Raw genomic sequence first — 121896 nt, forward strand, 5'->3', positions numbered from 1 at the left:
AAAAAATATATTAACCCGCTCGCTGGATATTTCCTGGCGCTGGATTCGCAAAATTTCAAATATTCAATTATTTAAAGAAAACTTTGTATGGGAGTTTTTTTGTTTTGCAATATAGAAATTGTAATCGTAAAAAACATTTGTCAGAAAATTTGAAGCGAATAATTATAATAAAAGAGCAAAAATTTTAATTTATTTCATGAATTTTATTTTATGAATTTTATTTAATGATTTATTTTTATTTATGAATTATTTCATGAATATTATGAAGACTAAACGTTTATATGGTAACGTAAATATGCGAAATAGTTACCAAGCATTTACTAGATATGAAATTATAAACTTATTCAGAGTTGTTTTATGCTTATTCAGAGAAAGTACGTTTTTGAGTCCGATTTCGTAACTTAATAATTAGTGCATATTTGAGGTTATCCCCAAGAATTATTAAGGTTCATGAAAATCCTATCATTAAAATGAAAGTTAGATTTTTTTTTTTCGTATTGTTCGCAATAATGTTTACAATCTTCCGAATGAATATGTAAACAGATAGTAAAAATGGCAGTAATTATCAGAATCAGAAGAACTCGTAAAATCTTTTAAATTAGTATAATGAAATTAAAATGATTTATATTATAAAATAAGAAGTGCGTATGGGAAGAAAAACTATCTTTCTTATTCGCGTGTAATAGTTCTGGACATCTTTTGTTTTAACTCTTCAGATTTCTACTTTTTTTTTTATTTGATCAGCCCACACTTCTATTTCTATATTTATTAAATCTACAATAAAAATATTTATTGTAAAGTATTGTAAGGAATTCTGAAGTAATGTATATAAGCATATTTGTAACAATGTGTTATTATTTTTTTTTATCAAGTTAAGATGTACATAGTACAAAAGATTATTTTTTCATTGTGTATTTCAAATATTAATAGCAATTAAAAAATTCTTAAATATTTCTTAAAGGTTTAGTTATTTTAAAGTTGAGGTTTTAGATATTATTTAACCTTTATTTTTAAAAAAAGCGAAAAAAAAATTTTTTTCTTATAAAAAAAAAGTTTTTTTGCATCGAACTTTTGCTTTTACCACTATCCAACTGTTCAAAGCTGCACAATGCTTTTTATTGTCCGGAATAGCCTGCTTGGTAGGACACTGGGCCCATGTCCAAGAGGTCGTGGGTTCGATACCCGCCAGCCGAAGTCTCCCAGTGTAGCAAAATGGTGACTGATGCACGATAAATCTGTTGAGTCACAAAGTCCTCCATGTTCCCATAATAAATCAGACCTCTGGGGGTACTGATTCATGAGTTTCCTTGTCTTCTGGATTGGGTTCAAAATTACAAGGCTGCGGAGTTGAACATTAGTAGTCATAAGCCCCAAAAGATGGGTCGGATGTTCAACGACGGATATAAAATAAAATGGTTTTTATTGATGTTTCGCTTATTGTAGTTGAAATCTTACTATCCTTATATTTTTTTAAAAATTGTTTTGCTATATTTTATTTTGTTTTTTGCAGAAATTCCTGGAAGCCTGTTCCTGTTTCTTGCAGAAATTCCTGGAAGCAAGACTGGATGAAGGACGCAGTGGAACTAGACCGTAAAATAGATAAGTGCAATTTTTAAATTTTTGTTCTTGTTGAAAGCAAAGTTATTGAATTTATTTGTAGTGAAAATTAGCGAAATAGTTCTGAAAGTAAAAAACTCATGATTGAAAAAGTCGATGAGAAAAGGGGTTTGAATAAAATCAATCAGTAGTTTAAATCAATGATTTTTATCGAAACAAAAAATCAAGCATTTAAAAATCACGCCAGTCATAGGACAATGATAAAAAAGGAGTTAAAGTTATCGATGAAGTGGAAATAAGTGATTAATCTAGGTTGATTAATTCCTTTTGGTCCTTTTGCTCCTTTCGCTTTTTCTTGGTTTAGGACTGATAGATCTACTGATAGAAGTAAAATTGTCCGTCATTATGGGCAAGTATAATCTTAAGTGTCATTATGGGTAAGTACTGTTTGTATTAACATTTTCTTATTTGTAATTGCTATTCCAGTGGCCACAAACATATCACTTTTCGGTTTTTCGGGGATAACTGTTAATGTTCATATCAAAGTCTACCCAATATGCGGACTTACTGTTAAGTAACAGACAAGTTTTTAAGATTCGATTCGTAAAGATTCGATATATTTCCTTTTTCTCATTTTCATTCAAACGCAAAATAATGCTACTCGGCTCTTAATATTATTCATTTATTGTTTTGTATATTCATATTCTACTTGTTTTTTAAAATTAAGGGACAAACATAAGCAGAAAACTAACGCTTGTGGTTGTAACCAAGGGCTGTCTCGTCTTCTTGATCAACTATTCCAACTGTCCAACTATTCAACAGCCATTTTGAAACACTGTCCGCAAATGATATTTACTTTCAAAAGAATCACTTCTTGTTAGTCAGGTAGGCGACAGAACTCTCACGGTTCTGCTACTCCAACCACTTTGGGTATTAGAAGCTCCGAAATTCTAACCTGTTAATACGAATCAAGAAAGATGAAGGAACTTTATGTATAAAAAGTGAAGAAGTCAGGTTATTGTGCCAAAATTAAGAAAACTTGGCATAGAATTGGCGAAAGCAGCTTATTTGCAATGGATCAGACAGAAGTATCATAACATAGATGAAATGAAATGCGAACTATAAGAAAAGATTTTATACAAGAAGCACCATCAGCGAATGTGACTTATACACGGTTACTTTGATTTCATTTTATATTACAACCGGCGTTGAACTATTGACACATTTTTAGTTTTACGACTATGCATTTTCAACTTCGTAGTCTTGTAATTCGGAACCCAAAACAGAAGGCGATAGGATAGTGAAATCAAGCATTGGGACAAATTAGCCTTCTTGGAGAGCTCTTAGGTGGAACTAACCACATTTGTGTAATAGGGTGAGGAAAAAAACGAAAGCATCTCACGGTTAACTCGAAGATTCTGACCTACGATTCGTCTACAACTGAATATACTTTAGCAACAAGGTCCCAGTTGGGTTCAAAATAGGCAGAATATGGGTCCTATTAGAACATCATGCACTGAGGGACCCATATTTGGAGGTCTGGAATTTTTAATATGGGTCCTATTTAAGGGCAATATCGACCTATATACAACCAATATAGGGCTTATATTGACTGAATAATGATTTTAAAATATCGGATGAATCTGACAGTTCTTTATAGGGTCGATATTAGTTGTAAAGCGGCTATGAAATATCGGATGAATATGATAATTCTATATAAGGCTAATATCGGAAAACAACGATCATTTGAACCTTTATTCAGCTGAAATTCGTGAATATTGGTCCAATGAGGATATTGCTACAGCACTGTGGTCGGTGTTAACTGGAAGCAGAATTCCATCTCTGGTATTCGAAAGCTTAGGAAGGAGTGCGCTTTTTTTCCTGATCTCAGTCGCTTCAGATTGAAACAAATAGGACCTTTAGAACAAATGACCTGTGCAGAAATAACTATTTAAGAAGAGGATAATCAGCCAAAACACAGGCTCAAAAGATCCACATGTATATGCAGACTGCCTCGATTTGATTGGTTAAGTCAATCGACTTATCTCGTATCCTTACCACCAAGAACAACGGCAGGAGTAAGCATTCGAATGGTGGTAGTGTCTCTCCAGGATAATGGCAGGCCACATAACCTCAATCTCATTTTAAAATTACAAAGGTGGTGTAGTAACATCCTTTATACTACCGTTTGCATTCAAAACTCATATCTTCATTGTTATTAAAATATTATATGAAAAGTCGAAGGTCTACTCGTGAAAAGGTAGTGCAAGAAATCTGTAGAAAACTGAATCAGCCAGCAAATCCGGAGTTGGTACGCTGATGCCATATCTTATTGTCTGGGCGATCATTTATCGCCGTGCTGTTCATAACGTACGAGGGCTGTTTTTTAATTAAGGGCCGTTTTGTTGTGTACACTAATAGGTGACGCGTGCGTCTCAACGAGTACTTGCGCCGTGTCTCGGCATTCCTTGGGAACAACTGTGCTCAATTACAACTGTATATGTAACCTGCGCGGTCATTTCTGTGTCGTTAAAATGTTCAGATTTAAGAAATCGCCCCAGCAGCGAGGTGCTTTTAGTCGGCAAAAAACCTGTCTGCTATATATATACACCGGCTGATTTGTAAAATTTACGAAGCTTCCAACTGGCATGTTGAGAGGAAACTTTGCAACTCCATGACAATCACTCTCACCACAACTCAGTCCTGGACAACTGATTGGACTCTTTCGACTGGCAAGTTTTGGACCACCCCTCAACACAGGCCATATCTAGCTCTAAGTTATTTTAATATTTTTCGATGTTCCAAACATCATTTTGATGTCAATCAGCACAACGAGGACGAAGTCGTGAAAACGGTCGTAACCTCTTGATCATCGGAACAGACGGCAAGTTACTATGGAAAGTGTATTCTAAAACTAGTTGTAAGGTTTGATAAGTGTTTAAGCAAGTTATTTTGAAGGGAAAAAAAGAGAAACGTATGTAGAATCGGAAAATCAGTTGCTTCGTGAAAATTTTCTTTCATTTGATTCTTATTTTTAAACGGCCCTTACTTAAAAAAAACAGGTTTCGTATAACTGCAGTTCCTCTTCATTTGAATACACATCGCTTCATCTGTATCATCGTAAAATTTGAATTTGAGAGGAATGTAATAAAGGTTATCCCCGAAAAGGTGATATATTTTGGCCGCTATTGTGTGAACTCTACCACTCATGATATACACCTTCGATTACATTTTTTGCTTTTTTTTCACATCACAAACAATTGTTAGCCAAATACTAAGCCATGAAAAAGTCTTCCTGAATAACTTCTACTCTCATGATCAGAATTTTAGGTAATAAAAACCTATCTTAATGGTCAAAAAAGTTGATCGCTGATATGCTAATTAATTAGTGCTTAATACTAAGTAACAAATTTCTTTTTCTTTTATTAAACATATCTTTACATATATATCATAAACATATATATTTACATATATATTTACATATATATATAACATATATATCATAAAATTTTTGATCATTTAAATGTGGAGTTGAGTAGCCACAAACTAGAAAATAGGGTCCTAATTATTTAGTTAGGAAAGCTACAAAAAGTTCAATGTTAATTTTTTAAAGTTCAATGTCTTATTAATGGAACTTTTTATACGGAATTTTTAAAAAAGAATGCTCACAATTATAAACATTCTTTACCCAAAAAGATTTTCGTGTAAAAAAAAAAATAATTTTCAAAAATAGTTTTGTTTAAAAATAGTCAAAAGATTCTGAATTGTATATTGAACTTTTTTTTTTACATAATTTAAACTAATTCATTTAAAATAACAAAATGTAAAATTTGAACTAAATCGGACGAATAATCTATGAGTAATGTAATTTCTAATTTGTATTCTAAAATATTTCATTTCTCAAAAAATCTGCAGGTGAAATTCTGCCGAAAAAATTCAGCAGATTATGCCGATAAAAATGGTGAATTGAGGAACGGTGGGGGAAATGATGCAAAAAAAACACTTAAAATATTAACATATCTTAAAATGCAAAATTATTATCAGTTATTTTCCGGCAGTGGACTGATCGTAAAGACAAAGCTCCCAGTAGATCACCGAAACCAAGCACCAGTGAGCTTATCGATCCTCGTTAAATTATTCTGTCATAGAGTGCTGGAATTTACACGCAAGTTGTCTGGCTACCAAAACGATGGAGCCCTCTCCTTCTCGAAAAATCAAAATTGTGTTGGTGTGTCTTCGAATCGTCTGCGGGAATGTTTACCAGACCAACACCAATAGTCCATTCTGCAGCTCTAGTGCGTTGTAAAAAAAAAACTATTTCCTTCATCAATTATTAAACAAATGAACAAATAAATATTAAAAAAAAACTGTTTTTACACGGATATTTGGACAAACGAATTTCAAAATTGAGTGCAAAACTTGTCTCATTCCTTTAAAGAGTTCCCGAATTTTAAAAGTTCTAAACTGTTGAGTCTATATTTTCCTGGTTTCAGCTTCCCAATCTATTTTAATGATATGTTTATTCAGAGAGTATTATTTTTTGTTACTTGTTTAATAGGTAATATTAATTAGTATGTTTGTGAAGTTGACCCTTTAAACATTAAATTTGGTTTTGTAAAACGCGTAAGTTGTTTACATTTGAGCAAAAGTTATTCAGGGTGGATATCCTTTTTATTTAGCGTAACTGTTAGTAAAAGCGTTGTAATTTATTTTTGGACTGTACGTGGGACAAAAGAATGGTTAGAACTACCGTTTTTGAAAGTAGCAGCCTGCAAAACGAAATTTATCGAGAAGTGTATATTTACATTACGTATTGCAAACTTCTCGAATGAAGTTGCAATGTGCTTTTTTAGGTTTCAAGCAAAACGAGATGGAGATTCTGGAAGAGAAGTTTTTTTGGACCTGGATTAGCGTTCGTATTTTAAACAAGTTTGGTTTTTCATTCTTGCAAGGTTCCTCCAAAAGAATTGTGTACGATTCTGGAAATTTGTAAAGTAATCATCTGTAATAAAGAAAAAGGAAGGAAAAAAAACAGCTAAGGAACAAATAAATAAAAGAAGAAAAAAACGCTAATAGAATGACTCATTATTATATTTTCCCAACCCATTAATCGGATAATTTTCTAAGTTGATTAAAGCATGTATCTGTAGCTTGGCAGGAATCTGTAACACGGAGGGAGTTTTTGTGGGCTAAGAAGCATGCTGAATATCGAAAATGTTTCCGGCTGTTCTGGACGTTTTCGAAAAGTTTCGAAACAGGAAGATATATTTGTATGATTACCAAAAGAACGAGTTATTTTATTTTATAACCGTCGTTGAACAGCCGACCCAATTTTGGGTTTACGATCACGAATGTTCAACTCCGTAGCTCTGTAATTTCGAATCAATCCAGAAGACAAGGAAACTGCTGGATCAGTACCCCCAGAAGTAGGATTTGTTATGGAAACATGGAGGACTTTGTGACTCGACAGATTTCACATGCATCAGTCACCATTTACTACAGTTGGAGTCTTCGGCCGTTGGGATCGAAACCTCGACCTCTTGGACATGGGAAAATAACGAGTTAAAAATATTCCGTTGAATTCGTAATGTGATGGTACCAAGAGGAAATTGCGTATCGATATCTGCAAATCAAACGTAGTCTAAAAACCGCTGATTGTCAACAAGAAAAACACTTCGATGGCATGAAAAGTCAACAATAAATTCATAGAATTTACTCTTTATCAGTTGGAAAAAAGTGCAGGCATGAATTTTTAAAATACCATATGCTTCTAAAGTATAGAGTAATATTCTATGATTCGGAATTCTTTGGGAATTACGATCACAGCGTTCTCTCGCGACATGCTATAGATAGGAAACTAAGTGAAAACAATAACAAGATTCTGAAACCAGAACGAAATTTCCAAAACTTTGGATGTTACCCAGTTATAAATTGAATGGTAAATAACGCAAGTCATCATACTGTAAACGGTAAAAAATAATATCGGAAGGTGAATTTTTCAAGATAAGGAGTAAAAACAAACCAGTAGTCCTATTACTAATATGAACTGCTAGGACCACCTGCGCTTCGCTTTATAAGGTTCCATCTATTGCTCGGGAATTCATTCGACAACAGAAAAGCTCCAATATAAATATAAAATAGTGTCCAATAAGAAAAAAGTGCTATAAAATTAGGCTTGGTCAGATTACAGAGCCGTATTAGACCAGTCATGGAAAATTTGTAATTGTGCACCAGGAATATTACAATCCTCTGTAATGACTCAATTGAAATAGCGGACTAATTAATGGAAAACCCAGAGTGTGTTGCGTTGAAAACGATCTACTTTGTTGAAAAGGAAGATTCCGAAGGTGCTGTACTAAAGAGTGTAGTTGTTTCCCTTTTTGAATAAAAGATTGAATTGAAGCAATGTTTTTTACTTTGTGTATTCCCCTTTTTTTTTCCTCATTATCGTCGTTGAACAACCGACCCAACTTTTGGGTTTAAGACTGCCAATGTTCAACTCCGTAGCCTTGTCATTTTGAAACCAATCCAGAAGACAAGGGAACGCCTGAACCAAGTATTCGGAGAAATTTTGCCTTCTTGGAGGACATTTTTGATGGAACTAACCCGCATTTGCGTTACTTGGGGAGGAAGACCAAGAGAACATCATACGGTCAGCCTGACGGCAAAGGGAATCTAACTCATGATCCGTCTATCACTGACGATATTTCCGGTCAGCACTGTGGTCGATGTAAGCCGGATGCGGATTCGTATCGACCAGCCATCGCTGGATTCGAGCCCCGTTCGCCTCATTGGAAGGCGAACGCTATAATCCCCTGAGCTATCGCGGTTCTGTGTGTATTCCTTTACAAAAAAAAAAAAAAGGTGTGGAAATGTCTGAGTGGTAGAGTGTGTATTGTGAGAGTATTAATTGTATAACATTTCAAATGAGGTAAAAGTAGACACTATGGTGAATTAGTCTTACTAAATAAAGACTTTTTTAATCTTAAATAACTTTGTTTAACATTTTCAATTTCAAGCTATTGTTTTTTTCTTTTTTTCCAGCTCTTCCCTATTACTTCTCCTAATCTTTTCATCCTTTAACATATTTTTTTTTTAAAATTATTTCTTTAACTATGAATTTAAAATTTAAAATTGCATGAACGCGCGCGTTAAGGTCAAATTTATATTGCATTTATATTGTTTAAATATTTTTTTTTAAAGTAGTTGTTTAGATCGAGTAACTCCATCTCGTCATTTAAGGGGAAATGGAATTTTTGGGGGAAAGAAGACGCAACATGATTCTTAACCCCTTCAGATTAGATGATAATTAATGTAGTGGTGGAATAAAGCGATGCGTATTAAACTAAAACGAACAAAAAAAAATAATAATAAAGTAATTTTACAAAACACATTTAAATACTTCACCTGTATGACGCAAAAATTCTTCGCTCTGTTTTTCTTTCAACGCTTGAAAACTGTTTAACGTGTTTTATAGTGTAATGCCTACTTGCAAGTATTTTTTTTTTTAAATAAGAAAAGTTGTAGGATTGTACGACCAGAATTGTAGGGTTTTTTAGATAAAAATAACTACTTTCGTGCATTTAAAATTAGTGTGAATTCTTACATTTTTTTATTATGAAAATATAATTGGAGACTTATTACTTATGATTGTTTTAAGGAAAGGTTCTATAAATTAATTATAAGCTGTTGAAACCAAATATTTTTAAACTCTTCAAGTTAGGCGTGAAACCAGAATTTGTACTTCCAAAAATAAGTGTTAATTTGTTAAATGCTAATTATTTATGTTCATCTAAAACGATAGTTAATACTCCTAAAATATCTTTTTTTCCACTTGGTGTCTCACATAATTTTACATTTTAATTATTGGCGGCGAACATGTCTGCAGGTGTTTTGCTTTTTCAAAAAAATCGTGATTTTCAATCGAGATTTTTGAAGGTAATTTTCATTTTGATTTAACTTATTTCTATGTAAGAGGCATTGTTGAAAAAAGCTGTGAATGAGTAGAATACGCATCGCTTTATGCAATAATCATAAAAAATTCAAATATAATCATACCCTTTGCTAATGAATGGGATTAAATATTCTAATAATGAAATATTAATTTGTATAAATTTAAAGTAAATATAGCCTTCACTTAAGATTGCTTGATTACGTGTCCACATTTTCAGTTTTTTTTAAAAACCTAACTACAATTATTATGCAATTTCCAATGCAGAAATCTTTTCTTTTTACACTTTATTGTCTCGGGTTCTAGGAAATTTTGTACTTCCATAATAATTACTCTTTTATGAAAGGTGCTGTTTACTCGCTTATGATTTTTTTGGAAGAAGGAAGCAAAGGGTTTAAGAAGGAAGAAAGGGGTTAAGAATCATTTGTTAGAAACCCTAAGACTGGAAGGGCTTATTGTGAAAGAAAGACAAGCCATAAGGAAAAAGGTAGAGAAACTATAAAATAAGCTATGTACAGAAAAAAGAAAGATGAAAAACTTACTTAGAATTCCCAATCAATAACTTCTACTATGGATTCCGTAGTTTCAGAAAATATTTTTCCTTTTGCAAAGATTATGTATTATTCTGACATTAGAATTTAAAGAAATGTCCACTATATAATTTGTACGTAATACTATATAATTGTACGTACTTGTATGTAACTAATTTGAATAGACGTCACCTTGACAAATGTTCGTGCTCATAATTTAGAAGAAATTTATTTAAAAATAATTTGATTTATTTGAAATATTTTGGTATTAGTTCTCTACCTCAAGAAATATCTCTTAAACTTCGCATAAAAGGGGGCATGACACCCTTAATGAATTTTAATTCAATACTTTTACTTATTTGAGGTTATATTCTCCAGCCTACAAAAAATAATCTTTCGAAACTTTTTAAGTGTTTTTTTTATAACATTACTATTAAAATAAATTTCAATATTGAAGGGAGAAAAAAATTTGGACTTCCAGCAGAATTTCGCAATAAGCCTTTTTCATTGCACGATTCGTAGAACGATTCTAAAATTTATTTTTGATGTTCCAAACTAATACTGTACGAATTATAAGAGGTTTGAGATCTATTCATTGGCGAAGCATACTTGGACCATTTAAAACTCAAAATCGCCAGATTATTTTGGGGTGTCTAATTTGCACATTACTTAAGTTTGAGATGTGTACCTCAGAAGTGTGATTCCTTATTTTTTCTATTTTCGAAACAAGCTCTAATTTACGGTCTTCTAGTGGACTGAAACTGGGTAGTGTAATTTTTTTTGTAATTTTATATCTCAATAGCGAATATGTTCCTTCTAAAGGGTCACCATTCTAAAATGTAAAAATACAGTAAAAGTTCGTTATAATAGGAGATGACATTGTCATTAATAAGCAAATACACTTATCTAATGTTAAAATAGGAATAAAAATAGATATGTTAACCTCTTTTTTTTCCTATTGTGCACAACTATTTTCAATTCAATTTATACTTAAAATAGATTGGTTTTCATAGAGTTTATACATTAAATTAACTCTGGACTTTATATGACACGCTTAAATGTCTGGAACAAGAATGTTTGAACGAAATGTTTTCCTATCGTTTGCAATAAGAAAATGAAATGAAGACAATACCTTTTGACGCCCTTGATAACAGTGAATGTTGATTTTAGTAGTAATTAGTCTCGAAAGAAAATTAAAGGACAGGGTAGATATGTTGCACATTCTCTTGAAGTGCGTGTTCTAAAAATAGAACTTGCCTTTTAGGAATAAAACTTAGCTTGTAGCTGCTCATACATTTATAAAAACAAAAGGTTAAAGTTGTAAAAAATAAAATGGTAATTCGTTTTTTCGCTTTTCTACATTGATGCTAAAAATAACGTATCCAATTTAAGCCTTTTTGCAAAACATTGCTCACTGAAACAGAGGGAAAATGTATTTATTTAAAAACAAAATGGTCGTTATAGCGGAAGTATAGTAACTCGTTAATATCATTTAATTCTTGATATCTCCAACATTAGCATTTTGAAGATTATATGGAAATTCGATGTGATAGTGGTCTTCGTCGAATGCATCGAACATCGTTATATGGAACTTTTACTGTATCACAATTTTTTAGTTTTCTAAAATGGATTTAACTCGCAAGAGGCGGAGCTGCTGAGATAAATCATCGAGAAACTGAGGTGGAATAAAAATTTTAGATTTTTTCTTTTTTCTTAAAGGTCATTTAAAAATAAACTGAAGGAGAATTTTGAATGTTAGGTTGTTGATATAAATCTAATGATTGCAGCCTGACAGATGACGCAAATTGGAGCGAAATGTTTAACTTAAAGTCCCAATATAATTATGATAATCTGGATAATTAACATTTACAATCCTATGTAGATCTATTTAACGGCCTTTTTCCTTGAAAAGGGTCAAATATAAGGATATGTGTCAAATATAAGGATAATGTTAAGGATATATGTTACCTACAGGGTTATTCATAATTCCCTCCGAGGTTTCGAAGCGTTACAGTAAAAAAACGAAGAGGAATATGGCAGAAAAGAAATTATTCCGAAAGTATTCAAGTTTTAACTAAAGCAGTTGCCGGTAGATGGCAGTAACATGTACCACTGATGCCAGTTGTAGTAAAGAAAAATGCTGTTTACAGGTGGAGGGAATTATGAATAACCCTGTATAATATAAGGATAAATATAAGGATATAAAGATTAAATATAAGGATCTATGTTAAATGTAAGGAATTTAGTATTAAATATTATTTTAATTTAAAGAGTATTAACAAAGCACTTAACCCTTTCCTGTTACAAGAAGTTACAAGCCCTTAAAATTTGAAACTTGTGAACATTTCATTCTTTTTTTTGACAACCACCACTCTTAAAGCAACAGCGAAACGAAGTATAATTCTTTATTTAGTTTCTACGATTGCAATTACTTATGTAATGTTTGATTGGAATCCGAAATACCCCATTTCTGAAAGGGTTAAAGTTATAATTTTTTAACTTGTGAAAGACTATTAAATTCAACAAATATTTTAAAAAAACCTCCCAAATAAAACTGTGCCAATTAGAGTAGAATGTCGGAGTTTTCTTGGAATAATAATTAATAATATACAGCTTCGAGGCAACTTTGGATGTTTAAAGAAGCGTTTAATAAAGTATGCTTATTAGAAGGTTATGAACAGTTAATGTATGTACAGTTTTATTTTAAAGGCCGTCTTGAAAGCGGCAGGAGACGTTATCCAAGCCAGAGCAAAATATGTTCCTAACTATGGAAAGCACATTTTCCCTGTGGATAGGATAAGTCTTGTTGCTTATTTGACAGGGCAACGTCGAAAAGAAAAGTTGCAATTCACGATTAAAAGCTCTACTTTTTTTTCTCTTGCAAAATTTAAAGACTCTTTTTAAAGGTTCGATCTTCAGTGATGGTTTGAAGGCCCACTCGATTTCAGATCGATGGACACTTAACTTGTTTGGAATACGAGCTCATTGCTTGCCAATTCGCCACAATCATGCCACTTTACGAAATTATGGAGACATTGGCCCCCAGGGTCCACATTAGGGAGCTGTTTCGAGGAAGCCTTATTTTACTTTAAGTTGTTTTACTTATTGTTTACTTATTGTTAAGTTCATTTTACTTTGATTTTTTTTTTTAAGCTAGGAGTTTGAGTTTTGCATCGATCTCTTTTGCTTTTAAGCTTGCATTAAATTCAGTCTTAACTCTGTCTTTATCTGGATTATGATGATTAAATTCAAGTTAAATTTTTTCTAACGATTTTAAGTAGTATAAAGGGAAAATGGTACTTACGAATACTTGAAAGGACCCTTATGAAAAAAAATTTTTTGAAAGGGTTAACTATGAAGTTTTTAAATTGCCCCGTTTTTTTCCATCAGTATATACAATAATCAATAAAAAAAAAGACTAGTCTTTTTTTTAATGAAGTTTCTTCTGATGCTCTTTCACTGTTTTAAAACAGGCCCACTTCCTTGAAACGAAAGAGAAAAAAAAGAGATCTATAAAAATTATCAAACAGCAGCTTTCGCCATAGCAACGCACTGTTTACTATTACTCTTGATTATTGTAGTTGAAAAGTGAGGACGCCATGATATCCAAACCTAGACCCGTTTTGCCGATGGGTAAAAAAATTTTGTTGATCTACTGTAATTTAAACAATCTGATTACTTGCTAATTAATAAAAATAAATACTCTATAAATTGTGATTGATCAACAACATAGAATGATGAACAAAGCTGAAAAATATATACCGACAAAATTTATAAAGCTAGAATAATTTCATTTTATTTGCTGCCTATGGCTTTATTATTAAATGAAGCAAAACACAGTTTTAAAATTTTATCTTTCCGAAATAAAGATTTACAGTATTGAGTATCTAATGGCATGATATTGTTTGAGGAAAACACATGATGGCCAAATTTTAACACAATCGTGCAGTTTTTACATGCCCTTTAGCAATCGCCCCCCTAATCCCATGCCCCACCGCATCATACCTATTTTCGTGGTACCTATAATACGTACCTATTGGTACTAGCCTGTTTGGTACTTAATTAAGCAGTCTCAACGTCGATAATGCCAGTAGTATCTACTATCAAAATTAAGCATCATCAGAGTGAAGAATAGTATGGCGTTTTTTTGCGGAACCTAAGCGAATAAGTACCGATTAATTTTACTTTTTGGTACATAATTTATTTTTTCAATTGCTCTCAATTTTACTTAGTTTTTATAGAACACGTTTTAAAAGTGGAACAACAAAGGAATGAAATACGTGGTTTCAGATAACTTAAGAAATATAAATGTGGTAGCCCTCACTATCCACGCTGATTTTAGCTTATCCGATATATCCAATAGAATAATGAAATGTTGAAGAACGCGGAAAAACTCCTATTTATATTAAATAAGGCTGTAAGCTAGCAAACATTTCTGATATCATTTTATAAATACTTACGAGAAAAAATAACGAAGAAATCCATTGAGAAAGATTTTTCTAACTTCTTTGAATGGAAGAAATGAGATTTTGGTGCGAGTTTTAGGATCAAGAACTAAATTTGAACTTTCAGGAAGCTGGCACAAATCTTGCTGGAGTTATAAGAAAGAGGCAGACATATACACCAAATTTCATTCTTTTAAAATGGGTGTTACATAGTTACATACCAATTAAACTTCTTTCTCTTTTTGTGTGGATAATTAAGCCTTTTGTTTAAATACTTCAGATTTAATTTTGGTATTTTTATTTTATGCTGATTTTTTTAACAATTAGTATCTATCAATTTAAGTATCTTCTACTATTAACGAATCTACAATTAATATTACTATCTAAGTAAGTACTATTAAGTAATTTAGTATCTACTAAAACTCCTCTAACTAAACTTAACTGGAAATTAGTTGAATTAGAAAAAGTTGAAGAAATATCTTTTTTTTTCTTCGATAAGCTTAACACTTAAATATTTATTTGGGATTTCAAGAATAGCTTTAAGATGGTTTTCTGTTCCAAAAATATTTATTTCATTTGATTTTCTCTAAAAACAATTGAAGTTGAGATTCATTTGTAAAGCAGCACTCAAAAATCATTTATAAAAGGTGTTCTTTATTGTTATTTGAAATATATTTCGATATAAGAATTAAATTTTCATTTAGAAAAGAAACTTCCTTATTATTTTACTGTGAATAGATCACGTGATGTGCATTATCTAAGTTAGATCACTTGCTTTGAAACTTATTATTTATAAAGCACTTGTAAGCAATTAAGAATTTGTTTTGTTAAATAATAAAATACGGCACAATAGGGAAATGCTACTCCATTTTTAAGAAATGTTAAGCGTTCAAATATCGTGTGCTAAAAAAGAGATAAAAACTTTGTAGTTTGTGTCTAGAATAAATGTTGACAGAATTGCAAGAAATTTTACAAAAACAATGAATTAAATTGTTTTTCGAACCACTTTATATATTTTAATTTATTTTTAGTATTTACTGTGTAGCAATCGCTTAGTGTGTTGAACTATTTATTTCTCCTTTTTACACAGAAACATCTTCGAGATCAGGATTCAAGTTTTTACTATTTTAGAAGTCAAATATGACACAGACATGATATGTCTTCTAATTTCTTTGTGTAGTTTGCGGCAATGTTTCGACCGTCAACCTGACATCTGGTGGCCAAATAATAAATCTATGCGTTGATTTTTTTAAGTGTATGATTTTTACGAAATTTTCCTTAATAAAATAAATTGAAGCAATTTTTTTAGTACAAACTTTTAACTTAGGTCACAAAATAACTCGTCTGTTTTTTTATTCCTTCAAAGAAAGAGAAGTATATCAATGAGGAATAAAATGAGGTATAAAAAAAAACTTTTTTAAAAACTTTAGTTCGAATTTTCATAAATCATTATAATTTATATAAATTGAGCAATAAATCTATATTAATTTTACTTTTGACTGTACTTATTGTCTACATGTGTTTCATATTAATTTAATTTATATCTTGGCTCTCTATTTGACTTTTTGCAAATATCTGATCAGGCGTAACAGCTCCATTTCAGTTTAGGGTTCATATCTTGGAGACTTGGCATACATTAATATTAGACAACGAATCAAAATATCATAAAATAATATAAATAATAAACTGGACTGCTTTTGTTGCAAGTGTTTTGATGTAAGATATTAACTTTTCATTTCAAAAAAATTATTACTGTTCATTTACACCACCTTAAAAATAATCAATGGAAAGAAGTACAAATAAAAACTTGGAGGAAATTTAAACAATTTTGACTCATTAAAAAATTATCTGCACTGACATTGTCACATTTTATTACAGATTTGAGACAAATATTAATGAAGCATTATAAATTCCTTCTCGTGCGACAATTCAAATTCTTAAATTTTTTTTTTAATGTAACAACTATTTTGGTAAACCTTTTTTTTTTAAATAAAAATTAGCATGATTTAGTAAGTTTTTTTATTCCCTCAGTTAGTTTTAAGTTTCTTCTTTTAATAAGTAAATTCAGTGTATATAGTTGTTGAGAAGTACGAGTACAATGAAATTTTTATCCCTCATATTTATTTTAGTTTCCTACGCTCCTTTAAGTCATCGTTGCGTTTTTTACTAAAATTTGATTGGGTGCTTAATCGGTACATTAGATTTTAGAGATTTTGCTTAGCGGTACCGGTCCTTCCTTAACGCTGCATAGGAAGGTAAAAAGTGTGTGCGGATTTTTACCATGCCTGAGGCATGTGGATCAATATGATTTTTGAACCCGTATGCGTGCATTTATTCTAAATTATTTATAATTTTAATAATTATCAAATAAAAGGTTTAAATTTATAATACTTATTGGCAATTTCTCTCAGTTTGTCTTTTGTAATATTACTTTGCTATAACCAATTATCTTCTCAGGGAATGTGGCATAAGTGTTACTTCAATGCTTATTGTTAATTGCCAAAGCTTATTGCTTATTAGTAACGTTTAAAAACCTCAAGGGTTAATTGTTAGGCAATGGTTTGGTAACAAAAATATAAATTCTCGCCAAAAAAATTTGCGTTTCGTTAACTTAAATCTTTCTGAAAAATGATTCCTTGGATCAATTGTCTAAATATTTTCTGATATATATTTAGTTCAATTGTAAATATATTTTCTTGAATTATAATTCCAATCTTTTAAGTATAAATTTTAAGCCTCTGTTTTATGTGGTGTTACAACTCTTGCCCTTTAACACGAGAAGGGCTAACATTTTTCAAAAAATACTAAAAATAAATAAAAGAATAAAATCTAAATTTTCAAATTATCGTAAAATCCATCGATCTTCTTTTTCAAGCAAACGTTGAATATCAAACCAAAGGTGGTCTAGATGGTGTTCATTCCCCTAACTTGTTTTGAATTTTTAGGTAAACGCGTTTTTTTCCCTTAAAAGAAATCGAAATTGCCATAGGTTCATTTTATCCGTTTTGTTTGGTTTTCTATTTCTTTTCGCTTCAAACTACGCTATTTGACTTTGTTCCCTTGTTTTGTACATCCGCTGTCATGAAAGGTTTGTGCAGTATAACCGATTTCAGTAATTTTATACGTTTCATCTATCGCTAAATGTGACAGATTTCAAAAATTTATTTTTGCTTAATTTTTTGACGGTTAAAATAATAAGATAAATTTTAATAAGTACATTTGTATTCATTTAATGCATATCAAAAAGTCAGTTATTTGATATAGAATTTTCCTTAACTGAAAGAGAACAATTTATGTTTTCTTGCGTTACCATTAAAAGTTTAAATTAAAAGAAATATGTCGACGTGTTCTACTAATTTACTTAAAAGATTATGTTTACAATTTTGTTTCAAAACTTAAAAAAATTTAAAGTTTTTAAGTTTAAATTTCACTTTTTTGGTGCATTATTGGTTTCTTTTTACAGTGCTTTACGTATTTTCGATTGTTTTAAAATTCCATACAGGATATTGATCTACTCATCAATAATTTAAATAAGATTTTTCATTCGCATTTAACCTTCAATGTAAAAGTATATATTAGTTTGCTGAGCAGCAATTTTGCATTTCAAATACGTTAAAAAGTACATGCTTGTGGCTCTTTTGTTGCTTTTTAGTACAGTCAGTTTTTTTTGTTGCTTCAGGTTCCTATTATAAAGAGTGGAAGCATATATATTATCTAAAATGTCTGTCTTTTTTTTTATTTAAAAAATAAAGTGTTCAGGAATTAACTCCTTAATATACTTTATTTTAAGTCTTCGGATGTGGTGAATCGATTTTTTGTAAAAGTCATATTTTGTTTATGTGAAATTAAAATTAATACGTTGATGGCTTTAAAAATTAAAAAATAAGCAGGTTAGGTTTTAGAAATCTGTCAAACAAATTATTTTCTTCCTTACCTGTTTCGAGAAATAATTTAAAAAAATCTCTTATTGTGTGATTTATAATAGTTTTTAAATGAAGTTAACTGTAGGTCAAGTTATTTAGTTCTTTTTCTTATTTTACGTGCCTGCCTATGAAAGCAAATTTAAGACAAAATTTACTCAATTCTGAAAAGCTGTTTTTTTTCCTCGTGTGGACTTCAGTGCATCAAAGTCGGAACATTTTTGCAAACTAACTATTAATAGTTTCTTTTCTTCTAAACGAATTAATTAATAAACTATACTAAACTAATAAACTATTCGAAATAATTTTTAAGAAAAAAAAAATATTGTTTTAAGATGAAATTAAGTTTTTATTTAACATATAACATTATAATTAGTAGAAATAACTCAACAGAGGATCTAAAAAGAGTTATAATCAAAAATCTACAAATCATGCAATTTGAAGAGCGCTTTTTTAATTCTATGTTCAGTCATTCAATTAGTACATGATTAGACTCAGAACATTGAAAAGTCGAAAATAAATAATTAAAATAAAAAAAAAAACGAGACAAAAAGTTGATTTTAAATTTAAATCTTATGACAAAACTAGGAAATCAAAATAACCTTTCCGTTTATATAGTTTTTTGAAATATTTTGTAGAAATTTCGTAGTAAAGAAAAACTCCAAGGACAAATGGAAAAATTCGACTACTATGATCTTCTGAGAAAATATTAATTTTTATTATTTTTTTTAAAAGTTCAGAAAATAGATTTATGTTTCTGACAATCTATGCGACCTAATTTGGTGATGTTAATGATAAATTAAAATACACTGTTTAAAGTTAGCACTTAGGGATGTGTGGTCGTGGGTCAAAAATGATAAAAGCAATGTAATTTAATGCGAAATTCCGTTACTTTTTCCTGTGCATCACATTCAACCATATGTTTGTACTATTTGCTTATTTTATGTACGCTAGAAATTCATTTCGATTATTTGACGTAATTAATAATATTAATTATTTTAGATATTTTAATTATTTTAAGTAGTTTATTTTTTCTCGAAAAAAGCACTTCCTTTTCATTCTTATTTCGATGTAGTTTGATAATAATTATGAGATACGTATTTTAAACGTGGCAGTTGAATGTTTGTTTTTTTATAAATGCTTTTGTGGCTTAAAAGTTATGTATGTAAAGTACTATAAAAAAAATTACTTTTTTAAAGTTTATTTCTGAATCTTATTACATTGAAGTAAAAATCAGCAAATTTTAGGGTATCACAATAATATTCATTAATTATAAGGCATGAAGTTCGTTAATTCTTCGAAGTCGAGATGTATATTTGCATGAGATTTAAATATTTTGTCATGTTACAAAGAAATGTTCACCTTTTAAATGAATCTAGTGCTCTCTAGTATGCACCTAGTTTTTTAAAAGTACAATAACGAAAAATAAAAAACCTAAAATAAACAAAAATGCTTCTGAAAACCGGTTTTTTGGAAAATTGAGAATAGTTTCATATTTTAGTACCGAAATAGGTTTTTTTAATAATAAAGAAAATTATACCGGGGGGAAATATTAAAATATTCAGGCTTATATTTAAATGCATGCATTTTTTCATACATTTGATATTTTATACTGTCGAAAAATATTGAGTTAGCTACATGAAGTATTTTAAAACTAATCGAACAACGAAGTTGAATATTCCAAATTTCAGTAATAATCAAAAAAAGACAATTATATATTTAATATTCAAAACATTCTCACTCAGTCTTACCTACCTTGAGAACAAATAATATCCATAGTGCATAAAATATTCAAGAATAAAATCATGCCATTAATTCTTAATCTCAACTGTTATCAATGGCACAACTAATTTTTATCATCATAATACTCAATTTTAAATTTGACATGGAAAGCAACCCACTTGTGCATGTGTCGAATGTTGAACTTTATTTACCAACAAACAAATGAATCATAATCTTTAAGCGTTTACAGTAAGAAAGTATTCTTGAAATTGCATAAAGAAAACTTCATGTGAATTTTTAATGTTCGACTAGACAAGATATTTCAAAAGAATAAAAGCATTTTCCGCCACCAGAATATTTATTTTTTTGCTAATGGACTGCAAACAGTTAGAAAAATAGATAGATAAAAGCCCGAAATCGTTTTGTTATAAAAACTTTTAACTTTCACGTAAAGTTTTTATTGCACATTACATAAAACGTTTTAGCAAGATCTCTAAGTCTTTATCAGAATACATTTTCTGTTACATTTTATTCGATTAGAATAAGTTCTCGATTGTTTATTATTTAGTTTTAAATTTTAGAAGCATAGTAGTAATGATCAAATTATATTTAGACCATTCAGCTACTTACAACAGTTTTTCTCTTGTACATAGTGCTCATAGTATAAACTCTTTTAAATATCGCTCATAATATATGACTCGCATATTCCTTCATCAAAATTTAAATCACAGTTCCTACTACTATGATTAACTATAAAAGATGCATACTTGCCGAACGCTATTTTAATATATATGTGTTTACGTGAACTCGTTTTTAAAATATTAATATAATAATGCCATTTGTTTTAAATATAATTTGTTAAATATAATTTTGTAATATTTTTTTAAAATTTAAATCTAACTTTTTGTAGAATATTATGTAAAAAATTTTTATTTGAAAAAATGAATAGTTTCTTTTATGGATTATTTTAAAGAATTAAAAGAGAAACAGTCTTTATGTCACTTTTATATTTTTAACTTTCTTAAAGCTGAAAAAATAATACACATATGTTGTACCCTACACCATTTCTGTTCTAGTATTTTCTGAGAGGTTTATCTGAGATTGCTTTTTTCTTTATTGTGTATCATTTTATTGGTTTGTTTCTCCCAAAGAGTAGACGAAACAGTTTGCATATTTAGTACTTGCTCAATACTTGTTTTATTAGTATATTCGTGTGAACTCTTAAAAATTTTAAATTTGCAATTCAGCTATTTTTTAACCTTTTCTTCTAATTCCTCATGATAAAAACATGTCTAGCGATACTCATTGTAAGAATTTGAATTTGATAGATAGGAGATTTTTAAAAAAAATTTTGCAAGAAAATTTACATTCATAAATTATTTTTAAAATAAATTAAAATAATTAAAAGTTGACAAAGACAGGTTATCCAAAATCTTTCTTATTGGTTTCCTCTTAATGAGATGAATGAAATTTGTACTCTTCTAAGCTAAGTATTTAAAAGTTTAAAAGCAAAACTTTACGAATGTATTTTTTACATTATTTTATTTAAAAAATTAAATACTTTTATTCATATATATAATATTGAATCTCCACTGTATTTGCAGAACGTCCTCTAAATAAAGAAATAATGCTTATTTTTTCTCTCATTATTTTGATTCTGTAAACAATTCTTAATTTGGAAATGTTAAAGTGGTGAATGCACTTTGTGACAAAACTACTCCATCACTCATTCGAGGAATTTTAACATGTTTTTTAGCAGACAACGTTTGGTAGACTACGATTCTCATTTAATAATAGAACTAAATATTTCAAATATTTAGTTCTTCTTTGTTGAAAAAAACCTAAAAAAAAAATTTGAACAAAAAGTATTCAAACTGATGTCAAAGGCTAAAGATTTACTAAACAGACATTTATTTAAATATAACAATTTTTTTTTAATTTTAAAATTTTTTTAAATTTAATTATTATTTCCTCTTTTAAAAATACTTTTTTGTAGTAAATTATGTAAAAAAAGTTATTAATCTTTACAGTTTTTTTGTGAGGTACTTTTAAAGAATTCAAAAAAGTGTTTATTTCATTTTTATGTTTTATGCTTTTTAAAGACTAAAAAAAATATGTATGTATACAAATATGTATGTATACACTAAAAAATTTCAGTTCTTGTATTTTCTGAAAAGCTTATGGGATAAAATTAAAGCTTATGGGATTAATTATATTTATTACACTGCATAATTATATTTGTTTGATATTTCTAATTAATTGACCCCACAGTTTTCATTAAGAAAATTAAAAGTAAGATAAATAGAGTTAATTAAAAAATATTTACCAAAGAAAAATTGGAAAAAATAGAATGCAAACTGTTGTATGTGAAGTATTGATGTTGTATGTGAAAAATTTCCTTTAAATTTTATGTAATAGAATTTTTGTTGTGTCTATGAATGCAGAAGAACAATTTATGCAAAACAAAAGATATATTGATCACCCTCAAATATTCCAGTGTTTAAATCAAATGCCCTAAAGTGTCAGCCATTGAGTTAGGGTCACAAAGCTGCAGTTCTGAAAATAACTGCTAAATTTAGCACAGTACTGACTCCTTACGTGTGCATGCTCCTTACGTCTAGATGACTAAAAAAGCGTATCGACGACCTTTACTCATCTGTACTCCAGATTTTGGATTATAACTTTTAAAAGCCGATCTGCACTTTCCATTAAAAGTTATCATCGCCTTGAAAGTATCACTTGAAAATAAAAGAAAAAAAATTTAGAATTCTTCCTGGTTCCCCAATAATTGAAAATACTTGAAATTAGAGTCAGTAAAGAAGATAACTTTATTAATAAGAAAAAAAACTGAATCGAAGGACTTAAAAATAAATAAAAAAAATTCATTCTCTAATTGGATCTCGTGGAAGGCGTCGTACTCTGCTCAATGAATGTCTCCTCTTCGTAGAGGAAGGAAGCAGCATCACTGCCAAGTCTAGTGGCCGCAAGCTCATCTACTCGGACAGCGATTCTGGTGATCTTCAAAAGATGTTTCCTGAGCATCCCAAAGCTTTCAGATTATTCTGATATTTCTTATTCTTCTTATGACATAGACTATAATCAGTTCGCTGAAAAGGTGGTGCAATCAAAAGAATTTACCGACAAAATTTTTTAAAATATCTTCTCTTAGAAAACTCATGGATATAGCAATTTCGCTAGCGATGGAACAGACTCGCTCTTGCAATGTACTGCTCTAAAGAAGGCTGGAAAAAAGTTTATCACAATCACCAGTAAATGCAAAGTTGTCTCCAGAAAGATGGAGAAGCTAAAACTAGAAGAGCCAGTCCCTGTTTCAACGGTTGAGCCGACTGAAGAAACCTGGCAAAGTGAGTCTACTTCACTCGCTCTAGCTGTAAAAAAATGAAGAAAAAAAACAGCTGAACAGTTCCTCTAGCTATGCCAAAAGAGTCTACTTCAGTCGCTCTAGCTGTAAAAAAAAAACAGCTGAACAGTTCCTATAGCTATGCCAAAAGAGTCTACTTCAGTCGCTCTAGCTGTAAAAAAAAACAGCTGAACAGTTCCTCTAGCTATGCCAAAAGAGTCTACTTCAGTCGCTCTAGCTGTAAAAAAAAACAGCTGAACAGTTCCTATAGCTATGCCAAAAGAGTCTACTTCAGTCGCTCTAGCTGTAAAAAAAACAGCTGAACAGTTCCTATAGCTATGCCAAAAGAGTCTACTTCAGTCGCTCTAGCTGTAAAAAAAAACAACAGCTGAACAGTTCCTATAGCTATGCCAAAAGAGTCTACTTCAGTCGCTCTAGCTGTAAAAAAAAAACAGCTGAACAGTTCCTATAGCTATGCCAAAAGAGTCTACTTCAGTCGCTGTAGCTGTAAAGAAAAAAAACAGCTGAACAGTTCCTATAGCTATGCCAAAAGAGTCTACTTCAGTCGCTCTAGTTGTAAAAAAAAAAACAGCTGAACAGTTCCTATAGCTATGCCAAAAGAGTCTACTTCAGTCGCTCTAGCTGTAAAAAAAAAAAAAACAGCTGAACAGTTCCTATAGCTATGCCAAAAGAGTCTACTTCAGTCGCTCTAGCTGTAAAAAAAAAGAAAGAAAAAAAACAGCTGAGCAGTTCCTCTAGCTATGCCAAAAAGGCCACCTGATCACACAAGTCCTAAAAAGCCCAAACATCCCACTTAGGCAGAGCCAACCCATCCAGCCACCTCAAGGCCAGTGCGACACTGCTCCAGCCAAAGCCTCCATAATTTTTCTTGGTTTGTCCTGTGAACTTTGCCTTTGATGACCTGTAGAGTGCCCTGACTAAGGAGAACTGCCATCCCTTCTGAGTCACTCAGGTTAAGAAGAAAATCTCATCTAACCCTAAGTAAAGTTCAGCTTAATCATGATGGATCAGCTGAAGTGCAAGAAGTTCTATTTTTAAATGATATCTATCCAAATGGTGAGATTGGTAATGTGACAATTGATAAAGCAATGTTGGAATTCAAATTTTAGCTATACTTCAAGATCGAAATTGCTTCGAATAAAAAAAAATAACAAATAAATAGTGAGCTAACTCTTTTCATCGATGTCCTGCTCCTTTTACGCATGCAATGTCCAAAAAAGTGAACGATGACGCGTCGAGTTTTGCAATAACTTTTGAACCTTTACCATAGAATGTCCAGTTGAAGCAACCATTATGAATAACAGAAAATAGATAAGAAGAAAAAAATATTTTATTTGTGAGAAAAATTTAAATCGGAGTAACTTGAATGGGGTAATGTAGTGTTCAAGTATTACAGTCGGAAAGCGAACCAAGAATGAAATATTTCAGAAATGAAATTTTAGACCTCTAAATTATTAGTAGTTCCAGTTTCAATTTGAATGAAACCAGATGAAGCGATTGACGATAGAAATATCGTGTTGACTGTATAGTAAAGAGATGAGAAGAGCAGGAATTCAAATTTCAGTTCTGCATGCGAAACTAATTAACCTTAGTTTTGAAGGAAAAAGAAAAACACCGAAGTAAAATTATTTTTATCGTTTGGAAAGAAAGAGCTACCTGCACGTGAAAAATTTAGAACAATATTTCACACGTCAGTAAACAACAAGCAAACTCATGTCAGCAAGGAACTTTTCAAAACCCTATTGATTTGTGCCACACCTTTGAATTTTCACTCTGTAATGTCCAGTTTTGACAGTCTAAAAAACATGACAAAGGTCTTATTCTAGTCCAATTATGCTAAAAAATAAATGATAAGTTGTGACTGCTAAAATATTGACAAATACTTTGAACTCCATTGAAGCAAAATGAAGTGATTAATTATTTTTTGATTGAAAATAATGCGTTGAAAGGACAGTGTAAGCGATGGTATCCTTTCGAACTCAAATTTTAGTTCTACCTACAGAATGGACTTTAATATCAGGAACAAAGAAAGTAACAAAAAGCAAACATACTAGCAAAAATATTTTTTGCCATTTGGATTTGTAATTCAGTAACCTTTTACATCTGATGTGTCCAAGAAAGTCAAAACAAGAACGTCTGAACTTTTTCCTCGGCTTTAGTTTTTTCACTATAAAATGTTCAGTTTTAAAGTAACAGAAATGAATCTGTCAAAAGATTGTAAAACTTTAATTGAGGAATGTCTGCAGAGAGAATAAGACAATGTTTGTTTACCTTATGGGATGAAAATGAGATAATGATTAGTGAAACTTTTGCTGTGTCGCACCATTAAGATACAATCATTGATAGAAAGGTTCCAATGCTGACTTTCTAAACCCTTCTGCTGACTTTCTGAACCCTTGACTTCTTGAATGCTGACTTTCTAAACAGGCACCAAGTGACATTCGTACTCATGCACATTAGTACTGCATAGCAATTATTTAAATAAAACTGCCAAGGCTAAATCAAATGTGGGTTCAATCATTTGCACCGTAAAACAGACTTTTTGATGTAAAGGACATTTTACAATAGACTAATGTCTTCCTGGCAAGATTTGTTCGATTATCTGGTAAAAGCAGCTCTGACCAGACTCCCACACACACTCACACGTCAAGTGTCTTCTCCTTTTAGCTACATTCTCCATTAAAGTTTTCAAGAACAGTGTAAACCTATTTATGACTACGAATGAAATTGGGGGTGATTGAAAAAAAAATGACTGTTGACAAACTTACAGAAACCCTTATTCCTCGTACAATATTTGCTATGTAATTGTTATTAATTTAAAGTAAAATGCTCTATTTTTATGGAGGCTCGTAAGCGACTCTTTTAATTCTTAATTTAGATACATACTTCTTCTGTCATATTCTAATTTTGATATTTATTATTTGTAGTTAGTTCATTTGATTAAGAAAATCCATTCCACACCCCATCGCAATAAAAAAAAAAGATGGGGCATAGTTTTTTTATTCTAAATTTTTTTATTTTTTTTATTTCCTTAAATACGTATTTTTTTTAAATCTCTACGGTCTGAATGGATTTTCGTACAGATTTTAAGTGAAATGTTGTTATATTTGTTTAAGTTACTTATTTGTTAAGTTACTTATTTGTAGTTAGTTCATTCGATTAAGAAAATCCATTCCACACCCCATCGTAATAAAAAAAAAGATGGGGCATAGTTTTTTTATTCTAAATTTTTTTATTTTTTTTATTTCCTTAAAGACGTATTTTTTTTAAATCTCTACGGTCTGAATGGATTTTCGTACAGATTTTAAGTGAAATGTTGTTATATTTGTTTAAGTTACTTATTTGTTAAGTTACTTATTTGTAGTTAGTTCATTCGATTAAGAAAATCCATTCCACACCCCATCGTAATAAAAAAGATGGGGCATAGTTTTTTTATTCTAAATTTTTTTATTTTTTTTTTATTTCCTTAAATACGTATTTTTTTAAAATCTCTACGGTCTGAATGGATTTTCGTACAGATTTTAAGTGAAATGTTGTTATATTTGTTTAAGTTACTTATTTGTCAAGTTACTTATTTGTAGTTAGTTCATTCGATTAAGAAAATCCATTCCACACCCCATCGTAATAAAAAAAAAAGATGGGGCATATTTCTTTTATTCTAAATTTTTTTATTTTTTTCTTATTTCCTTAAATACGTATTTTTTTTAAACCTCTACGGTCTGAATGGATTTTCGTACATATTTTAAATGAAATGTTGTTATATTTGTTTAAGTTACTTATTTGTCAAGTTACTTATTTGTAGTTAATTCATTCGATTAAGAAAATCCATTCCACACCCCATATTAATAAAAAAAAGATGGGGCATAGTTTTTTTATTCTAAATTTTTTGATTTTTTTTATTTCCTTAAATACGTATTTTTTTTAAATCTCTACGGTCTGAATGGATTTAAATTGTATTTATTATCCTGTCTATATACAACTATATGATAATCTATAATTTAAAAATAGTTTGCTGAAAAAAAAAGAAAAAATTTAAAAAAAAAATAATAATTGAAAAAAATGAAAAAGAAAGAAAAAATAACAAAAAAAGAAAGTAAAAAAAAGAAAAAAAAAATAACAAAAAAAGAAAGTAAAAAAAAGAAAGAAAAAATAATAAAAAAATGAAAAAGAAAAAATAACAAAAAAAGAAATTAAAAAAAAAAGGAAAAATAATAAAAAAATGAAAGAAAAAAAATGAAATAGAAAAAAAGGCAAAGCAAACTATTTGTAAGAGTATTTTGTATGATATATTTGAATTTAGCCTTTGTTCCATGCTATTCAACTGATTGTATGAACTGAACTAAACTGTATTGATTTTCAACTGGAAAATACTATCTAGTTTTTTGTTTGCTTTTTTTTAAGTGTACAATACTCTATTGAAAACTTACATTCCTTATTTTATTCCTTATATTTAAACGATTACACTATTAATTTTTTTATGTATTTCAAGTATATAATAATTTCATCATTTTTTCAAGCATTTTGCATGCTTTAAACAATTTTTTTTTGTATAGATAAAATATATTTGAAAAACAGAATTTATATATATATATATTTTTTAAATGTACATCTTCGCATCAGTTGTATACTTTTTCTCAACATAGATAATTAAGTGCGATGCATTTTGTGGAGTTTGAAATAATAATTCAAATTGGGAAAATTTCGATTGAAAGTAACATCATTACGAGGCAAATTTTATATGAAAAATACAATTGTTTAAATGAAATTAATTCAATTCTGATTCCATGAATCAAATTTTACTTCAAAGAATATCATCATTGAAGATTGCCAATCTTTTTCAATCCTTTATACTGTTCTTATAGATTCGAATCAAACGACTCAATGAAAGGAAAAATATGATTTCGAATGGGTGATTGATTAGTGAAATATGCCTATTTAAATCTCAGTATTTAACTTCAATCAATCGAATATATGCATTTTAATGATATTAAGAGAACGTTTTTCAAAAGTGGAATTCATCCTTTTCGTTTCTATGCATATCTCATGAAAAAAATAGAGTGTATTTAAAAAGAGAGTGAAGCTTATGTTTCGGGGAAAAAATATGTAATTTCATTCATTGGAAATCAATCAAAAAGAATTTTGGGTTTACTTGTATCTAACAAATTTATTTCTTAAGATTAAATTTTTTAAACCCATTTTGTTTCTTCTGTTTGACAAAATATCGGAACTATTTTTGATGGCAACACTGAAATAATTTAAGCCTAAATGAGTGTACTCTAGACAACGAAAATCTTTAACACGATTTTAATTAAACTAATATGACTTACATAATGACAGATTTTTCAGAGTAAATGAATGATTGAAATATTATAATGCATCGTTTACCTTGTTTCTTAATTCCGTTTAATAGATTCAAAAGTTTGCATGAAAATAAAGAAAAAGAAACAATAGAATAAAAATAAATAAAAAATAAGAATAATAAGCTAAACAATATATAACAAATTTTAAAAAAAAGACATGAAAATAGGAAAAAAAAATCATTTAGTATGCAAACTGTATGGTCATTACTTTTTTTTCTGAATAAATGTCTTACAATTTTGTGCAATAGAATTCTCGTTTGTACTCCAATTATTTTCATTATTAAATTTTTACTTAAAAAGAATTTTTTTTTGAGAAATATATTATATTTGTAATTTGTCAAGTTATGATTAATAAAAAGATTTTTTCTACGATATTTTTTAAAGTAAGTCATACTGTAATTTTATCCTTAAATATGTTTTTAACTACTAAAAAAATCATGGTAAGGAATAAAATCCTGGGAATTAAAATCTGGAGGAATTATATTGTCCTTAGCAGGTGCTGAAATTTTACTTCTGCATGCAAAACTAATTAACATTAGCTTTGAAAAGAAAAAAAAATCAAAGATACTAGTCTAATTATTTTTAGGGTACAACTTTTACTTTTAGTATACAGCACTTTATTGAAATTTTATATTCCTTATTTCATTCTCAATAATAAAACGTTGGCAATATTAATTAGTCACTTTTTTATAGTAACTTCTTCTATTTACTCGAATTTAAACAAAAAGATTTTTATGTGGATTTATATATAAGAAGTCTCATTCTTAAGAATAAATTCTTTTAATCTCATTTGCTTCAGTTTGGCTAATTATTGGAATTTCTTTTGGGGGGCAATATCCAAAATTATGCCAAAATAAATGTTCTTTAGGTATTGGTAACCTTCAACATGATTCGATTGTATTTATCTGCTAAACATGAATGTTAGGTTTTTCATTGTAAATAAATGGTTTATTAGTTACTTTTGCCAATTCATCATTCCTATATAGTAACTTTCCCTACTGAAATACCCATTTACTAAATATTTTCTTATTAAAATGTTTGTACAAAATTCTCATATTGAGCACAACCCTAAAATTTATAGTAAAAGTACTTAAATTAGTAAACTATTATAATCATAAAACTTTCTGATCGCAAAGTGTAACAGAAAATGAACAAAATTGGGAGAATTAATATGATCATCAGAGTTACACTGCTTTTGTGTTTAGCCTTAAATCAATGGTTAGCTTTTTATTAACAGTTTTTTTTTTGTATTTGTAGCAAACTTTAATCAAATTAAATTTCCAATCTTTACTTTTTAAGACTATATTTATAAACTGTTCGATCATTTTGCTGTTTTAGTTTTAAAAAATTCTTTTTTTTTCCTAAATTTTTTTCTTTCTATCTTAAAGCATTATTTTACGAGTAAGTGGCAGAAAATGTTTTGTTCCTTCCAGTTAATAATTCAGCGTAATTTAAAAATTAAATAGGCAACTAAAATGCAATAAACTGTAATGGATAATGAATTCAATCGTGATAGCCAATGTCACTCTTAAAGCCTTAGAGTGTCCATACTTATATCTAGTTATTACGTATCATGGTTATTATATTTAAATCAATACTTTAATTTTTATTATTACTTTTTTTAGCTGTATTACTTTCGTTAAACAGCCAATAGACTCGTTAATTCCATACACGCCCAACCTAATTTTATTATTAAATCCAACTAAGAAGACGAGGGTATTTGTGTCAATTTACAGAATTTACTAGAGAGCCTAGAATTATGTCTAGAGATATATTTGACGGTTGTTGTGAAAATAATGAATCTTCGAAATATTTTATATTAGTCTTTTATTCGGTGTAGGAAGTATTTGATAATAAACTAGACTTAAAACCGATATTTAATTTAGACTGAATGATTTGATACCGGTTTATAAAAGTTACTACCAGTTCGTTACTGGAATCTAATAGATGGATTAAGAAATTTTTTAATGGTTACCAAATTATCAATTGAATGATGCTTAGTTATAATTTTGGTTCACGAACTTCTGGCATACATAAAATGTTTTTATTTGGTAAATTTAAAAGTTGTTTATCATTTCAACTTGTGATGAAAAGGAAATATAAAGATTTGAATATCTACGTGAAAAATGTAAGGAAATTGGTGAAATGTTTGTATAATAGAGCAGTTTTTTTGTTTTGTTTTATCTTCAATTAAAAGTCTTATCACCAATTTTGAAGCATATCTTTTTTTCATGATTTTAGAGCCATAGCAAATATTCATTATTAATAAAAAAGTTCTTCAAAAAGGCAATTTACATTTTAAAATGTTAAAACTTTTTTTTAAAAAAAATCTGAAATTCTTGAGTTAGTAAACAGGAATTTTTTTGAACAAAGTATTTTTCAAAATAAATAATTGTAGACTAATCATGTACTGAAGACTAATCATGTACTTATGTACGAACTCTTTCATTTTTTATCCATAATTATACGTAAATGCTAGAATTAACATCAAAAGTAATCCTAATTATTGGCTTAGGATTTTCGATTTTAATATTTTTCTTGGAAAATTGAATATTCTTGTACAAATAAGTTTTTCAACTCTTTAATGACATTTACATAACTCTAGAATAAAAAGAATTTTGCGCTTTTATCTAAATTTAAACTAAAAAATACTATTTTTTAAACTTTATAAAAAAAATCTTTTGGGATGAATTAATTTTTTAATTAAATTATAAGAATGGAATATTAATGCTTTCATTTTAATGATTGTTCATAGTGCATTTAGAAGTAGAGGTTTTATCCCTTTGTACGAAAAACGGAATATAAATTTAACCGGTTTGGTACTCTAAAAGAAAAACCAATTCTGAAATCTAAAACAGCGGTTAGGTACGATTTATAAAAAACTTAATATCAAATTTGAAACAGTCTGTTCATAATTGGTTGATGGCTATGGCTTAAGTTTTATATATTTTTTTTAAACTTTTCAATCAAATTTCCTTTTAAGCAATTTATTTGTCACATTTCTAAGAAGAAAACCAGTGTTTGTTTAAATGTGCTTCCACTTTTTATAATTCCATATTGTATAAATGATTATAACTGAAATATTAACTAACTCAAAAGCATTTTAAACCATTTCTAAATAAGCCATATTGCCAAAGCAATATTCTGAAATAAATGAATTCTTCATGTCAACGTGCTTCAGTGCTCGTGTTTAAATCTCAAACCAATAATCATAGTGTTGGTTGACTATCTTGCTAAACTTTCTCTTTTGTATTTGAAGAAAGTTAAATCGCATTGCTGAAGGGAATAAAAGTATCTAGAATTTAGTTGAATGTTTTTTTTTTATTTATGTACGTGTTATCCCTAATATGTTATTGAATCAATATAAACACTGCTACAGGGAGCTTTTATTATTTAAAAAATTGCTTTAAATTTGGTAGGAATTTTTCAATCGATGATCAGAAAAGAAGCCAATAATCACGTTAGATTTGTCAAGTACCATTTTATAATGTTAGTAACTATTTCATAAGTATTGAAAGTAAAATTAGAAACATTTATGCCCTTAGCGAAATTTTTGAAAGACAGGTAAACAGTGACTGTTGAGTATAACAACATAGATGAGATTAAAGGAAAACATAGGCGACCTTTTTTCTTTATTTATGATTATTTTAATTAAAACAATTGTATTCTGTCATTTCTATGGAGAGGCAAACTACATGAATGTAAATATACTTTAAGAAAGGGGTTATCCAATTTTCAACCAAATACTTCGCAATTTAGTGACAAAAATTGCAAAACTTAATTTGAACAAGATTATGCACCCCACTAAGTTCTTTATGCATACCCTGCTCAGGATTTCATTTTCTCTCTCTCAATTATCCCATTTCTTTTTAGTCTATGCAGAATTGATGCAAGTGATAGGAAAACAAATGAATTTCATTGTTTATAGGAAAAGTGTTTAAAATTCTGATACTATTTGTATAGTTGTAAATATCTTTAAAAAAAGTATATTATACTTTAAAAAGAGTAATATATCAAAATACGAAGTCCTTGAAATTGCCAATAAGTTTTTCGGAATTCGTAATCGTTAAATTTTAATAAAACTGAATTCGTACTATGTAAATACAAAATTCTCTAAATTTTGTCAACGAAGTTTATTTTTCCTGTTATCTGTAAATTTTGGAATAAATAATCACAGATTCTTAAATACCAATTCTACAAAAATACAGGCGAAGTTTTTTTTTTTTTAATTTTTTTTTCTGAATAGAATTCTATCGTCAGAATGAAGGATAAATGGAAACTAAATTCTTCGAATTGAGTACTCGGTTTAATTTGTTTACTCGGAATAAATTCAAAAAAACTATGAACACTTTTCTTTTGTATTGAATAGGGTATTGAATGGTGCATTCTTTGATTTTCCGGCTGGCCGCTAGAAATCGAGAGTTTGATAATTTTTTTTTAATATAACTGCAAGCGCGTGTCGGGATTAAGGTTGCTCATCTCTTTCTAAAGTGGATCGACTCAAAATGTTTTGGAATCGAAGAAAAGTGTTCTTATTTTAAAATGGTGCTAAAATATATTTTCAAATATATCAAATTTCGTCTTTCAATATAGATCGACCAATAGTTGTAAATCTATCATTGGCGCTAGCTTTACAAGCATTAATTATTCACAAGCATTATTTCGATTAATTTGAACGGCAAGGTTCAACTCTTAATTACCTCCTCATATATATGTTCCATGATCTGTGATAAAATGGCGCAATTAAAAAATCTTTTCAGTTAATTACTTTGCAAAACATTGTTTTCTATTAATACAATTATTTAATGGCATGCAAATGTATGATTTGTAATTATTAAAAATGGAATAGAAATATATCATTATTAACTACTGAAAGGCATGTTGAAATTAATAAATCAAACACTTCGAAGGTCATTTTTTTTAAACTTTTGAAATAACAAAATTGTGTAACTCAATAAATTAACTGCAGGTTATTTTAAACAATATTTTTGTGCCAAGTTAGGATAATTTCCTTTAAAAAAAATTTAAAATGTTTTTACTCAAAAATATCTGCGATATTTAAATATGGTGTTTTAAATATTGTGTCTTAAGACTAGAAAAGGGTAGACTTTCATTACCAACATTCTTTTTTTTGCAAACAAAAAAAATTTTAAGAAATCTTTGGATGCTTACATTTTTAGATGTATAGTATAAAAAGCTATTGAATTTTTATTGTATTCTTTACTTATATTCTGAAAAAATTCAAAAGATTTATAAGATTTCTCTAATGTTATTTCAAATTTGCTCTATGTTATACACTAAGTAACCCCATTAATGAAATTTTGCTTATTAGAATTTATTTAAATCGCAATATATTTGAAATATATTTTAAACTTTAAAAGAGTTTAAACAATCTTATATGAAAATGCTTTGTTAGATTATTTATAGAAAAAAAATAGTTTGATTTAAATCAAACTAACTTAAATAAACCAAATATGGTTTGTAATTAAATTCTTATAATTTAGTCAGCAAGTGAACTAACTTGGATAAGTCGCAGATACGTAAAAAAAATAATAATTTTGCAAAATATAGCTTAAGATTTGGGTTAATAGTTATATTATCAATTTTACGAAGTTAAACTTAGTAGAATTTTTTTAGAACCTTTCTCAATTAATCTGCCCCACACCTGCCCAACGAGATCAAATGAACTTGCAAGTATATTATTATAGTGTGTCTACCACTACAAAATTACAATTAAAATTCACTAGTTTATAGGACTTGTTAACTCGATTTTATGGTGGGGTACAGGAGCGACCACGACATTGAACTTAATGCACCTCTCACGATCAGACCAAAAAAGTACGGTGATCTTAATACAGTTCTACCGACTTCTCACGAAACAGCAATGAATCAATTAGTGGTATTCGTTCATCGAATTCTGTCACAGATATAATTCTTGTGGGGGAGTACTGTAGTGTGTCTACCACTACAAAATTAAAATTCCGATTTAATAGTATATAAGACACTCGATTCCATGGTGGGGTACCTTTTCACAGATGAAGGTTGACATTGTCAATAAGAACTCTCCCCACAATATGTTTTAAAAACAGTAATAACTATAAAGTTTTATTTAAAAAGAAATTATTTTATAAAAATTTAATTTTTAATAGAAATTTTAAAAGTTTAATGCTTTAAAAATATTACTACATTGCCCAGACTGTGTTAATATTTTATATAACTTCAAATTACGTAAGATTTAACGGAAAAATATTCAATTTTTCATTCGTAGAACTGCATTCTAATTGAGTTTAAGTTTTCATTTATACTATATTTTTCATTTATATTCTGTCCTTTTGATTGCATAGAAAGCATTATTTATTATTATAGTTATAAAGAGGTGATTTAAATATCAGTATTGGGGGATGTGATGGATATTTATTTTAAGGATTCATAAACTTTTTTCTAATTGAATTTAACTTATTTTTGGTATGTGTTCGGCTTTCTAAAGTGTTAATACTGTAATACTGTTTCCGACTTATATGTATTAATATATTTAATATTATGACGTATTTAAAATCCTAATTTATAATAATTCTGATATGGAATATCTTTGCAAAATTCATAGAATTAAAATGCTTGTTTCTGATATTAGCCTTATTTAAATTATTCTATTAAAACATTACTTTAGATGTATAATTTAGTTTTTTTTTATGGTATGTAACTATGTACATTTTACGAGGTTTTTGGCAAAATATTTGTACGTTATCATATAATAGTTAGACTTCTCATTCCTAATTTAAAATATAAATTCTATTTAATTGAAACGATTTAATTCATTTTTTACTAATAAGTACTTTCATGCCTTTTTTCGAAACAGTTCTAAAAATGAAGCGAAGACAAACAGAAATGATATACTTTTGAATATAAATTTGAGATAAATCATTTGTAAGTCTTCCATAAATAGCTGCACATTCAGTTGATATAATTTATGGTGTCATTTTATTTTTAAAAGACTACTTAATCAGCCGAAATTATGACTCGAAAATAGTTTTTAACTCTAGAGTGTCCTGAATTTTTTTTTCAGAAGGAGTCTAGAAATTCATCCATAAAATAGGCGGATAAAAATCTTTGTAATTAAGTAAAAATATTAAACTTTAAATTCTTTCTAACATTGGTTAATTATATTATTAAATATATTTACTTTTTACTGATACTCATATTTTATTTATAGTTTTCAGTATTTAGGTACCCATTATTAAAAACATAGAGTGGATTATGTAAGCGTTTTGCACATTGTGGACATTTAAAAAATGACCTATTATTTAATTAAATTATACTTAAATTCTTTAACTAATGAAAGAACTTGGTTAGATGGGAACAATCCTCACTGTTTGAAGAATTATAGTTATGCTCCTGAATTTTTTGCTCCTATGAACAAAAATACGAAACGACTTTGTTTAAATTTTTTTTTCCTAATTGCTTTATTTATTTTATTTAAACAAATCTAATAAACTCTAAATTTGATTTGAAAACACTTACTTAGTACTTTTTTCTTTTATTAATTTAAAATATTTAAGTTAGAAGATATTTAAAATATTTAAGTAATAACGTCAATGAAGTCATATTAAGTAGTAACGTCATGCTATTCTTGCTCAGAATGCACATTGTTTTTGTTGTTTCATTATTTTAAATTTATGAGGTTCTCATTGATCCTCCCCACCCTCCTGACTACACCCATTTGTTTTTCGACTATGTCCAGAAAAAACATTCATCATCATCAATGGCTCGACAGTCCAGGGTGGACTTTGGCCTTCTCAAAAATTCCAGGCTAAACTTTTTCCTGCTATTGTTTTCCAGTTTTTAGTTTTAAGACCGAAGGGTCTTTTTCTAGGCCATTTATTATCTATCTCAAGAAATATTTAATTTGTTAATATTAATGCATAAAATATTTTTTTTTGACTTTTCGGATTCTGGATCAAATAGTTTTCAGTCTATAATATTTTTGTCGATTTCTTACATGCTATTGATAAATTAAGCCACGCTCTAGGTTAAGTCGCTATGTCTCAATGTTTAAGGCACTGAGCTACCATCTTGAAGGAATGGAGTTCAATCCAAAGAGGCGGCACATTCAGCTTCAGATCGATGGGTGTCAGCTTGTCTCCTAAGTAAAGGGGTTCTGAGTATTGCCATGCCGTGATATTGTAGATCCTTTAATTCCACTGTTAGCCTGGCCCTCAGCCGACTGCAGCGAGAATGTTATATTTTACTATTAAGCAGAGAACATTTAAAAAAAAACGCACATAATTTATGAAAAAATCTATGAGCATCAATGAATTCCATTATAATATTCCAGCTACTGTAAACATTTAAAAGTTTTTATTAGTTCTTATGGTAGCAAGTTAATTTAAATGACAGTTTGTGATGAAAATAGATTTTAGTCTCACTTCATAGTTGTTCAGTAGAAATAAATAGTTAAAAACGAATCTCGCTTATTCCAAATATCGTAAGTACCATTTTCTTTTTTTTTCTTCGCTTAAAACCAGTAAATGATTAAAATCAACAACAAAATTTTTCAACCGTGCAATATTGCTTTGGACATTTACCTTCCCTTGCAAGACGTACCTATCGCTTACTCAATGAGTTAGTTTAAGTTTTGGCTTGAGATCTCTCAAGTTGTTATGAGATTTTTGGATTAAAGAAAACAACTTTGAAATAGGGCAGAGTTGTCTGGAATTGCTTTAACCTTTTCAAACATTTTTTAAGAGTCGTGGTTGTCTTTTTCTTTTTTTAAGAAACTGCATCCGATAGATGCAAAATCGTTACTTGAAAGACGAATTTCCATCAAAGGGAAAAAGAAACTTGTATTTCTTAAAATTGTCGCTGCAGGATAATAATACGCCCTAATTTAATTAGAATTAGTTTAATACGTATGATCTGGTGTTCTATTTTTCATCAAAAAAATGGAAAATTACCAATCTACAAAATTAAATACTACTTCTTTATACATCATTGATAAACCTCTAAAAGTCATTTCTTTTTCCCTCCGATTCGATTATCAATAAAAAGCTTGAGAATCGCTATGTTTTACATAATATGTGAAAAGTAGTTAACAGGAAAAGCGGTGGTCAGTGGCGGATCCAGTGGCGGTGGTGACATGTTAATCAAAAAGCAAAAGAATAAAAGTCTTTTTCAAAAATGAAATTATGGAGTATTCAAAGTTGCTGCTTATGTAAGAAAAGGTTAGATTCAGCTACTCTGAGTTAAATCCAATTTTAAGAATGTGGTGGAATGACATGGGAAATTAAAATGAGTATGCTTCACCGAGAATTATTGCTTGTTTCGAAAGCCCGGAAAAAAATAAGGAGGGTTTCTAACATGAATTGAGACTCTACCCTTGAAGAATTCCATTTCCGCAACATTGAATGAAGTGATGGAGTTCCGAGGTCTTCTCAATGAACTTAAAAAAAATATTTAGACTTTATAAATGCAATCTAAATTATCCTTTTTCTTTACTTTTCCTTGCAATCCATTAAATTTAAAATTCATGGTTATTGTTTGCAAAAGGAAGTAAATAGAAATCAAAAAGGGAAGATGTTTTTTTGTATTTTCGCAAGTGTAGCCTGAAGGTATCTGATGTGATCACGTGCATGCTTGGAGTAAGGGACCGTTCTCACTGCATGCGAATTCATAGCTGCGGAGGAGAACCTGATTGATAAACGAAACACTCACCAATCAGGCTCTCGTTCGCATCCACGTTTATTTTTTTCTTCCTCGCATTCATTGAAAATGGTAATATCTGTCATTTTTCTCACTCAGAGCGAATGTCGGAGATCAAACGTTTGGACGCACTACTCGATGACTGCTTCACTGAAGAACATTCTACACTGTAGAAGCTGTGCTACAGTGAGCTTTCATTAGGTTGTATTTCCATACGTATGACCTGCGACATTCCACTAATTAGGGGGGAGGGCAGCCAAAATTCCAATGCATACAATTACTCATTGTATGCAGGTGATAACATCACACCTACAGTCTCATAATTGTTCCTTGTGAAAACGCTAAATTTATTTTACCTCTAGAATACCTTTCGTTTTGACAAGTAATATTAAAAGGGGGTGTCAAATTTAAAATACATTTCCATAATTATCATGCTTACTTCCTTTTGTACGTTTCACTTTTACCTTTATCACCTGTTGCATGTTTCCTTTATCTAAGATCTTGATATATTTTCATGAATATTTTATTACTGTATATATATACTTTTCTAATCCAGGTATTTAATTTTATCATTTCTTTATCCTTTTCTCCTTTTTTAATCCATAATAGTTCTTTTACTTTTTTTTAAATAGATTTTGCTTATTTATATTGACTTGGTTTCTATACAAACATAACATTTTAAAATTTATTTTCTATTTATTTTTCTACTAAGTTTTATAACTAAACAATGCTTGAAATTGTCTTGAAAATGCACAATCGTTTTGCTGTCTTTTATGAAATTTGATGTTAGAAATTTTTTTCTTTGACAATTTAAGGTTCTCATTGTCTGTTAACTAATATTTTTAACTTATACATTAATAAATGTCTAATATTTAAATGTATTTTCGTATTTAAAGCTTCCAATTATAAAGTTTTATTCAGGTTAGTACAATGTTCAACTAACTAATAAATTTGCATTTGCATAATAATTTGCGTTTAACTAATAAAGAAAATGTGATGAATTTCTTTCGCGACGAATTGTGCTCTATAGGTTTTGGACAACTAGATAAATTGACGTGATAAATAGCATTTAAATTTGACGAGTTTTTATGAAAAAAATAACTCCAAAACCTAGAAATTTCGAATCGAACTCAGAAGACCAATTTCAGAGAGAGGAATACAAAAAAAAGTTTGTACGAGACACAAATGAGAGTATTACACTAATGAATGTAATTTATGATTTGTATTTTATTATGGATATTGTTTTTAGAGGGCAAATTATACATGATGCAAACGCTGTCCCCAAACCAGAATTCTGACATGTTTAAAACGATAGCTCATTATAGAGACAAAAATTTATTTATTTAAAATTGCAGTTGAGAAAGCTATAATGAATTTTTTCTATTTAAAAATAAAACCGTCTTCATTTTCCCCCAGGGGGTTTGTTTTAACTCTACAATGCGGTTTTTTTTTATTTTTTTTTTTTTTTTTTTATAAAATCTTTTATTTTTAAAATTTTGTTTCAAATTGTTACAAATATCTTATTTTCTTGAAAGAAAAAAAAGTACTTCTTTGCAAATTAATGCAATTTTTAAATTTGCAAAAATGCCTAAATTAAAATATTTCGGATTTTTATAAAATTTCTAATTTTTAAAAAAAAAATGTATCATGAAACAGAACTAATGTCTGAATAAGATTGCAGAGTTAAGGCAAATACGGGCCTCACGTACCCGGGTGCCCCAGTGACGTCCATCTTCCTTTATTTTGAGTTATTTCTAGAGTATATATATATTCTGAAAACTATTGAAATTTCGCTAATTTTGAAATTTTTCCTGATAGAATAGTTTTATAGTTTTTAAATATATAACTGCAAAAATTTTTAAACGCTCATTTGCCCAAATTGGCTGTTTAAATTATTGATGGATTCTTTCATATACTTTCGAATAGTTCTGAGATCTCCATAACCGAATTATTTGCTTTAAAAGGAAGATGAACGGTATTTTGCACGTGATCTAGTATATTATTTCAGATAGTTTTTGAAACTTTTTTTCTTCTGGTTTTCGGTGATTTAGTTGAGTTTCACTAAAAGTAAATTGGATTACAAAAGTATTCTTAAAAATAAAGGCATCACTCCTTCAAACAAAGTGTTAGACAGACTTTTAAATTTTTTTTTTTTATTTTTACATTTTACAGTTTTTGTATGAAATATAGGTATTTTCATTTTTGGTGTCTGAAAAAGTGGGAATTATGAGAGTTGCTTCATTATCCAATTTTACTTATTTCAAAAGAACAATTCAGTAGGTCAAGTTTGTATAAAAAAAAAAACTTTTTGAGCTTGGAAAGTTTAATGTATCTTAAAAAAAATAATCATTGATGCTCTTTTTATGATATTCCAATGCACTTTGAAAATTTAGAGCTTTCTATTGCTTTTACTAAACTGTTACTACATACTAGTTTTTACTATATGTTTCTATATATGGAAAATCAAATTCCCTTGTTTGGAATTTTCTAATACACATGTTTTTTTTCCAGATATGTTTAATTATTAACATTTAAAGTAGGTGTGTATTAATGAGAGTGGTAATTAACCAATTCATGTAAAAAATGTGCCGAGTTAATTTTGTTTTTTCGGATCATAAGGAGGTATTTTTACATCAGAAGGGAACATGAATTGTTCCACAAATTCAAAGTCTAATATATGTGTTTTTTTTCTACAATCGAAAGTTTCTGTGAATTTAAGAAGCATTGTGATGGAATTATGGTATTCTGTTCACGTGTTTGTAAAACACACTTCCAATTTCTAAACTGAGTAAACTGCTCAAGAAATAACATCTGGCTTTTAAATGATGAAAGAATATTGTGAACGTTTAGAGAAAATTGCGAATCATATACTATTTATTAACGTACATTTTGCAACAAAAAAATCTTTATTTGGGTAATGAAATTCCTTACTACTTCCATGAAAATAAATTTTCCCCTTGGAAACTGATTCTATAAGAAAAAGCTTCTTCAACTCCAGAAATTTTCCATATATCATTTTTTAAATTTATGTGCTTATATATTATGAACGTGGTAAAAATATTGATTTTTACAAATGCTGTAACTATACTTCTGTAATGTTTCAAAACAAATTAAATGATAGTTACTGCTGTCTTTAAATATTAATAAATAGAAAAATTTAAAAAAAATTAATGAATCAAAAATTTTTTAGAAACTTTAGCAATATAAATATGTTCTGAAAAATAAATAATGTGTATAAAAAAATAAATAAGTTCCCTTATTTATGAAAAATAAATAAGTTCCCTTATTTTTGAAAATTCAGAATTTCAGCTTTTTAATTTTTGGGAGTAAATAAAGATGCATGGATAATTTGTCTTGCTGTTTGTTTCTTGCTGTAACTCTTACATTTTAAACGCACACGCTTTGAAATTAAAAAACAAATTCGTTCACTTAATTTGCTTGAATAACTAAAATAATATATGAACTTTATTTAACTTAGAAAATTTCATAATGACTGTTGCTTTCTAATTTTAATAGTGATATCATGATATCATTACTAAGCAATATATTATTAAAAATTTTATATATTTATTCTTATCAAATTTTTGTTTTACATTGATATGATTAATATTTTGGAGAAAAAATAATTCTATTTTATCCGCATATTACGCATTTTACCAAATCGAAGTAAAAAATTTAATAGTTGATTTAATTAAATGTATAGTTATTTCCTTCCTGAATTTGCAAAAGCTGCTTAAATTCTGTCATAGCCAAGCAAAGTATGGTTTGCATCCTCTTATTCAGAAAACCAATATTTATAATATCTTGAAATGTAAATGTAGATGTGTCCTGTCTCTAAGTATACAGGATGCATCATAAATGTGCTAGTTATAAATGTATTTTATTGACAACAGAAGAACATTTTCTTCAAATTTGTCTTAAAAAATAATTTTAATAAAGAAAAAAAATACATTTTAAAACAAGTTTGAAAGATTAATAAAAAAATTAATGCAAGAAAGGCTGAAGAGGCTCAACCTCTCCTTTTGGTTTTATTTTATTTTAGTTTGTACTTAAATAATACAGGATGAAAACTTTCTCTAATTATGCTATTAGAATAATTAAGAGTTATCCTATGGAAGATTAATGAAGCAAAACAACTTTATATTTTGAAACTTAAAATTTATTAACAATTTTTTTTTCTTTCATGGAGAAATTCTCTTTAGCTTAGTCTGTGTTTCATTATTTATGTTATTTTTTTCCAAAATAGAAAGTTTTAATTGAGTAATTAAACGTAGTGGTTTCAATCAAAGTAAACTCTTGTTTTCTAAAAAATAATTTTTTGTTTTAAATATTTCGTATTCAACTGAGATCACATCTATGCAAATTAAGAATAATTTTTAAAACTTTCTATTCACTATTTATGAGCTTTTATTATGTGCTTCTACTATGGAGTATACTTCTGTATTGGTTCATCGTATGAGCCTATTTGTTTATTGTATACTTCCGCTGTGAGGCTTTTATGTATGTTTGTTAATGTTTCTAATATGAAATATTTAATATATATTTTTAATATTCTACTGTATTTTTTAAAATAGAAAGCATCTAAAAAGTGTTAGTTGGCTTAAAATTCAATTCAGGAGTTTTGAATTACCCATAGACTGATAAAATCGGATTAGACTGTTCGCGCACATCACCCCCGTACCTTCAGGCAAACTCCCTCTGAAAGACCACCTCCCCCCCCCTGATCACAAGAATATGAATTATTAACGTTAATTGGTTGCTGGTGGATTTGGCAAGAATAATCAAATTTATTTTATTCCCGTATTAGTTCAGAGGCTTTGTTACCTTCCCCCTTTATCACTACTTTGAATGAAAAGATGTCCAAGAAAGAAAGAAATACTTAATTTTTGTTTACTTTTTGAGATAATATAAAACAACAATAAAATTTTAAAATTTAATATGTTTTAAGCAAAATTTAAAACTTTTAAAAATACATCAAATTTTTTTTTCCTTTTTTATTCCTAAGATAAAATGTTTACAAAAAGTACAGTGATTCGTGTTTCTTTTACATCGGAAAAACCTTCAATATAAACTATTTTATTACCTCAAAACTAATACGCAATTTAAACAGACACGGAACGCGTTTCGCATTTTCAGACTTAAGTGTACGTCACTACGAAAAATAATACTAATTTTCTTGTTAATAGTTGAAATAGGTCTATCTTGAAATAGACTCTTATAGATTGGAAACAGTAAGGAGTTCTACTTACTTAGGATCAATTATTGCTATTGACAACAGAATGACTTCTGCAATGAAACACCGACTCTTATCTGGCAAATAGGGCTGTCAATGGGCTGAGAAGATTTATTAAATCTAGGTTTCTTTCTGGAAAAACAATGTTCTTAATCTACAAAACTCTTCTCAGGTCAGTCTTGACTTACGCTTCTGAAGCTTGGGCAATGAAAAACCTGGAGGAAAATTGCCTCGCAATATTTGAGAGAAAGATTTTACGGGGTATACTTGGTGGTGTAAATGAAAACAATAACTGGAGAAGGAGATTTTACTTTGAACTTTACAAGATTTAGAAACAACCCAAAATTATTAAATACATAAAAATAAATAGAATGAATTGGATAGCCCACGTGATTCAAATGAGTGATGACACTACAATGAAAAAGATACTGCTTTTTAGACCCACTGGAACAAGAAAGCGGGGATGACCGCGGTTGAGTGGACTGACTCGGTGGAGTCTGATTTTCTTGCAATCAGTTTTGGAGTCTGATTTTCTTGCAATCAGTTTTGGAGTCTGATTTTCTTGCAATCAGTTTTGGAGTCTGATTTTCTTTGCAATCAGATTTGGAGATCAAAGATAAATCGAAAGTCGTTATGGAGAAATCTTCATAGGAAGACATTGGCCCATAATGGGCTGTCTGGCCATCTATGATTATGAGTTCTGCTAAACTAAATTTCTCGTCGCAAAAAGAAAAAAAAATTCCTCAACATAAACATTTAACAATTTAAAAATTTATAATCGCAAATGTAATGCCAAAATGTTCTTTAACTCTCTAGAAATGTGCTAAATTTCATATTGTCTTGTGTCATAGTTTTCGAGTTATAATAGGAGACTTGTTCAGCGGAAATTATCCGAAACAGAGAGAGACTGCGGCTATGTATATTTTTTAAAACAATAGAGATTTCTATCAACTATATTTGTTTTGAATAATTTTAAGTTGAACGAATATTTCTAAGCAAAGTATTTCGCTTACAGATTTAAGAACAATAAGTTTGAGGTTTCGAAATTTTATTTTTACAACTAGTCATCAACTGATATCATAAGAATTTAACTGTTTAATTGAATTCAGTTATGTATCATTCTATTAACATAACGTTTAAGTTAATCAGGGAGAATATAGTTCATGTGATTTTATTTTAATTTTAAAGAAGACTTTCATGATGATTAAAATGCAAATTAAATTCCGAAATAAGAAATTTATCACCAAGCTTGCTCTGACTTTAGAGTGTCCAAGCATTTTGATAGGAAATTTTATGCTACGAAAAATAGTTTTTTTTCTTCTTCTTTTCCAAATAATAAAATAAAGGTTTTCGTTTTAACCTTGACAAAACTGTAAGCAACTTTTGTTCACATATAGAATGTCTCAAATCTCCCTTTAATATTAATCTATGATTTTGAAGCTCGGTTAGATATTAATTACAACTATCTAAATAACTATAAACAAAAAAATATGTATTTTATCCAGACGGCTCTCCCCAGCTGGAATTTAAGCAGTTATAGCTTAGCAGTTTATTCCCAACTGCTAATTGGACAATTCAGCAGTCTACCTATATTATTTGTCTATGGAAAAACTTCTCTGAATGATAAGCTAACTTGATTGATTCGAGAAATTCTGTTTTATGCCGTAAAACAGAAGATAATATTTTAAGTAAATGTGGATAATGAAGAGATTTGATGGTCTTCTGAGTTCAAGGTTCGAAATAATCTTAAAAAAATTACACTCCCACTCTATCAATTTGTGGATAAGCTGTTTATCAAGGTTGATATAAAATAAACATTTAAGCAAACGTTTAGAGATACCGAATAATTAAACAGTCTTAGACTTATTGTTTTTTCTCCCTGAGGAAAAATAATTAATCCCCCTAAATTTTAAACCCTTGATATTTTTGTTTTCTTTTCGTTTAGAATTACTAAAATAGATTGAGCTAATTTTAAAGTCAATCCTATTTTATTAAATTTCAATATCTAATTCATTCATATATTGTGCTTTTTCTTTTTTACAATGTATAACAAAGTGTAGTATGAGTTTTATCAAAACTTTTTTAAATTGTAAGATATTATTTTTATCTCGATTATAATTTTGTGGTTAAAATTTCATTTTTACTTGTGTTTAAAAGAACAACGTTAGATCATTCTTACTTTTTTTCCATCACAAAATTTAAGACAAAAAAATTGTTGACTATAACTTTAGTACGTCTACTTATTACCTCTTTAAAATGTTTACAATACTTACTTTTTTAAATTTTTCATTTATTTTATTTCAGGGCCTAATATAAATTATTTTTCAGGTGAAACTAATAAATATTTTAGATTAATTTCAGTTCTCAAAAGTGTTGGTGTCGTATCAATCGAATTTCTTTCACGTGGATGAGTGGCTTTGTGTTTGATACTAATAGATAAACATGAAGATGACAGGAAATCTTGAGAAAGCACTAATACTCCGTCTTTTTCTAAATTAGGTAAGGTTTGACAATATTCTTAAACTAATTATAATGTATTAAAGACAAATCATTTTGTAAAATTTATTTTTCGTAAGTGTTTATCAAAACAGTCAATGGCAACACACAGTGAAACGTGTAAAATACAATGTCTTTAGAAAACGGAAAAATCTTTTCTATTTCTTTCATATACGAACCGAGAACGTCTATTTATTTCCATGATGATAGCTGCTGACGTCTACAGCACGTCATTGAAGATTTAGTTTCAAAGGCACTTTGGCGTGTTATAACACGTCTTTCCAAATCAGGTGGTAAAATAGAAATTTTTATTTGTGAGTAGAAACAAAGAATTAAGCTGTCCCGGGATGAACGGAAATCAAACACATTGCAGAATATAAAACATGATACTACTTAATAACTTTTGATCCAGCAGGGGTGATTGTGCTCCGGAAAAAATTCGGATTTTTCGTAAATCGCGATCCGAAAATTTCAAAAAATCATCGAACACATTATATATAAAAATTCTTGTATGTTTTATTTATTTAAAAAATATTAGAACTAGAATTTATACTTGGCATCTCTTTCATTTGTAAATATTTTTTGTGGTAGAATTATAAATGTGATTAGAGATAAAAGTAAACTTACGCATTATATATTCATTTAAATTATGCTGCATATAATTCATTTAGAATATCATGTTTTGAAAATTTTAATGATTTAAATTTATAAAGATATAAATTTTTTGAATTTTACTCAAGAAATTTTCAGGATTTTTTTAGTTGGACCCACAATCACCCCTCATCCAGTAAACAAATTTCACGTACTCAATCAAAATGTTTCAATAGGCTGTGTTGGCTGTGGTTCCAATTAGTGTAGTGAATTAAAGTTAAGTTTCTGTCCTTTAATGGCAATCTTTGTATTTCTTTTTCAGTAGGTGCAAATGACGTCATTTTTTATGCATATAATTAGTGGGTATGTTGCCTAACAAGGCAGGCTTTTGGCGGTGTCAGCTGAATGGTTGCAAAAACAACTTCCAATCTATTTAAGTTTTTTTTGTTTTCTAACCTAACTGAGAAGCCTGACTCGCCAAAATAAATCGTCACAAATCACAATCACTTAAGCAAATATTATAATTGCAACGACTCTGCCTCTCTTATATAAGACTGGCGCGTTAAGGACCAAAATTCTGTTTACCCGTCTTTTGATGGAGGGTCATTTTTTTATCTAATAAAATACCAACAGCCTTTTCAAAACACGAAGGGCAGGGGGATAGCCTGGTTGGTAGAGCACTGGGTCCATGTCCAAGAGGTCGAGGATTCGATTCCTGCCGGCCAAGAACTCCTCGTGTAGTAAATGATGACTGGTGCATGTTAAATCTGTCGAGTCAAAAAGTCCTCCATGTTCCCATAACAAATCAATACCTCTGGGGGTACTGATCCAAGAGTTCCCTCGTCTTCTGGATTGGTTTGAAATTACAAGACCACGGAGATGAACATTGGTAATCGTAAACCCAAAATTGGGTCGGCTGTTCAACGGCGGTAGTTATTAAAAAAGGATTTTGAATTTAATTTAACGCATCAGTGAGTGCAGGACATTAAATTCAGTTTCTGAAGGGTAACAAGAGAATCTGCATTAGAAGTTCAAATGTAAACTGACCTCTTTCTTTAAACATTTATGAACCACTGCATTCAGGTGTCTTTGATAATTAAAATTTAAGACAGTGGATAATCTATTGTATATATTTTAAAATCATCACCTTAAGGGGTTTTTTTATAAAAAAAAATTCTAATAGTTTCTAGTTTAGAAATCGGTTATTCTACAGATTATCTAGCTACTGGGCAGATAAACAAGGATGAACCAATAATGTGCCAAAATATTGTTTTATTTCAAAAAATAATCAGCTAGTCTTCAAACAACCTACATAATCTACTTTTTACCTACTAGGCACTGGTTAAAGTCAAAGCAATATCTTTACTGGAAAAGCAATGTACGCTTAAATTAAAATCATAATAATTATTTATTTTCGTTATCTAAAAAATCCAGTTACATCGATGAACACATTAGTTGATAGAGTTTATGAAATACAGTCGGACTTTTATTGAACGAACTTCCATTTTCCGAATTTCTCTATTTTGCTAAAAAAAAATTTCGAGGAACCAAGAAGATTTTGGAAATTTCTTCGTAAAATAACTTCTGAATAGCGAAGTTAATTTTCTTTTTAACGAACTTTTCTTGGAGATTCACTTTCCCTGTTTCCCAAAATATTTCCGAATATTTCGAACTTGTTAACGTATTTTATGGGGGATATTAATAATTCAAAGCCACCTAACGTTTAGAGACAGTAGTAAAATCCTTTTCCCTTTTTGTTTGCATTTCAAACGAAAAACTCTGACAAAATTAACGGATTTTATCAATAGCAATTCAACTTATGAACGCATGCGGTAATGTATGTTTAAAATTACTTTATATAATAAAAGCAGCTATAATTTTGTACATACATATGGCTTTTTTTAGTTGAAAATGTATGTAGCGTGATAGTGCAACACTGGATAGTGTTTTGCTCTATTCTTACTTTTCTTTTAAGGTTAAGATTTATAAAATAAATAGTAGATACTAGTTTACAATATAACGGTGTATCAATTGCTATTTTAATTATGTCTAGGGTTTGTGTTTAAGTATTTCAAAAGTTCTATTTAGCGAATTTTCCATGCAACGAACTTATTACCGGGATTTAACGACTTCGTTAAATAGAGGTCCGACTGTATTATGAAAGGAATCAAATAGTTTAGAATATTATTATAATTTCAGAAATCATTTATTTATTATCATGGGGAGAATGTCCTTCAATAAAAGAATGTCATTTATTTATTTTAGAATCTGGTCAATGAATATAGCCATCAAGTTAGTTAATAGAATTCAAGAAACAAATTTTTGAACTTTAACGATGAGAAAGCCATTAATACACACATTACCTATGGTAATGCGGAAAACTCTTTATTCTGCACCTTAACTAACCAAAATAGTCAATCTGCAGATTTGTTCGCCAGGAGTTGGCACTTGGCTCCGCCTTCATCACATGGTATCCGACGATACAATTTCACCACTTTTGGGAGAATGATGTGAACAATCCTGAACAAGGTTGCTATTTGGCGATCATATAACAAAAATATTTATTTCGCAATCTTTATGTGCATTTTTTTATCGTTAAATATTTCATAAATTTGATGATATTTCTCTTTTGAGTGAATAGTTTGTCTTTTTTGAGACATTTTTCTGGGAAAACAGCAGTTTTTAAATTTAAAATATATTTAATTAGCTTGAGTTACGGAATGTACAATAGCAAAGAATAAAGCGAAATAAGTGACTGAAAAATAATTCACTGTTTGCGTTTGATGTGCATGAAGGGTCGTCTCATTTTCAAGCGCAGGGACGTTTCTCCTCTTACTCCAACCCTGAAATGAACTCTGCGTCCGAGGAGGTGGAGCCAAGTGCCAACTCCTGGTGAACGAACTATGAAGATTCACTACTCCGTCATCGTAGTTTTTCTAACGTTAAGATAATTAAGAAAGCGGAAACAAAAATAAGCCATTGAGATAGAATAATTATATATCTATTCTATATCTATTCTATTCTATATCTATTCTATTCTATATTTATTCTATTCCATATCTATTCTATTCTATATCTATTCTATTCTATATCTATTCTATTCTATATCTATTCTATTCTATATCTATTCTATTCTATATCTATTCTATTCTATATCTATTCTATTCTATATCTATTCTATTCTATATCTATTCTATTCTATATCTATTTTATTCTATATCTATTCTATTCTATATCTATTCCATATCTTTGGGTTGTAATGATTTTAATTTAATGATCATAAATTTTCCCCCCTCAGGTTACCAAGAAAAAGAAAAGTTGCAAGAAGCGATGTAAGTACCTGCCTAACAGTCTTAAATACAGTGTTATACTTTTGGTAAGTTTAACGTGGTTTAAAAAAATGTGATCTATCTATTCAAAAAATGGTATGAGACGTGCATTTCTTTGTTAAGGTAAGTTTAATAATAATACTTAATTATAAGGCAAGTTATTTATTTAGAGGTTCTTTTTAGTTTGATATTCTAAGTAATCGCAGAGTAGCTACTCTAATAATGCGTTTTTTCTTCGGGTTAAAAACAGACAAAATTTTGTCCGGGATTTTTTTCTGGTTCGTACATTTTTGGTAAAGCGTTCTTGATTCGAATAGTGAAGGTAGGTAGCGAAATTCATCGCTTCTACGTCCGCCTCAGACTGCATGCAACGAAATTCAGTCGTTCCGTCACCGCGTTGCGTTTCCTAATTTTTGTTACTTTTCCAGTCTTTTCAATTTGTTTTTAAATTTAAATTTTTTTTTCTCAATTTTTCATTGTGTTTCCAAATTTTTTTTTTCCACAGTATCTTTTTCTGCCAATTTTTCTCCGTTATGTCTTCGAAACTCTTCCCATTATTTCTTCAAGTTTTTTTTCTCATTGTATTTTTTAATTTTTTTTCTCCATTGTATTTTTTTAGATTGTTTCCATTGTTCAATTTCTTTCTTTTGAACGTTTTCCATTTCCCCCCCGTTTTATATGTTCCAAGTTTTATTTTCGTTGTACAATTTCCGAGTTTTATTTTTTATTCATTGTCCTTTTTTTAGAAGTTTTTTTTTTACTCTTGTGTTTTTTTCCAGGATTTTTTATAACATTTTGCCTTTATTATAACAATTTCTCTTCAGTTGCGTTTATTCGTAGTGGTTCGTTTCTCGCCTTTTCATTGTGTTCGTTTTCAGTTTTATCATTATTTTTGTTTATTGTTATATTTGCTTTCCACTGTTTCATTATGTTTTTCATTGGTTCAAGGTGCTTTTTTGTTCATATTTTCATTTTGTGGTGTGTTTCATTTATTGGTGGTGTTTTGTTTTCCATTTATTCACTGTGTTTGTTTGCCATTTATTCACTGTGTTTGTTTGCCATTTATTCTCTGTGTTTGTTTTCCATTTATTCACTGTGTTTGTTTTCCATATATTCACTGTTTGTTTTCCATTTATTCATTGGGTTTTTTTCAATTTATTCATTGCGTTTGTTTTCCATTTATTCGTTGGGTTTGTTTTCCATTTATTCAATGTGTTTGTTTTCAATTTATTTACTGTTTGTTTTCAATTTATTTACTGTTTGTTTTCAATTTATTCACTGTGTTTATTTTCAATTTATTCACTGTGTTTGTTTTCAATTTATTCACTGTGTTTGTTTTCAATTTATTCACTGTGTTTGTTTTCCATTTATTCATTGTGTTTGTTTTCCATTTATTCATTGTGTTTGCATTTCATTTATTCATTGTGTTTGCATTTCATTTATTCATTGTGTTTGTTTTCCATTTATTCACTGTGTTTGTTTTCCATTCATTCATTGGGTTTGTTTTCCATTTATTCACTGTGTTTGTTTTCCATTCATTCATTGGGTTTGTTTTCCGTTTATTCACTGTGTTTGTTTTCCATTTATTCATTGGGTTAGTTTTCCATTTACTCATTGGTTTTTTTTTTTCATTTATTCATTGTGTTTGTTTTCCATTTATTCATTGTTTTTTTTCCATTTATTCATTGAATTTGTTTTCCCTTTATTCATTGTGTTTGCATTTCATTTATTCATTGTGTTTGTTTTCTACTTATTCAATGTGTTCGTTTTCCATTTATTTACTGTGTTTATTTTCAGTTTATTCACTGTGTTTATTTTCAATTTATTCACTGTGTTTGTTTTTCGTTTATTCATTATGTTTGCTCTTCCTTTTTTTTAGTATGTTTGCTTTCCGTTTCTTTTTTTGTTTGTTCGTTTTGGGTCCTTTGTTTTTAGTCTTTTCACTATGTCTGTTTTCCGCATTTTCCTAACGTTTCTTTTCGTACCTTCATGGTGCATTGTTTTTTTTTTTAATCTTTTCATGTTGTTTGTTTTCCGTTTTTATTGTTTTTATCCTTTTTTCTCGGTGTCATTTTGTTTTTGGTTTTCTTTCCTCACTTTTTCATTTATTTATTTTTTCATTTGTTAATGGTGGTTTTTTTTTTTTTAATTTTCATTGAGCTTCTTAAGCAATATTTTGTTTATTATTCCCGTTTTTACTATAGTGTTTTTCTTTTCATTTTCTTTCTATCATTTGATTTCGCATGCTTCTTATACTTTATTTTAATTTTAAAACATTTATATATTCCAAGTTTGCTTTCAAGCTCTTGCGAAATTAATGATATGTAACAAGCTATGCTATTCTTTTTAATACAACATGTTTTAGATTTTTAGGATTATTTTGCATCGTACTACGATAGACATGGGCCCGTTTGAATAATTCGCACATGGTTTATTAAATTTAGAACTGCCGGACACATTTGGATGCCGATTTATCAAGTTAAAGCAATTCCGGAAGACTTCTGCTGTAAGTAAAGCATATTTATTCCTTCTGATTTTTTATAAAGCTACAGATTAGATATATTATCAGGGTTCCCACGGCATGGAAAAAATAAAATAGTGGTAGCTGAAATTTTTCTATTCTACTGAAAAAAACTTTAGCTTTCATTTTAGAATTTTAAAATGTAAATTTCTTTCAAATTAAATCTATATTTCTATCTATATATTTCTTTCAAATTAAATATATAGTTCCATCTATATATTTCTTTCAAATTAAAAATTTATTGGAAGATTAAATCATCTAGTTTTCCCTAAATTTTGTCACCACTTTAAAAGAAATTTTACTGACAGTGGGAACCCTGATGTGTGTCTGTGTGTGTATATATATATTTCTAAGTGCAATTATTATTAACAGTTCAACAAAAAGTGTTTAAAAGTTAGCTCTTCAATAAAAGCAAAATAATCTAATTTAGAAATAGATACCATAAAAGTTTACAAATATGGATGTGGTCGTTTTTTTATATTTTCTCTGGGTTTTTTTTATATTCAGAAATTTAGCAATAAATTTGAAATAAAGTAGTTAAAAGTTGAAACATCTAATTTTTTTTTTCAAGACAACGTGGTTCCGAAGAATATTGATCAGCTTAAAATATTAATTGTGTGATAGCAATATCATACTGTTCAATGTGATGCAAAGTCAGCAAATAAGGAAAATTAATTTAATTTAAGAGTCTTTAATTACTTTAAATAGATCATTCTCTGAAATGTTTAACTCCCGTTTTTTATATATGAAAGTAGTTATGACACAAATCGCATGCAGAAACCATTAAAACATTGGAAAAACAATTAATGCAAAATAAACTTATTAACTGCACATCTTTTCTAGCATTAAAATTTTTGAGTCTGTTTTTTACCATAAGATTTAACTTTCTACATTTATGAACGAATTGAAATTAATTATGAATTTCTAATTTTGATTATTCATTAAAATTAAACATTATAATTATGTGTTTCTAATTTTAATGATTAAAATACCTGATTTCTTTATAAATCTCTTCGCAATGAACAACTAATAACTTAAATATCCTAAATTGGAAATCTGCCTGCCCCTTGTCAACAAATATAAGCGAATTACCAATCCCCATCCCGTTGTATCCTTAAGTAGTGTTTGAACGACCCCTATTATTGTGTTGCATAAATATTTATATAATTTTAATCAATATGTGGTATTTTTATTTTCAGCTTTCGAAATCTTGAGGAAACCTAAATATAACCAAGAGCCGACATCATAGTTTTTTTGAAGGTAAGTCATATTAACACTCAAAGAAATTAATAGTCTTCGTGTTCAAAATAAAAAGCATTCATATAAATTTTCGGGAAAATAATAATACATAATGGCATGTCTTCGGATCATCCTCGGGGATGTTTCCCACACCGTCGCCAATACCCCATTGTGCAGCTCTAGTGTGACGTAAATGAACTACAACAACATCTTATGTAGCTTAAACATATTTAAGATATAAATGTTTCATTGAATCGTCCCAGTAATAGATGGCGTAATATCTAAATCAAAATTTTACTTAATCATAAAATAAAGCAAAACAAAATATATAATTTTGTAATGCATTAAATATAAATTTAAGCAAAACGTTAAATTTAAAAAAATTTATTGTAAAGCGCTGAATGTATAAAGTGAAATATTTAGCAAAGTAAATAAAACTATAAAAAGTAAAGTAAGTAAAAGCGTAAAACAAAAAGTAGAAATTATAGTAGAGAACTAACGTAGTATAAAGTAAATTATCAGTTAAAGTAAAAGCGTAAAGTAAACTGAGCGCAAAGTATGAAGTATAAAGTCGTGTTACGCAAGGAGTAAGATATAAAGTAAAGAAAAAAGTAAATTAAAAAATGAAGTCAAGCATGAAGTATAAAAGTAAAGCTTAGAGTAAAAGGGGAAAATTATTAAAACTAAAGAATAGCAAAAAATATAGTTTAAAGTGTTAAATAAAAAGTAAAATATAGAATATGAAATAATGTAAGGCGTTAAATGTTAGCGCCACATGTAAAAGTAAAGCGTAAATAAGTTTGTGTAACAAAAAGTAGAGTAAAGTATAAAGTAAAGCGTGTAAAATATAAAAAAAATACATTATATAATGCATGGAGTAGAAAGTATAATAAAATGTAAAATATAGTAAAAAGAAGTAAAATGCACATCAAACCGCGTTTCAAAAGTAATGTAAGGCAATAAATATAATGAAATTAATTGGTAAAAATGCATTAAATATAAAGTTAAATTATGTTTATAATTAGAAGTATGTATTATCAAACTTTACTAAATATTTTATTTTTATATCTTATAAGTTAAGTAAAAAATGTCTTAAGTAAAATGGAAAGCGTAAAATTAAAAAGTGGAAGGTATAGCAGAGAATAAAGTGTAGTAAAAAGTAAAGCATCAGGTACTATATAAATATTTAAAGTAAAACTTGCTCAAAGCAAAATAGAAAGTGAAGTCACTCGCAAAGTAAAAAGCCGAAAATATAAGAAGTGATGGGTAGTAGAAAGTATAGAATAAAGAATAGCACAAAGCATATAAGGCGTGAAATAAAGTAAAACGTGAAGTATGCAGTAAAGTAAAACATTGCATATAAAGTTAAATAAAGAATAATGTAAAGCATAAGATATAAAATAAAGTAAGGTGTAAAATATAAGCGTAACATAAAAAGTAAAACGTTAAGAAATTTGTGAAGTAAAAAGTAAAGAAAAGCCTAAAATAAGAGAAGCATAGAGTAAATATTGAGTAAAACGTAAATAAAATAGAAATAATATAAAAGAATAAGGCATGGAGTATCATAAAATAAGGCATGGAGTATATAATAATGCGTAAAATATATATGAATATTATAAAATGTAAAATATATTTAAAAGAATAAGTAAAGCAAAGGCAGTAAAATAAAATGTAATTGAAAGTAAAGCATAGTATAAAATAGAGCATAAAGTAAAAGCGTTGAGTGAACTAAAAATTAATTTAAGTGTGAAGTAAGGCGGAATGTGAATCATAAATTAAATCAACAAATGTGAAATAAATCGTTAAGGAAAAAAATTGGTAAACTAAAAATTAAAGCTTTAAGAATAATCAATCATACGGCAAATGAAATGTGAAAAATTGAAAGTACCGTAAAATAAACCGTATAAGGCAGAAAAGAAAAATTATTATAGGAGAAAATATATTACAGTATAGAATGTTTGTTATAGTGTGAATTAAAGCAAAGACGTGAACTATAAGCTTAAAGTAACGCATTAAATTTAAAGCACAAAGTGAAATATTAAGTAAAAAAATTTGAAGGAGAAAGTAAAATATTATACTAAAAAAAAGAAAGCAAAAAGTAAATTAGAAGATAAGGTAAAATACAATGAATAAACTACAAAGGGAAATATAAAATAAAACGTAAGACACAAAATGAAGCGTAAAAAATTGAATAAAACTAACGTATAAAATGTAAAGTAAAACATAAATTATATTACAAAAAAGTAAAGCATAAATTAAAGTAAAAAGTGTAACGCAAAGTCTTAAATATTAGGTGAAGCATGTAAAATGTAAAGCATAACGTGAAAGACAAGGTGTAACTCAAAGTTTGAAGCGTTTAAAAATTTACATTAGAGTATAAAATAAAGAGAAATATTAAGTAAAATAAAATATAGTATGTGGTAAACTATGAAGTAAACTAAAGGGAGAAATATAAAATAATGTGTAAGGTTAAGTTTAAATGAAAAAAGTGTTATGTGAATCAAAGCTTAAAACATAGTTTTAAAATAAAAAAGTATGTTAAGAATAAAGTACAGTTAATAAAAATACAGCAGAAAATTGTATGTAATGTAAAGAACAAATTATAACGTAAAACAGAATAGAAAACGCAAAATATAAATAAAATTTAAAGAGTAAAATAGAAAAATATGAAGTTAATCGTTAAACATATTATGTAAAGAGTAACATATAATATAAAATTTAGTTATAGTAAGATTAGGTGTAGTAAAGTGTAAAATATCAAGTCAAATGCAAAATATTGTCTAGAGTAATATAAAACGTAACATATGAAGTAAAATGCAAAATAAGAAGTAAAAGTTGAAAATAAAAAGTGAAGGCTAACGTAAAAAATGATGAAGCGCAAAAATAAACAAGTCACTATGTAAATCACACGAAGCACAGAATTAAGCTCATAGTCGGAAGTAGAAGGCAAAGTGTGATCAAATATAAAAAGTAGATAGGGAAATATAATATAACAGAATAGTGAAGTGTAAAGTAAAAGTGACAAGTAAACTAAGCATTACGTAAAGTTTTAAGTAAAGTATAAATTAAAGCTTAAGTGTACAGTAAAGAAAAAAGTGTAAAATAAAATAAAATGTTACTTAAAAAACGTATATAAGAAAACTAAAGCGTAGAATGTAAAGTCAAGTAAAATTATTAAGAAGGGCATAAAATATAAAGTACAGCGTAAAGTAATATGTGTGTATAAACAAAGTGAAACATAGTATAGAATAAATTATACTGTAAATTGAAGTAAATATTTAAAATAAGCTTTGAGTAACGCGCACAATTTAAAGTGTAAGGAAGAGTGAAAAGTAAAGAAAAATTAAGCAAAAAGTAAATTAGAAAATAATGAAACGTGAAAAATAATATGTTGCGTGAACTAAAAAGTAAAGCGTGAAAAATAATGAAAAGTATAAAGCATAACAAGTTAAGTAAACAGTAAAATATAAACGCATAAAGAGTAAAATGTAAAAAATGTGTAAAGTAAATTATTAAGTAAAGCGTAAAAAAGTTGTGAAGTATTATGTACCGTTTTGTATAGTTATTCCCCTAAATTTAAACATCGCGTTGTGTATTTTCTTCTTAACCTAAATTCATTATTAATGATCCCCCGATTCTCCAGCATGGGATACCTTACCTGTTTATCTGCAAAGTAAAAAATAACACCCTCATCATACAACAAGAAAATAAATACTATCTAAGGTATTAGATTAAATAACTGGGTTTATTAAATAATTTCAAAAAGGATTAAGTCCTTAAGGGACTTGATTAAGAAACATTTTTAAAAATTACGAAAAATAACACATTCATTACGAATACATATGAAAAAAGTTGTCCTATTGGACTAGCATCAAACAGGAAAAATGCACCTCAGTGATTACCATGGGCTAACATCTTGCCCCTTATATAAGTTATCATACCATACAGCTCCATACTAACATTACTTCTTGGAGATTATACACTTATCATATCACATCATTAACTTTTAGCCATTAGGTTTGGTAGATGAAATACTACCACTATAATGCCAGGCCACGTGTGGCTACTACACGTGCGTTTTTTCTCACCAGCACTAACTCATGGTGCACACATTCTGGTTATTTTATTCACTCACATAACAAGCAAATATGCCTTACAATAAGGCAACGGATCTCACCACTCTGAAAAAGAGTTGATCAACTCATTGGGATAATCAACATTCTACCAGGAGCTTTTCAACCGCCTCCTCAGCTTGTGAACATCAACAGGAATATCAAAACATCAAATTCATCATCTAACCCAGTGTGTTGTCACCATACAGTATTACAAAAAGTACAAATTAAATTTATGACCAAAATGTGAAATATATAAAATTAAAGGTTTATATTATATCTATACTTAGTTAAAATTATAATATTTAACTATAAAACTTAATTATTACATTTATATAAAAATATTAAAAGTTTAGAAAAAAGGTTTATTTTTACTGTCATTATTATAAATTTTAAGACTCATACTGCCACCTATTGGCACAAAGATAAACTTAAAAAAAAGAAACTGTAAATGAACTTTATCAGTACAAATACCCCCGTCCCAAAAAGAAATTTGTTTTTAACAAAAAGAAATTTACAAAAAAGAGCAACAAAAATTACATATATAAAACTTACAAATTACCTAATAATTAAATTCACCTAAAAAAAATAGCCAAGCTAAAACTTATTTCACTTCACAACAAGCACCACAACGAAATATTAATTTCAACCTCCTCTGAATGTAATCAAAATTCAGCTCAGCTGTGAATAAGGTAATCACCTTAACTTGGCGCCGAGATAAGTAGAAAACCAAATTCCCCCAAAAAAAATCAAATTTAATGTCTTCAATTCTTAAATAAATCAAACCCTCATTCATTAACTTAAATAACATTTAGAAGAAAAAAAACTATCTTTAAATTTTAACATGAGTTAAAAAAATTTAAATCCTCAAATATCAACCCCCCCAATTAAATTACATTATACCATAAGTGTCAAGGTAATGGTACCAGCCAGGACAAAATTTAGCACAAAAACATGCATAATAAATACTATTACATTACAATAAATTACATTACAATAAATTACATTATAACCATAAGTGTTGGTACCAGTCAGGACAAAAATTAGCACAAAACATATATAATAAATACCACAACAATACAAATAACACAAAAATATTCCTGAGTATAATACGCGCTAAACAACCACAGCTGACATTATAATCACATTTGTACCCCAAAATAGGGTTTTAACATCACGGTGATCTTCATCATTCATATCACATGAAATATATACACAAAAATAACAAATTCTTGAATCACAACATTATAAGTTGCCTAACATGAAATATCTCGGAGTAGTCTTGACACTATAAGTCCATGATATCTATTACTGCCTTAACAGGTAAGCAAATTATCTGTGGCCTAATACAAGCAATTTCAATCAGCAAAACACTTAAATTTGCAATATCAAATATCTCCTTAATTCATTTTGAAACAGCAACAATTCATAGAACATGATTAAATGAACAATTATTTACAAGAGCATATATACATTTTCATAAAACACTTAATTATGTCTAACTCTACCATTTTGTCTAGGTCTTAAATTGTATCTCCCCCTAGTAGGTGAAAGTTGCATTTCTCCAAAATATTGGTTGTTTGTTACATTGTCTCCCAAATTGTTAGGATTGTAAGGGTAAGAAGAAATATCTTCACTTTGTGTAGGAACGGGTTGCAAAATCTCATTATTCTCATCGTCGGTGTTAAGACAATCCAGCCTTTTTTCCATATGACTGATGTCTTCGATGTGCACTAACCTGTTATTATTAGGTTGATTAATATGTTGGATTCGCACAACCACAGGGGAGATGACCTCCACCACCTTATACGGACCCAAATTAGGTTTATTGAATTTCTTGCATAATCCCGGTTTAACCCGTGGATTAAACCAATAAACTACATCGTCAATTTTAAAAGACACTTGTTTACTAATCTTATTTCTACGATTTATGCTAACATCTGCAGCCTTATCTAAATTTTCTTTAACCTCTTTATAAACTTTATGAAAGTTTTTTAGCAAAATGTTAGCAAAATCAAGTTCATCAGAATAAGAAAAGGGTGGTGGGCTATCCAAAAATTTTCTAGGTAGGTTTAATTCTCTACCATACACAAGGTAAGCAGGAGAAAATTTAGTTGAGTCATGACATGTGCGTAATACCAACAATGCATACGGCAATTGGTGATCCCAATCATTATGCCTCTCATTAACCAATTGACTTAAATCATTACCCAGGGACCTATGCCATCTTTCTATAGTACCATTTGAGCTGGGTCTATAAGCCAAAATTTCTACCTTTTTAATCCCAAAGGATTCATACACACACTTCATGGCCTGACTCAATAAATTTAATCCTCTGTCACTGATTAGTGTTTGGGGCACCCCATGCCTACAGATAAATTCCATAAGAGCTTCTGCAATGTGCTCTCCATCAGCAACTGGCACCGGAAATGACTCAACATATCGCGTAAAATAATCAATAAACGTTACAATATATTTGTTACCTCTTAAGGAGGTTGGTAATGGCCCTACAATATCACATGACACCTTTTGAAACGGATAATTAGCTATTGGAGTTTTTTGAAAGGGAACTTTATTTTTGGGTTGATGTGCCTTTCTTTCGCAACATTTCTCACATGATTTAATCCAATTAATAATATGTTTTACCATTTGTGGCCAATAATATAAATTTTTAATTTTATGAATAGTTTTTCCTATACCCGGATGACATGCTACTTTCGAATCGTGCGTGATTTCCAAAATATGCTTAGTTAAACTCACAGGTATCACTATTTTCTCCTTACCCTTATTAGATTTCACATCAACACACTTAATTATTCCATCCGAATCAACAAAAAAATGAATATTCTTACTTTTAGTTACTTTTTCTGGATTATTTTTTATTTCTTTACAAAAGTTATCTATCTGCTGTTTTTCAATTAACTCCTCCATGGTACAATCTGCTAAATTACTCAAAATTTCAATTTTCCCCCCATAAACAAATTAGTTTTTACCGATTCAGAATTTTCTACTTTTCTAGACATGAAGTCTGCTATACTATTCTTTTTACCAGCCAAATACTTTATTTCATAATCAAAATTTGACAGAGATACTGTCCATCTAGCAATTCGATTAAAAGAATCTTTAAATTTTAGTGATAAAGTTAAAGGTGCAAGATCTGTGTAAATAAAAAATCGTTTGCCTAATAAATACTGCCTATAATAATTTGTAAAGAAAACAATTGCTAGAGCCTCTCTTTCCGTCACAGAATATTTTGTTTCAGCAGGTTTTAGTTTACGGCTACCAAAAGCAACAGGCTTAGGAAAACCCTCATTATCCAACTGAGATCATTTCATATTTCAGCTAAATTATGGGTAGATTCCACTGCATATACCTCCTCCTGTCTCTGCCTTTCTGCTTGTCCATTAAACGGTTGGGCAAAAGGATTCAAAGCACTGGCTGTCATCTTTATCGCATTTTCTTCCAACACAGCCACCCTTTTTAACTCCGCCATATCCTGTGGGTCTCTAGCTAATACCCTTCTCAAGATTTCCGGCTTAATGTTGCTTTTTAACATATTTAAAAGCATATGTTTGCGTTGAACCTCTGCCACTTCCTTACCTACCTCCCCAAAATTTAATGCTTTACTCTTTAAGGTAGCTTGAGCTATAAAACGCTCCACCGGCATATTCAGTGGTTGCTTGAAATTTAAAAAATCAAAAAGGCTAACATTAAGTGAGGTATGCCTTATATAATTTTTCCTCAACACTTTTACCATACTATCATACGTATTTGCTTCATCCCTACTTTCGTTTAACAGCTCTCTAGCCTCCCCATATAATCTGTCCCTTAACACAAATCTTTTGTCACTTTCTGACCACCCAAATTGGGATGCTGCATCTTCTATCCTCTCTAAAAATTAAACAAAGCAATGCCCCCTTCCCCTCTAAAAGTTGGTAACAAGGAAATATGCATTACATTAAGTGTTTGTGGGACAAACACCCCAGTTACTGCCGTCTTATCTTTATCCATCGTAATGTACAATTAAAAATGCATAAGATAAATATATAATAAATTACATTAGTAAAACACAAGTAGCTGCACTAAATATATCAAATAAATCATAATCAACACCAACTTTAAAATGCAAATTACTACCTGACTAATACCATTACTAAAAATTAAAATAATTGTCTTATTAACATACAAATAAATAAATAAACAAGTAATGCTAAGCCATGCTAGAGGTCACGGCACCATTTGTACCGTTATCGTGTAGTTATTCCCCTAAATTTTAAACATCGCGTTGTGTCTTTACTACCTAACCTAATTTAATTATTAATGATCCCCCGATTCTCCAGCATGGGATACCTTACCTGTTTATCTGCAAAGTAAAAAATAACACCCTCATCATACAACAAGAAAATAAATACTATCTAAGGTATTAGATTAAATAACTGGGTTTATTAAATAATTTCAAAAAGGATTAAGTCCTTAAGGGACTTGATTAAGAAACATTTTTAAAAATTACGAAAAATAACACATTCATTACGAATACATATGAAAAAAGTTGTCCTATTGGACTAGCATCAAACAGGAAAAATGCACCTCAGTGATTACCATGGGCTAACATCTTGCCCCTTATATAAGTTATCATACCATACAGCTCCATACTAACATTACTTCTTGGAGATTATACACTTATCATATCACATCATTAACTTTTAGCCATTAGGTTTGGTAGATGAAATACTACCACTATAATGCCAGGCCACGTGTGGCTACTACACGTGCGTTTTTTCTCACCAGCACTAACTCATGGTGCACACATTCTGGTTATTTTATTCACTCACATAACAAGCAAATATGCCTTACAATAAGGCAACGGATCTCACCACTCTGAAAAAGAGTTGATCAACTCATTGGGATAATCAACATTCTACCAGGAGCTTTTCAACCGCCTCCTCAGCTTGTGAACATCAACAGGAATATCAAAACATCAAATTCATCATCTAACCCAGTGTGTTGTCACCATACAGTATTACAAAAAGTACAAATTAAATTTATGACCAAAATGTGAAATATATAAAATTAAAGGTTTATATTATATCTATACTTAGTTAAAATTATAATATTTAACTATAAAACTTAATTATTACATTTATATAAAAATATTAAAAGTTTAGAAAAAAGGTTTATTTTTACTGTCATTATTATAAATTTTAAGACTCATACTGCCACCTATTGGCACAAAGATAAACTTAAAAAAAAGAAACTGTAAATGAACTTTATCAGTACAAATACCCCCGTCCCAAAAAGAAATTTGTTTTTAACAAAAAGAAATTTACAAAAAAGAGCAACAAAAATTACATATATAAAACTTACAAATTACCTAATAATTAAATTCACCTAAAAAAAATAGCCAAGCTAAAACTTATTTCACTTCACAACAAGCACCACAACGAAATATTAATTTCAACCTCCTCTGAATGTAATCAAAATTCAGCTCAGCTGTGAATAAGGTAATCACCTTAACTTGGCGCCGAGATAAGTAGAAAACCAAATTCCCCCAAAAAAAATCAAATTTAATGTCTTCAATTCTTAAATAAATTAAACCCTCATTCATTAACTTAAATAACATTTAGAAGAAAAAAAACTATCTTTAAATTTTAACATGAGTTAAAAAAATTTAAATCCTCAAATATCAACCCCCCCAATTAAATTACATTATACCATAAGTGTCAAGGTAATGGTACCAGCCAGGACAAAATTTAGCACAAAAACATGCATAATAAATACTATTACATTACAATAAATTACATTACAATAAATTACATTATAACCATAAGTGTTGGTACCAGTCAGGACAAAAATTAGCACAAAACATATATAATAAATACCACAACAATACAAATAACACAAAAATATTCCTGAGTATAATACGCGCTAAACAACCACAGCTGACATTATAATCACATTTGTACCCCAAAATAGGGTTTTAACATCACGGTGATCTTCATCATTCATATCACATGAAATATATACACAAAAATAACAAATTCTTGAATCACAACATTATAAGTTGCCTAACATGAAATATCTCGGAGTAGTCTTGACACTATAAGTCCATGATATCTATTACTGCCTTAACAGGTAAGCAAATTATCTGTGGCCTAATACAAGCAATTTCAATCAGCAAAACACTTAAATTTGCAATATCAAATATCTCCTTAATTCATTTTGAAACAGCAACAATTCATAGAACATGATTAAATGAACAATTATTTACAAGAGCATATATACATTTTCATAAAACACTTAATTATGTCTAACTCTACCATTTTGTCTAGGTCTTAAATTGTATCTCCCCCTAGTAGGTGAAAGTTGCATTTCTCCAAAATATTGGTTGTTTGTTACATTGTCTCCCAAATTGTTAGGATTGTAAGGGTAAGAAGAAATATCTTCACTTTGTGTAGGAACGGGTTGCAAAATCTCATTATTCTCATCGTCGGTGTTAAGACAATCCAGCCTTTTTTCCATATGACTGATGTCTTCGATGTGCACTAACCTGTTATTATTAGGTTGATTAATATGTTGGATTCGCACAACCACAGGGGAGATGACCTCCACCACCTTATACGGACCCAAATTAGGTTTATTGAATTTCTTGCATAATCCCGGTTTAACCCGTGGATTAAACCAATAAACTACATCGTCAATTTTAAAAGACACTTGTTTACTAATCTTATTTCTACGATTTATGCTAACATCTGCAGCCTTATCTAAATTTTCTTTAACCTCTTTATAAACTTTATGAAAGTTTTTTAGCAAAATGTTAGCAAAATCAAGTTCATCAGAATAAGAAAAGGGTGGTGGGCTATCCAAAAATTTTCTAGGTAGGTTTAATTCTCTACCATACACAAGGTAAGCAGGAGAAAATTTAGTTGAGTCATGACATGTGCGTAATACCAACAATGCATACGGCAATTGGTGATCCCAATCATTATGCCTCTCATTAACCAATTGACTTAAATCATTACCCAGGGACCTATGCCATCTTTCTATAGTACCATTTGAGCTGGGTCTATAAGCCAAAATTTCTACCTTTTTAATCCCAAAGGATTCATACACACACTTCATGGCCTGACTCAATAAATTTAATCCTCTGTCACTGATTAGTGTTTGGGGCACCCCATGCCTACAGATAAATTCCATAAGAGCTTCTGCAATGTGCTCTCCATCAGCAACTGGCACCGGAAATGACTCAACATATCGCGTAAAATAATCAATAAACGTTACAATATATTTGTTACCTCTTAAGGAGGTTGGTAATGGCCCTACAATATCACATGACACCTTTTGAAACGGATAATTAGCTATTGGAGTTTTTTGAAAGGGAACTTTATTTTTGGGTTGATGTGCCTTTCTTTCGCAACATTTCTCACATGATTTAATCCAATTAATAATATGTTTTACCATTTGTGGCCAATAATATAAATTTTTAATTTTATGAATAGTTTTTCCTATACCCGGATGACATGCTACTTTCGAATCGTGCGTGATTTCCAAAATATGCTTAGTTAAACTCACAGGTATCACTATTTTCTCCTTACCCTTATTAGATTTCACATCAACACACTTAATTATTCCATCCGAATCAACAAAAAAATGAATATTCTTACTTTTAGTTACTTTTTCTGGATTATTTTTTATTTCTTTACAAAAGTTATCTATCTGCTGTTTTTCAATTAACTCCTCCATGGTACAATCTGCTAAATTACTCAAAATTTCAATTTTCCCCCCATAAACAAATTAGTTTTTACCGATTCAGAATTTTCTACTTTTCTAGACATGAAGTCTGCTATACTATTCTTTTTACCAGCCAAATACTTTATTTCATAATCAAAATTTGACAGAGATACTGTCCATCTAGCAATTCGATTAAAAGAATCTTTAAATTTTAGTGATAAAGTTAAAGGTGCAAGATCTGTGTAAATAAAAAATCGTTTGCCTAATAAATACTGCCTATAATAATTTGTAAAGAAAACAATTGCTAGAGCCTCTCTTTCCGTCACAGAATATTTTGTTTCAGCAGGTTTTAGTTTACGGCTACCAAAAGCAACAGGCTTAGGAAAACCCTCATTATCCAACTGAGATCATTTCATATTTCAGCTAAATTATGGGTAGATTCCACTGCATATACCTCCTCCTGTCTCTGCCTTTCTGCTTGTCCATTAAACGGTTGGGCAAAAGGATTCAAAGCACTGGCTGTCATCTTTATCGCATTTTCTTCCAACACAGCCACCCTTTTTAACTCCGCCATATCCTGTGGGTCTCTAGCTAATACCCTTCTCAAGATTTCCGGCTTAATGTTGCTTTTTAACATATTTAAAAGCATATGTTTGCGTTGAACCTCTGCCACTTCCTTACCTACCTCCCCAAAATTTAATGCTTTACTCTTTAAGGTAGCTTGAGCTATAAAACGCTCCACCGGCATATTCAGTGGTTGCTTGAAATTTAAAAAATCAAAAAGGCTAACATTAAGTGAGGTATGCCTTATATAATTTTTCCTCAACACTTTTACCATACTATCATACGTATTTGCTTCATCCCTACTTTCGTTTAACAGCTCTCTAGCCTCCCCATATAATCTGTCCCTTAACACAAATCTTTTGTCACTTTCTGACCACCCAAATTGGGATGCTGCATCTTCTATCCTCTCTAAAAATTAAACAAAGCAATGCCCCCTTCCCCTCTAAAAGTTGGTAACAAGGAAATATGCATTACATTAAGTGTTTGTGGGACAAACACCCCAGTTACTGCCGTCTTATCTTTATCCATCGTAATGTACAATTAAAAATGCATAAGATAAATATATAATAAATTACATTAGTAAAACACAAGTAGCTGCACTAAATATATCAAATAAATCATAATCAACACCAACTTTAAAATGCAAATTACTACCTGACTAATACCATTACTAAAAATTAAAATAATTGTCTTATTAACATACAAATAAATAAATAAACAAGTAATGCTAAGCCATGCTAGAGGTCACGGCACCATTTGTACCGTTATCGTGTAGTTATTCCCCTAAATTTTAAACATCGCGTTGTGTCTTTACTACCTAACCTAATTTAATTATTAATGATCCCCCGATTCTCCAGCATGGGATACCTTACCTGTTTATCTGCAAAGTAAAAAATAACACCCTCATCATACAACAAGAAAATAAATACTATCTAAGGTATTAGATTAAATAACTGGGTTTATTAAATTAATTCAAAAAAGGATTAAGTCCTTAAGGGACTTGATTAAAAAAAAATTTCAAAAAATACGAAAAATAACACATTCATTACGAATACATATGAAAAAGGTTGTCCTATTGGACTTGCATCAAACAGGAAAAATGCACCTCAGTGATTACCACGGGCTAACATCTTGCCCCTTATATAAGTTACCATACCATACAGCTCCATACTAACATTACTTCTTGGAGATTATACATTTATCATATCAAATCATTAACTTTTAGCCATTAGGTTTGGTAGATGAAATACTACCACTATAATGCCAGGCCACGTGTGGCTACTACACGTGTGTTTTTTCTCACCACACCACTAACACATGGTGCACACATTCTGGATATTTTCTTCACGCACATAACCTGCAAATATGCCTTACAATAAGGCAACGGATTTCGCAACTCTAAAAAAGAGTTTACCAACTCCTTTTCACTTTACCATTGGGATAATCAACATTCTACCAGGAGCTTTACAACCACCTCCTCAGCTCGTGAGCATCAACAGAACATCTTAAAAACATCAATTTTTATCATCTAACCCAGTGTGTTGCCACCATACAGTATTACAAAAAGTACAAATTAAATTTACGACCAAAAGTGAAATATATGAAATTAAAGGTTTATATTATATCTATTCTTAGTTAAAATTATAATATTTAACAATAAAATTTAATTATTACATTTATATAAAAATATTAAAAGTTTAGAAAAAAGGTTTATTTTTACTGTCATTATTATAAATTTTAAGACTCATGCTGCCACCTATTGGCACAAAGATAAATTTAAAAAAAAAGAAACTGTAAATAAACTTTTATCAGTACAAATTCATTAAAATTAAAAATTATAATAATGTGTTTCTAATTTCAATGATTAAAACACTTGATTTCTTTATAAATTTCTTCATAATGAACAAGTAATAACTTAAATATCCTAAAACTGAAATATTTCTATTTATATGGGGTCGTTCAAATAAAGCATGTTTTTCAGCTTTAGCCTCCCTCTCTTTCCTTTTCAGCAAAAATAAGCAAATCACATCCTCTGTTTGAGAAAGTAACAACGCACTAACTAGCTCTAATTTTAACTTTTTCTGAAGTAATCTAATTTTAGAACTTAATTTAAATAAATCGTATAACTCGTCAAAAAAATACAATAGTAAATATTTCGTTTTATTTTGTAAAACTTTTGTCCAAATTTTTTCTTTCTCCAAAATTTTATTTCCAATTTGAAATTGTTTCAAGTGTAATTTTTCCCAGATTATAATTTTCTCTTTTCCTTTTAAGAAAACTTGAAATTATCATATGATTTAAATGACATACGTAAGCATTGCTGGTATCCTGCCAGCCCCCTTGTCATCAAATATAAGCAAATTACCAACCCCCATCCCCGCAATGTTTGAACGGCCACTATTATTGTGTTGCATAAATATTTACATAATTTTAATCAATATGTGATATTTTTTTCAGCTTCCGAAATCTTTAAGAAATATGAATGTGGCCAAAAGCGGACATCATAGTTTTTTTTTAAAGGTAAGTCATATTAACACTCAAAGAATTTAATAGTCTTCGTGTTCAAAATAAACAGCATTCATATAAATTTTCGGGAAAATAATAATACATAATGGCATGTCTTCGGATCATCCTCGGGGATGTTTCCCACACCGTCGCCAATACCCCATTGTGCAGCTCTAGTGTGACGTAAATGAACTACAACAACATCTTATGTAGCTTAAACATATTTAAGATATAAATGTTTCATTGAATCTTCCCAGTAATAGATGGCGTAATATCTAAATCAAAATTTTACTTAATCATAAAATAAAGCAAAACAAAATATATAATTTTGTAATGCATTAAATATAAATTTAAGCAAAACGTTAAATTTAAAAAAATTTTTTGTAAAGCGCTGAATGTATAAAGTGAAATATTTAGCAAAGTAAATAAAACTATAAAAAGTAAAGTAAGTAAAAGCGTAAAACAAAAAGTAGAAATTATATTAGAGAACTAACGTAGTATAAAGTAAATTATCAGTTAAAGTAAAAGCGTAAAGTAAACTGAGCGCAAAGTATGAAGTATAAAGTGTTACGCAAGGAGTAAGATATAAAGTAAAGAAAAAAGTAAATTAAAAAATGAAGTCAAGCATGAAGTATAAAAGTAAAGCTTAGAGTAAAAGGGAAAAATTATTAAAACTAAAGAATAGCAAAAAATATAGTTTAAAGTGTTAAATAAAAAGTAAAATATAGAATATGAAATAATGTAAGGCGTTAAATGTTAGCGCCACATGTAAAAGTAAAGCGTAAATAAGTTTGTGTAACAAAAAGTAGAGTAAAGTATAAAGTAAAGCGTGTAAAATATAAAAAAAATACATTATATAATGCATGGAGTAGAAAGTATAATAAAATGTAAAATATAGTAAAAAGAAGTAAAATGCACATCAAACCGCGTTTCAAAAGTAATGTGAGGCAATAAATATAATAAAATTAATTGGTAAAAATGCATTAAATATAAAGTTAAATTATGTTTATAATTAGAAGTATGTATTATCAAACTTTACTAAGTATTTTATTTTTATATCTTATAAGTTAAGTAAAAAATGTCTTAAGTAAAATGGAAAGCGTAAAATTAAAAAGTGGAAGTTATAGCAGAGAATAAAGTGTAGTAAAAAGTAAAGCATCAGGTACTATATAAATATTTAAAGTAAAACTTGCTCAAAGCAAAATAGAAAGTGAAGTCACTCGCAAAGTAAAAAGCCGAAAATATAAGAAATGATGGGTAGTAGAAAGTATAGAATAAAGAATAGCACAAAGCATATAAGGCGTGAAATAAAGTAAAACGTGAAGTATGCAGTAAAGTAAAACATTGCATATAAAGTTAAATAAAGAATAATGTAAAGCATGAGATATAAAATAAAGTAAGGTGTAAAATATAAGCGTAACATAAAAAGTAAAACGTTAAGAAATTTGTGAAGTAAAAAGTAAAGAAAAGCCTAAAATAAGAGAAGCATAGAGTAAATATTGTGTAAAACGTAAATAAAATAGAAATAATATAAAAGAATAAGGCATGGAGTATCATAAAATAAGGCATGGAGTATATAATAATGCGTAAAATATATATGAATATTATAAAATGTAAAATATATTTAAAAGAATAAGTAAAGCAAAGGCAGTAAAATAAAATATAATTGAAAGTAAAGCATAATATAAAATAGAGCATAAAGTAAAAGCGTTGAGTGAACTAAAAATTAATTTAAGTGTGAAGTAAAGCGGAATGTGAATCATAAATTAAATGAATAAATGTGAAATAAATCGTTAAGGAAAAAATTTGATAAACTAAAAACTAAGGCTTTAAGAATAATCAATCATACGGCAAATGAAATGTGAAAAATTTAAAGTACCGTAAAATAAACCGTATAAGGCAGAAAAAAAAGTTTATTATAGTAGAAAATATATTACAGTATAGAATGTTTGTTATAGTGTGAATTAAAGCAAAGACGTGAACTATAAGCTTAAAATAACGCATTAAATTTAAAGCACGAAGTGAAATATTAAGTAAAAAAATTTGAAGGAGAAAGTAAAATATTATACTAAAAAAAAGAAAGCAAAAAGTAGATTAGAAGATAAGGTAAAATACAATGAATAAACTACAAAGGGAAATATAAAATAAAACGTAAGACACAAAATGAAGCGTAAAAAACTGAATAAAACTAACGTATAAAATGTAAAGTAAAACATAAATTATATTACAAAAAAGTAAAGCATAAATTGAAGTGTAACGCAAAGTCTTAAATATTAGGTGAAGCATGTAAAATGTGAAGCATAACGTGAAAGACAAGGTGTAACTCAAAGTTTGAAGCGTTTAAGAATTTACATTAGAGTATAAAATAAAGAGAAATATTAAGTAAAATCAAATACAGTATGTGGTAAACTATGAAGTAAACTAAAGGGAGAAATATAAAATAATGTGTAAGGATAAGTTTAAATGAAAAAAGTGTTATGTGAATCAAAGCTTAAAACATAGTTTTAAAATAAAAAAGTATGTTAAGAATAAAGTACAGTTAATAAGAATACAGCAGAAAATTGTATGTAATGTAAAGAACAAATTATAACGTAAAACAGAATAGAAAACGCAAAATATGAATAAAATTTAAAGAGTAAAATAGAAAAATATGAAGTTAATCGTTAAACATATTATGTAAAGAGTAACATATAATATAAAATTTAGTTATAGTAAGATTAGGTGTAGTAAAGTGTAAAATATCAAGTCAAATGCAAAATATTGTCTAGAGTAATATAAAACGTAACACATGAAGTAAAATGCAAAATAAGAAGTAAAAGTTGAAAATAAAAAGTGAAGGCTAACGTAAAAAATGATGAAGCGCAAAGTAAACAAGTCACTATGTAAATCACACGAAGCATCTTTAAATAAAAAAATAGGTTGTAAAAAGATATATATTAATATATATATAGCTTAAAATAAAGCTAACCCTGCAGTATGAACTAAATTAAAGCCTAAAGAGTAACGAAAAGTACAAAACATAATTCATAAACTAAAACATAAAAATAGTAAAGTGTGAAATATAAATTACAGTAAAAACAATGTTAATTAAAGCAGAAAGAAAAATAACATTTAAAATATAACAATTGCAGGTAAAATTAACACATAAAAAAAGTAAAATATATAGTAAAGTTAAAAAGTAAGTTAAGTAAAGCGCAAAAGTAACGTACGAAGGAAAATTCACAGCAAGAAAAAATTTACAAAAAAGAAAATGAGTTGAAAAAAAATTTTGGAGTTAGTAATGAAGTAGAGAAACGTGAGAAATTAAAATAAAAGTAAAAGCATAAAATTAAGGGATAACCAAAAGTATCACATAATTTGCTCAATTGAACGCATAAAGAAAAGTATCGCATTAATTATAAGGCAGTTAATAAGTAAAAGCAACAGCACATTAGGAACGATAAAAACAAATGCGTAAAAGAAACTCTTATAGCAAAGTAAAATGTATACAGAAAGCGTGTAAATTAATGCGCAAAAAAGTAACGCATATGAAAATTCGCGTGTAAAATATAAATTAAAGGAAAGTATAAAGTATTCAGGGAAGTAGATCAAAAGTAAAAGTAACGCATAAAAACAAAACATAGAGAATAGTAACTCGTGAAACTATACGTATAGTTAACTATTAAACTCTAGTTTGCTTGTAAAACTACTTATAAAATAATACTTATAACACGTAAATTACTAAAATATATTACACGTAAATAAAACGCGAGAAAAAAAAATAGCGCTTAAAATATAAGATCTTTTTAATGATTTTTTTTTGTCCATTGAGCTTGTTTTACAGTGTTTAATTAAGTTTAACTGTTTATACTATAGTGTTTTCATTTTCTTCTTATCGTTTGTTTTTGCATGCTTCTTACATTTTTTTTTAATTTTAAAAAATTTAATTTTTCTAAGTTTGCTTTCAATTTCTTAAGAAATGAATATTTAACAATCTATGCTCTTTTCTGTTTTTAGCTTTATTTTACACAGTACTAGGATAGATAAGGGCCCGTTTGGATGATTCAATTGAATGTAGAACTGCCGGATTTATTTGGATACCGTTCTATGAAACAATTTCGGAGATTTGAAGATTTTGCTGTAAGTAAAGTCTATTTTGTTTCTGCCCGTTTTTTGATAACTTCAGATATATATACAATTAATTTTTAACAAAAAGTGTTCAAAAGTTAGCCCTTCAAAAGAAGAAAAAATTTTCTAAAGTAGAAAAAAATCTTGATCGTTTTCAAAGATAAATAGGGTAAACCAACCAGTGAAGGAACATTGCATAGATACTTTTTAAATATAAGATTTTTAAACATTTTAATTTAGATTGATTGTCAACAGTAGCTTACTACCTAACAATAGTATGTCATCTAACAATGCATTAGGTAACCTGATCATATTGTCTTCTGTGGAAAAAGTTTTGAATTTGTTAGTATCTGTTCAACGTCTTGTGTCTTTGACAAAATTATAAGGTCAGTGTTTATATTTATCCGTTTAAAGTACAATTAATTACATACAATAAGGCTTTTTTTGTCATTGTGAAAAAGAGAATTGAAAATATGGTTATTGAAGTTACGTTATATTTATTTTAAGCATCATAGCATAAGCAAATACTGAAATAAGGGGGAGTTTATTAACTGGATTACCAAACGATGAAAAACCAATTATTGAACAAATGTTCCTTTACTGAGATTTTTAATGAAAATAAAGATTAAGTTAATGAAAATAAAAGAAAATTTTTAGTTTTCTTCTACCTTGAGTCATATTATACATCAAAATTATGTTAAAAATACAAGAAACAACTTTTAACCAGTGAATGAACAGTATGTGTGAAATATGATTTTACATGGATAATTAGTAGTTATGAGATATGGAGGACACCTAAAATTCAGTTAAATGTTATATAAATAATTCCTATAACAATTTCATTTCGAAATGTTAATTTAATTGCTAAATTTATTTAAAGAATTATAATAATAAATTATTTATTTAATATCTTTATAAATGTAGTATGTGGTTACATCATACGTTAGACACTTTTAAAAACTGTTTTTACTGATCGATAAATAACTTGGCATAACCGGCTTTTATGCCAATAATTATCTAAATTAATATCCTATTGCGGTTTTTAACGCCATGACGGAAACTGGTAGGAAGAATACATTTAAAGACAATCATCCAGGTGAAAAATGGGTGAATTTTTTTTTTTTTTTTAAGACGACATCCACATATAACTCAGTGCGATGTGAAGATAATTTCGAAAGGCAAAATTTCCCTTATAGAGAATTATATTCGAAAGACTGGTTTGAAGAACTTTAAATGAATCTTTAGGAGGGAAGTAGCCCTGGCATCCTTTTAGAAAGTGATTGCATTTACAATGCGAACGAAACGGGAGCTGAATACTGCCCTTAAACGGGAAAAATCTTTGGCCCAAAAAATTATAAGGATTTATAATCTATTGTTCTTAGGCAAGTAAAAGAAAGAAGTACCTCCATTGGTAGTTTTTCTTTACTGAAGAATTCTTTGAGGTAATACAGAATCAGTTCCTGCTCTTAAACGGGAAAAATCTTTGGCCCAAAAAATTATAAAGATTTATAATCTATTGTTCTTAGGCAAGAAAAAGAAAGAAGTACCTCCATTGGTAGTTTTTCTTTGCTGAAGAATTCTTTGAGGTAATACAGAATCAGTTCCTGCTATATATTGCATTGGAAAAAGCTATTCATGAAGTGAAACGATGACAGCAGCAACATTTTACAAATGTTTCTACTTATCGCTAATTGAAAATGCTATCAAATTCTCTATTTCGCTCCTTCTGAATAGGTATAAATCTCATATCAATTTGAAACTGGAGCAAGTTTTGTTCATCAAAACAAATTCTTTGGTTTAGCTTTCTACCTAAGTCAGGGAAATCGCCCGTTAGATCTTGAAAACAAAAGAATTGTGAAACAATATATCGAGAGAATTTTACATCCATTTTTAAATAAGCTTTTGAGGCATCAACGGATGAAATTAAAATGCTTTTATGAAATGTGGTATCTTTCCATTCGATGTAGAAAACGTTGACTTCAACAAATGCATGCAAGACAGAAGCAAAGAGTTAATTAGCAAAACAGCTTATCAACAAAACACATACTTCGAGAGTAACGATGCACTATTTCTTCAGAAGCTTGGGAAGGAAATCTCACTTGCTATGTTGCAAAATTTTAAAGGAACATTGACAGAAGAGTTTAATCTCCTAAATATCCAATAGCCAGCGCTTTTCTCAATATGGAAGAATTTATTTAAAAAAGAACATTTGGTTAAGTCAAATTTTGGCACTGAAGCTGATACAACTAACATTGATAATGTAAGTATCTTGAAAAGTGATTTTGAGATAAGTCCTCTTGAGGCATTGTTAGTTGCAAAAGCAATTGGTTCCATAAGTAAATGGTAAGTACAGCTGAAGACCCACTAGATGAATGTCAATGAGAGATGGATTATACTCAAACTTCGAAACTCCTTTTTCTTATTTATTATCCAGTGAGGAATTCTAGAAATGGTACTGGAAAATAAAAAGAAATTTCGAAGATACATTTGCATTGGCCAATAATTTGGAAAAAAGAGTACGGTCAAATCAAAAGAAAAAGAAATAAATTACTTTTTTTCATTAACTTCAGAAAAGGAACGAAAATTTAAAGAGACTGAAAAATCTGGAAAAAAAAGTTAAAGCAGAAAGTACGACGAAGAGAAAAAAAATAATTATAAAATTAAAAAAAAAAAAAACTTCAAAATATATGGAGGGAATGTGTAAGCAATAAAGTTATCTGACTATAATAATAATAAAAACATCATCGGATTACACAATGATAAACATTCATGATTAAGAACGGACTATTGAACTGTGAGAAGAAAAAAAAGGAAACCATTTTCTTAAAATTCTGTATTCAACCATATTTTACTTTTCATTCCATGACTGAAAAAAAAAAGTAAAATTTTCCACGTTAACTGTGGTTATATGCTGTAATTCCAAGAAAAATCTTGTTTTTTGACATTGATTCCTAACGAGCATCAAGCATTCTCAAAATTAATTGTTCATTCACTGGATAATTTAGTGTTTATTCACTGGTAAGAACTATTCCTTCACTTGGTTATCTTACTACTCATTATTTGAGCCACCAAAAGCTTAAAACAATATTATGTAAGTTTTACATAATTTGCATTTAATATCAAATATGTCGACACCGTCATTTAGCTAAAATTACAAATTTTGAAATTTTTATGATTTTTTTTAAAGGCAAGCTAAGCTTAAGTGTTCCTTCACTGGTTAGTTTATCCTACTATATTCCAAAAAAGTTTACAAATATAGATGTGTTTTTTTTTTCGCTAATTTTTTATGTTGAGAAAGTGAGCAATACATTTTAGTTTAATATTTTTTTAGATAAAGTAGTTAGAACGTGGAACTTCTGATTTATTTTTCAAGGTAACGTGGTTCCGAAAAATACTGAACAGCTTAAAATATTAATTACGTGATCGTGCAATAAGCAAATCACATCCTCTGTTAACGTAAGAAAGTAACGACGCAAACTTGCGTTAATTTTCACTTTTCCTGAAGTAATCTAATTTTAGAATTTCATTTAAATAAATAATGTAACTCTTCAAAAGAATAGTATTATAGATATTTCAATACATTTTATGAAATTTTGAGAAGAATATTGTTAAGAAATCTTTGCAGTTTTTCTAAAGTGCCTAAAATTCTTGAACTCTGATGCACATAAAAACAATTTTTGTCCAAATTGTTTCGCTCTCCGAAATTTCATTGATAGTTTGAAATTGTTTTAAGTGTAATTCTTCCAAATTATAATTTTTTTTCTTCTTTTTCTTTAAAAAAGTTTAATTTTTACAAATTATTCAAGTGTAATTTTTACAAATTATTATTTTTTTCCCTTAAAAAAAACCACTTGAAATTATTATGTGACTTCATCCCGGTTATGTCCTTAAGTAATATTCGAAAGGCCTGTATTATCGTATTTCAAATATATTAATGCAATTTTAATCAATATGTGTTTTTTTTTCAGCTTTCGATATCTTTAGACAATCTAAGAGACATCATAGTTTTTTAAAGGTAAGTCATATAAACACTCAAAGGATTTAATAATCTTCGTGTTCACTATATTAATAGTAACTAATTAATATTAATCACTTACTATACTTAAATCAAAATGCATTCAGAAATTAGTCAAAACATTATATTTGTCACAAACTCAAACAATAAAGCAATCGTTTTCGTTCAGAACGGTTAGACACCTTCTAATTGCGTTAAAACCTCTTTTCTGAAAGGTTTTTATTTCGGAGTTAAGCATAAAATAAAGCTAAAATTAAAATTTTATTTAGTAATGCAGTAAATATAATGCTAGGCAAAGCGAAAACTTAAAAAAATTATGTAGTGTAAAGCGCAAAATATATAAAGTAAAAAGTTAAATATTTAGTAAAGTAGGAAGTCTGTAAGCTAAATAAAAAACGTAATATAAAAAGTAGAAATTATATTAGAGAATAAGAGTTGCTCAAACTTAAGTATCAGTTTCAGTAAAAGCGTAAAGTAATATAAGCATAAATATAAAGTGTTACGTAAAGAGTAAGATATTAAGTCAATTTAAAAATGAAGTAAAGTAAACTATAGCATCAAATAGTAAAGCTTGAAACACAAAGTAAAATTGTGTGTAAAAGTGTAAGGAAAAAAAAAACAATCTAAATATAGCTGAAAATTATCATTAAAATAAAAAAATATATTATAACGGAAAGAAAAGCGTTTGATATGAAGACAAGTTTAAAGAAAAAATATAAAATATTGTGTGAACTAAAACGTTAATTATTGTATAAGGTAAAGTGAAACGTGAAGTATAAAGTGAAATATGAAGTAAAATATAAATTACGCAGTATATCACCAAACTTATTTTTAAGTATAAAGTAAAGGTTAATATATAAAGTCAAAAGCATTGTATAGTAAAAAGTAAAATATGAAATATAAAGCAAAGGGTTTTATAGAATAATTTAAAGCGTAACATATCAAGTAAAACGTAAAATAAGAAATTAGAGAAGTAAAAAAGAAATGTAAAGCATAAAATACGAAGAGAAAAGTGGTAAAATGCAAAATATAAAAAAGTATTAAGTAAAGTCGAAAGTATAATCAAATGTAAAATGTAGTAAAAAAGAAAAGTGTGTAGTAAAAAAATATATAAATATATCAGTAAACTATAAAGTGAAATCGTCAAGTAAACTGAGCATAAATTAATGTTTGAAGTAAAGTAGAATATTAAGTATAAACTAAAGGGTAAAATGTTAATTAAACAAAAAGCACCTAAAATAAAACGTAACGTAAGAAATGTAAACTAAGAAACTAAAGAGTATAGTAAAATATGAAGTAAAAGCGTAAAAAAGGCGCAAAACATAAAGTAATATGCATATAAAATTGAAGGTATAAAGTGAAACACATTAGAGAACAATTTTTAATGTGAAGTAAATTCGTGAACTAAGCTTTAAAGAAATGCGTAAAATATAAAGTGCCAAGTAAAGTATAAAACATAAAGTAAAGAAAATAAAGCAAAAAGTAAGTAGTTAAAGTAAAACTTATGATAATTTAATTGCAGCGTAAGATAAAATGTGAAACGTACAAAAATGTAAAGCAAAAAGTATAAAATTAAAATAAAGCGGAAAATGAAAAGTAAAGGATAAAATATAAAAATACAAAGAGTATAATATAAAATAATGCGTAAAGTTTTAGTAAAGCGTGAATATCCAGAGTAAAGTCAAATATGCATGAAATAAGATAAAAAGTGAGATAATTAATGCCTAAAAACAGAATTGTAAATTATGCAGTAAAATAGCAGGTTAAGCTATTAGTGATGCGTATAAAAATTAATAAATTTAAGATTAAAGTAAAGTTTAAAATAAAGCCTAAATTAAATTTGTGTAAAATAATACATTTTAATGTCATTTGAAGTGTGAAGCATAAAGAAAACTAAAGCGCAAAATATAAAATAAAAATATAGCTTATGTTTAGTGGAAAGAAAAAGTAAATGGCATGTAAAGTAGAAAGAAAAGAAAAGCGGAAAATAAAAAGCATGTAATTCAAAGCATAAACAAAATTTAAAACGTAATATAAATCGAGTAATATAAGAATAACGCAGAGTAAAAAGTAAAGCATAAAGTAAAGTAAACTGTAGAATAAAGTGAAGCTCGGCAAATTAAAAGAAAATTATAGAGCATAAAAATAAAGTAAGGAGGGAAATATAAAGTATAGTGTAAAACACAATCCATTAACAAAAGTATAAAAAATGTAAAGTGTGAAACAAAGTACCATAAAAAATGTGTTAATTAAAGCATAACAATAGTACGAAAAAGTAAGAAATAAAAAAAAAATGTGTGAAAGTAACGCTTTGGAAAAGTAACGCATAAAGAAAAACAAAGTATTAAATATAAAATTAAGTAAAAAAAAAGTGTAAATTAAAGCATTAAGAAAAGTAAGGCGTAATGTAGAAAGAGCATTACGAGTAAAAGTAAGTAGAAGTAACGCGTAAAAAAGCAAATGTGTAGAAAAAAATTACAGATAAAAAAGTAAAAGATTAAAAAAAAGTGAGTAAATTAAAGAATAATATAACTAATGCGAGAAAGTAAAAGTAACGAGTGAAGTATGGAGTAAAGAAAGTAGAGCAACGCATAATAAAGGTATGAGTAACGTATAACAAGAATTCCGTGTAGAAAAAAAATAACTCGTAAAATACGATTATGTCTAATAAATGAAACGCATAAGGAAAAGTATTGCATAAAACATAACACCTAAAATAAATTTAACGGGTAAATGTAAGGCAAAAAAGTTTAAATGCTCAAAGGTAGCCCATATTAAAAAAAATGTATGTAAATTAAAGCAAATGAATCGAAAATAAAACGTCAATGCAACGTTTAAAATTGAAAGCTAATTGTTTAATGTGTAAAAGTATCTATTACCCATAAAAGTAAAAATCTCGCTTAAGAAAAGTAAATGCGATATAGTAATGCATAAAAAAGATGAATTTAAAGCATAAGAATAAAAACGCGGAAAAATAAAGCTTAAAGAAAAGTAGAGAATAAAAATAGAAAGTAAGTTTAGTAAACTGTAAAAGTAAATTTGTAAAAACGCATAAAAAAAGCAATGCGTTAAAAAGTAAAGCAAAAAATGAAATAGAGCAACGCGTCTAAGTACTGCACAACAAGAGAAATGTCTTGGAAATGTAAATTCTTAAAAGTAACGCTTTACGAAAAGTAACGCCTAAAATATTATGTGTTATAATAATGGCTTTTAGAAAACGCGTAAAAATAACGCTGAATAGAAGTAAACACGTGTAAAACACCAAAGAGTAATGCATGAGAAAAGTAATGTAAAATTAACATTAAAACAAATGTAGTCCACAAAAGTAAATTATAAAGAAATATACTAATAAGAAAAACGAAAATAATGTTGAAACAAAAATTGAAGATGTATAAGTAATGCATAAAGTATACACTATAAAGGTAAAATGTTTAAATGTCTAAAATAAAGCATCGAAAGAGTTTCACGCATACGTAAAACTGAGACATAAAAGAATACGAGTAGAAATTGCACTTGAAAAGTATCGCGTAATATATAATTAAGCTTAAACCGAACGCATAAAGAATCTTATACAATCTAAAGTTAAATGTAGACAAAGTAAAGCATAAAAGGAAGTTATTATTAAAAATGAAAGCCTTTGCATAAAAGTAATGCGAAAAATATACACAGAAAAATAATCCATAAATGAAAAATACGCTTTAAAAATATAAGGGAAGTTTGACGGAAAGAATTAAAACTTCTGCATAAGAAAAGTAATAACAAGAGAAAATTGAATTCTGAATGGTAACGTTTTAAGAAAAGTAGAGCATGAAGTATAATAACGCGTTAAAGTAACAGTAAAGAAAGAAAAATAATTAAGAAAATCAATTAAGTGAAAGCATAAAATATATTGTTCAGGTCTAAATAATAGCGCATAGAATAAGTAATAGAAAAAAACGAATGCGTACTAAAAAAACTGGTAAAAAATTAAAAGCGCCGAAAAGTAACGCGGTAAAAAGTCTAGAAAGTAATGTAAAAATTGTGTAATTCAAAACATAAGAAATCATATATAATGCGATCCGAAAAAACATAATGCGAAAAATAAAGAATAAAAAGTAAGACGTAATGTATGTTAACGCTTAAAAAGTAACGATTAAATTGAGCTAATACGTGAAAGTTACAAGTAAAAATAAGGAGCATATAAGCAAAATAAATGCTTAAAATTGCTGCATGGCAAAAGTAAAAAATTAGAAAACTGAACGAGAAAATGTAACGCATAAAAAATATAACTCGTATTGTAGAATGACAGGTAAAAAGAGCGCCCTCCAAATGGAATTCATAAAAGAGGAATAAAATACAATTACAAAGTACTTTTTCCTTCATAAAACAAATTTTTGTTCTTAAATGCGTAAAGTGTAATATCACATGGAAGATTTATTACTGAGCCCTGTCCCGCCCCCGAAAAGGGGCATCCAGGGGATACTGATAGATTACAAGCATAACATAGAAAACTGTGCAAAGCACAGCATGAATTGCAACTTATAAAAACATTTAAGTAGTTGATGAAAAATTATAGACATAAATGAAAAATTACGGATGAACAACCAATTTGCAATAGCAATATACAGACAGTAATTTACAGATGAATAGAAGTTGGATCATATTAACAGTCGTAGGTAGAGGTTTCAGTTTGTCGTAAATATTTACAGATGAATAGAAGTTCAATCCACAAAGATGTTTGGGGTGGATGTAATTAATATCAGTGATGACACATACAGATAAACATGTCACATCATTGGTATAAATTTATAGTAATTAGCAGGTGAAATGTCACGGATGAAAAGAAGTTCAATTATAAAAACAATCGTATGTTAAATTAACAGTGAATCATGAATATTTACAGATGAAAAGAACTCAATTCACAAAGACATTTGAAGTGGATGCAATTAGTAGCAATGAGTGCACATGCAGATGTACCTGTCACATGAAAGATATAGCTGTGTCACTATCCCAGAAATCAAATACACTCTAGTCAAAGGATTCAGGTAAATTTATTTCAAAATGTCTCTTTATGATAAGTTCGATTCCCATGCTGATTTTTGGGATCATCCAGAGATTTTTGATAGTTTCTATAGTCGTATTAGATGGAAAATATAAAGATCGCAGATCTTGAAAATTTGGGCATACGCATAGTATGTGCTCTAAGTCCTCCAAGCACCCGCAGTTCTGGCATTGATCGGTTTTGTTGTGAAATCGTGATTGGTACGTGCCCTGGGTTCCGTGGTTTGTAAGACATTGGTTCAATTAAAAATTTGGATAAATTTTCCTATGGTTGACTTTTTTAATGAATTCATGGGTATGTCGTCCCTTATTATTAGTGTTATCCCATTGATTTTGCCAAAGTTGTAAGTTTTGTATAAAAATTTCTGTTTTTATTGTATTTTTAGGTTTGATATCACTTAAATCAATATGTTTTTCGCAAGCTGATTTGGCCAGGCTGTCAGCCTCCTCGTTACCACGAAAACCCGCGTGGTCCTTAATCCGAAATAAAGAAATATTATCGTTGATGTTGTCCTTGATCATGTGAGTCAAGAATTCCCTCTCCTCCGGACAACAGAGAGCCTGCAGTCCGGAAAGGGAGTCCGAAAAAATCTTAACCGGACTAATTATATTGTTGTCGTTAACCCAATGAATCGACTGAAGGATTGCCCAAAGTTCTGCTTTAAATACTGTCGCGAAGTTGCTAAGTCTAAATTTTTTGCTCTCTATGAGAAAACCCCAAAAATAGACCGTGTAGGCGCATCCCACTCTATGCTCATTGTTAAAAATCAATTTAGAACCGTCTGTGTATATTTCAATTCCTTTATGTGTTGGTAGTTCGAAACTAAAGTCTATTGTTTTTAATTCGGCTGGATGCTTTAGAGGTAGTTCAATTTTGTCTATAGGGTTGTCATTATGCAAAAATAGATTCGACATTTTTGATTCGGCTTCAATTGTTAGCTCAAGCGGGATTACTCCGGCTAAAACCTCTAACGCCGAGGATGAAGTCGTTCTGTAGGCCCAACTAATATTTAGCAGCGGGATGCGCTCAATCTTTTTAATTCTATTTATAACCCTTACCTGTTTGTTATACCAAATCTCCGAGCCGTATGAGACAATTTTGCAAACACTGTTGAGATAAATATATTTTCGAATTTTCGGGCTAATCCCCCAGTCGATCCCTGAGCATCTCTTAAGTTTTGAATAAAATAGGGAAATCTTGTCATATAAATAGTCCAGATGTGGCAACCAGGAGAGCTGACAGTTTAATCGAAACCCAAGGTACGTAATGGTATCATTAATTGGGATACTATGATTATTTAGTTTAACAGTTGGCTTTCTACTAATTTTCTTTTGCTTTGGGAATACTAGGGCTTGTGTTTTCCCCGTACTGAACTTCAGGTGGTTAAAATCTGCCCATCTCTGGTATTTACCCAAAATTGCCGTGGCCCTTGGGCCAAGTCTGTTTACCACAGTCCCTGTGATCAGAACAAAAAAGTCATCTGCAAATGCCACCACGTCTTCGTTTTGTCCTCAGAAAGAATTTGATCAGCCACGGTTAGCCATAATATCGGGGCCCATGCTGCGGTACACCGCACGTCACTGCATGCTCGATGTCTCCATATGTGACTTTCCTATCATTTAGGAAGCTTCCAATAAGATTATGCAGTTTAGACTAATTAATCTCTCCAGGATTTTCTTCCATGATATGGTGTCAAAGGCCCCCTTGATATCCAAGTAGACCCCTAACGTATATTCCCCATGTGCTTTCGCATTGCTCACAATCTCTAGGACTCTTTTCATGGCCGTCGTGGTCGATCTCCCTTTGCGAAATCCATGTTGAGCATTATTAAGTAGCTTGTTCGATTCTAGAAAGTGCACCAGTCTGGTCAGGCCCGGACTGGCCAGTAGGCAGACCGGGCAAATGCCCGGTGGGCCGGTCTGACCTGAGGGCCGGTTAACCGGTCCTCAGATCAGACCGGTACGCTGCTAATAGATACGCTGCTGGCTCGACCCAATTGGGCCGAGCCAGTAGCGCAAATTTTTTTTTATACATCGCATGAATTTCAAGTAATATTGAGCAAATAATAATATTATTAAATGACATATATATGATATATGTAGTAATAATATTGTTTTAATATACAGGGTGATTCAGACCATGCGTGTCACCCCTTTTTTTTATTTTTTCAAGAATGGGGCAAATAATCGATTTGAAATAAAAAATCTAATAACTAAATCGACCCCAAGGAATTCAGTAGAGATATTGTTAATTCCCAGAAGTACCGGAATTTGAACACAATTTTGATTTTTTAAATGGAAACCTATATCTTATTTGGCATCACTGGAGAGGGTTTTCTAAAAAAAGTAACTTTTACTTGACTTTTTTTATATCTCATACTGTTCTCAAGATAATAGATACGAAAAAATTCTAATTATTTGCTTCAATTTATCATTTTTACCAAAAATAATTAACTTAAGTTATCAAAATCGCTTCGATTTTTATAAAACGTGGGAAGAAAAGCACAAATGTGTTTTAATGAAGGTATAAGGCATTATGACGAAAAAAAGTTTTTTTAGTGAATATGTCAAAATCTTTTTAATATGTATTTTTTCTAATCTATTATCTTGAAAATAGTAAGAGATATTAAAAAATATTTTAAGTAAAAGTTATTTCTTTTCAAAAACTCTCACCAATGATGCCAAATAAGATATAGGTTTTTTTTAAAAAAAATCAAAGTTGTGTTCATCGATATCGACCATAGAGTTATAAATATTATTTCTCTACGGTATCATTCTACTCTACATTATTACTCTATGGTATCGACCCCCAACCAGTCGAAGGACTTATAAAGGGAGTCTATAATGACGAAGGGGTTCTGGGGGCCTATTGTCGAATTTGTACCGTATACTAAAACATTAAAAGTAAAAACTGGTTTAACCTCAGAATTCAGTAGCATACCTATTTGAATACACTGTACACTTCATTGTCTTCTAGTAAAAATAGTAATAAAGTTGATATTTGTTTGTATAGCAAATTGACTAATACATATTGTATTTATTCATGCAATATTTTTTCATATTTTGATTGGAAAATTAAAGAATTTTAATGAAACAGCTATTCTTAATGGGCTCTTAATCTTGTAAACTGCTAAAGATAAATGTCTGTTACTTTATACAAGAGAAATATAAAAGTCTTTTCAATTTTGTTAGAATTCTGTACTAAAATACATAAAAATCATATTTTTAAATTGTACTTCCTTTAAACTTTTCCTGTGACGTTGAGAGGGACATGAGCATCACAAATATTTAAGTAGGGGTCTAAATCAAAATAAAGTTTGGAATGGGAATTCCTGAGTTGTTGACATTTTAAATTTTTTATATATCTTTATCAAACATTCTTACAGAAATGATCTTAAGAATTTATGTAATTTTTTTGCCTTTTGGATTTCAATTCCCACATAAAAAAAGAAGGCGTCAAACTTGATCAACACTCTGAAAGGCTTTTAAATCAAAGTTAAAGTTCCCCCTGGTCTTGAGTTTGGGCAGAGGGTCTTTGTTAACGTTTCTTTCCAAATCCACCATTAATTAAATTATTTAATCGATTGGACAACTTATAACACGGAATATTAGTATGGAAGTACAAGTAGCTGGTATGTTTTCGTTACAAGTGGATACAACACAGGTTATTTCATGCAAAGATCAATGTTCAATTATAGTACCATACGTGAAAGACGATCGTGTAGATGAAAGACTTCTCGCTGTTGTAGAGTGTAAATCTTCAACTGGACAGAATATGTTTTCTTTAGTGGATTCAATTTTAAAGTCTTGTAATATAGATATAACAAAGTGCATCGGTAATTCAACTGACGGGGCTGCAAATATGCAACGTGAATATAAAGGATTTTCTTCATGGATTTCCAAAGAGTCCCTTGGTCAAATTCATGTTTGGTGTTAAGCACATCTCTTAAATTTAGTTTTAGGAGGTACCACGAAGGCACTAATTGAAAGTGCATCGTTTTTCAGCCTACTAAATAGCGTCACAGTATTTTTCCGTGAATAATACCAACGCATGAACTTCTGGGAACAAAGTAACGAGCACGGAAATAAAAATAGGCTCACAACTATTGGAGAAACACGTTGGTAGTCCAAAGATTCTGCATTAAAGAAAATTTTTGGTTCATTTTTTAACTCAGATTCAACTATAAAGCCGTTATATGTCACATTGATTACAAGTTTAGAAACTATACAGCAAAATTCAAATTTTAAGCCAGATATCCGTGCAAAGGCAAAATATTTTTAGAATCATTTTGCAAATATTAAACAGTAATCACCGCCAAAATATTCTTAAGAATATTTGAATTAACTACACCGCTCTCCCAAAATTTGCAAACCTCTGGTTTAGACATCTTAAAAGCTTTTGGAATGGTATCACAAACGTGTTCAGAACTAAAAAAAATAGTGAGAGATTTTGAAGTTGTACAAAAAGTTACAGATTCGCGCAAAAGTTACAGATTTTTATTATTCGCGCAAATAAAGAATTTGAAGAAACTGAAACTGAAATAGAAATTCAAACAAAGTTTCCATAAAAAAGAGTGAAGAAAAGAAATTAATGTCGGGTAAGATAGCGTCAAATGAAACAGTTTCTGATGATGAAACCACGGCATTTAATGTAAACGTCCGTAACATTATTTTCAGCACAGTTGTAGCGTAAATGGAACGCCGGTTTCCCGTAAATGGAAAATTGAACGCCGATTTTTTCTATCTAGATCCTGAAATACGCCTTAACAAGCTTCAATCTGGCGAACTAAATGAGTTAAGCAAACCCTTACTAAAATTTGACGAAACAGCTATAGGTGAAAATTTACGGATTACGACATAATCGATAAAGTGACAGACAATAGTGAGCTTCTTCAAAAGTCATTGATTTAAATTTTAATTTAATGACTTTTGAAGAAGCATTAAATCTATTTTTAAAAAAATGTTTAGATAAATCATTCATGTATGTGTAGTATAACAAATATTTTTATTTACTCTTCATCTTTCACCTTTTTGATTTTATCAACCTATATGTTTCCTCATAAGAACCATGTATTTTAAACTGAAATATAAAAGATTATTAAGCAATTTTTATCTACTTTCTTACTTTATTTTTATCTACTTTATCTACTTTCTTACTTCGATAAATTAACTCACTTTCATGAGAATTTATAAGTAAAAAATGCCTAAAAATGATACATTAGGAGCCGTGTACACTTCGCGCACGCGGTGTTTATCTGAAGTAGAGGGCCGATATCTCTAAAATGCCCGGGCCGATTTTAGATCCCAGTCCGGGTCTGAGTCTGGTAGTCAGCAGCTTGTCTAGCACTTTCCCCCACTCCGGGAGGAGGGAGATAGACCTATATCCGTCTGGTTTAGATAGATCTTTCCCCGATTTCGGGATAAGTATGATTCTCGCTCTTTTCCAGATAGTCGGAAAGTGTGACAATTCGAGGCACTTATTCATCTGTTTCAACATGATGTTTGGCGCAACTTCATGTAGAGCCTTTATTACTTCAGGAGGCAAGCCGTCCAAGCCTGGTGCTTTATTACCATTAAGTTTAATTACGGCATGCCTGAGTTCCGTGGCCGTGAATGGCTGGTCCATGTTGCAGTTCTCAGTTTTAGGCAATAACTCGGGGTTCCTTGTGTCGAAGTGGTACTCGATTATAGCCTTTATTGTTTCGATTTTAGTTTCCGTGAATGTGCCATCTACATTCTTTATCTGAGCTATGCAACCGGAGTAGGGGTCTTTATTCCTAGCAAACTGATAAGGTTTCCCAAAACATTCCTGCGTTGTAATATTTTGCAAATATTCCCTTAGTGTGTTTCTCTTTTGTTGCAGTATTTGTTTCTTGTGCAGGGCTTTTTCTCTCCTATATTCAATTAATCTGTGTTGCCTCATTGTTGTATCTCTCTCTTTTTGAAATCGTCTGAGCTTCGCCCTCAATCTTTTGCGTTGTATAGCTAAATCTAGTGTCCACCATTTTGGACTTCTCTTCCCTTTTTGTTTTTTGCTGGTCCTGCAAATCTGAATAACTTCCGCTGTCATATCTTCCACCACCTTGTCAAGGCCGTCGATTGTATCTGTCATTCCCAATCTGTCTACCCAATCTCGTATCGACCTGTTGACCTTAATCAGAAAGTCGAATAAGTTGAGGTCTTGATAATTTATTTTGTCAATCCCGATGATCGTTGTGTCGCCGTGCATTATTTCCATGATCAGCAACCTGTGATCGCTCAGAGTTTCTCTGTCTTCGACTCTCCCGTTCTGTACATTCAGTTTCCCGGTATACAGAGTCAGGTCGATCCAACTTTTTCCAATTGTCGAGATAAATGTTGGCGGTGAGTCCGGGTCATTTGCTATCTAATAAATAAATATTACATAATAATTATTATTACATAGTAAATATCATTTATAATTAATATTACATAGTAAAATAAATATTACATAAATAAATGCTTAAAATTACTGCATAACAAAGAAAAAAGCGTAAAAGTAACAAATAACAAAACTAAACGCGAAAATATAACGCATAATGAAATTGTACTCGTAATATACTAACACCGGTAAAATTAGCAAATGTAAGCAATAATGAGGGTTAAGTGAAAATTTAATATCGCGTGGAAGAAAAAGTTTCTTAACTATAAAAAACGTGTTAAATATAATAGCGCATTAAATTAAAAATATCAAAAGAATTGTAAGCATATGACACATAATAACTCTTTATACTTTTTTTTTTTTGCGAAATTTTATTTTAAACTTAAACTCTGCAATACTTTTTGCGTTACTTTTAAAATTAGTAATAGATAAAAAATGTACGAGTAAGCGAAAAGCGTTAAAATAAAGCATAAATGGTTATTGCGGATATTGTAAGGAATAGAAAAATAATAATGCATAAATAGAACTAACGCGTAAAATAATAACGTAAAATTATTAAGAGAAAAGAAAAAACATGATAAAAATAAATACGTAAAATGACCCATTATAGAAAAAACTCGTAAATGTTACGTAAAAAGAATGTAACGCATAAGAACTAGTAATTCATAAATATTGAGCAACTTGAACAAAGCTTGAAATAAAATACAACGCGTAAAAGGTATATTCGCGCATATGGAAAGTAAAACTACGTGATAAGAAAAGAAAGGGGAAAAGATAGCAACTTGGAGAACATGTGTAACACGAAAAAGTATGTAATAAAAACATTGTGTAAACTAAAGTTAAAGTAACGCCTAAAAATTTAAACGTGTAAAAGAAACATATGTAGAAATGTGTAAAATATAAAATAAACTTAAAGCATAAAGAAAAATAACGCTTAAACGCAGAAGTAACACATGTGAAAAGAAAACGCGTAAAATATACGAAGACTAAAGTAAAGGTGTACAGCAATAGTAAAAATAAGACAAAGTAAATATAAGATATAACGAAAAGTAAATGTTAGATGTAACGAAAAGCTACGTGTATAAAGCGCAAAAGCCCAAGGTCAAGAAAACTAAGATAGACATAGTAGGCCTTGGCCCTCCATGGGCTGTCGCGCCACTGAGTTTAGTATAAAGCGCAAAAGTACCTCGTAATTAAAATTCAGGCGTAAAGAAAAAGGAAAACATTAGAAGAATAAGATGTATAATTTAAGAAAAAAGCGCATAAGCGTAAACCATAAGGAAAAAAAACATTTAAAAACAACTCGTAAAAGTAGAATTAGCGTATGTATAAAATAAACGCATAAGATATAAAGCGTGAAAGTAGTTGAAACTCATAAGAAAAGTAAAAGATAAAGTAACGCATAACGAAAAAGAAAATTTAATCATGAAGGAATATAACGCATACATATATTAACGCGTAGAGGTAACCCATGAATAGAACGGACGCGTAAAATTTAACAAGCGTAAAAGTAACAGAAAAAAAGACGAAAAATAACCGCAAAATAAAAGTAAATGCGTAAAAGTAACGAATAACGAAATTCGTGAGGAAAAGAAAGGCATGAAAATCCTGAACACTTTAAAATTACGAATAAGAAAAGTAGAGAATGAAGAAAAATAAAGTTTAATATGTGGAAACACGTAAAAGCAATTCGTAATATATAATAACGAAAACAGTAAGGTTTATTAATAGAAATTATGCCCAAAAGCAACAAATAACGCATAAACGAAGTAAATGATGCGTAAAGTAACTGCATAATAAAAGTTATGGCGTGAAAATGATCGCGTAGAAATCAGGCATAAGAATAGTAAAGTGTCCAATATAAAGTATAGTAGTGTGTATTTTAAGCAAAAAGAAAAAGCGTAAAATTGAATGAAACCCATAAAAAAGTAAACGCCTGAAAGTAAAGCTCGAACGAAAATGAAAGCGTAAAAGATTGTATCGAGTAAAATATATATCAATATGAAAAAGTAAAAGTGATACGCAAGAAAAATAAACTCGTTTAACTAATACATCAAGAAAAAATGGAATCTAAAGTAAAATGTGTGTAAGCATAAAGAAAAGCAACGTCCCAAAATATTAGTAATTCATAATAAAAGTAAACGCTTAAAGGTATTTTATTTTATAACCGTCGTTGAACAGCCGACCCAATTTCATGGGTTTACGACTACTAACGTTCAACTCCGTAGCCTTGTCATTTTGAACCAATCCAGAAGACAAGGAAACTCCTGGATCAGTACCCCCAGAGGTATTGATTTGTTATGGGAACACACGCAACGATCACACGCAACGTCAACCTGCAATCACCCGACTGCTAAAAGCAGCACAGGAGCGACTACGACCATGATCTTAATACAGCTCTCATGACTAATGTTCAAAACCCGGTGACTTTAATGCAGTACTCCCGGTCTGTCACAAATACAGCAACTAGTGTTATCGAATTCTATCACAGCTATAATTCTGGTGGGGGAGTACTGTAGCGTATCTACCACTACAAAATTACAACTATAATTCACTAGTATATATGACATGTTAACTCGACGCTATGTCGGGGTACCTTTTCATAGATGACAGTTGACATGGAATATAACAACTCCTTTGCTCACATGTCCTTAAGTAATGTTTGGATGCACCCTTTTATCTTGTTGCAAAGATATTTATGTAATTTTAATCAATATGTGGTATTTTTTTCTTTTCAGCTTTCGAAATCTTTAGGAAACATAAGTCTAACCAAGTGACATCATAGTTTTTTAAAGGTAAGTCATATAAACACTCAAAGGATTTAATAATCTTCGTGTTCACTATATTAATAGTAACTAATTAATATTAATCGCTTACTATACTTAAATCAAAATGCATTCAGAAATTAGCCTAAACATTATATTTGTCACAAACTCAAACAATAAGGCAATCGTTTTCGTTCAGAACGGTTAGACACCTTCGAATTGCGTTAAAACCTCTTTTTTGAAAGGTTTTTATTTCGGTCAAAGGTTCATTTTTGAAAGATTTTTATTTCGGAGTTGAGCATAAAATAAAGCTAAAATTAAAATTTCATTTAGTAATGCAGTAAATATAATGCTAAGCAAAGCGAAAACTTAAAAAAATTATGTAGTGTAAGGCGCAAAATATATAAAGTAAAAAGTTAAATATTTAGTAAAGTAGGAAGTTTGTAAGCTAAATAAAAAACGTAATATAAAAAGTAGAAATTATATTAGAGAATAAGAGTTGCTCAAACTTAAGTATCAGTTAAAGTAAAAGCGTAAAGTAATATAAGCATAAATATAAAGTGTTACGTAAAGAGTAAGATATTAAGTAAATTTAAAAATGAAGTAAAGTAAACTATAGCATCAAAGCGTGAAACACAAAGTAAAATTGCGTGTAAAGACAAAAGTGAAAGGAAAAAAAACAATTGATCTAAATATAGCTGAAAATTATCATTAAAATAAAAAATATATTATAACGGAAAGAAAAGCGTTTGATAAGACACAAGTTTAAAGAAAAAATATAACATATTGTGCGAACTAAAATGTTAATTATTGTATAAGGTAAAGTGAAACGTGAAGTATAAAGTGAAATATGAAGTAAAATATAAATTACGCAGTATATCACCAAATTTATTGATAAATATAAAGTAAAGATTAATATATAAAGTAGAAAGCAAAATATGAAATAAAAAGCAAAGTATTTTATAGAATAATTTAAAGCGTAACATATCAAGTAAAACGTAAAATAAGAAATTAGCGAAGTAAAAAAGAAAAGTAAAGCATAAAATACGAAGTGAAGCATAAAGTAAAAATGTGGTGAAATGCCAAAATATAAATAAAAGAAATAGGTAAAGCGGAAAGTCGAAAATATAGCAGAAAGTACAATCAAATGTAAAATGTAGTAAATAGAAAAGTGTATAGTAAAGAAGATATCTAAATATATCAGTAAACTAAAGTGAAATCGTCAAGAAAACTAAGTCTAAAAAAATGTTTGTCAGTAGAATATAAAGTATAAACTAAAGGGTAAAGTGCGGAAAAAGCGCATAAAATAAAACGTAGCGTAAAAAATGTAAACTAAAGAGCATGGTAAAATATAAAGTAAAAGCGTAAAAAAGGCGAAAAATATAAAATAAAGTAATATGCTTGCAAAGTTGAAAGTATTAAGATATAATATAAAGTGTTGCGTAAAGAGTAAGATATTAAGTCAATTTAAAAATGAAGTAAAGTAAACTATAGCATCAAATATAAAGTAAAGCTTGAAACACAAAGTAAAATTGTGTGTAAAAGTGTAAGGAAAAAAAAAACAATCTAAATATAGCTGAAAATTATCATTAAAATAAAAAAATATATTATAACGGAAAGAAAAGCGTTTGATATGAAGACAAGTTTAAAGAAAAAATATAAAATATTGTATGAACTAAAACGTTAATTATTGTATAAGGTAAAGTGAAACGTGAAGTATAAAGTGAAATATGAAGTAAAATATAAATTACGCAGTATATCACCAAACTTATTGTTAAGTATAAAGTAAAGGTTAATATATAAAGTCAAAAGCATTGTATAGTAAAAAGTAAAATATGAAATATAAAGCAAAGGGTTTTATAGAATAATTTAAAGCGTAACATATCAAGTAAAACGTAAAATAAGAAATTAGAGAAGTAAAAAAGAAATGTAAAGCATAAAATACGAAGAGAAAAGTGGTAAAATGCAAAATATAAAAAAGTATTAAGTAAAGTCGAAAGTATAATCAAATGTAAAATGTAGTAAAAAAGAAAAGTGTGTAGTAAAAAAATATATAAATATATCAGTAAACTATAAAGTGAAATCGTCAAGTAAACTGAGCATAAATTAATGTTTGAAGTAAAGTAGAATATTAAGTATAAACTAAAGGGTAAAATGTTAATTAAACAAAAAGCACCTAAAATAAAACGTAACGTAAGAAATGTAAACTAAGAAACTAAAGAGTATAGTAAAATATGAAGTAAAAGCGTAAAAAAGGCGCAAAATATAAAGTAATATGCATATAAAATTGAAGGTATAAAGTGAAACACATTAGAGAACAATTTTTAATGTGAAGTAAATTCGTGAACTAAGCTTTAAAGAAATGCGTAAAATATAAAGTGCCAAGTAAAGTATAAAACATAAAGTAAAGAAAATAAAGCAAAAAGTAAGTAGTTAAAGTAAAACTTATGATAATTTAATTGCAGCGTAAGATAAAATGTGAAACGTACAAAAATGTAAAGCAAAAAGTATAAAATTAAAATAAAGCGGAAAATGAAAAGTAAAGGGTAAAATATAAAAATACAAAGAGTATAATATAAAATAATGCGTAAAGTTTTAGTAAAGCGTGAATATCCAGAGTAAAGTCAAATATGCATGAAATAAGATAAAAAGTGAGATAATTAATGCCTAAAAACAGAATTGTAAATTATGCAGTAAAATAGCAGGTTAAGCTATTAGTGATGCGTATAAAAATTAATAAATTTAAGATTAAAGTAAAGTTTAAAATAAAGCCTAAATTAAATTTGTGTAAAATAGTACATTTTAATGTCATTTGAAGTGTGAAGCATAAAGAAAACTAAAGCGCAAAATATAAAATAAAAATATAGCTTATGTTTAGTGGAAAGAAAAAGTAAATGGCATGTAAAGTAGAAAGAAAAGAAAAGCGGAAAATAAAAAGCATGTAATTCAAAGCATAAACAAAATTTAAAACGTAATATAAATCGAGTAATATAAGAATAACGCAGAGTAAAAAGTAAAGCATAAAGTAAAGTAAACTGTAGAATAAAGTGAAGCTCGGCAAATTAAAAGAAAATTATAGAGCATAAAAATAAAGTAAGGAGGGAAATATAAAGTATAGTGTAAAACACAATCCATTAACAAAAGTATAAAAAATGTAAAGTGTGAAACAAAGTACCATAAAAAATGTGTTAATTAAAGCATAACAATAGTACGAAAAAGTAAGAAATAAAAAAAAAATGTGTGAAAGTAACGCTTTGGAAAAGTAACGCATAAAGAAAAACAAAGTATTAAATATAAAATTAAGTAAAAAAAAAAGTGTAAATTAAAGCATTAAGAAAAGTAAGGCGTAATGTAGAAAGAGCATTACGAGTAAAAGTAAGTAGAAGTAACGCGTAAAAAAGCAAATGTGTAGAAAAAAATTACAGATAAAAAAGTAAAAGATTAAAAAAAAGTGAGTAAATTAAAGAATAATATAACTAATGCGAGAAAGTAAAAGTAACGAGTGAAGTATGGAGTAAAGAAAGTAGAGCAACGCATAATAAAGGTATGAGTAACGTATAACAAGAATTCCGTGTAGAAAAAAAATAACTCGTAAAATACGATTATGTCTAATAAATGAAACGCATAAGGAAAAGTATTGCATAAAACATAACACCTAAAATAAATTTAACGGGTAAATGTTAGGCAAAAAAGTTTAAATGCTCAAAGGTAGCCCATATTAAAAAAAATGTATGTAAATTAAAGCAAATGAATCGAAAATAAAACGTCAATGCAACGTTTAAAATTGAAAGCTAATTGTTTAATGTGTAAAAGTATCTATTACCCATAAAAGTAAAAATCTCGCTTAAGAAAAGTAAATGCGATAAAGTAATGCATAAAAAAGATGAATTTAAAGCATAAGAATAAAAACGCGGAAAAATAAAGCTTAAAGAAAAGTAGAGAATAAAAATAGAAAGTAAGTTTAGTAAACTGTAAAAGTAAATTTGTAAAAACGCATAAAAAAAGCAATGCGTTAAAAAGTAAAGCAAAAAATGAAATAGAGCAACGCGTCTAAGTACTGCACAACAAGAGAAATGTCTTGGAAATGTAAATTCTTAAAAGTAACGCTTTACGAAAAGTAACGCCTAAAATATTATGTGTTATAATAATGGCTTTTAGAAAACGCGTAAAAATAACGCTGAATAGAAGTAAACACGTGTAAAACACCAAAGAGTAATGCATGAGAAAAGTAATGTAAAATTAACATTAAAACAAATGTAGTCCACAAAAGTAAATTATAAAGAAATATACTAATAAGAAAAACGAAAATAATGTTGAAACAAAAATTGAAGATGTATAAGTAATGCATAAAGTATACACTATAAAGGTAAAATGTTTAAATGTCTAAAATAAAGCATCGAAAGAGTTACACGCATACGTAAAACTGAGACATAAAAGAATACGAGTAGAAATTGCACTTGAAAAGTATCGCGTAATATATAATTAAGCTTAAACCGAACGCATAAAGAATCTTATACAATCTAAAGTTAAATGTAGACAAAGTAAAGCATAAAAGGAAGTTATTATTAAAAATGAAAGCCTTTGCATAAAAGTAATGCGAAAAATATACACAGAAAAATAATCCATAAATGAAAAATACGCTTTAAAAATATAAGGGAAGTTTGACGGAAAGAATTAAAACTTCTGCATAAGAAAAGTAATAACAAGAGAAAATTGAATTCTGAATGGTAACGTTTTAAGAAAAGTAGAGCATGAAGTATAATAACGCGTTAAAGTAACAGTAAAGAAAGAAAAATAATTAAGAAAATCAATTAAGTGAAAGCATAAAATATATTGTTCAGGTCTAAATAATAGCGCATAGAATAAGTAATAGAAAAAAACGAATGCGTACTAAAAAAACTGGTAAAAAATTAAAAGCGCCGAAAAGTAACGCGGTAAAAAGTCTAGAAAGTAATGTAAAAATTGTGTAATTCAAAACATAAGAAATCATAATGCGATCCGAAAAAACATAATGCGAAAAATAAAGAATAAAAAGTAAGACGTAATGTATGTTAACGCTTAAAAAGTAACGATTAAATTGAGCTAATACGTGAAAGTTACAAGTAAAAATAAGGAGCATATAAGCAAAATAAATGCTTAAAATTGCTGCATGGCAAAAGTAAAAAATTAGAAAACTGAACGAGAAAATGTAACGCATAAAAAATATAACTCGTATTGTAGAATGACAGGTAAAAAGAGCGCCCTCCAAATGGAATTCATAAAAGAGGAATAAAATACAATTACAAAGTACTTTTTCCTTCATAAAACAAATTTTTGTTCTTAAATGCGTAAAGTGTAATATCACATGGAAGATTTATTACTGAGCCCTGTCCCGCCCCCGAAAAAGGGCATCCAGGGGATACTGATAGATTACAAGCATAACATAGAAAACTGTGCAAAGCACAGCATGAATTGCAACTTATAAAAACATTTAAGTAGTTGATGAAAAATTATAGACATAAATGAAAAATTACGGATGAACAACCAATTTGCAATAGCAATATACAGACAGTAATTTACAGATGAATAGAAGTTGGATCATATTAACAGTCGTAGGTAGAGGTTTCAGTTTGTCGTAAATATTTACAGATGAATAGAAGTTCAATCCACAAAGATGTTTGGGGTGGATGTAATTAATATCAGTGATGACACCTACAGATAAACATGTCACATCATTGGTATAAATTTATAGTAATTAGCAGGTGAAATGTCACGGATGAAAAGAAGTTCAATTATAAAAACAATCGTATGTTAAATTAACAGTGAATCATGAATATTTACAGATGAAAAGAACTCAATTCACAAAGACATTTGAAGTGGATGCAATTAGTAGCAATGAGTGCACATGCAGATGTACCTGTCACATGAAAGATATAGCTGTGTCACTATCCCAGAAATCAAATACACTCTAGTCAAAGGATTCAGGTAAATTTATTTCAAAATGTCTCTTTATGATAAGTTCGATTCCCATGCTGATTTTTGGGATCATCCAGAGATTTTTGATAGTTTCTATAGTCGTATTAGATGGAAAATATAAAGATCGCAGATCTTGAAAATTTGGGCATACGCATAGTATGTGCTCTAAGTCCTCCAAGCACCCGCAGTTCTGGCATTGATCGGTTTTGTTGTGAAATCGTGATTGGTACGTGCCCTGGGTTCCGTGGTTTGTAAGACATTGGTTCAATTAAAAATTTGGATAAATTTTCCTATGGTTGACTTTTTTAATGAATTCATGGGTATGTCGTCCCTTATTATTAGTGTTATCCCATTGATTTTGCCAAAGTTGTAAGTTTTGTATAAAAATTTCTGTTTTTATTGTATTTTTAGGTTTGATATCACTTAAATCAATATGTTTTTCGCAAGCTGATTTGGCCAGGCTGTCAGCCTCCTCGTTACCACGAAAACCCGCGTGGTCCTTAATCCGAAATAAAGAAATATTATCGTTGATGTTGTCCTTGATCATGTGAGTCAAGAATTCCCTCTCCTCCGGACAACAGAGAGCCTGCAGTCCGGAAAGGGAGTCCGAAAAAATCTTAACCGGACTAATTATATTGTTGTCGTTAACCCAATGAATCGACTGAAGGATTGCCCAAAGTTCTGCTTTAAATACTGTCGCGAAGTTGCTAAGTCTAAATTTTTTGCTCTCTATGAGAAAACCCCAAAAATAGACCGTGTAGGCGCATCCCACTCTATGCTCATTGTTAAAAATCAATTTAGAACCGTCTGTGTATATTTCAATTCCTTTATGTGTTGGTAGTTCGAAACTAAAGTCTATTGTTTTTAATTCGGCTGGATGCTTTAGAGGTAGTTCAATTTTGTCTATAGGGTTGTCATTATGCAAAAATAGATTCGACATTTTTGATTCGGCTTCAATTGTTAGCTCAAGCGGGATTACTCCGGCTAAAACCTCTAACGCCGAGGATGAAGTCGTTCTGTAGGCCCAACTAATATTTAGCAGCGGGATGCGCTCAATCTTTTTAATTCTATTTATAACCCTTACCTGTTTGTTATACCAAATCTCCGAGCCGTATGAGACAATTTTGCAAACACTGTTGAGATAAATATAATTTCGAATTTTCGGACTAATCCCCCAGTCGATCCCTGAGCATCTCTTAAGTTTTGAATAAAATAGGGAAATCTTGTCATATAAATAGTCCAGATGTGGCAACCAGGAGAGCTGACAGTTTAATCGAAACCCAAGGTACGTAATGGTATCATTAATTGGGATACTATGATTATTTAGTTTAACAGTTGGCTTTCTACTAATTTTCTTTTGCTTTGGGAATACTAGGGCTTGTGTTTTCCCCGTACTGAACTTCAGGTGGTTAAAATCTGCCCATCTCTGGTATTTACCCAAAATTGCCGTGGCCCTTTGGCCAAGTCTGTTTACCACAGTCCCTGTGATCAGAACAAAAAAGTCATCTGCAAATGCCACCACGTCTTCGTTTTGTCCTCAGAAAGAATTTGATCAGCCACGGTTAGCCATAATATCGGGGCCCATGCTGCGGTACCCCGCACGTCACTGCATGCTCGATGTCTCCATATGTGACTTTCCTATCATTTAGGAAGCTTCCAATAAGATTATGCAGTTTAGACTAATTAATCTCTCCAGGATTTTCTTCCATGATATGGTGTCAAAGGCCCCCTTGATATCCAAGTAGACCCCTAACGTATATTCCCCATGTGCTTTCGCATTGCTCACAATCTCTAGGACTCTTTTCATGGCCGTCGTGGTCGATCTCCCTTTGCGAAATCCATGTTGAGCATTATTAAGTAGCTTGTTCGATTCTAGAAAGTGCACCAGTCTGGTAGTCAGCAGCTTGTCTAGCACTTTCCCCCACTCCGGGAGGAGGGAGATAGACCTATATCCGTCTGGTTTAGATAGATCTTTCCCCGATTTCGGGATAAGTATGATTCTCGCTCTTTTCCAGATAGTCGGAAAGTGTGACAATTCGAGGCACTTATTCATCTGTTTCAACATGATGTTTGGCGCAACTTCATGTAGAGCCTTTATTACTTCAGGAGGCAAGCCGTCCAAGCCTGGTGCTTTATTACCATTAAGTTTAATTACGGCATGCCTGAGTTCCGTGGCCGTGAATGGCTGGTCCATGTTGCAGTTCTCAGTTTTAGGCAATAACTCGGGGTTCCTTGTGTCGAAGTGGTACTCGATTATAGCCTTTATTGTTTCGATTTTAGTTTCCGTGAATGTGCCATCTACATTCTTTATCTGAGCTATGCAACCGGAGTAGGGGTCTTTATTCCTAGCAAACTGATAAGGTTTCCCAAAACATTCCTGCGTTGTAATATTTTGCAAATATTCCCTTAGTGTGTTTCTCTTTTGTTGCAGTATTTGTTTCTTGTGCAGGGCTTTTTCTCTCCTATATTCAATTAATCTGTGTTGCCTCATTGTTGTATCTCTCTCTTTTTGAAATCGTCTGAGCTTCGCCCTCAATCTTTTGCGTTGTATAGCTAAATCTAGTGTCCACCATTTTGGACTTCTCTTCCCTTTTTGTTTTTTGCTGGTCCTGCAAATCTGAATAACTTCCGCTGTCATATCTTCCACCACCTTGTCAAGGCCGTCGATTGTATCTGTCATTCCCAATCTGTCTACCCAATCTCGTATCGACCTGTTGACCTTAATCAGAAAGTCGAATAAGTTGAGGTCTTGATAATTTATTTTGTCAATCCCGATGATCGTTGTGTCGCCGTGCATTATTTCCATGATCAGCAACCTGTTATCGCTCAGAGTTTCTCTGTCTTCGACTCTCCCGTTCTGTACATTCAGTTTCCCGGTATACAGAGTCAGGTCGATCCAACTTTTTCCAATTGTCGAGATAAATGTTGGCGGTGAGTCCGGGTCATTTGCTATCTAATAAATAAATATTACATAATAATTATTATTACATAGTAAATATCATTTATAATTAATATTACATAGTAAAATAAATATTACATAAATAAATGCTTAAAATTACTGCATAACAAAGAAAAAAGCGTAAAAGTAACAAATAACAAAACTAAACGCGAAAATATAGCGCATAATGAAATTGTACTCGTAATTTACTAACACCGGTAAAATTAGCAAATGTAAGCAATAATGAGGGTTAAGTGAAAATTTAATATCGCGTGGAAGAAAAAGTTTCTTAACTATAAAAAACGTGTTAACTATAATAGCGCATTAAATTAAAAATATCAAAAGAATTGTAAGCATGTGACACATAATAACTCTTTATACTTTTTTTTTTTGCGAAATTTTATTTTAAACTTAAACTCTGCAATACTTTTTGCGTTACTTTTAAAATTAGTAATAGATAAAAAATGTACGAGTAAGCGAAAAGCGTTAAAATAAAGCATAAATGGTTATTGCGGATATTGTAAGGAATAGAAAAATAATAATGCATAAATAGAACTAACGCGTAAAATAATAACGTAAAATTATTAAGAGAAAAGAAAAAACATGATAAAAATAAATACGTAAAATGACCCATTATAGAAAAAACTCGTAAATGTTACGTAAAAAGAATGTAACGCATAAGAACTAGTAATTCATAAATATTGAGCAACTTGAACAAAGCTTGAAATAAAATACAACGCGTAAAAGGTATATTCGCGCATATGGAAAGTAAAACTACGTGATAAGAAAAGAAAGGGGAAAAGATAGCAACTTGGAGAACAAGTGTAACACGAAAAAGTATGTAATAAAAACATTGTGTAAACTAAAGTTAAAGTAACGCCTAAAAATTTAAACGTGTAAAAGAAACATATGTAGAAATGTGTAAAATATAAAATAAACTTAAAGCATAAAGAAAAATAACGCTTAAACGCAGAAGTAACACATGTGAAAAGAAAACGCGTAAAATATACGAAGACTAAAGTAAAGGTGTACAGCAATAGTAAAAATAAGACAAAGTAAATATAAGATATAACGAAAAGTAAATGTTAGATATAACGAAAAGCTACGTGTATAAAGCGCAAAAGCCCAAGGTCAAGAAAACTAAGATAGACATAGTAGGCCTTGGCCCTCCATGGGCTGTCGCGCCACTGAGTTTAGTATAAAGCGCAAAAGTACCTCGTAATTAAAATTCAGGCGTAAAGAAAAAGGAAAACATTAGAAGAATAAGATGTATAATTTAAGAAAAAAGCGCATAAGCGTAAACCATAAGGAAAAAAACATTTAAAAACAACTCGTAAAAGTAGAATTAGCGTATGTATAAAATAAACGCATAAGATATAAAGCGTGAAAGTAGTTGAAACTCATAAGAAAAGTAAAAGATAAAGTAACGCATAACGAAAAAGAAAATTTAATCATGAAGGAATATAACGCATACATATATTAACGCGTAGAGGTAACCCATGAATAGAACGGACGCGTAAAATTTAACAAGCGTAAAAGTAACAGAAAAAAAGACGAAGTAATTAATCATAAAAATAACCGCAAAATAAAAGTAAATGCGTAAAAGTAACGAATAACGAAATTCGTGAGGAAAAGAAAGGCATGAAAATCATGAACACTTTAAAATTACGAATAAGAAAAGTAGAGAATGAAGAAAAATAAAGTTTAATATGTGGAAACACGTAAAAGCAATTCGTAATATATAATAACGAAAACAGTAAGGTTTATTAATAGAAATTATGCCCAAAAGCAACAAATAACGCATAAACGAAGTAAATGATGCGTAAAGTAACTGCATAATAAAAGTTATGGCGTGAAAATGATCGCGTAGAAATCAGGCATAAGAATAGTAAAGTGTCTAATATAAAGTATAGTAGTGTGTATTTTAAGCAAAAAGAAAAAGCGTAAAATTGAATGAAACCCATAAAAAAGTAAACGCCTGAAAGTAAAGCTCGAACGAAAATGAAAGCGTAAAAGATTGTATCGAGTAAAATATATATCAATATGAAAAAGTAAAAGTGATACGCAAGAAAAATAAACTCGTTTAACTAATACATCAAGAAAAAATGGAATCTAAAGTAAAATGTGTGTAAGCATAAAGAAAAGCAACGTCCCAAAATATTAGTAATTCATAATAAAAGTAAACGCTTAAAGGTATTTTATTTTATAACCGTCGTTGAACAGCCGACCCAATTTCATGGGTTTACGACTACTAACGTTCAACTCCGTAGCCTTGTCATTTTGAACCAATCCAGAAGACAAGGAAACTCCTGGATCAGTACCCCCAGAGGTATTGATTTGTTATGGGAACACACGCAACGATCACACGCAACGTCAACCTGCAATCACCCGACTGCTAAAAGCAGCACAGGAGCGACTACGACCATGATCTTAATACAGCTCTCATGACTAATGTTCAAAACCCGGTGACTTTAATGCAGTACTCACGGTCTGTCACAAATACAGCAACTAGTGTTATAGAATTCTATCACAGCTATAATTCTGGTGGGGGAGTACTGTAGCGTATCTACCACTACAAAATTACAACTATAATTCACTAGTATATATGACATGTTAACTCGACGCTATGTCGGGGTACCTTTTCATAGATGACAGTTGACATGGAATATAACAACTCCTTTGCTCACATGTCCTTAAGTAATGTTTGGATGCACCCTTTTATCTTGTTGCAAAGATATTTATGTAATTTTAATCAATATGTGGTATTTTTTTCTTTTCAGCTTTCGAAATCTTTAGGAAACATAAGTCTAACCAAGTGACATCATAGTTTTTTAAAGGTAAGTCATATAAACACTCAAAGGATTTAATAATCTTCGTGTTCACTATATTAATAGTAACTAATTAATATCAATCACTTACTATACTTAAATCAAAATGCATTCAGAAATTAGCCTAAACATTATATTTGTCACAAACTCAAACAATAAGGCAATCGTTTTCGTTCAGAACGGTGCGACACCTTCGAATTGCGTTAAAACCTCTTTTTTAAAAAGTTTTTATTTCGGTCAAAGGTTCTTTTTTGAAAGATTTTTATTTCGGAGTTGAGCATAAAATAAAGCTAAAATTAAAATTTTATTTAGTAATGCAGTAAATATAATGCTAAGCAAAGCGAAAACTTAAAAAAATTATGTAGTGTAAGGCGCAAAATATATAAAGTAAAAAGTTAAATATTTAGTAAAGTAGGAAGTTTGTAAGCTAAATAAAAAACGTAATATAAGAAGTAGAAATTATATTAGAGAATAAGAGTTGCTCAAACTTAAGTATCAGTTAAAGTAAAAGCGCAAAGTAATATAAGCATAAATATAAAGTGTTACGTAAAGAGTAAGATATTAAGTAAATTTAAAAATGAAGTAAAGTAAACTATAGCATCAAAGCGTGAAACACAAAGTAAAATTGTGTGTAAAGACAAAAGTGAAAGGAAAAAATACAATTAATCTAAATATAGCTGAAAATTATCATTAAAATAAAAAATATATTATAACGGAAAGAAAAGCGTTTGATAAGAGACAAGTTTAAAGAAAAAATATAAAATATTGTGTGAACTAAAATGTTAATTATTGTATAAGGTAAAGTGAAACGTGAAGTATAAAGTGAAATATGAAGTAAAATATAAATTACGCAGTATATCACCAAATTTATTGATAAATATAAAGTAAAGATTAATATATAAAGTAGAAAGTAAAATATGAAATAAAAAGCAAAGTATTTTATAGAATAATTTAAAGCGTAACATATCAAGTATAACGTAAAATAAGAAATTAGCGAAGTAAAAAAGAAAAGTAAAGCATAAAATACGAAGTGAAGCATAAAGTAAAAATGTGGTAAAATGCCAAAATATAAATAAAAGAAATAGGTAAAGCGGAAAGTCGAAAATATAGCAGAAAGTACAATCAAATGTAAAATGTAGTAAATAGAAAAGTGTATAGTAAAGAAGATATCTAACTATATCAGTAAACTAAAGTGAAATCGTCAAGAAAACTAAGTCTAAAAAAATGTTTGTCAGTAGAATATAAAGTATAAACTAAAGGGTAAAGTGCGGAAAAAGCGCATAAAATAAAACGTAGCGTAAAAAATGTAAACTAAAGAGCATGGTAAAATATAAAGTAAAAGCGTAAAAAAGGCGAAAAATATAAAATAAAGTAATATGCTTACAAAGTTGAAAGTATTAAGAGAAACATATTAAAGAACAAATTTGAATGTGAAGTAAATTCGTAAACTAAGCTTAAAAAAATAAGTAAAATATAAATTGTCAAGTAAAGAATTAAAGTAAAGGAAAATAAAGCAAAAAGTAAGTAGTTAAAGTAAAACATGAAATATAAATTGCAGCGTCAGATAAAATGTGAAACGAAAGACAATAATGTAAAGCGATAAGTATAAAATTAAAATAAAGCGGAAAATGTTAAGTAAAGGGTAAAATATAAAGAGTAAAATATAAAAGTGTTGACAGTAAAATATAAAGTAATGTGTAAAGTTACAGTAAAGCGTGAAATGAAAGTATAAAAAGTGTAGCAAAATGCGTTTTAAGAAAATTCCAATATATATATATATATATATATATATATATATATATATATATATATATATATATATATATATATATATATATATATATATATATATATATATATATATATATATATATATATATATATATATATATATATATATATATATATATAATAACTCGTAACATAAATGCAACGTATACGAAATTAAATTTGCAAATTTACGTAGAAAAGAAAAGTAACGCATGTAACACGTAAGATTGACATGTTCAAAAATTAATGAGTAAAAGTAATACATAAGTGAAGTAACTCATAAGGAAAATTAATGTAATGCAAAGGAATAGAGAAAAACGCTTAAGGAAGAGCCTCACGTAAAGAACGCGTAAGTAAATTAAAGGATCGAAAAGCAATAAAAAAAATAAATGCATAATTTTACGCATTAGAAAAGTGAACGCGTTGAAGTATCGAATGAGAAAAGTAAAGCATTAAGAAAAGTAACGAATAATTTATAATAATCTGAAACAGTAACAAACGAAAAATGAAAACACATGAAAAATAAATTACCACATAGTAGAAGTAAACGCGTAAAATAAACTGATAAGAAAAGTAAACGAAAAAGTAACACGTAATTTACAATAAAGCTTAAAATGAGCTCGTAGGCATTGTGAATGTAACGCATAAAAAGAAAGGTAAAAACACTACATAAAAAAAAATACTCGTAAAAGTAACACATAAAAAGGCGACGCATTAAAAAACTCGTAATAGGAAAGTAAAATAATATTAAACAGTAAAATATAAGAAAATAAGGCAGAAAGAAAGGTAATACAAAAAATGAAAAATAATATTTAGGAAAAGTAAACGCGTAAAAGTTATAACTACACATAAAAGAATACTTAGCATAGATAAATAAAAATAAAGAATAATAAGTAAAATATTAAGGCATAAAAAAGTGAAGCGTGAAAGTCATGCATAAAAGTTAACCCGTAGAATAAATTTAACGTGTAAAACGTTTTAAAAAGTGAAGTATAAGAAAAAAACAAAGAAATGTGATGCATAAAAATAATGCTTAAATAAAAAGAAAAGCATAAGGTAAAGAAAGAGTTTAGAATTAAAAGTTGTATGAATTAAAAATTGTGTATTTTATTATTATTTTGTGATAAAATTTAAAGTTTGCCCTTTTTTAATCTAGTCTCGTATACGTATGATCTTCCAAAAGAAATTTATTCCTTATTTATTATTTTTTTTTGTGTGTGTATCTTTTATTTTTCGTAAAGTTCATATGAATTTTTCTGACACACTCGTTAATAAAGTTCAGATCTTTTCCAATTATGATAGAGGGAAAAAATTAGACGATGGCCCTTAACCACACACTATGGCGTTCTTGTGAGGGTTTCACTTAGAGTTGTGAGAATATGTTATGACGAGGTAGAAATAACAGTGCACTTTTTATTGCAGGATCTAAAGACAAATAGCTCGTTACCAACAAGTCGCAAAACTGTTAGGCATTTTACTGTTACCATCCTCGTCATAATAGTTCCGTCTGCGTTGTTCCTGTATATGTTAGATCAACATGATGAAATTCAAGTAACTGAAAGAGTCATGTCACCCACGTGATCTGAGTAAGGACTGAGTGACTGATCATATGATATTTGTGAGTGATATTTGAAGCAAGATCATCTTCCATGTACAATAACGACAAAACTGTTATGGCTGACAAATGTTATCTTTCTTAAACAAAAAGTTATTATTTTACAGGTTATCCTCGCGTATGTAATTAAAATGCATTGTGTGTGTGTTTCTTCCTTTATCCCTAACACATAAATTATGGAGTTAAGTTATGCATATGACCGCAAATATTTTATTCTTGAAACTAAAATTGCTAAAGTTTAGATTTATATTTTTAAATTGGTTATTAGTGACAAAAGTACACCTTTTTTAACTTATAGTTTTTATGAGTAGATTTAAAAGCTTAGTTTAAAACGCCGACACAAATTTTTCACTCAAAATATCAGCCTCAATTACAAAGTCACTATTAATTAAAAAAACTCGTAAAGGTAATGCATATGTGAAATAAATGTGTAAAGTAAACACATAAGACAGTCAAAAGTTAAAAAAATAATGGATGAATATAAATCAAACGAAAATTTACTATAAATAGGTATTAGCAACGAATTAATGCTAAGATATGCATATGAAAAATAAAGGCTTAAATGTAAGTAACACATAAATATATAAGTTATTCGTAAATTACTATGCTATTATAAGCTACCTAGAAATAATAGTGTGTAAAAACTAATACAAAATTCTAGTTAACACTAGTAAAAGTAAAGTGATTGTTAAAGTACAAACTATAATGATACAAATGCTCCGCGTAAATAATAGTTAACTTGAAAAGATATATACGCGGAAAAAGTGACAAACAAAAATTCTTAATGCATGAATACTTCATTTTATTTATAAGTCAAATCCTTACCATATGAACAATTCTCTATGCTGATAAAGGCAATTTGTTCATACTTAATCATTAGGAAACATCAGCCTTTAAGCGCTAATTATTGAAGCAAAATAATAATTTAGGTTCATAATAGTATTAGAAATTTTACAATTGTTTATAAGTATTTAAATTTTAGAGAATATTATTAAAAGGAATCTTACATATTTAGAATAAGAACATTAAAAAAAATTTTACGAAATTAGGAGAATTTCAACTATTAATTATTTAAACTATTCCTTCAATTTTCTTGGACTTAAATCCATTTCTCTTTGCCTGCCATTCTTTATGAAGTAACGAGTCTTTTTCTATTTAGATGGCAAATTCTTAAACGTATTTCAGATTTATATTAAAGCTAGGTCATTCCGTTTGCTACGTTGAATTCGTTCTTTACATAGTTGTTCATTTACTTTAGGGAATACGGGGAAAATTATATTTTTTCCTTTTTTGTTTCTATTAGAATTTTTGCAAGTTGCAATCGCGCAAACTAGCATTTCGTTATTAATTTCACATTTTTATTAATTCACTTCATAAAAACTGGTGAAAATCACTATAGAAAACAGCGAATGTCACAAAAAGGAATGCTCCGCTCTTGAAGTAAAAGTACAATCAATGCACCGCCGTGCCGTCTCAGGAGATAATTGGAGCAGCGAGAGTTTCCTCCAAAGAGTGAATCGATTCTTTAACCCTGACTCCAACCTACATTATTTTAATATTGGTGTCCAGACCCTCTATTATTAATGGCTATTAAAAAACTAAACTCAGTGGCGCGACAGCCCATAGAGGGCCAAGGCCTACTGTGCCCATCTCAGTTTTCTTAACCTTGGGCTCTGGAGTGCAGGAGCAGATGTTCCGGTCAGGTGGTCAGCCGAACGCGGAACCCCCAGTGTGTTAATGGCTATTATTAGTACTAAAATTCACTTAATTTTGGTCAATACTCAACTCGCCGTATTATTATAGATTCTCGATCTGACTCTCAATTGTTAGGTGCTTGAACCTATTATCACTTGATCTAAAATTGAATCTACTTTTTTTTTTATTGGTGATCGAACTTACAATCGTTGATTAGTCATCGAGTGAACACACTAAATTTTTCTCGGTTCGAGACCACTATCGCTATAACCTTATTTTCCCAATAGTACTCGCTAGTATCGTTTGATCAACATTTAAGTTTGCTATCATTTGATCTCTATCATTTCAACACGTTTTAGTTCTCGAACCCACCAACAATACTTTGGTATTTAAACTTGCTATCATTTGATCAGCATGCAAGCCTACTATCTTTTGAACCTATATCTGATTCTGTTTTCCAACTTAGTTAAACTCCATATCACTATCCTTTTATTCCGTACTTGAGCTCGCTATCATTTAATCAATAATCGAACCTTCTACTTTCCATCAGTACTCGGAACCAATATCCCCATCGGCAATTGTTTTTACTAGCATTTGAATTAGACTCGATCCTACTATCAATTATTACTTCTATATTTCCATTAATAATTTACCACTAATAATCGTACCAATTTGGTTACAGCAATAAATTCCAGATTCTGCGTGATTTACTCCCAGCGGATACTTCTGTTTAGCAGTTTTTACCAAAGGTTTCAACTTGACCTAGGTTCCTCAAAATTAACATTTTTCTACGCTATAGGATGTGTCTAACTTTACCAATTATTTCCCTTCCAAGTTAAAAATGTATTATGGTTTTGAAAGTTGACACCTACACCAAATAGCATTTTACTGACTTCTAAGAAAAAAAATTTACTTTAGAATTATTTTTTAATTTTAAGAATGTAAAACAATGATACATTTCTATAAATAATACATTAATTGCAGGGGGAAAAATTTCCTATTTTGACCGAATCATAAATTAGCGACAGCAATTATTCTTACATATTTATAATAAGGGGACATCAAAGGCGTCTCTAAAAAGTCTTATTGGTGATGAAGCTATAAATAACATAGTTGTCAACTTCTCCTATTTCCCCTGGATTTAACTTTTTATCTTGAGTGTTAGCAGCATTTATACTTTGTTATTTTATTCAGTGTTTAATATATTTGATTTAAAATGTTTTGCTCGCCCTTATACCTCATCAATTTAACCATCTGTATAAACTATCTGACAATCAATATCGCGCTAAAGAAATTTATGATAAGAGTTACGAAATTAAGTATGAGTAGAGTAGTATAAAATCTACAAATAAATATATTAATCGAAATATCTTTTGCAATCCGAGGACCACAACATTAATTCAGGAAATCGCGAGGGCCGCGCTTGTATTAGAATAAAGAGAGATTGTGTAGCAGTTCATTTTAGGTACTGAATATTTTCTGTTTTGGAACTTTTCTCTCGAATTAAACTAACAGCTGTTTCAACTATAGTGTGTTCATAGCTTGAAATATACTGTGCTTGCAAATTTACTTTATGGATGATACAAAAAACTATTACTGTACGCTAATTTGTATCTCTCTATTTCGGATGAAACTGGCTTGCTTACATTCTAAAATAAGACTGCCACAACGAGTGATTGACAATGACAAAATTCTGAAATGGCTATCTTAAAATGTACTTAAGCCTACTTTTTTTTCCCAAAGCTATTTTCTTTAAAAAAGTCACGTGTTATAATTTCATTTATGTTTCTTGAAAAAAATAAGAATATGAAATCTTGTAAGTTTGCCGAGTAGTCAGACAATATTTGAATAATAGTAAGAATCTGGGAGGTCGTAGAGACTTCCCATCCCGGGGCCCCTGACTATTTACACAGACAGCTTAAGGCAGCCATACTTTATACGCTTTTTGAGAGTCGAAGTCTTCTATCACATTATTAAAATCAATTTCCTGCAAGATTCAATGCTCGTGATTGACAAAATGACTCATACTTTTTTAAGTCATACCATTTCGCTTTTTATTAATTTTATTCTGGTTGTTGTAGTTCATTTACGTCGCACTAGAGCTGCACAATAGCCATTGACGACGGTCTGGGAAATATCCCACCCGCACACTGACTGTAGCCAGTGATGCTTGACTTCGATGATCTGCTGGGAACCGTGTCTTAACGATCAGTCCACTGTGGGACAATTTTATTCTGCAGAATGAACGTGCGCCACTACAAGTTTTAATGAATTATTTGCATAAGAAGTTTAAGGTAGCCATACTTTTTACGCGTTTTGAGAGGTGAAGCCATCTAATTAAAATTATTACTCTCGAAAGGAAAACGTATTGTAGTAGTTGAACTATTAAATCAGTCTATCGTATTTATGCCATTTGAGTTCGTCAGTTCAACACTAATCAAAAAATATGCGAAATAAATTTGTACTCACAATAACTTATTACGTGATATAGGTGATACGTTTTTATTCTCACACGAATTAAGCAGCATAAAATAGGAGCAAACTTAAAACATTGCTCCATTGTTGTTGACTGGCATTCAAAACTCCCCTTTCCCTAAACTGTAGAGCACAAGCAGATCTATCTTTTTTTATCACCATTTCTGTTCTTGTTCTACAAGAATGTATCATTCGCGATATATTATGGTCGGTGAGACCTATAGCTGAACTATTTTTTTTTCAATATATCATCTCAAACTCTCTCACTTGCTAACCCTTTTTTTTTGAAAAACGAATTAGTTAGGATAGGAAAATGTTATTGAGACTTTTGACTTTCCGGGGACCCTGGGTTTGGGCCCACCCGTAAGAAAGGCTCTGACTAACATTGATAAAACTATATGATGAAGAAATTTCATTTTTCGCTATATTCACAAAATAATTAATAATCTTCTGTTCGTTAATAAGCTCACAATTGCTAATTAAATTTATTCAATAAGTAAGTTTTTATCTCCTTCTCAAAACGTAATAGTATAACAATCGTCATTTGTTCGTCTTGAACAACTAATACTAAAAAAATTAATAAATAAAAAAATAATAAAATGTCGACTCAACTTAAATTTGCCAACTGGATGAAATCGCTGGGTGTCTCACCCCCCCCCCCCCCGTTGACGATGGGCCTGAATTAAGTACTAACGACACAAAGTTTTAATTTTTTTTTTTTAAATAAATTCTAAAATAAACTATATTGATTAAAAATTAAGTGCCTTAAAATTAAATATAAAGCATTTAACTAATTAAAGAATGTTTAAAATTTCTGATAAATTATCTAAATCAAGTCGCTAAGCAATAACGCTTCATTGATATTTCCAAAAAATAGAGGTCGTTTCATTCTTTCAAAGGGATCCTTAATTCAAGGACCCCCTGTGCCCCAAACTCAAAGTCTGATCCAAGCCCTTCGGTGATAGTTGAGCATTTACATATACATGTTTAGAAATTTCACATTGCAAACCAGACTGTGTAGGGGTCAGGGAAATAGCTTTGCATCAGGAAGGTTCTGGGTTCGAATCCCGAGCAAGGCATGGATGTTGTTTCATTCTCTGTACTATCTGTTCTATTGTGCCCCTGAAAGAGTGGTCAACAAATATGCCCTGTAAATGCCTGGGATTGAGGAAATGTAAGCACTGGTATGCATTAGAAATTTCGCATTTGTCATGTAAAAATTATTCAGACTAAAAGCTAAAAATATTCCCATTTGTTTTCGTATTTGGTTTATTACGAGTTGCATATTTTCGGCGACAAAATATTCTCACTTATTTTGATAATTGATATATTACAATTTGCATATTTTCGGTGAAAAAATATTCTCACTTATTTTGATAATTGGTTTATTACGAATTGCATGTATTTGGTTGAACACTAGAAGCACTGTATATTCTTAAAATTTAAGAAGACTATGCAAATATTATGTAAATCATTTCGATAAAGATTATTCGAATAGACACAACATAGTTTAACTCTCTCTTTCCTGTTTTATGAACATGTCGCAACCGGCCAAAAAAAGTGACACAAATAAAAAAAACAGCATTTGAGAACTTAAGGATTACCATAAAACTTATTCTAAAAGAGAACAATATTGAGCACACACAATCTAGAGATGAGACACCTTTTGAGCTTGATGGGACACTTCATACATATTTTTATTAACAAATCCTCAAAATTGTTGTTATTTGACTTGCGTCACTTTCCTAGCCGCGGTAAAATATATGCTTTTTAATCCTTATTAATCAATGATATTATATTCCTTAACATTATAAACACTATAGCCTTTACTTAAAACATTGCAGCCTTGATAATGCGATGGTTTTAAGAATTTATATTTTGCGTATAAAAAACAAATATTACATATTTTAACATTTGTTTGACAAATCATTACTAAATCTAACAGTAAGCTATGTAACATTGTATACATAACTATGTAAACCTGAAAGCCTTTGCATCTATACATTTTATTCTCTAAATGCATTGAACTACAGATCTTGCACTCATTATGGATCAATTATGAACCATATTAATTGTAAACTTTATTTAGATATTAGAACTTAAGACAGATATTTTTATCAGTGTTTTTAAAACCTTAAAAACATTTCAATACCTGCAACCCTGTTCAATTGCAATCAATTTCTTGCCATTTAAATAGATCAAAATAATTGTCTAAAAAAATATGTGACGTGTGTAAGGCAACCTTCTAAAAGGACTAAATTGAAATGTAAGTTAATCAGCTGAGCTCAAATTTGAAATCCTCTGCTGGTTGCGGAATAAAATGAATCAGGAACTCATATGTTCATATATATATTACTGTCAATGATCAAAGTTGGTGGTTGTTGACAATCACATAGTCGCTTTGGTAAAGTCCGAAATACATACGAGATCTAGTTAAGTGCCCGGTATGCCCTACATCAATAATTTTTAAAATTCAGTGCCACTGTCCGTTATACATTTGCCCGTTATGCCCTACATCAATGTTTTTTAAGGTCACAAGCAACTACTTAGTATGCATTTAACCGGTACGCCGAAAGCTGATATTTAAATATCGAATAAATATAATATCAAAGAAAAAATAAATATAAAATCGGATGTAACAAATATTTCGGACATTCACCAAAGAGATTGTTGACATTCACCTGTCGACATTCCTCTTGATTTCGGTCATTCACGGTACCACACACACACACATATACCTGCCAGGGAAAAAAAAATAGGAACGCGTCACACGGTCGCGACATTAAAGTTTACACTAAATGTTTGCATAATTGTAACTGTATAAGATTTAATGTAACAATTATTATTGATTATAATACAAATCAAGGATATAATACAAATCAAGGACAAGATTTCTGATTATTATTCTTATTCAACAAACTAATTAAACAGGAGGATAGCTGATTTTAGTAATTTAAAACATATTTAAAAACAAAATATTTCATTATTACTCAAACATATGTGACAATCAACACATATAAAAAAATAATCAATTATTCTTGTTAAGTGCTACAGTTGTAGCAGATTTGGCTGATTTTAAAAACTTTTCATCAAACATTTGTCTTTAGCAAGGCTGAATCATTTGGGGCCTGGCAATCAAAATTGCCTGCAAAGTAGACGCATTCATGCTACCCCTAAACTCAGTCTTATTTTTTTCGCACTAGACTAAAAAGTCTTTCACAGGCTGCATTACTGTGAAGAAATGTTAAAATTCCTAACATCACCCGTGATAATCTCGCATATTTTGGTTTTCCTGGAGGACCTTTCTCTTTAGAGAGTTCTGCCCACTGCTTATCAGCTCTTTCATTTTTTATAGTAGATTCAGGACATTCTTCAAGCTGATAGGACAGAAACTCTGACTCGAGAGTATCAACTGCATCAAAATACGATTCATAATTTTCTTTAAGTAGCATAGAGGGATATAAGTCAATAAAATATTTCACAGATGTCTTTTCAGTTTTCTTAGATATTTCAGCATGTTCTAATAATGACAAATTATGAGGGAAATTAGCAGCTTACAGAATTTATGTAATTGTTAATAACAATAGTTATATCTATATGTCTATAATTTTATACCTATAATTTTATGTCTATAATTTTTCTTTGTTTATTCTTCATTTTGAACTTTTTCTTTTCAAAGTAATCTCTCCTAATAAACTACAGAATTTATGTAATTGTTGATAACAATAGTTTGCTAGATATTTGATAATTGAAAACTAGTAACTGTACTAGCTAACTTCTTCATGTTTGATCACAAAACTGCTATTTTCACGACATGTTATTTTCTCGCATTTTACCCACGTTAATTATTTACTAAGCAGATTGTTATTACTTATTAGAATATTGAGCAGAATTAAATTAAATCCGATTTCAAGTTTATATGACAATTTGTTTCAAGGTTATGAGCATTCTCATGCAGCTGTTTATGGTTCACTACTTCAAAAATGTGCGAATTTCGGAAATCTTAAATTTTTTAGAAATAAGTCAGTATAGTATGCAATTTTGATCCTGAATTGAATAAAATCAATTGCAAATAAAAACATTTATGGTTGAAAGTAGTATACATTGTTTTGAATTTCATCCTATGGGATGGGTATTTATATTTAAACAAGTGTTTGTAACAACTAACTATTAGTTTTATTCTTCTCGGTATTATAAGTTATATAGGAGATATTATACTCAACTTATTTTAAAAGTATTATTTCAAATCATTCTCTCTTAGACATTTTCCTCACATAAAATTACTCACAACTTTAAAATAAATGCTCCTTATCAGCTTGTAATTTGTTCTATTCGATTGAGTGTAAAAAGAGAATAAAAATTCATACGTAACTTTAAAATTTTAATTTATTAAACGATTGTTGATTCTTGATTACATAGATTAAAAAATATTAAAATAACTATTTTTTAAGAAACTCTGATGTGATTGACAATAACGTAAGTCCTTTTCAGAATCAACGTCAAAAATTTAAGAAAAAGCTATTAGTTTCATGAAGTCTGACTAAAAGTTTAAAAATATAGACTAGGTTTATTGAGTTTAAAGATTTTTAAAAAAAGAAAATCTGATTATTAAACTTACAAGTACCATAATGTTACAGATGTATAGAAAAATAAAAAGTGTTAAAATTGCATAATAAGATTGGAATTATACAGGGTGTTTATAAAGTCCCGGACCCATTTTGATGTTTAATAACTCATAAAATAATAAAGATAGATTAAAATTAATAACATTAATGGTTAGATAGACTCAAAAAGTTTCATGACCCTTGTCAATGAACTTCCACGTGTACCTTCTTCGTCGTACGGAGAATATCAAGTCGATAGTCAATTTCAAGAGAGGTAACTTTCTTTTTTACACAAAAAAGGCAATCTCATCAGTATATTGGAAAACTTCGTATTTCCACAACTAGAAGAGCTTCAGCCACATGTCTTTTTGCAACAAGATGGTGCACCACCTCATTAGGGTATCATCGTTCGTAGTTCTTTGAATGACCATTTTACAGGAAGATGGATTGTGCGAGGAGGTCCAATTCCTTGGCCACCCAGATCACCTGATATAACGTCGCTGGACTTTTTTCTTTGGGGATTTATAAAGGACAATGTTTACAGGAGGATCGTGTCGAACATTGATGGCCTAAAAGCCAGAATTACAACCGCAATAGCCTCTGTGACATGCTTGCCGCTCCCTGGCGTGAAATTGACTATCGACTTGATATTCTCCGTGCGACGAAGGGGGTACACGTGGAAGTTCATTGACAAGGTTCATGAAAGTTTTTGAGTCTATCTAACAATTTATGTTATTAATTTTAATCTATCTTTATTATTTTATGAGTTATTAAACATCAAAATGGGTCCGAGACTTTATAAACACCCTGTAGATTTGAATTTCTGTAAATGTTGTTAATGGTAATACTGTCTTCAGTGTATTTTATTTTGTGGCTGTTTTCATGACATGCTTTTTAGCTACGAGGATTGAATAGAAATGGCAGAAGATATTTATCTGAAAAGGAAAATTAATTTCATCCAATTAATTTAAATGATAAAAAAAATACTTTCTAATATTTTAAGACCTGCCACTATTATTGTAAATATGACTTTCTTACTAATTTATATTTTTTTTCCTTTTAGGTTCCAATAATTACAAGTTTCAACATGTAGACGGAAACAGTATTTAAAATAATTTTGTTGGTTTGTAAAAAAAGTGAAATTTTAGTTTTAAATAAAAGTACTTTGAATTTCAGCTGACTAATTATTTAAATTTGTAGTTTTATAGCTTTAAAAATTGAAGCACCTTAGACAACTATCTTCTAAAAATACGAGTATGAGTTCCCATAAATAATTTTTACTAACTGTAGAATTTGGATAAGTGTTATTTTAAGATGATTTAAGTCAATCTATTGAAATTATGGAAGAATTATGCATTTGAAACTTTCTTTTATAGCTTAACAGAAGAAGCAATTACTGCCGAAGGTTTAATATTAAAAATTTCAGGTTGATAAATGATCTCTACTAGTGAAAAAAATGTAATGTACATTATTCTTCATATAATATATATAATATCTTTATATATATATTATATTTTTTATATGGTGAGTCTAAAAATTAATAAACTAGGTGATCCGTATAACACCTCACCTTCGTAAGTGCTAAAAAAAACATCTTTGGTTGATGAATTAATACTTCTAAAAATACGAAAATATATACTTGAGGTTACGAAATAATAACTTAAGGTAGAACATGGAACACATGGCGCTAATTAAAAATAACCTTTCCAATTGTTGAAAATACACTTCAGGTTGATTTATAACAACCAGAAGTGTAAAACGACACACCACAGGTTGATAAATATATACCTCTACAAGCATAAAATTATATACCTGAGGTTGAAAAACAATTATCTGATGTCGAACAAAATACACCTGAGGTAGATTTATAATAAGCTGAAGTGTAAAATGACACACCATAGGTTGAAAAATATCTACCTCTACAAGCATAAAATTAGATACCTGAGGTTGAAAAATAATTACCTGAAGTCGAACAAAATACACCTGAGGTTGATTTATAACAATCTGAAGTGTAAAATGACACACCTTAGGTTGTTGAATAAATACTTCCACAAGTGTAAAAAAATATACTTCAGGCTGAAACAAATATACCTCTGGAGGTATTTTTAAGGTATATTTGAGGTTGATTTTGAGGTATTCATTTGCACCCTTTTCAACCTTTACGACGTATTTAAACAACAACCTCCTTTATACCTTTAAAATATACCTCGTTTATACCTCATTTATACCTCGATTTTCTCATAAGGGAACTATCTTCCAAAAATACGAGTATGAGTTCCCATAAATAATTTTTACTGACTGTAGAATTTGGATAAGTGTTATTTTAAGATGATTTAAATCAATCTATTAAAATTATAGAAGAATAATGCATTTGAAACTTTCTTTTATAGCTAAACAAAAGAAGCAATTACTGCCGAAGGTCTAATAGTAAAAATTTCAGGTTGATAAATGATCTCTACTAGTGAAAAAAATATAATGATATACATTATTCTTCATATAATATAAATAATATCTTTATATATATTATATTTTTATATAGTGAGTCTAAAAATTAATAAACTAGGTGGTCCGTATAACACCTCACCTTCGTAAGTGCTAAAAAAACAGATTTAAGTTGAGCTACATAAGCCTGAAGTGTAAAATGTCGCATCTTTGGTTGATAAATTAATACTTCTAAAAATAGAAAAATATATACTTGAGGTTACGAAATAATAACTTAAGGTAGAATATGGAATTTACACATGGCGCTAATAAAAAATAACCTTTCCAAGTGTTGAAAATACACTTCAGGTTGATTTATAACAACCAGAAGTGTAAAATGGCCCACCTTAGGTTGAAAAACATATACCTCTACAAGCATAAAATTATATACCTGAGGTTGAAAAATAATTACCTGAGGTAGAACAAAATACATTTGAGGCTGATTTATAACAACCAGAAGTGTAAAACGACACACCTTAGGTTGTTGAATAAATACTTCCACAAGTGTAAAAAAATATACTTCAGGCTGATAAGTAATAACCTAAGATTGAAAATGAAACACTTTAAAATAGTAAATATCTACCTCTCCCCAGATGTAAAATTAAACATCTCAAGTTGAAACATATATACCTCTGGAGGTATATTTAAGGTATATTTGTGGTTGGTTTTGAGGTATTCATTTGCACCCTTTTTAACCTCAACGACGTATTTAAATAACAACCTCCGTTCTACCTTTAAAATATACCTCGTTTATACCTCATTTATACCTCGATTTTTTTCATAAGGGCACATACGCGTTTCAAGCGGATATAAAGATGATGTACAGAATTATTTTGGTGAACCCTAAGCAGCATTGTCTTCAAAGAATCCTTTGGAAGGATCATGCGAATGGCCCAACAAAAGCTTATGAATTGAGAACTATCACGTACGGCACCGTGAGTGCTAGTTTTTTAGCAACAAGGTGTTTGAATCAGCTATCTCTTGACGAGGGGATAAATTTTCCTTTGGCAGCTCCTCTTCTACGTGACAACTTCTATATGGATGATGTGTTGTATTCAGCACCCTCTCTGGATGAAGCGAAGGAAACACGGCGGCAACTGATTTCAATTCTCGATAAAGCCGGTATGAGTCTACATAAATGGTCTGCTAGCCATCCGGAACTTTCACCAAGTAAAAACGATTACGACTTTTCGAGCGCCGATGAAACAAAAACTTTAGGAGTCATTTGGCGACCATCAGAGGACTGCTATACCTTCAAAATATCAATGGATGAGAACAACACTTTTACCAAGTGGTCAGTTCTGTCCACCATTGCAAAACTTTTTGACCCCCTAGGGATAGCCGGCCCTACCATAGCTAAGGCCAAAATATTTATGCAGAAATTGTGGAAATTGAACATTGACTGGGATGATCCACTTCCTGCTGCAGACTCTCAGGAGTGGAGCGAATTTATTTCCCCGTTGAAAGGCGTGAACAACATTAAAGTTGATAGGTGCATTACAATAGAACAGTCTAAAACAATCGAATTTCATGGATTTGCTGATGCATCGGAGAGTTGCTATGGAGCGGTCGTTTATTGCAAGTCGCTCAACTCAGCAGGTGACATAAATGTGAAATTAGTTGCTAGCAAATCTAGAGTTGCCCCACTTAAAGCCCTAAGTATCCCCAGACTGGAACTTTGTGCTGCAGTCTTGTTGTCCAAGTTAATGAAAAAGATACTTTCCGCATTAAAATTGCAAACAGACAAAGTTTATCTTTGGTCTGATTCCATGATTGTACTAGCATGGATTCAAAAGGAGCCAACGAGTCTTAAGACATTCGTGAAAAATAGAATTGCACTCATACAAGAACTGACGCTAAAGTCCCAATGGAATCATGTGCCATCCGAGATGAATCCCGCGGACTTGATATCCCGAGGATTGGACCCTGTGAAACTTTTAGAGACAAATTTATGGTGGAAAGGCCCTAATTTCCTTTATGACAATGAGTATCCTAACCATAACTTTCCTGTGTCGCAAGAACTGAGTGTCTTCCAAAGTGAACTTAAAAAGCCTTCAAGCTTAGACATTGAAGGTCCCTTAAAAGCCTTTACATTAACGTCCAACAATTTTTTGCATGAACTAATTGGCTTGAGTAACAATTATTTTACTATAGTGCGTGTATTAAGTTATATTTTTAGGTTTTCTAAGAATTGCAGAAATCCTACTGAAGGAGCTTCAGGACCTCTGAGCAATGAGGAGATCAACGCCTCCGAGCAGTTCCTGTTGAGAGTAATACAGAACGAGGAATTTGGATCAGAAATTCGGAGTCTCAAACTGCACGGGAAGGTGTCTCCTACGAGTAAGATAAGAAATTTGAACCCTCCTTTAGATTCAAATGGAGTTTTAAGAGTTGGAGGACGATTAGGTAACACTGAATTGAATTTTCTTAAAAAACATCCTGCAATACTCCCTAAAAATAGTCCTTTAACTTCTGTTATTATTTCGACATATCATCTTAAATATTTGCATATTGGTCCAAATGGTTTATTAAACTGTGTAAGAGAAAAATTTTGGCCCTTGTGTGACCGTTCTCTATGTAGAAGAATTACTCATAATTGTGTTGTTTGTGTTAAAAATAAACCCATTGCTGCTACGCAAATAAAGGGAAATCTACCTAGAGAAAGAGTTGTGCCAGATTTCGCATTCAATTGCTCTGGTGTTGACCTAACTGGTCCGTTTTTCATTAAATGTAAACATCAAAGAAAAGCAATTTCTCTAAAGGTGTATATTTGCTTATTCATATGTTTTGTATCTAAAGCAGTGCATAATAGCAGAGATAGTTTCTGATTTGACATCCGAGTCTCTAATTGCCACGTTGAAGAGATTCATCGCGCGTAGAGGCAAATGTGCCAAACTGTTTTCAGACAACGCGACGAATTTCGTTGGCGCTAACAAGGAGTTAAAAAAATGTTTAAATTTATTCAAAAATCCTGATGAAAAATTGGCTAACTATCTATCCGCTGAAGGAATAGAGTGGAGCTTTATCCCGCCTAGAGCCCCCAACTTTGGTGGTCTCTGGGAGGCAGCAATTACCATTAATAATTACCATAATAATACAATTACCATAGTTTAAATACCATTTTAAAAGAGCTGTAGGTAATGCCTCTTTAACTTACGAAGAATTGCATACTATAGCCACTCAAATTGAAAGCATTTTGAATAGTAGACCGATAACTCCACTATCCGCGGATGAAACCGACTTAGAAGTTTTAACTCCTGCGCATTTCCTGATAGGGAGAACAATGAACGCCATAATTGAACCGGATTTGACAAATTTAAAGGAAAATAGGTTATCCAGGTGGCAAAGAATAACCAAATTAGTACAATTAATTTGGAGAAAGTGGCAATGAAGCTACCTTAGTGAACTGCAGCAACGTGGCAAATGGAGATTCGAAAAGGACAATGTCAAAATCGGTAGTCTAGTCTTAATTATTGAGGATAATTTACCAGCTAATAAATGGTTAATGGGGAGAATAATTAAAGTGGTTTACGGCACTGATAAGAAAATCAGAGTTGTAGAAGTGAAAACCCAGCACGGGACCCTTAAGAGCTCTATTTCTCAAATATGCTTGTTACCTGTATCATAAAAATATTCTCATGTTTAATTTTATTTTGAATTGATTATTTGTTGTATGAGAAGATCGGTTGCAGTGTAAAGTATCATTAATTTTTTTTTTCTTATTTGTATCAGTGTTACTAATTATCATCTAAATGCTTTGTAAAGATTTTTTTAATAATGCAAATTGTGCTTTGTTAAATTACATATTAATTGAATGTTGAAGCATTGCAATGCCGGGCGGCATGTTCGCGCATGTGCGACTGCCGCGCCACCTCTGTGTGAGAGACTTTTTTATATACCTTGAGAACTTCATAAATGGTGGACGTAGTCCGTGAGCTATTTAAAATAAAGTGATATACAGTCCATTGCAAACCAGTGTTGTTATTTACGAAAAAGACATTTTGAGCTATCGATTAGAGTGACCACAAACAGATATTTCAACGTGAATAAAGTGTTATATATATAAAAATAATTATTTTTCTTTGGGAAAGAGGGAATAATAGCTGAAAAACGGATAAATTTCGACTCCGGAGCTACGCACACGACTCACTACGTAACTCCCTTTAATATTAACTTATAATTTTCAAACTCTGCCAGAAATTAGAGTTTTATATACCAAAGAATCGTAGTAAAGGAAATTTTTGTACACTAATTAGGGGGCACATAGTGGGCCAAAATAGATTTTGTTAATTTACCGGAAGGAAGTTCTTTAAGCTAAATATTCGTG

General features: G+C 29.6%; 1 protein-coding gene and 1 long non-coding RNA gene across 4 annotated transcripts; both read left to right on the forward strand.

Annotated features, from left to right (window-relative positions):
- The first annotated feature begins 51448 nt into the window (after positions 1-51448).
- Positions 51449-107735, forward strand: LOC147801135 (uncharacterized). Of its 3 annotated transcripts, XR_015430912.1 has the most exons (10): positions 51453-52718; positions 53933-53993; positions 68834-68896; positions 72878-73000; positions 76957-77003; positions 81886-82027; positions 91182-91238; positions 97031-97172; positions 102882-102938; positions 106122-107735. It is a non-coding gene; the product is annotated as an uncharacterized LOC147801135 (long non-coding RNA). The 3 variants fall into 3 exon arrangements; XR_015430914.1 differs by lacking the exon at positions 91182-91238 and having other exon boundaries at positions 51449-52718; positions 106122-107005; XR_015430913.1 differs by lacking the exon at positions 53933-53993.
- A 10649-nt stretch (positions 107736-118384) lies between these two features.
- On the forward strand, positions 118385-120397 carry LOC147801136 (uncharacterized). The gene is made up of 2 exons (XM_087155762.1): positions 118385-119667; positions 119749-120397. The coding sequence occupies exons 1-2, from the start codon at positions 118385-118387 to the stop codon at positions 120395-120397; spliced, it is 1932 nt and encodes a 643-aa protein (XP_087011888.1).
- Positions 120398-121896: the final 1499 nt, after the last annotated feature.

Source organism: Parasteatoda tepidariorum, chromosome 12 (genome assembly GCF_982258835.1).
Source record: "Parasteatoda tepidariorum strain Cologne lab strain chromosome 12, Ptep-v5.0, whole genome shotgun sequence".
Lineage (NCBI taxonomy): Eukaryota > Metazoa > Arthropoda > Arachnida > Araneae > Theridiidae > Parasteatoda > Parasteatoda tepidariorum.

Coding starts and splice junctions, on each gene's coding strand:
- LOC147801136 (XM_087155762.1), top strand. CDS start 118,385: ATGATGTACAGAATTATTTTGGTGAACCCTAAGCAGCATTGTCTTCAA. Junction 119,668..119,748: donor TTAAAAGCCTTTACATTAAC/GTCCAACAATTT, acceptor TTATATTTTTAG/GTTTTCTAAGAATTGCAGAA.